The 144,179-nt window shown below is 43.7% G+C and overlaps 1 protein-coding gene across 1 annotated transcript; it reads right to left on the bottom strand.

Moving 5' to 3' along the window:
* Positions 1 to 66,784: 66,784 nt before the first annotated feature.
* On the bottom strand, positions 66,785 to 136,099 carry CNPY1 (canopy FGF signaling regulator 1). Its single transcript, XM_065400018.1, has 5 exons — positions 136,003 to 136,099; positions 119,065 to 119,180; positions 73,637 to 73,840; positions 71,799 to 71,895; positions 66,785 to 66,822 (listed from the first exon to the last, which is right to left on the bottom strand). The coding sequence occupies exons 1-5, from the start codon at positions 136,097 to 136,099 to the stop codon at positions 66,785 to 66,787; spliced, it is 552 nt and encodes a 183-aa protein (XP_065256090.1).
* Positions 136,100 to 144,179: the final 8,080 nt, after the last annotated feature.

Here is a 144,179-nt window from a genome sequence, read left to right as displayed (position 1 = left end):
AATTGGGTGGGCCTGCGTTCCTCTACCCCGGCCAACCCGCCTCGGGTAGCAAAATCCCGATAGCGCTATAGACTCTTGCCGGCACTCCCCTGCCTGAGGGACGCGCTATAGACCTTTGTTGGTGCTCCCCTGCCTGAGGGACGCGCTATAGACCTTTGTCGGCGCTCCCCTGCCTGAGGGACGCGCTATAGACTTTTGCCAGCGCTCCCCTGCCTGAGGGACGCGCTATAGACCTTTGTCGGTGCTCCCCTGCCTGAGGGACGCACTATAGACCTTTGTCGGTGCTCCCCGGCCTGAGGGACGCGCTATAGACTCTTGCCAGCGCTCCCCTGCCTGAGGGGCGCACTATAGACTCTTGCCGGCACTCCCCTGCCTGAGGGATGCGCTATAGACCTTTGTCGGTGCTCCCCTGCCTGAGGGACGCGCTATAGACCTTTGTCGGCGCTCCCCTGCCTGAGGGACGCGCTATAGACCTTTGTCGGTGCTCCCCTGCCTGAGGGACGCGCTATAGACCTTTGTCGGTGCTCCCCGGCCTGAGGGACGCGCTATAGACTCTTGCCAGCGCTCCCCTGCCTGAGGGGCGCACTATAGACTCTTGCCGGCACTCCCCTGCCTGAGGGACGCGCTATAGACCTTTGTCGGTGCTCCCCTGCCTGAGGGACGCGCTATAGACCTTTGTCGGTGCTCCCCTGCCTGAGGGACGCGCTATAGACCTTTGCTGGCATCCCTCCCTCCACTAATTCCCTAGTGACAGACGGCCTGACGCAGGCTGGGCAGTGGGACAGTAGCTACCCACCGCCCCCTAACGGCTCGGTGGGCCAACCAACACGGGTCACAGGGATACTTATATCCTAGAAAAAGGAGATGATAGAAGTTGATAAAGTACAGGTAGGAGCTGAGGAAAAACAGTCAAATGAAAAAAATCCTACTCAATATCATATGAAGGCAGTGTACAAAATATTGACAAATTTTATAAATGCTTGTATACAAATGCTAGAACTCTAAATACTAAGATGGGTGAACTGAAATGCCAGGAATTAATTGAGAATATTAATATAATAAGCATCACAGAAACTTGGTAGAATGATTATAATCAATGGGACATAGTAATACCGGGGTACAAAATATATAGGAATGACAGAGTAGGTTGTGCTGGTGGGGGGAGTAGCACTATATGTAAAGAAATCAAAGTGTCAAATATAGTAAATATCTTAAGTGAATCAAACTGGCTAAATCAATCATGGATAGTGTGATGCTGGCAGACAAGATCCCTATGTCTCAACTGAACGCTAACAAATACATAGCTGGAATCAATCTGGCTCACCTGTGTGTTAGTTTTGTTAAAATGGATATTAGAATGATAAGAATGTGTTTAGACTTTATTGAATGCTTGTAAGTTTCTGCATGCCTTAACCTCACTTATAACATCTGTATCCCATATTGTAAGATAATATTTGAGCCGTTGTATTGTGAACCTCTGTGACTGCATAAATCACCAGACAGGAGAGAGACATTAATTAGTGTGAAGGGGCGATCTTCAACAGAAAGTGTTACACTCTTCGCAAAAGGAAAGGTCCATTGATACCAGATGTTGCAACTGGACTTTCCCTATGTACAAGAGGACAAAACACATTTGTTGTTCTCTTCTCCTTCTGAAAATGAGTCATGCAAGTCGACTTCTCCCATCAGCTGAGTTTAAAGCTCAGAGCACAATGCAGGAGGGAGATAAAATCTCCAAACAAAAGGGACTAGGTATCTCTAAGCTGCTTGGACCCTAGGGGGCAAAGCGTTTCTAGGCTTAAGCAAGAGATCCTTTTTGCTTAGCCTGAGTTAGCCCAAAAGGACATATAGAGCTTGCTAATTCTAAAAGCCTCTATTACCCTTTGAAACTTAAGATTGTAACTCATTCATGTTTACGTGCTTTAACCTTGTAAAAATCTCTCGTTTCCTTTTCCTATTTAATACATCTTTAAATAGTTTGTTTTAAGATTGGCTACAAGTGTTGTCTTTGGAGTGAGATTTAAGGGGCAATTGACTTAGGGTAAGTGACTGGTCCTTTGGGACTGGGAGTAACCTGAATATTACTGTGATTCTTGGTGTGAGGGCCAGCTATCACAAAGGTATGTTCACCTGGATGGCAAGAAAGATCAGAGTACTCAAAGGGACTGTCCGTGACTCCACGTTAAGGTTGTGATAGTGCATGAGGAGTTTATACTTGATAACTGATTGGTGACATCTAAAGTACAGAACTCACAACCAAGTTAGGATTTGTGCCCGGGTTCCTAGCAGACTGTTTTGAGGTTAGTACTCATGCTTTTGAGTCACTGCAGGCAGTGTTACAGATAGAAATTCCATGCTTGAATAATAAGAGTATAGCAGTAGGAATATACTACTGAGCACCTAATCAGGATGGTGATTGTGAAATGCTCAGAGAGATGAGAGAGCCTACAAAACCAGAAAACCCAATAATAATGGAGAATTTCAATTATCCCCATATTGACTGGGTACATGTCACCTCAGGATGGGATGCAGAGATTAACGACATCCAGAAATTTAATGACTGCTTTTTGGAGCAGCTAGTCCTGGAATCCACAAGGGGAGAGTGCATTCTTGATTTAGTCCTAAATGTAGCACACAATCTGATCTATATAGCTGATCTGCTTGGTTACAGCAACCATAATGTAATTAAATTTAACATCCTCCTAGGAGGGAAAATACCAAAGAAACCCACCATAGTAGCATTTAACTTCAAAAAGAGGAACTAAACAAAAATGAGGGGGCTAGTTAAATGGAAATTAAAAGGAACACTCATGAGTGAAATGCCTGCAAATTGCATGGAAACTTTAAAAAAAGCACCAGCTCAGTGGCTCAGGCTAAATGTATACCCCCAAACAAATAAATAAATAAACAAGCAGTACGAGGACCAAAAAAATGTCACTATGGTTAAACAGCAGAGTAAAAGATGCAGTCAACAGCAAAAAGGCATCCTTTAAAAATTGGATATCAAATTCCACAGAGGAAAATAGAAAGGAGCATAAAATCTGGCAAGTCAAATTTAAAAGTATAATCTGGCAGGCCAACAAAAATTTGAAGAGCAACTAGTAAAAGTCACAAAACCAGCAATTTTTAAAAGTACATCAGAAGCAGGAAGCCTGCCAAACAGTCAGTGGGGCCACTCAATGATCAAGGTGCAAAAGGATAGATCCATCAATGTCTATTAGCCAAGATGGTCAGGGATGCAATCCAATGCTCTGAGAGTCCCTAAACCTCTGATTAGCAAAAGCTGGGATGTAACACTTGATAGCTGCCCTGTTCTGTTCATTCCCTCTGAAGAATCTGGCATAGTCCACTGTTGGAAGACAAGATACTGGGCTAGATGGACTATTAGTCTGACCCAATATGGCCAGTTAGAAGAAGGAGTTCGCCCTCCCTAAATTTGTGAATGCTTATCTGAATCCAAAATTACCAAATTACATCTGAGGCTGAATTTGTTATTCAGCTGTGCAGTGTTGATCATAATATCTATTCTCCCTTAGAAGCACACATATCTCTACTGCTGTCTGTAGCTCCAGTTACCCTCTTCCATATAAAAACCAGTGGGAGAGGGCTGGCCAAAGGATAAGCTGACATCCTCCCCCTTCTGCCCAGGGAGCAAGAGCTGCACAAGGAGGCTTCCCTCCACATGTGGATCTTGAGGGTATGATCACGTCCTTTAGTTATAGTGACTATTCTTATGGGGTCTGATCTTGCAACATTGAAGTCAGTGGGAGCCATGCTTTTGACATCAGCAGGTGCAGGATCAGGCTGGAGGGAGGGAGAGTATCTCCATATTAAGTAATTACACCAGCAAAATAGACAATTGTCTGTCCTGTCAATAACCAGTGTAATCAAGTGTCCTTATTTTCTTATTTATACTTTCAGAAATATGAGAATCTGTTGATCAAAAATATCTATTTTGTGTCACCTTTGGCAGTTTTCTATGACAACAGTACATTTAAACTAGTTACAGGGTCTGTTAGGTAAACATGAGCTTAAAAATTTGTCTTAGCTCTTGCACACTTCCAAGAGATTTTCACCATTTTAAATTCTGAAAAACAAAGGTCATTTATATACAAAAGTACCACCTAGGAATAATATTAAAGGTTTGCCTTAAACTGCTACTAGCCGGGAAACTCACAGTTAAAATGCAATTCTACTCCGAAAAGTGACTATATAAAAATGGCACAGATCAGCTCTGTGTGTATTCACAGTCATATCCAATTCTGTTAGTGAAAAATAAAGTAATTACTACTTTTTACTGCAAGGCCAACACAGCTATGGAAGTGTGGGATGGATTCTATTCTCTTTCATTCATCAACAGAATGGTTAAGTAAGGGCTTGACTACACTATGGAGGTTACAGCGGCATAACTAGGGTGCCACAGGAGAACCCCGTTGTGTAGACACATTCTACAGCAATGGAAGATGTTCTTCATCACTGTAGTAACTCCACCTCCCTCAGCGATGGTAGCTAGGGCAATAGAAGAATGCTTCCATCAACCTAGCTGTGTCTACACTAGGGGTTTAGGTTGGCATAGGTGCGGTTCTCAAAGGTGTGGATTTTTTACATCTCTGAGCACCATAACTATGTCAACCTAAGTTTTAAGTGTAGACCAGGCCTAAGTTCCAAATGCACTCCATTAGGAACATAGGAATTGCCATACTGGTGATCCAGTAGTCCATCTAGTACATTAGCCTGTCTCCAATAGTGTACAACATCAGACACTTCAGAGGAAGGTGCAAGAAATTACACAGAAGCCAGGTATGGGATAATCTACCCCCCAACATGAAGGTTTCATCCTGATCCCTAATAGTTAGAGATTTTCTTAAACCAATTTGGGTAACTGATTATGACAAATGGATTTACGCAGTTGTAGAAGAGAAGAATGTGAAGGTACTGTGATTGCAGAGGTGTAAGTAAGGACAGAATCTGGCCTGCACAATATTTATTACTGGTGATGCACAGGCATCTGCACATGTGTACTTTGATATATTTATATGGTACTCAGATGCCTTGATATTGATGAAGTATAAGAACCTAGATACATAGACAGTGGATAGAAGCAGGAAAGAACTTAGCTTGACTCTCAGATTTTGGGGAAGTTTGCAGGCTGGCAGGCAGAAAGACGATCTAGTTACTTGTAAACTGAACACATTTGAGCTGGAATTTATTGAGACACAGTGGGGCTGATTCTCTTCTCACTTACAACCATGTAAATCAAGTATGACTCTAGTGAATCAATGGAGTCACACTTGGGTAAAGCTAGGGTGAAAGACTGGAGAATCAGGCCTAATAAATTTAGACCCTCTCTGTTTCATTTTTATGGAACAGAACCACTCTTTAAGGTTGAAACTCTGCCCTTAGCTCATCCTGGTTTACTGACATGTGGCAGCAGATACAATCTGGCTTTACTGCCTGTGGACCTGCATTTGACATCCATGGCAAAACGCTATGCAAGACTGGGGTCTGTAGCTCCTTATAACTATGTGTGATCTTAAATGCTACAAGAGTTACAAAGCCTAGGTAGAAAGAAGTAAATAATTTACTTTCCTAGGCCTGAAGCTCAGCTAGCATAGATCACTGATTTATACCAGCTGAGGGTCTGACTGACTGCCCGCCTTTTGCCCATGTAGGCATTTTGGGCCAGATGCTGATCTCCACTGAATGGAATTCCACTGGATTTATATAGCTGTGTGACCAGAATCTGGCCCAAATGTACCCAGTGTGAAGTCAGTGCCATTATTCGGGATTGAGATCAATGTAAAATAAGATTCTAGCAGTCTATTTGTAATTTACTTTACATACTAAGCACTGGTTTCACAAGATTTGTGCTCTCATTATATGGCTTTGCAACACTTTTTGGAGAAGAGGAGAACATTGCCAAAATGAGTACATTCCATGGTTTTCCCATTCACAAGGCAAACTCTATAAATCACTAATTGGTTATTGTGCCTCAAAGAAAGTACACCTCTACCCCGATATAATGTGACCCGATATAACATGAATTCTGATATAATACGGTAAAGCAGTGCTCCGGGGGGGCAGGGGCTGCGCACTCTGACAGATCAAAGCAAGTTTGATATAACACGGTTTCACCTATAATACGGTAAGATTTTGTGGCTCCCGAGGACAGCGTTATAGTGAGGTAGAGGTGTATAATCTACATACAGGGTGGTGGGGAAGTGTGAAATGACAAACATGGCACTTATGCTCAAATAAGCAACCTATTCCCAGATCTAACAACAGACTGAAAATGCTTTCATAATAATGGTACATAAATTAGATTTACCAGTGGGAAAGCTCTCACTTGCATTCTAACAATCATATTTCTAATATACACAAGAGCTGATACACTAAGATTATGATACCCATGCATCCTCACAAATAATTATAAAATGCTTTTACAAACATATCAAAGTGTCTAGAAAACTACAGCAGTCACACAATTTTAATTATATATTTTAAATTTTTTTAGCAAATTACATGCTGGTTTATTGGCTTTGTAAATATTTTAAATTCTCACTAAAAGATTGGGGAGAAGACCTATATTTGGAGAACAATAAAAAAGCTGCTGTGGAAAGGACAGAATTTTTAAGATGATGCTTTTTTTCTGTAGGGAAATATTTCAATAATAGTCTGGTTCATATAGTCAAATTCATATAGTCAAATAATTCATATAAGTTCATATAGCCAAACTGTGGCATTCTGACTCATGTTGGTTGCCACTAAGGATATTTTTACATTTGTTATTATTTTAGAAAATGGTGAATGGTGTATTTCTTATTATCGATTTTTTCATCATGGTGTGTTAAGATCAAGTTTGGATGGAAATTAAAATTCAATTAAAAATGTACAGAAGCAACATTTCTTTATTAAAAAAACTACCTTAAATGTGTTGGACACAAGGGGAAAAAGTTTATCAAAACATGTTTTGCATTTAAAACTAAATGTTTAATTAAACAAAGGAAGTATTTGGTATTGGTGAGAGGTGAAGACCTCATAGAAGAACTGGTTGTAGAGGACAACCTTGGTTCGAGTGATCATGACAGGGTCAGCCCACAACATTTTGGCACCTGAGGCGGGAAGCTCAAATGACGCCCCCATCCCCACTCGCTTGGGCCAAAACTTTGAAAGGTCTCAATTCTGCCTTCTTCCTGTTCTACTCCTCTCATGGTACTGCTTTGCTACCTACCCCAATAAAGGATAACTAACAACTTAAAATGCCTTGTTCAAAAATGTTAAGTAACACTTAACGTTCAAACGCCTGAACAGCAAATGTAACTTTTCTTGTCTGCATAGTAAACACTGGCATTTTTATCTGTTTGAAAATCAAAGGGTAGGTCTACACTTACTTCCTGGTCCGGCAGTAAGCAATCGATCTTCTGGGATCGATTTATCGCGTCTTGTCTAGTCGCGATAAATCGATCCCGGATCGATTCCGGAAGTGCTCGCCGTCGACGCCGGTACTCCAGCTCGGCGAGAGGAGTACGCGGCATCGACGGGGGAGCCTGCCTGCCGCATCTGGACCCGTGGTAAGTTCGAACTAAGGTACTTCGATTTCAGCTACGTTATTAACGTAGCTGAAGTTGCGTACCTTAGTTCAAAGTGGGGGGTTAGTGTGGACCAGGCCAAAGTGGTGCTTTCCGTGTCTTCTTGGTTGCAAAGATTTGAACTGCTTCCTGAAGGTCCACAGTATGGGCCAGCTCATGCTCTATTGAGATGGTTGCAAGGCTGACCAGCCTCTCCTGTGTCATTGTGGAGCGTAGATGTGTTTTTATTAACTTCAGCTTGGAGAAGCTGCGTTCTCCACTGCCAACTGTTACAGGAAGTGTTAGAAGTATGCGCAGAGCAACAAAAGCATTTGGAAAGAGGGTGGTCATCTTATTTGTGCACATATATTCCAGAACAGCCTTTGGAGTTGATCCTGCTGAAATGTATCTTGAAAGGGCTTTCAGTTCATCACCTAAATCACTTGCATCAATAGTGCACATGTCATCATGTGTCAACACTGTCTCTCGTGCCCTGCATTGCTGGTGTTGGTCTTCTTCTGGTATAGTGAGGAGTTTTGGAATATCATACAACATCCCAAATATACTGCTGTGTTCCTTGAGCTGCATGAAACGTTCTTCAACTGACTGTATTGAACAATCTAGCACCTGGTTAAAGAATTCAACTTTGAATTTTTGTTTGGGGTCTCTTACGGGATTATCCCGTGCCTCGTAATCAAAATGTCTTCTTCTTCTTCGGTGACTCTTGTATTCTTGAATGGGTGGGAAAATAGCTTCAGTGTGAAGTTTCTCTGCCAACCTCTGTGCACTCTTCAGAACATTTTGAAATCCCTCATCTGACCAGTGAGACTGTAGGTATGACTTTGCTTTGTCCAGTTGTTCCATTGCTCCAGATATATCAAGGTCAACACCTTGGAGTCTCTTGCTTGCAACATTTATTTCAAACAGTATGTCATGCCACAACACTAAGCCACACAGAAATGTGAAGTTATGTATATTTCTGGTGATTTCATTTCCCTCTGCCACTGTTCTCTCACGAACAGTTCCTGTCATAACATTATCCTCCATAATGGCAACTATGGCATCATCTATCTTCCCAATTTGGTGTTTGATAGGCTTTATCACCTCCACTCGACTTTCCCATCATGTGGCACTCAGTGGTTTGAGTGTCAGAAAGGATGTTCCCAGATATTGCTTCAAAATTTGCCATCGATGAGTTGATGCAGAGAAAAATACATAGATGCTTTGAATTAAAAAATTCAGCAGCCTCACTAGAAGCTGATGCTGCATCACTGATCACCAAGTTCAATGAATGAGAACTGCATGGGACAAAAAAAGCTCGAGGGTTTAACTCTCGGATCCATGTCTGGAACTCCTCTGTTCTTTCCTCTCAAGTTGGCACCATTATCGTAGCCCTGACCTCTCATGTCAGCTATCGCAATTCCCGTATCTTCCAGCATTTTAAGAAGCACATTTGTCATACCTGCTCCTGTAGTGTCATCAATGTCAATAAATTCTAGAAAATGCTCTCTGACAGTCACCACTGCAGGGACATTTTCACTAGGTTCTGTTGTTGTTACAAAACACACCATTAAAGTCATTTTTTCTGTATGGCTGATGTCAGGTATGCAGTCCAGAATAACAGAGTAATATCTTGCTGACTTTAGATCTGCCACAATCTTCTGTTTGACTTTTGTGGCCAGTAACTGTATGATCTCATTTTGAATTGCTTTTCCAAGGTAGTGGTGTGTGTACATTTCTTGGGTGGTGACTCTTCTTAGGTGCTCCTGGAGTACAGCATCAAACGCAGCCATCAGCTCCACAATTTTAAGGAAGTTTCCATTGTTTGGCACATACAGCTGATCTCAAGTGCCACGCAGTGCTAGGTTTTGGGTAGCAAGCATTCTCACAATGGCAATGAGCCTTTTCAGAACATTTTGCCAGTAAAGATTTCTTGATGCTGATCATCTATGGTGGCCTTTAACCTTAGTCTCATCTCAAGCTCTTTCCACCTATGGAATGCTCTCTGGTGATTTGCTGCCTTCTCATGGCATGCCAGATTTCTAGACAGATTTTTCCAGTAGAACCCAATGTGGCTGGAACATTAGACTGGAAGAGTTTGCAACAAAAACAGTATGCAGCATTCTGGGTTTTTGAGTACATAAGCCATGGCTTCTCCACTTTGTTACCATTGGGGATTTCACGCCAGTAATGTGTTGGATGGAAACTTCTATATTCATTGTCTTTGGGGAACATGAAGTTTTTCACTTGCTGTGGCCCAAGCAGTACAAGGAAGTCCCTCAGGCTACTGCTCAATTGGGTCCACAGTCCTGGATCATCTAGACTTAAGGAACTAAACTCAGCAGCAGCTGTTTCTTGCGCCTCCACCACACTCTTCTCTGATCTACACTTTTCTTCAGGAATGTGCATGGTTACATCCATTTGAGATGGAGATATGGATGCTGCAGTAGCTGCCAGGTCATCTGCACTCTGACTAACTGGAAAATCAGGCATCTCCTCACCACTCACATCCTCACTGGCAGGGCCGGCTACAGGCACCAGCTGAGCAAGCTGGTGCTTGGGGTGGCAGATTGTTGGAGGTGGCATTCCGCCCAATCCTAGGGCGGCACGGCTGCTTTTTTAAAAAAAAAAATTAATATATTTTTTCCGCTCCGGCCGCCCTGTAGGGGGCGGCAGCGCGGAGAACCAGAGCGCCCTGCAGGGCAGTCCTCTTCCTTCCCTCCCCGCCGACCGGAGCGGAGCCCTTGCGGCAGGCGGCAGGAGGCGGCGCAGCAGGAGGGGCCGCGTGGCAGCGCCCCTGCTGTAGCCCTGGCTGCCCCCTTCTCTCTCTCTCCCGCCCGCTCCCTCCCCCTTCCCCCCCCAGCCGGTCCCCTGCACCCGCGCTCCGGCCGCGCCGCAGGTTTTTTTTTTTTTTTTTGCTTTGCTGTTCTGGCCGCCCCGTTTTTGTTTTGTTTTTTGCTTGGGGCAGCCAAAAAGCCAGAGCCGGCCCTGCTCACTGGGGCCGGAAGGCTCACCGTGAACATTTGTGTCCATGTATCTCAGGACAGCTCCTTTCTGCTTAGATAGAAAAGCTTCCTTTGCTTGCTTTCTTTTTCACTCATGACTGCTGTTCTGTGCCAGCTATAGTGGCTCTCAACACTCAATTGAAGGGGACAAATAAGCAGGCTGGTAGCAGGGCCTGAGTGAGGGAATATATCAGCGTCTTAAGGGCCTAACTGGCTCCTACTACTTCAGTTGACTGCCTTTTCTCCTCAAGTGGGTTCAGGGAAGCAGCAGGAATCAGGAAGCTCCCCGAGAAGCTGGTGTTAATCAGTCCAGGCTCCTGGGGGTGCTAGAGAGGTCATAAAAGGCTCCTCCTCCTCTCTCTCCCTGCAGCTCCTGCTGCTTTATGTTATTCCCTCTCACCTTTTCTCCTGCCTGCCTGTTATGCCTCTTGTGCCCTCCTTCCTCCAGCACAGCACTCCACCATCTCTGTGCATCTAGAGCAGAGAGAATACATATGCACCAGCAGCGGACACAATTTTCTACACTCTGGGTCCTAGTGGCGCCCCCCCACAGTCGGCACCTGAGGCAGCCGCCTCAGTTCGCCTCATGGTAAGGCCAGCCCTGGATCATGAGCTAATTCAGTTTAAACTAAATGGAAGGATACACAGCAATATATCTGCAACTAGGATCCTTGATTTCAAAAGGACTAACTTTAAAAAATTAAGGGAATCAGTTAGAGAAGTGGACTGGACTGAAGAACTCAAGGACGTGAATATGGAGGAGGCTTGGAATTACTTTAAGTCAAAGTTGCAGAAACTATCTGAAGCCTGCATCCCAAGCAAGGGGAAAAAAATTGTAGGGAAGGGTTGATGACCAACCTGGATCAGCAAGCATCGCAAACAGGTGATTAAGAGAAAGCCTATAAGGAATGGAAGATTTGATGGATCAGCAAGGACAGCTACCTCTTGGGGGTCAGAAAGTGCAGGGATAAAGTGAGAATTACCAAAATCCAAGCAGAGTTGGACCTTGCAAAGGGAATTAAAACCAATAGTAAAAGGTTCTATAGCCATATAAATAAAAAGAAAACAAGGAAAGAAGTGGGACTGCTAACCACTGAGGATGGGTGGAGATTAAAGATAACACTGCTCTACAGCCAAAATGCTTCTGAAATAAATGTAGTCAAACTTTATTAATTCTGGGTCACTGAGAACGAAAATGATGCTTAAAATTGTTGATTGGCTCTAGTTTTCAAGATATGCTATTGGGTCAGTATATACGACCCTTGACTTGGGAATGGCGGAGGATAAGTGAGTTATAAAGGGAAGGGATCTCAATTTAAACCAGAAATGACTAAAATACCTCTTTGACTGGATCTATGAATAAATCTATGACTGGGTTTGGACAGTACTTGCTTTTTAGGCAAAACAATCAATGATGCAATCTGAAGCTGGTATTGCGTCATACATGATATGAATTGCATCATGTTATTCCTAGAAGTCATGGATGATGCAATCATAACCAAGCTTACATCACTATGCTGAACAAATTGCCCTATATCAGCTCTAGAAATCATACAGTGTCGTGCTCTCTTATTTGTCAGTGTTTGATTTTGCAAAGGGACACATTTCTGTTTAGCCAAAGTGAGCAGCGATGCCTCGTACTTGTGTGAACAGTGCAGATAACTTCTGCTATGTTTGTGGTGAAGTGACTTTTGCATCACAAAAGCACAGTATAACCACTATGGTTAAGAAAGCCTATCACCTTTATTTTGGCTGCAAAATTGGAGCTCAGGACAAGAGGTGGGCCCCACACATATGCTGCAACACTTGTGCAACAGATCTTCGCCAGTGGTTGAACAGGAAAAGGAAATCTATGCCTTTTGCAGTGCCAATGATTTGGAGAGAGCCAACAGATCATACCAGCAATTGTTACTTCTGCATGGTGCCTCCAGTTGGGAAAGGTGTGTCAAAGAAGAAAAAGTGGACTGTGCATTATCCAAACATTCCATCAGCTATACGCCCAGTACCCAGCGGAGAAGGACTGCTGGTTCCTGCTGCACCAGAATCATTCTCACTTGAGTCAGACGAGGAAGAGGAAGAGGATGAAACTTCTGGTCCTGAATCATCAATGTCACAGGACCCACATTTTCTCCCATCCTCCTCCTCTGAACCACACCTCATAACACAAGGTGAACTGAATGACCTTGTCAGGGATTTGGAACTACCCAAGAGTAAGGCAGAGCTGTTGGGCTCCAGACTACAGCAGTGGAATCTCCTGGCAGGTGATGTTAGGGTTTCCATGTTCCGTGACCATCAAAAGGATCTTGTCCCATTCTTCTTCATGGAAGGTGATCTTGTAGCCTGCAACAACATCGATGGTGTGATGGCAGCCCTCAACATCGTTCACGATCCAGATGAGTGGAGACTGTTCATTGATTCATCGAAGATGAGTCTTAAAGCTGTTTTACTGCATAATGGCAATGTTTTGCCATCAATTCCAGTTGGTCATGCAGTCCATATGAAGGAAACCTGTGACAACATGAAACAACTTTTGAGGTGCATAAACTATGACCAACATCAGTGGCAGCTTTGTGGCGATTTGAAGGTTGTTGCTCTCTTGCTTGGTCTGCAGACTGGATACACAAAGTACTGCTGTTTTCTCTGTGAATGGGATAGTCGTGCAAGAGATTCCCACTACATCAAGAAAGATTGGCCACTCTGACAGTCATTGGAGCCTGGGAGGAAAAGTGTTCAGCATCCACCACTTGTTGAATCAAGGAAGATTTTGTTACCACCCTTACACATCAAGCTGGGTCTGATGAAGAACTTTGTCAAGGCCATTGACAAAACACAAGCAGCTTTCAAGTACCTCCGTGGAAAATTTCCAAGGTTAAGTGAAGCTAAGATAAAGGAAGGTGTCTTTGTTGGTCCTCAGATTCGTGAACTTCTTCGAGATGATGCATTTGACCATGCACTGCGTGGCAAGGAAAAGACGGCATGGAAAGCCTTCCAGTTAGTGGCAATAAATTTTCTCGGAAACAACAAGGCAGACAACTACAGGTTGTTGGTGGAAAACCTCCTCAAGGCATACAGAAGCCTTGGTTGCAACATGTCACTAAAGATACATTTTTTGCACTCTCATCTAGATTTTTTTCCACCGAACTGCGGAGCAGTGAGCAACGAGCACGGCGAGCGATTTCACCAGGACATTGCAACAATGGAGAAACGCTATCAGGGCAAATGGAGCCCATCAATGCTTGCAGACTATTGCTGGACAGTGACAAGAGATGCTCCATTTAATGAATACAAGAGACAAGCCAAGAAGCGCCGAGTAGACACTGAATAGGACTAAACTATGTACAGAATAGTTTTTTGCCTTTTGTTTCATAATAAATTTTATTTATATAACCCTTTTGCTGATTTTTAAAGTGTTACATAAACAGGACAGGTGAAATATTATCATGTAAAGCAACCATAAACACATGAAAAGACCTAGGTTTACAATTTATGATTAAAACTCTACTATATCTACACAATATACATAGACATAAAATGTAAAAACTTAAATATCTTAGAAACAGTAACCAATCAGTTGTTTTAATTGTCATATTTGAATTCAGCACATCAAAATACATATTAAATAGCACATTTTATCTCTGAAGCAGACGACTTCTCAAAAATTGTAGACCAGTGATAATCTAGGTATGGCCCAACACCTAAACAAATACTTTGCCTCAGTTTTTAATAAAGCTAATGAAGAGTTTAGAGGTAGTGGCAGGGTGGCTTATGGGAACAAGAATATGGAGGTAGAAATTACCACATCCGAGGTGGAAATCAAACTCAAACAGCTTAATGGGACTAAATCGGGGGCCCTGGATAATCTTCATCCAAGAATATTAAAGGAACTGGCACATGAAATTGCAAGCTGAATAGCAAGGATTTTAATGAATCTGTAAACTCGGGGGTCATATTCTATGACTGGAGATTGCTAATATAGTTCTGATATTTAAGAAAGGGGAAAATGTGATTTGGGAAACTAAAGGCCTGTTAGTTTGTCCTCAATGGTATGCAAGCTCTTGGAACAAATTTTGAAAGAGAAAGTAGTTAAGGACCTAGATGTTAATGGTAATTGGGATTAAATACAACATGGTTTTATAAAAGGTAGATTGTGCCAGACCAACCTGATCTCCTTCTTTGAGAAGATAACAGATTTTTTAGACAAAAGAAATGCAGTAGATCTAATCTACCTGGATTTTAGTAAGGCATTTGATACAGTTCCACATGTGAAATTATTAGTTAAATTGGAGAAGATAGGGATTAATATGAAAATTGCAAGGTGGATAAAGAACTGGTTAAATGGGAGACAACAATGGGTCATACTGAAAGGTGAACTGTCAGGTTGGAGGGAGGTTACTAGTGAAGTTCCTCAGGGATTGGTCTTGGGACCAATCTTTTTTAACATTTTTATTATTGACCTTGGAACAAAAAGTGGGAATGTGCTAATAAAATTTGTGAAGGACACAAAGTTGGCAGGTATTGACAATACAGAGGAGGACTGGAATATCATACAAGATGAGCTGGATGACTTTGTAAACTGTAGTAATAGAAATGGTATCAAATTCAATAGTGCAAAGTGCAAGATCATGCCTTTACGGACTAACAACAAGAATTTTTGCTATAAGCTGGGGTCATATTAGTTAGAAATGACAGAGGAGGAGAAAGACCTGGGTGTATTGGTTGATCACAGAATGACTATGAGCTGCCAATGTGATGTGGCTGTGAAAAGGGCTAATGCAGTCCTAGGCTGCATCAGGCAAGGTATTTCCAGTAGACACAGGGAAGTGTTAGTACCATTATACAAGCACTGGTGAGGCCTGGTCTACACTACAAGTTTAGGTCGACTTTAGCCGCGATAAATCGAATTAAGCCTGGACACGTTCACAAGACGAAGCCCTTTCTTTCGACTTAAAGGGCCCTTTAAACCGGTTTCTTTACTCCACCTCCGACGAGGGGATTAGCGATAAAATCGGCCTTAGGGGGTCGGAATTGGGGTAGTGTGGACGGAATTCGATGTTATTGGCCTCCAGGAGCTATCCCACAGTGCTTCATTGTGACCGCTCTGGACAGCACTCTCAACTCAGATGCACTGGCCAGGTAGACAGGAAAAGCCCCGCGAACGTTTGAATTTCATTTCCTGTTTGCTCAGCGTGGAGAGCACAGGTGACCACGCAGAGCTCATCAGCACAGGTAACCGTGATGGAGTCCCAGGATCACAAAAGAGCTCCAGCATGGACAGAACGGGAGGTACGGGATCTGCTCGCCATATGGGGAGATGAATCAGTGCTGGCTGAACTCCGAAGCAGTAAACGAAATGGCAAAATATTAGAAAAGGTCTCCAAGGCCATGAAGGACAGAGGCCATAACAGGGACGCACAGCAGTGCCGCGTGAAAATTAAGGAGCTAAGGCAAGCCTACTACAAAGCCAGAGAAGCAAACGGAAGGTCCGGGGCTGAGCCGCAAACATGCCGCTTCTACGTGGAGCTGCATGCCATTCTAGGGGGTGCAGCCACCACTACCCCAACCATGTGCTATGACTCCCTCACTGGAGAAACACACAGGGAAGAGGGTTCGGAAGAGGAGGATGGAGAAAATGTAGACAGCTCACAGCCGCAAGGAAGCGGAGAAACCGGTTTCCCCAACAGCCAGGATATGTTTGTCACCCTGGACCTGGAACCAGTAACCCCCGAACTCACCGAAGACCCTGAGGGCACACAGGGGACCTCTGGTGAGTGTACCTTTGTGAATATTACACATGGTTTAAAAGCAAGCGTGTTTAATGATTAATGATTAATTTGCCCTGGCAATCGCGGCCAGTACAGCTACTGGAAAAGTCTGTTAACGTGTATGGGGATGGAGCGGAAATCCTCCAGGGACATCTCCAGAAAGCTCTCCTTCATGTACTCCCAAAGCCTTTGCAAAAGATTTCTGGGGAGGGCTGCCTTATCCCGTCCGCCATGGTAGGACACTTTACCACGCCAGGCCAGTAGCACGTAGTCTGGAATCATTGCATAACAAAGCATGGCAGCGTATGGTCCCGGTGTTTGCTGGCATGCAGACAACATCCATTCCTTATCGCTCTTTGTTATCCTCAGGAGAGTGATATCATTCACGGTCACCTGGTTGAAATGGGGCAATTTTATTAAGGGGAAGGGACATTCAGAGGTGCCCGTTCCTGCTCTGCTGAACAGAAATATTCCCCGCTGTTAGCCACGCGGTGGGGGGGAGGGGTGAAGTGATCATCCCAGAGAATTGGGTGTGTGGGGGAGGGGAGTTAGTTGTGTTTGTGCTGCATGTTAACACTGAAACCGCAGCCCCTCCTTTTACATTGCAAACCCATTTTAAATGGCCAACCCAACGGGTGCTTGGTATGGGAAATGAGAGCACTACTGTTTGAAACCATTCCCACATGTTAAGAAGGTTAAAAAAGCCAAAAGACTGTGTCTTACCATGGCTGCCTGCAAGCTGAAATCTGTGGCCTGGCACTGCGTGAGTGATCTCTCACACCAAACCGGCAGGCCCTCAATATAAGAGGAAAAATGCGACCTTGTAAAGAAAGCACATGTGCTGTGTAATGTGAACAGCAAAATTTAACGTGAAAGAGTGTACCCATTGTTCTCTAAAATGTGTCTTTTTTAACCACCTCTCCCTTCTCCTCCACCAGCTGCAAATGTTTCTCCTTCACAGAGGCTAGTGAAGATTAGAAAGAGAAAGCGTAGGATGCGTGATGACATGTTTACAGAACTACAGATGTCCTCCCACGCTGACAGAGCACAGCAGAATGCGTGGAGGCAGTCAATGACTGATTTCAGAAAAGCACAATATGAACGAGAGGAGAGGTGGCGTGCTGAATCGCGGGATGAACAGAGCAAGTTGCGGGCTGAAGATGATAGGTGGCGTCAGCTTGCACACAGAAGGCAAGAGTCGATGCTCCGGCTGCTGGAGCATCAAACTGATATGCTCCAGCGTATGGTTGAGCTGCAGGAAAGGCAGCAGGAGCAGAGACCGCCGCTACAGCCCCTGTGTAACCAACAGCCCTCCTCCCCAAGTTCCATAGCCTCCTCACCCAGACGCCCAAGTACACGGTGGGGGGGACTCCGGCCACCCAGTCACTCCACCCCAGATGATTGCCCTAGCATCAGAAGGCTGGCCTTCAATAAGAGTTAAAGTTTTAAACTGAAGTGTGTCCTTTTCCTTCCCTCCTCCCCCACCCATCCCGGGCTACCTTTGCAATTATCCCCCTAGTTGTGTGATGAATTAATAAAGAATGCATGAATGTGAAGTAACAATGACTTTATTGCCTCTGCAAGTGGTGCTCGAAGGGGGGAGGGTAGGGGAGGGTGGGGTGGTTGGTTTACAGGGAAGTAGAGTTAACCGGGTGGGGGGGGCGGAGGGTTCATCAAGGAGAAACAAACAGAAGTTTCACACCGTAGCCTAGCCAGTCACAAAACTCGTTTTCAAAGCTTCTCTGATGCGCACCGCGCCCTGCTGTGCTCCTCTAACCGCCCTGGTGTCTGGCTGCATGTAATCAGCGGCCAGGCGATTTGCCTCAACCTCCCACCCCGCCATAAATGTCTCCCCCTTACTCTCACAGATATTGTGGAGCGCACAGCAAGCAGCAATAACAATGGGGATATTCTTTTCGCTAAGGTCTGAGCGATTCAGTAAGCTGTGCCAGCGCGCTTTTAAACGTCTAAATGCACATTCCACCACCATTCGGCACTTGCTCAGCCTGTAGTTGAACAGGTCCTGACTCCTGTCCAGGCTGTCTGTGTACGGCTTCATGAGCCATGGCATTAAGGGGTAGGCTGGGTCCCCAAGGATCACGATAGGCATTTCAACATCCCCAACGGTTATTTTCTGGCCCGGGAAGAAAGTCCCTTCCTCCAGCTTTCGAAACAGAGCAGAGTGCCTGAAGACGCGAGCATCATGTACCTTTCCCGGCCATCCCACGTTGATGTTGGTGAAACGTCCCTTGTGATCCACCAGGGCTTGCAGCAGCATTGAAAAGTACCCCTTGCGGTTTATGTACTCGGTGGCTTGGTGCTCCGGTGACAAGATAGGGATATGGGTTCCGTCTATCGCCCCACCACAGTTTGGGAATCCCATTGCAGCAAAGCCATCCACTATGGCCTGCACGTTTCCCAGAGTCACTACCCTTGATATCACCAGGTCTTTCACTGCCCTGGCAACTTGGATCAAGCAGCCCCCACAGTAGATTTGCCCACTCCAAATTGATTCCCGACTGACCGGTAGCTGTCTGGCGTTGCAAGCTTCCACAGGGCTATCGCCACTCGCTTCTCAACTGTGAAGGCTGCTCTCATCCTGGTATTCTGGCGCTTCAGGGCAGGGGAAAGCAAGTCACAAAGTTCCATGAAAGTGCCCTTACGCATGCGAAAGTTTCGCAGCCACTGGGAATCGTCCCACACCTGCAGCATGATGCGGTCCCACCAGTCTGTGCTTGTTTCCCGGGCCCAGAATCGGCGTTCCATGGCATGAACCTGCCCCAGGAACACCATGATTTCCACATTGCTGGGGCCTGTGCCTTGTGAGAGGTCTATGTCCATGTCAATTTCCTCATCACTCTCGTGGCCGCGCTGCAATCGCCTCCTCGGCTGGTCCTGGTTTTGCTTTGGCATGTCCTGGCTCTGCATATACTCCAGGACAATGCGCGTGCTGTTCATAGTGCTCATAATTGCCGTGGTGATCTGAGCGGGCTCCATGATCCCAGTGCTAGCTATGGCGTCTGGTCTGAAAAAAGGCGCGAAACTAGTATCTGACGGACCAGGGGAAGGAGGGAGGGAGGGAGGGGCGAGTGACGACATGGCGTACAGGTACAGGGAATTAAAATCAACAAAGGTGGCTGTGCATCAGGGAGAAACACAAACAACTGTCACACAGAATGCCCCCCCCCCCAAAGATTGAACTCAAAAGCCTGGGTTTAGCAGGCCGTTGATTTGACGGAGGGAGGGGGAAGCAAATGAATACAGAACAAATCTATTTTTTACATCTTAAGATGACGGTGCAGCATGACTGATAGCCCTCGGCATCTTCTGGGTGCTTGGCAGCAAATACTGGGTGCTTGGCAGTTATAGCCACCTTTTTCCTGTATGATGACGATGGCCTTCAGGCCTATTGCATGATCTGCTGCTCAGGGAAGACTCTGCTAACGTGCAATGATCCAACAGGGCGCTTGGCAGAAAATGGCATACTACGACTGATAGCCATCATCGTCATTGTGAAGGCAGCAGAATATGACTGGGGGGATGGGGGACTGGGGGACATACGGAGTTCCAGCCACTGCTGTACGACGATGATGGTTACCAGTCTTAATAAACCATCTACTGCCAAAAGGCAAAAGGCAAGGGCTGGTGCAATGCAGCCCTACGGCTGCCAGCACCCAGATCGCCGATGAAGGCTACCAGTCATGCTGCACCGTCTACCACCAAAAGGCAGTTAGCTGCTGCTGCTGTGTAGCAATGCAGTCCCACGTCTGCCGGCACCCAGATGACATATGGTGACGGTGAGCTGAGCTGAGCGGGCTCCATGCTTGCCGTGGTATGTTGTCTGCACAGGTAACCCAGGTAAAAAGGCGCGAATCTATTGTCTGCCGTTGCTCTGACGGAGGGGGAGGGGCCTGACGACATGTACCCAGAACCCCCCGCGACACTGTTTTGCATCATTCGGGCATTGGGATCTCAACCCAGAATTCCAATGGGCGGCGGAGACTGCGGGAACTCTGGGATAGCTACCCATAGTGCAATGCTCCGGAAGTCGACGCTAGCCTCGGTACTGTGGACGCAGTCCGCCGACTAGAGCACTTAGAGCATTTTATGTGGGGACACACACAATCAGCTGTATACAACCGATTTCTATAAAACCGGCTTCTATTAATTCGACCTAATTTCGTAGTGTAGACATACCCTGAGACTTCATCTGGAATAGTGTGTGCAATTCTGGTCTCCCATGTTTAAGAAAGATGAATTCAAACTGGAACAGGTGCAGAGAAGGATTACTAGGATGATCCAAGGAATGGAAAACCTACCTTATGAAAGGAGACTCAAGGAGGTGGGCTTGTTTAGCCTAACCAAAAGAAAGCTGAGGGAGATAGATTGCTCTCTATAAACACATCAGAGGGATAAATACCAGGGAAGGAGAGGAGTTATTAAGTAAAGCACCAATGTGGACACAAGAACAAATGGCTATAAACTGGCCATCAACAAGTTTAGGCTCGAAATTAGGCGAAAATTTCTAACCATCAGAGGAGTGAAGTTCTGGAACAGCCTTCCAAGGGGAGTAGTGGGGGCAAAAAAACCTAACTGGCTTCGAGACTGAGCTTGATATGTTTATGGAGAGGATCATATGATGAGACTGCCCACAATGGCATGTAGCTGATCTGTGACTGCTAGCAGCAAATATCTCCAATGGCTGGTGATGGGACACTAGATGGGGAGGGCTATGAGTTATTACAGAGAATTCTTTCCCAGGTGTCTGGCTGGTGGGTCTTGCCCACATACTCAGGGTCTAACTGATCACCATCTTTAGGGTCGGGAAGGAATTTTCCAGTGGGTCAGATTGGCAGAGACCCTGGGTTTTTTTTGCCTTCCTCTGCAGCATGGGGCACAGGACACTTGCAGGTTTAAACCAGTGTAAATGCTTGATTCCCTGTAACTTGAAATCTTTAAATCATGATTTGAGGACGTCAGTAACTCAGCCAGAGGTTAGGGGTCTGTTACAGGAGTGGGTGGGTGAGATTCTGTGGACTGCAATGTGCAGGAGGTCAGACTAGATAATCTTGATGGTCCCTTCTGACCTTAAAGTCTATGAGTCTGTAGTTAGTGAATTGAATTGATTATATCTGGTCACTACGCATGTCCTTCAAGATTTTAGAATTAGTAGATCTCATCCTCTCACACCTAATTTTTATTCATTGGTTGGATGAGAAAAACAAGCTCTCCTGATTTTTCAACTCCCAATTGCTTTCTTAACATTGAATGAACTGAACTAGTTGAATAAATTGAAATGAAGAAAATATTCTCTCTGCACCTGAAAAAGAGGCTACTGCAGTCAAAAGCTGGCTTAGCATCAAACTCTGGTTCCAGGTGCATATCCAGTAATTTCTTCCAGTTCAGTGGTTTGACTTTTAAAATTGGGCAGCAAATGTGTACTAATTATTTTTTGTATTTAATTTCATAGAATCATAGAATATCAGGGTTGGAAGGGACCTCAGGAGGTCATCTAGTCCAACCCCCTGCTCAAAGCAGGACCAATTCCCAACTAAATCATCCCAGCCAGGGCTTTGTCAAGCCTGACCTTAAAAACCTCTAAGGAAGGAGATTCCACCACCTCCCTAGGTAACCCATTCTAGTGCTTCACCACCCTCCTACTGAAAAAGTTTTTCCTAATATCCAACCTAAACCTCCCCCACTGCAACTTGAGACCATTACTCCTTGTTCTGTCATCAAGTACCACTGAGAACAGTTTAGATCCATCCTCTTTGGAACCCCCTTTCAGGTAGTTGAAAGCAGCTATCAAATCCCCCCTCATTCTCCTCTTCTGCAGACTAAACAATCCCAGTTCCCTCAGCCTCTCATCATAAGTCATGTGCTCCAGCCCCCTAATCATTTTTGTTGCCCTCCGCTGGACTCTTTCCAATTTTTCCACATCCTTCTTGTAGTGTGGGGCCCAAAACTGGACACAGTACTCCAGATGAGGCCTCACCAATGTCGAATAGAGGGGAATGATCACGTCCCTCGATCTGCTGGCAATGCCCCTACTTATACAGCCCAAAATGCCATTAGCCTTCTTGGCAACAAGGGCACACTGTTGACTCATATCCAGCTTCTCGTCCACTGTAACCCCTAGGTCCTTTTCTGCAGAACTGCTTCCTAGCCATTCGGTCCTTAGTCTGTAACAGTGAATGGGATTCTTCCGTCCTAAGTGCAGGACTCTGCACTTGTCCTTGTTGAACCTCATCAGGTTTCTTTTGGCCCAATCCTCTAATTTGTCTAGGTCCCTCTGTATCCTATCCCTACCCTCCAGCGTATCTACCACTCCTCCCAGTTTAGTGTCATCTGCAAACTTGCTGAGAGTGCAGTCCACGCCATCCTCCAGATCATTAATGATTTTAATAGATTATAATAAGTTTAGGCCTTAATATAGGTTGTCACTTTCAAATTTAATTTTAAACAGGTTTATTTTTTTAAAATAAACCCATAGCTAGTTTATATTAAAGAAACTGTGATTTAAATTTAAAAAATAGATTTTTAATTAAAAAATATTCAATTTTTTATCCACCCTGCTGCACAATCTGGCTGATAATAAGTATTTTCAAGTAAGAGATATTGTGTATTTATATATAAATTGACTATATAAATATACAAAAATATACACTGATATTGTACAGTATACTCCTCTCAAAAAGAAAACTAAACATTAACAGTAATGGACCAGGTTTTGATATACTTCCTCATGGTGAATAATACTTTACTCAGAAACAGGCAATGTGTCAACCCATGGAGTTTGACACTACTAAGTTTGGGTAAGGGTATCAAAAACTGGTCCAATAACACTGGTCTACAATTTTTGAGAAGTCGTCTGCTTCAGAGATAAAATGTGCTATTTATTATGTATTTTGATGTGCTGATTCAAATATGACAATTAAAACAACTGATTGGCTACTGTTTCTAAGATATTTAAGTTTTTACATTTTATGTCTATGTATATTGTGTAGATAGTAGAGTTTTAATCATAAATTGTAAACCTAGGTCTTTTCATGTGTTTATGGTTGCTTTACATGATAATATTTCACCTGTCCTGTTTATGTAACACTTTAAAAATCAGCAAAAGGGTTATATAAATAAAATTTATTATGAAACAAAAGGCAAAAAACTATTCTGTACATAGTTTAGTCCTATTCAGTGTCTACTAGGCGCTTCTTGGCTTGTCTCTTGTATTCATTAAATGGAGCATCTCTTGTCACTGTCCAGCAATAGTCTGCAAGCATTGATGGGCTCCATTTGCCCTGATAGCGTTTCTCCATTGTTACAATGTCCTGGTGAAATCGCTCGCCGTGCTCGTCGCTCACTGCTCCGCAGTTCGGTGGAAAAAAATCTAGATGAGAGTGCAAAAAATGTATCTTTAGTGACATGTTGCAACCAAGGCTTTTGTATGCCTTGAGGAGGTTTTCCACCAACAACCTGTAGTTGTCTGCCTTGTTGTTTCCGAGAAAATGTATTGCCACTAACTGGAAGGCTTTCCGTGCCGTCTATTCCTTGCCACGCAGTGCATGGTCAAATGCATCATCTCGAAGAAGTTCACGAATCTGAGGACCAACAAAGACACCTTCCTTTATCTTAGCTTCACTTAACCTTGGAAATTTTCCACGGAGGTACTTGAAAGCTGCTTGTGTTTTGTCAATGGCCTTGACAAAGTTCTTCATCAGACCCAGCTTGATGTGTAAGGGTGGTAACAAAATCTTCCTTGATTCAACAAGTGGTGGATGCTGAACACTTTTCCTCCCAGGCTCCAATGACTGTCGGAGTGGCCAATCTTTCTTGATGTAGTGGGAATCTCTTGCATGACTATCCCATTCGCAGAGAAAACAGCAGTACTTTGTGTATCCAGTCTGCAGACCAAGCAAGAGAGCAACAACCTTCAAATCGCCACAAAGCTGCCACTGATGTTGGTCATAGTTTATGCACCTCAAAAGTTGTTTCATGTTGTCATAGGTTTCCTTCATATGGACTGCATGACCAACTGGAATTGATGGCAAAACATTGCCATTATGCAGTAAAACAGCTTTAAGACTCGTCTTCGATGAATCAATGAACAGTCTCCACTCATCTGGATCGTGAACGATGTTGAGGGCTGCCATCACACCATCGATGTTGTTGCAGGCTACAAGATCACCTTCCATGAAGAAGAATGGGACAAGATCCTTTTGATGGTCACGGAACATGGAAACCCTAACATCACCTGCCAGGAGATTCCACTGCTGTAGTCTGGAGCCCAACAGCTCTGCCTTACTCTTGGGTAGTTCCAAATCCCTGACAAGGTCATTCAGTTCACCTTGTGTTATGAGGTGTGGTTCAGAGGAGGAGGATGGGAGAAAATGTGGGTCCTGTGACATTGATGGTTCAGGACCAGAAGTTTCATCCTCTTCCTCTTCCTCGTCTGACTCAAGTGAGAATGATTCTGGTGCATCAGGAACCGGCAGTCCTTCTCCGTGGGGTACTGGGCGTATAGCTGATGGAATGTTTGGATAATGCACAGTCCCCTTTTTTTCTTTGACACACCTTTCCCAACTGGAGGCACCATGCAGAAGTAACAATTGCTGGTATGATCTGTTGGCTCTCTCCAAATCATTGGCACTGCAAAAGGCATAGATTTCCTTTTCCTGTTCAACCACTGGCGAAGATCTGTTGCAGAAGTGTTGCAGCATATGTGTGGGGCCCACCTCTTGTCCTGAGCTCCAATTTTGCAGCCAAAATAAAGGTGATAGGCTTTCTTAACCATAGTGGTTATACTGTGCTTTTGTGATGCAAAAGTCACTTCACCACAAACATAGCAGAAGTTATCTGCACTGTTCACACAAGTACGAGGCATCTCTGCTCACTTTGGCTAAACAGAAATGTGTCCCTTTGCAAAATCAAACACTGACAAATAAGAGAGCACGACACTGTATGATTTCTAGAGCTGATATAGGGCAATTTGTTCAGCAGAGTGATGTAAGCTTCGTTATGATTGCATCATCCATGACTTCTAGGAATAACATGATGCAATTCATATCATGTATGATGCAATACCAGCTTCAGATTGCATCATTCATTGTTTTGCCTAAAAAGCAAGTACTGTCCAAACCCAGTCATAGATTTATTCATAGATCCAGTCAAAGATGTATTTTAGTCATTTCTGGTTTAAATTGAGATCCCTTCCCTTTATAACTCACTTATCCTCCGCCATTCCCAAGTCAAGAGTCGTATATACTGACCCAATAGCATATCTTGAAAACTAGAGCCAATCAACAATTTTAAGCATCATTTTCGTTCTCAGTGACCCAGAATTAGTAAAGTTTGACTACATTTATTTCAGAAGCATTTTGGCTGTAGAGCAGTGTAATTATACAGTTTAAATAATCAGAGAATAGAATGTGAAATGGGATTGGGGGGCAAAGTTAGATTTTAAAAAAAGAAATCAGATGTAACATAGGGTGGCACTAGAAAAATCTGTCTAGAGCAGGACTGCTCACTTGGGGCTGTATCCACCATTCACTGAAACCAATAAAAGTATTTCCATTGGGTTCAATGCACATTTTGATTAGGTCTTCGGGGCTTACTTCTGCTCCCACTGAAGTCATTTAGAGTTTTATTGTTTTGAAGTCAATGAGTGAAAAATTAAGCTTAGACTCATCAGCTATAATTTACAGAATGATTCTTTATTATGGGATAGACACCAGCGGTGTAGCTAGAAATAGAAATTAGGGTGGGCCCCAAATTATGGTGGATGGGCAATGACCAAAAGTCTGATGTTACAGCAAATCATGATTTAAGACAATTAAATTCCAAATTAATTAAATATTGCCCCAATACATCCATTTAACACAGTTTAAGCAGACAAAAAATAGATTTTACATAAATTTGCAGCAAATGTACTTTAAAAAGCTAAGCAAGCAGCATCACCAAACCATCAAGAACATAGTAATTTTACCCATGCCTGCCAGTGGCTATACCCCTGATAGACACTCTTGTGTTGGATTCTACAGAAGAGAAATGTTAGTCTCTCTCTGTCTCTTTTTCTCCTTGTGATATTGATGATAATTTCTCATCCAATTATGAGCTTTAAGAGGCATGAAGAAGTGGATGGTTATCTGAAAAACACCCATGCCATTTTTATTTCCCAAAAGTGAAATTACCAGGAAGCTGAGCCAAACATTTACATTTTTATTTAAATTCCCAGACAAAAAACTCCACCTTAATGTAGCAGTTTTTCTTAGGGGGCAGGGAGAGAGTGATCTGGATTTTTTTTTTATTTTAAAATTTCCTACATGAACACTAAACAAGCAACCAAGTGAGAGTGCTACCATGGATATTTCCAATGATTTGAAGATATGTAATTGTAATCTTAATATATTTTAAATTTTAAGGACAGATTAATCAGTTCAGCAGCATCACAAAGCAGCTGAAATGTACTGGTGAATCTGGTCATTAATAACAATTGATAGATTCATTCAGAAGTTACCTATACTTTATCATTTTAACTATATGGAAAGTTTGAAGAGTCTATATTATATTCAATTATTAAAATAATTCAAGTCAAAGTAAAGATTGATAAAAATGTGAAATATTTTAAAGGACACATTTCAATTAATTTAACTCATAAGTTAACTGACTTGTACATTCTCAGAAAATTCATTATATACTCAAAGATTAAGTGTAGTAAATTTGAGGAGGAGATGTTCTGTTTTTCATGCATAAAAAGAAGTTGCTTTAAGTGCAAAATGCAACTCAACCTGAGTTAATGGGGTCACAACTGGTGCCTCTGCAACAAAGAGTCTTGTATGACTGGTAATACTTTCATCAAATGTTCTACATTTACACAGAACAAAAATAGTTTTTTACTTAAACATCCTCCTGCAATGTTCGAAAGCCAAATACTGCAATGTTGTGCTTATGCAGGAGAAGCAGAAAGTGAACTTGACTATAAACAAAAACTGTCCAAGCTAAGTCCAGTGCAAAAAGTAAACAATCAGTATAAATGCTGTAAAGTCTTTTCAGTTTTTAAAAATTCCCCCAGTTTTAAGAAGCTAAAATGTTATTCATGTAGGAAAGGAAGTTTTGTTTAAAAAGCAACCTGACAGTGTCCTTGTGTTCAATGGGGTAGAAAATCTGATTCATGAGGTAAGATCTTGTATATCAAGTTTCATCCTGGAGCAGATTTACACAGCAGAGATCCAAACACCTGACATAGGATCTTACAATAAAAGTTTTGGCATAACTTTAACCATTAGGGGATGATTTCTAAAGAATCTTCAGTCCCAAATAACGTTTATTATTCTGTAATATACTTTTCCAAGATGATATTCCTTATCCATGATGCTGGGACCGTTATGTCAGGTAGGCCTTTTAAAAACTGTTTTACTGGACTGCAAAGTTAAGAGGTCAGGTAATTTCACTATTGTTGCTTCCCTCATAATTTTCACCCCCTTTTACATTCTGTCACCAATTCCAGTTAGAAATGCATTTAGTTTCCTTTAGAATTCCATTTACTCTCACTTTGCTAAACTGCAAACACAATAGTTCGATTTAACAGTAGGATGGTGTAGTGAGGTTATACTTCGCTAGCCATCATTATGTCTTTAAAAATATATTTCTTCCTATTTACTAGTATAGAGTGAAATACACTTCTTTCAGCTTTTTCGGCACATTTTTTCTGACTCTCTCTTTCCAGCGTCAGTCCCACTCTCATGCCAATATAATAAAATAAGTTTATAAAAATAAGAAAATCAATCGATTACATTTGTTAAACAGAACTAACATGATACATACAGTGGAAAAGCAAGTAAGCTTGATCCTGCAACATTTACTTTTGTATTAATTCCAGGGGGAACTGCAGTATCTTATCTTAAAGTGGCCTGGGTACAGCATATCTAAAAGACCACCTAAAGCGCCAGGGTGAGGATTGGTTTCAGAGTAGCAGCCGAGTTAGTCTGTATCCGCAAAAAGAACAGGAGTACTTGTGGCACCTTAGAGACTAACAACTCTGTTCCTTGCACACAATGGAACTTTCTAACATAAGGGTAAAGCTTATCTGTGTGAGAGACAGAGCTTTCTTGGTGGCTAGTCTGACACTGTGGAAAGAACTCCTACTGGAACTAAGGGCCATGGCAAATCTCACCACCTTCTTGGTTGTACCTTCCAAGGGCAACATGCACTGACTTTGCCTTCTCTAACACAAACACATAGCAGCGTGTACATTTTAAACAAACAAACAAACAAACAAAAAAACACTACTAAAACAAAACACTACATCTCCCTCCCCTTCCTCCAGGGAGAGGATGAGAGAAAGAACACACCACACATGGCAAACATTAGTCACGTTGTTTAATGCACTTTTGGAAGGCACTAAGGCCCAGATCCACAAAGCTACTTTGGCACCCAAATTGCAGTTTTAGGCTCCACTGCAATCCACAAAACTCCAGCTCAGCTGCCATCTAACCCTGTAGGCATCTACATTCACTTGGTGCCGAAGTTTTCAGGGTAAAAGTTCCTCGGCACCTAAATTTCTGCCTCTAGGCATGTACACGGTTACCTCATTCTAGGCATCTGGATGCCTATCTCCAAGCTAAGCCTCAGTGTGATCCACAAACTGGGGGAAGATAGGCAGAGGAGCACCTATCTTGCCTTTAGAGCCCAAGTCAGTAGGTGGGCTCAGAGGTGGCATACAGAACAGGTCTCATTCAAAATGTGGCTAGAGGAGTAGGTGCCAACCTTGTAATTTTTAGTTCAGTGGTTAAAGCACTCACCTGGAATGTGGGAAACTTGGATTCAATTCCCTCCTCTGGGAACAGGGGTCTCCCAAATCCCAGGTGAGTGTTCTAACCACTGGGCTAAAAGTTACAAGGTGGGCATCATCACCGCCTTCTCCAGCCATTTTGTGTGGAGAGAGGCAGGCACCTAACTCATTCTCACAAGAAATGACTTAGGTGTCTAAGCTGCCTGACTCCAGGAGAGGGCTTCCTTTTTGTGGATCCCAAGCAGTGCTAGGTGCCTCCCAGCAGCCCAAACTTAGGTGCCTAACTCTTTGAGAAGAAAGGAGCTCAAAACACAGCCCTCTCATCAGCATCTCCCATTGTCTAGCTTAGGCAGCTCCCTGCCTAGTGTTCTAGCTTTTGTGGATTGCATTCTAAGGTGCCCCTCTCGCCCCATGCGTTGTATAGAAGCCTAGGCACCTAATTCAGGCTTTGTGGATTGCATTGTTGTTCCAGGCACCCGAAGTTTTGGCATTGGAATGCTTAGCGTCGCAACAGCTAAGTCCCTTTACATAAGAACATAAGAATGGCCATACTGGGTCAGACCAACGGTCCATCGAGCCCAGTATCCTGTCCTCTGACAGTGGCCAATGCCAGGTTCCCTAGAGGGAATGTACAGAACAGGTACTCATCAAGTGATCCATTCCCATTCCCAGCTTCTGGCAAACAGAGGCTAGGGACACCATCCCTGCCCATGCTGGCTAATAGCCATTGATGGACCTATCGTCCATGAATTTATCTTGCTCTTTTTTGAACCCTGCTATAGTCTTGGCCTTCACGACATCCTCTGGCAAAGAGTTCCACAGATTGACTGTGCGTTGTGTGAAGAATACTTCCTTTTGTTTGTTTTAAACCTGCTGCCTACTAATTTCATTTGGTGACCCCTAGTTCTTGTGTTATGAGGAGTAAATAATACTTCCTTATATACTTTCTCCATACCAGTCATGATTTTATAGACCTGTATCATATTCCCCCTTAGTCATCTCTTTTCCAAGATGAAAAGTCCAAATCTTATTAATCTCTCCTCATACGGAATCCGTACCATACCCCTGAACCTTTTCCAATTCCAATATATCTTTTTTGAGATGGGGAGACCACACTGGCATGCAGTATTCAAGATGTGGGTGTACCATAGATTTATATAGAGGCAATATGATATTTTCTGTCTTAACCCTTTCTTAATGATTCCCAACATTCTGTTTGCTTTTTGGACTGCCGCTGCACATTGAGTGGATGTTTTCAGAGAACCATCCACAATGACTCCAAGATCTCTTTCTTGAGTGGTAACACGGTATAATAAAAGAGCTAATTTAGACTCGATTGAGAGTCTTGTTACACGCTGCAGAGCTGAAATCACTGATACCTAGGTCTACATATTAGACCTACTTTGGGACAGTGTCTCTATTGCAAGAGACTGCAAAGTGAGCACCAGCAGTGAGGCTCCCACACTAACAGCTGAAATCATGGAGAGCTGTGTTAAGTGGTGGAGACATCTTGGTGTGTGGCCAGCCGGGCGACTGGTGGAGAGACGCAGCCAGCAGGGTGTCTGGCGGAGAGCGAGTGCCTAAGAGCCGGAGCGTGTAAGGGTGGGAGGTGGGAAGTGAACTCTGTGGATGAACCTCTGAACTCTGGGACTGCAGTGGCCAAGGACAGCAACTGTGAGTGGGGTGCAGAGAAGGAACAGGCACGTTAAAGAGACTTTTGGGTTGCTGGACTCTAGAACCTGAGGGGGAAAGGACACTGCCCAATTTACTTGGGGTGGGTCTTTTGCTCATGGTTCATGTTTATGAACCCTAGTTGAGGTGTTTTCCCAAATTAATGCTAAGTTACTTCCCTCCTTAAAAGTTTCCCCTTATTAAAAGTTTTTGCTACACTCAGACTCTGTGCTTGCGAGAGGGGAAGTATTGCCTCTTAGATGCGCCCAGGGGATGCTGTGTAATTGTCCCAGGTCACTGGGTGGGGGCTTGAGCCGGTTTGTGTTGTATTGGTGAAAAAGAACCCCTAGATACTGAACCCGGCCCTTATTGCTGCCGACTCTACCTGGCAGAAGGGTTACATTGAAAACTGACCATTTATTCATACCCTTTGTTTCCTATCTTTTAACCAGTTACCAATCCACAAGAGGACCTTCCCTCTGTGGATCTGGGCCTAGGGTGAAAGTAAAATTGAAAACTTACCAGTACAGGGGCCGGGTCTGCCCTCCCTCCCCCCGAAGGGGCAGGGCCTTGGGTGGAAGGGGTGGGGCTGGGGGTCAGCATCCCCCAGCCATCTCATCTCCGCTACCTGGCCTGCACCGCCTGGGGCTCCAGCGGCGATTTAAAGGGCCGGGATCCTTTGCCGCGGCAGCACTTTAAGAACCCTGCTTTAAGGACCCTGCTTTAAGTGCTGCCACAGCAGCGCTTTAACATCGCTGCCCCTTTTGCACTCCCCCGTTGGCAGCCCTGCCTCTAGGGACCCGGCAGGGCTGCCGCCGGTGGGGCACAAAAGCAGCAGTGACGTTAAAGCGCTGCCGTGGCAGCGCTTTAAAATAAGGTGGTAGGGGCTGGTACCGGAGGCCACATTTTACCGGTATGCCGTATCGGTCCATACCGCCTTACTTTCACCCCTGATCTGGGCCTAAGATACTATGGTAATAAGGGTGGTATAAGAACTTGAATAGAAGAGAACTCTTGTGTGGGTAAGCACTGAAGGATAAGGCCCACAGATTGTGCTCAGGGGCAGGGACTGTGGGTGAAATTCTGGCTCTGTTGAAGTCAATGGCAAAACTCCCATTGATTTCAACAGGGCTAGGATGTCACTGTCTCTTTAATTTATCTTTAAAGCACCATGCACGCTGTGATGGGGTAGTGCAGGGGTCGGCAACGTTCGGCACGCGGCTCGCCAGGGTAAGCACCCTGGCGGGCCGGGCCAGTTTTATTTACCTGCTGCCCGCGCCGCTTCTCGCCGCCCCCATTGGCCCGGGACGGCGAACCGCGGCCAGTGGGGGCCGCGATCGGCCGAACCTGCTGCGTCAGCAGGTAAATAAAACTGGCCCGGCCCGCCAGGGTGCTTACCCTGGCGAGCCGCGTGCCGAACGTTGCCGACCCCTGGGGTAGTGTGTCCCTTAAGGGTAATGGTGACAATTGGTCAGCCAGTCACATGGCATGGCCTTTTAAGATTCTGGGAGTTATTTTGAGGTATACAAAGACTTAGGAAATAAGAGGTATTAGAAGAAAGGAAGAGGTTCCAGAAGAATGTAGTGTTTGTGAGAAAGTCATTCACTGTTTCTTTAAGGCCCTGGGATCAGGAGCCTTGCAGCGTGGGTGTGGCAAGACTCCCCTCTTACCCAACCAATTGGGAATGAGCTGAAAGAAGGGGACTAGCATATTTTCCTGCTTTCTCCCTTATAGCAGGGCGGACATCAGCAGAAAAGGCTGTTTGCTGAACCTGCCAAGGTGAAGGATTAATGGGGAAAGTGTGCTCCGCTGACGGTGAAGCTGGCTAAAGCCTTGTAGTTGGCCTAAATCACTACTCCCACCCCAGAAAGAGGGCTGAGGGGGAACTTCTGTTTGCAGGAGGGAAATGGTGACTCTCCAAGACAAGAGGCAGAGATTCAACCTCAGTCCCAGAAGGAGGGCTGAGAGAGAGGCTCCTGTTTGGAGGAGGGCGATGCTGACTGTCTTAAGGTGAGAGATGGAGGGGCTGCTTGCAGGGAAGTACAGCCCAGCTGCTGCAGAGAGGGGCTCGGAGCGGCTTTGAGCTGCCTAAGATGAATCTGTGTGGAACCACAAATCCAAGGTGGGCATAATAGCCAGCAGGTCTGGTGAAGATGCTGGCAAGTAGGGTGAAGGTAGGAGCAGCCCAGGGAAGTAGTGGAGGGATTGAAGGAACAGTCCTTAACAGCCTAAAACAGGGTCCCTGGACTGGAACTGAGAGGAGAGGGTGGGCTCCCCTACCTTTTCCCCCAAGACTAAGAGGGGAAGTACAAGTGTCAAGAGTAAAAGAAGCCAAGAACTATGAGTTCCAGACAGAGGCTGAAAGATTGGCTTAGAGGTCATTAGACTCTGTGCTTTCTTCTTTTTGGACTCTTCTATGAACCCTGAGAGGTGACCTGCTGGAGGGCCAGGCCACTGAAACAGCAAACCATTGTGGAACCAGGATGGATAAAGGAGGTGCTAGATTGAAAGAACCTCTGCAATCAGGTGCTCTGAAGATGAAGCTTGACTACCCTACTGTATTTATTTTAATTATCATATTCCATTATTATTTACTAATCAAAATAAGGGAATAAAGTACCCTTGAGATGCAGTATTCTGGATCTCTTCCCCCATATTTGTTCACTTGGGGCACAATTCAACTCATTGACATCAATCGACGTTTTTTCCATTTGATATTTGATGTGTGCACTAACTTACTAACCTGAAACCAGACTTTCAGTCAAAGAAGCACATTCCATATTCCTTACTACACTTGTCGAGGTTTTTTAAAAATTCAAAATTTCTATAAAATACTTTCAAGAAAAACTGAATTTTGAGGGGGATACGTTTGCAGCTCTTCTCAATGTGCTCTACTCTTTACTCAGAGAACATACCCAATGAAATCTACTATTAAAGAATCAGTCACTGACTGCTGTAAGAAATGAATACAAGTTTAAAAATGCTCTAAGCACAGGAAAATTTTGAGAAAGTGGTGTGAATCAATATCCTGAATCCTGCCTCAAGCACTGATGCAAAACAATCTCTGAATATGAGGGGAAAAGACGTTTGATGCACGTGAGCACAAAACTCCTCACCCCTTGCTTCGTTCATTAAACTATGCTCCCTACCTACATAGCAAAAACAGAACAGGGTTTCTTGGTTATCCATGTTATATTGAAACAAACACACAATCTTTTGAATAAAAGGAACAAGTGGTATGTGAATAAAAATCTGCATCACATCACAGATTCAGGTCAATTCAGGATGGTGTCCCTAGCCTCTGTTTGCCAGAAGCTGGGAATGGGTGATGGGATGGATCACTTGATGATTACCTATTCTGTTCATTCCCTCTGAAGCACCTGGCATTGACCACCGTTGGAAGACAGAATACTGGGCTAGATGGACATTTGGTCTCACCCAGTATGGCCGTCCTTATGTTCTAATGATGCCTTACAGTATGCTGTCCATTCCCCTGCCAATGCAGAATTGCTCGTTATGGTGTATTCCCTTCCCCCCCCCCCCGGTCCCCCCGTGCTTAATTCAGTACTTGTATTTTTCATATGTGTTCAGTGATGTGGTTTTCACCACTTCCTTTTGCAAACTATTCAACAGTCTAAGAGAGCTCTGTTTAGGAAGCTTTCCAGATACTAGATCTAAATTTTTCACTGAAATTCCATTGTTCAGAATTGCACATCTTGCATTGTCCTTTCCTCACTGATGTTTAGACCCTCCAAATACCTGCAGACCCATCAATCTAGCTGAGCTTTTTCTAAAGCACCCATCACTGTAGTGGTATCTGAACTCTTATCATGGCCCCACTGAACTCTTAACATGGTCACTGTTTCTCCATGTTGAACCCTTTTAATCTATCCTTATGAGCAGTGATGAACTAAGGTGCTGCAGGGTCTGGATTCACTAATATTTTGTGTTTCCCCCTAAAACTGAAGCACCCCCACAATAGACACTTCCTCTTAGCTGGACTCCCCACCCTCAACTCTTCCTCTTCAGTCCCTTTTCCTCCATGCACACTCACCTTGCTGAAAAGGAAGCAATAGCAATTAAAATAACTTACCTTTCCAGCCTTCATGCCGATTTCCTTCCAAATCCAGGCCTAACATTAAAATGTCCCGTGAGGCTAAGTTGGGGGCAGGCTGTTGGGATCCTTTCTGGCTGGGACTCTTTTGTTCTTCCACCCTACTCTCCCACTCTCTCTTCTCCTTCCCCATTCCTTCAATTACTTGCCCATTCCCAAATCTTTCCCTCCCTCTGTCTGACTCGCTCTCTTCCGCTCACTCTTCACACATGGCATTTACAGTCCTCACCCCATTCACTTCCCCCAATCCTTGCTTCTCTCTCTCCATATACTCTCCCCTGAACCGCTAAAGTAGAGCCATTGTGACAGCAAAGTTGGGGGAGAGAGACAGACCCTCACAAAACAATGAGTTCCCCCCCATACCCTGCAGCCCGCAGCAATATGTCTCCTTCCTCCCCCCCCACCTCACACATAAGGCTCTGAATCCCTTTTTCTACCCAAACCTCCTCCTCCCAAAGTGTCCAGTCCCCCCTCCCTTCTTCCAAACACCTTTCAGTCCCATGACACCTCTCATCAAAGCTCTCCCAGAGCTTGCTTCCTCAGAAGCTCTCGTGTGTCTCTTTCATCTTGTAAGGCCTCCTTGGGCCTATGTCCATTCACCTAGGCTCCAGTCCCCCCCAGCCCTGCGTCGGTCATACCCTAAGCTCTGGTGCCCCCCCAGCCCTGTGCCAGTCCCCCCCTGAGCTCTGGTCCCCTCAGCCCTGCACCAGTTCTAACATTTTTGACCTGAATGCCTAGTTGAAAAGGAACCCTGGCGGCTTCGGTCAGCGGTGCAGTGGGGGCCAGGGCTAAGGCAGGCTCCCTGCCTGCTGTAGCTGCACATGGCTCCCGGAAGCAGCTGCCAGGTGCTTGTGGTCCCCAGGTGCATGGGCGGCCAGGGAGGCTCTGCACGCTGCCCTCGTGCCCGCAGGCATCGTCCCAGCAGCTCCCATTGGTTGTGGTTCCCGGCCAATGGGAGCTGCGGGGGAGGCGCCTGCAGACACAAGTGGCTGCTTCCTGGGAACCGTGGTAAGCGCTGCCAGGACCCCACACCCTGAACTCCCTCCTGAACCCCAATGCCCTGCCCCAGCCCAGAGCCCTCACCTGCACCCCAAACCCCTCATCCCCAGCCCCACCCCAGAGCCTGCACCCTCAGCCAGAGCCCTCACCCCCTCCCACACCTCACCCCCTTCCACACCTCACCCCCCTGCCCCAGCCAGGTGAAAGTGAGAGAGGGTAGGGGAGAGCGAGCAAGGGGAGTGGGGGGATGGAGCAAGCGGAGGCGGCGCCTTGGAGAAGGGATGAGGCAGGGCCTCGGGGAAGGGGCGGGGTAGGGGTGTTCAGTTTTGTGCCATTAGAAAATTGGCAACCCTGCACCGGTCCCACTCTGAGCTCTGGTCCCCTCAGCTCTGCGCTGGTCCCACCCTGAGCGCTGGTTCCCCCCAGTTCCGTGCTGGTCTTGCCCTGAGCTCTGGTCCCCTCAGCCCTGCGCCGGTCCCACCCTGAGCTCTGGTCCCCTCAGCTCTGCGCTGGTCCCACCCTGAGCGCTGGTTCCCCCCAGTTCCGTGCTGGTCCCGCCCTGAGCTCTGGTCCCCTCAGCCCTGCGCCGGTCCCACCCTGAGCTCTGGTTCCCCCCAGTTCCGTGCTGGTCCCGCCCTGAGCTCTGGTCCCCTCAGCCCTGCGCCGGTCCCACCCTGAGCTCTGGTTCCCCCCAGTTCCGTGCTGGTCCCGCCCTGAGCTCTGGTCCCCTCAGCCCTGTGCCGGTCCCACCCTGAGCTCTGGTTCCCCCCAGTTCCGTGTTGGTCCCGCCCTGAGCTCTGGTCCCCTCAGCCCTGTGCCGGTCCCACCCTGAGCTCTGCCCCCCCCCCCAGCTCTGCGCCGGTCTCGCCCTGAGCTCTGGTTCCTCCCAGCCCTGCGCCGGTCCTGCCCTGAGCTCTGGTCCCCTCAGCTCTGCGCTGCTCCTGCCCTGAGCTATGATCCCCTCAGCTCCCTCCCCATGGTTTCCTACTGCCAGCATGGTGCCAGCTCCCTCAGCTATAATCCCTTTCAGTCCAGACCCATGCCCCACCCTCCTGGTGCCTGTCCCCATCACTCTCTTCCCCCATGTTTGATCCTGTTTCATGGTAGGGGATGGGGCTGGAGCTGCTGGGCAGAAGGCTGGCAGTTTGTCTCCCCATGGGCCAGCCCTAGCCAGTTTGGTGCGGGAGGGGAGAGCTGAGCCACCTGCCCAGCTGTGGGAGGTAGAGTAGGCTGCATTGCACCTTCCACCTTCCTGCCCAGTTGTCAATCTACCAGCTGTTCAGTGGGAGAGTGGCAGAGCCCTGAGCACAGCTGGACAGAGCAGCAGCCTTAGACTCCTGCTCTAGTTCTGCTGCCTCCCTTCTTCCTCTGCAGGTGGGGGCTGAAAATTGGGGTGAGGTGGGGGGAAAATTACACCCATGATCCCCCATCTCCATTCACATTTGCTCCACCTCTCTGTCTGTCTTCTCTTCTCCCCTTCACTCACACATACACTCAATGACCCCTCCGGGTATGTCTTCACTATGGAGTTAACTGTTACTCCAGTGTGGACCCAATCCCCTTCCCCTTTCTACCCCTCCTCCTCCAAACTTCTGACCTGAGTTTGGTGGTGCTTTCAACCCTGGCCAGCTGGCTTTCCCGGATCCGTAGGGTAAAACCCAATGGAGGCGTTCACTCAACCACTTTGCAGCGAAGACATCAGCTCAAGCACTTGAGTGCTGATTAGTCCTCCACTGCCTTCCCACAATTCCCCTCCCCTTCCTGTGCCCAGAAGGATAGGCAAATTCTCCCACAATTCCATGGGAAAGACTCATAGAGCAGCTCAGTTTACTGCAGCACAAAGAACCATGGGATATGCTGCCAGAAATCATAGTGACACAGGCAGGTGAGCACAGCACCAGTGAGGTTACAGTAACTCCGGTTGGGTTTTGTAGTGTGACTGCTCAGATCCGGACTTGGCTAGGTTCTCAGACCCGTGTGCCAATTGCCCAAGTTAACTCTTCAGTGAAGACACACCCTAAGTCTGTTCCTTCTCAAAACCCAAACCAGGCTTCATTTTACCCCCCACCCCATCTCCACAAACACCAGACAGGGTGCCTCAGACTTCTCCCCTGCTTCGCCCTCCCACTCAGTTGTCTCTTGTTTTTTTCTGGTCAGGGTACTAGTGCTAACTGCTTGTAATTCTGTCTGACCCTACTACCTTGGTGCTCGAGTTGTTGCATATATCTCCTGCCTATCCTTTCCTGTTCTCCTGTTGCAGGTGAACATGCTACCATGCTATGCATTATGGACCATTTCAGATGGGGCCTCATGGTGCATGGCATAGTGTGCTCTGTGCAAACAAGAGGGAGCAACAAAGGACAGACAGGTCCAGGGATCAAGTACGCTGCCATCCTGTCTCATCCAATTCTTACTTCCCTGGCCGCACATGTATCTATTTGTGGGGGCCCTTCATGGAGCCACAGATCCAGGCTTGGTAGGTCCATGGGCACCTTCCCAACCAGGGGTCTGGATACATCTTAATCTACCTCTGTTCACTAATCAGTCCTGCCAGACTCTGAATTATTTTTATTGTTTTTCGCTTAATAATTTTCAGACTGACACTGTCTTTTTATGTGGTGCCATAATTAAATATCAAAGGTGCCATTGCAGCAGAGCCATACACCGAGGGTCTATTACCTCCATGGTCTGTGATGTGATATCTTCAGTCCAAGATCAAATTGACCTTTTTCTCAAGGCAAACTCATGTCTAATTTACTCTTTACTGTCATCCCTAAATCTCTTGCAGCATTACTGTTCTTTGGGTTTTTACAACTGATTGACTATCTGGCTTTTGGATTGCTTTTCCACAAATGTAGTTGCTTCTCTCATCCAAGGTGAATCTTATTTTTATTTTCCATTCATATTTCCAGTCTCGTTGCATCCCTTTTCATTATTTCTCTGTCCTCAATGGTGTTTGGAAGTCCTCCTAATTTAGTTTTATTTGCAAATTTCATCAACATGGTATTTACTTCCTCTTTTAGGTCATTAATGCAGATGGTAAATAGGTCCTGATTCAGCAAAGTGTTTGAGCATATGCTTAAGTCTTAAGTGATTTGCTGAATAAGGATGACTAAAGTAAAGCATGTGTTCAAGTGCTGCATTGAACTAGGGCTTCAGGCCTCAATTCTGCAATTTACCATATGAAGGAGGTACCATGTGCTTTTACAGAGCCTCTCTGCAGTCAATGGAGTTCTGTGTAAGTACAGGGGTTCACCTGCACATTGTAAATTGTAAGACTGGTCCTAAATCACGACCTAACATCAATCCTTTAATATGCCACTCAACATTTCTCCAAATTCAGTACAGTGTAGGGTTGCCAGTCCTCCAGGATTGTCCTGGAGTCTACTGGAATTAAAGATTAATTTTAATTAAAGATTATGTCATGTGATGAAACCTCCAGGAATGTGGCCAACCAAAGTTGGCAACCCTGGTACATTGCCATTCATCACTTCTCATTGTTTACAATAATTTTCCCATCCATTGTTTATTGCCTAGTTAATCTGAATTAATTTTAAGAGTAATATTTTTGAGAGGCTGCAGTAAATGTTCTACTAAAATCCAATTGTGCAGTCCTTAGTTGTGCTGGTAAACATTCATACAAGTAGGTCCATTTACTTTGATGGTGATACTTTAATTCACTAATTTTTAATTCTACAAAAAGGAAATCAAGTTTGCCTGTCAAGATTTGTTCTTCATAAATCCATCGTGTTTATTTGTAATATTGTCTAGTAAGTGCCTGATGCTGCACCCATTGAAGCAGGTGAAAAGACTCCCATTGACTCTCATTGACATTGGATCAGGCTCTAAGGGCTTGATAACACAGTAAAATTGACCAGAACAGCTATTGTGGAATAAACTAATCCACAATAGTTATTCTGGAATAGCTGTCTGTGTGGGGACTGTATTCCAGAATAAAAATCATTTTATTCCAGAATAATTATTACACTCACAGAGCATACTAAACATTCCAGAATAAAATTACTTTTATTCTGGAATAGTGTGTTTACAAGTGTAGCTATTCTGGAATAGCAATTGAAGAATAGTTTACTCCACAATATCTATTCTGGTCAATTTCCTTTTATAAACATGCCCTTAGTGGTGTTTTTCTTTTAATATTTGTTCCATTATATGATTATTTTAACAGATACAGTATAGAAATTAAGCTTACAGGATGACAATTATGAAGACTGTTCTTTTCTTTTTGCCAATGTTGGTAACACATTGCTTTTATCTAATCTTCCAGGAGATCCTCAGTTCTCCCAATAATTGTTAACATTTTGGAGATTTGTTAGCTAATTCCATTATCACCATAGGAGAGGAATGCAATCCAGATTGTTAACTTCTATATGTTCACATTTTCCAAAACTGCACTTTTGTTTGTGAATATCTATTCAAATTTTTAAATTAATCCACTTCAACTGTGTTCACTTTCTGCACATATTCCAGTGAATAAGTTTGCTTGTAGGAATATTTATGAAACAGCAAATTTTAGGCATATATGAGTGAGTATTGTAGGAAAGCAAAAGTGAGTGTAAATGTAAGAATACACATTGGCAGCCTGATTCTAAGAGTTATGCTCTTCAGTCAGGTAATAGGTAAAATTTTATATTTCTAGGTGTTCACTGAAAACTAATTAGCACAACTTGCAATAAAGTGATCATGAACAGTATACAACACACAAAGAACTCAGAGTTTTCTTGGCAAATTTTTAATAATGAATATATTTCATATAAATGCAAACATCTCTGATAATCTTAAAAAAACCCAACCAAACAAAAAGGAAAAATTAGTTTAATAAATAACTAGATTAAAAAGTTTCCAAGTGTTCTTCTTTTCTTTGATATTAATTATTGTAAGTCTTCATTCCACCCTACTTCAATTATCCAAACTTCTTTCCTTTTTCTTATTAAAGACAGATTTTAAAACGAAGTTCAGTAGCTCTGCCATTTTTGAGTCACCACTAACTTGATTCCTCTCCTTATGAATTAATGGTCTAATGTCTCTCCAGAATTTCTTTTTCCTTTGATATAGGTTTAAAAGCTATTTTTAACCTCTTTGGCTAGCTTTTAACTTCTTTCCCCCACCCTTATTATTTTCCTATAATCCTTAACCAAACTAGAATATGCTAGTTTGATTTCTTTCCACACCCCCTCTTGCCTTACCATTTCAAGTACAGCCTTTTTTTAATTAAAAAAAAATTAAAAGCCTCAGATCTTTGAACAGTCCCTTATGAAGCCACGTTGGCTGTTTCTTGTCCTCTCTGTTCTTCATTTTCAGAAGAACTGTAGCTTTTGCAGCTTAATTATGGCTTCTTATAAGATTCCCCCTGCTTCTTCTCGCTCCGGTGGCTTGTACAGTATTCTTCATCTCCAGTCTGCTGCTTTTAAAAAAAAATGCAATGTGTACCATATATGGGTTTTGTTTTTTAAGACTTGCTTGTTCTTACTTTGGACAATACCTTTTGGTAATATAAATTTACTCTGCTGGCATATACTTGTCGACAGATTTTTTGCTGTCCGTTGGACAGACATTTTGCTTCTGCTACCAAAGCTGCTTTTATCATCTTCATTATATTGCTGGATTAAAGACTGTTGTTCAGAAAGAATAAGGAGATAGTAATACTTTTATTATTTTCAACACTGATTCATTCTTTATATTCCCACAAGTGTGCTAAAAAGACTGCTCTCGATACAAAGGGCTGTGGCCATAGTTCTTACACATCTTACATTAATGAATCATATTACTCCACTTTTGAAATCAAAGGCCAGATCCACAGCTGGGGTAAATCAGTGAGGTTTATTGATTTCAATGTTGCTAGGCTAATTTACACAAGCCAAGGATCTGTCTTGAAGTTACTAATGAAGTGTGATACTCATCTCAAAGCTGATAATATTGGCACTTCTAGAGGCGAATTTCCTGATGGCTTGATTTTTATTGTGTACACACACACACACACATACACACACACATTTAGAAATGTTGAGGTCTTGAGTTTTTAGAACTTATGGCTTGTATTTATGGAATCAAGTCTCAATTTCTATTCTATTCGGATTAATCTGTTTCAGTTGAAATAAGATGAATTTGTTCAAATAAAAGTGGCAGAAACAACAATCTGAACTGTGTTTGGATTGTAGAGCACCCCATTCATTTTTGTGACTGCTGCTCTACAACTATTTTCAATCATAATTTCTGTTCTTAGGTTTTCTCCTTTATTCACATATATCTACTGTTACCTTTTTAGCTCTTTTGTTCTGGAGTCTGTAAAACCCTCCACGCCTGATGGTGGGACTAAAATACTATAATGTACGGAACTCCCTTCTAAGGTAGGCATTTTAGAAAGGCAGATTCAGAATATTTCTCTGATCACTGTTCTTGTCCTTTGCCTGCTTGCATTCCTGTTATGGTTTTTTTCACATTCGTTTGAAATTTATTTCGGATTGTTATAATTTGTTTTACTGGATTTGGTCAATTTAAAATTGATGATCTAGTTCCTCAATTGGTGTAAATTGGATTAGCTCCATTGGAGTCAATGAAGTTATGCCAATTTATACCAGTTGATGATCTGGCCTAATGAGTTTAATACCAGTTTTCTACATTTTCACTTTTTTAATCTTACTGGCCTAGCTGTTTTAATACCAGCTCTCCCTCCTTTATCCTTGGGAGTTTCGCCCTGCAGTTTCCTATGAGCTGACTGTTATGCCAGTAGACTTTGGACATTTATTTGTTCATTCTTGATAGCCAATCTTTAGCAGTGCTGAGATTCATTTCCTCTTGTCGTGACAATTGTTTGGACTGTTTGCCACTTAACGCTTGGATGATTTTTTTCTCTCTCTCTCTGCTGCCTGTAATTCCTCAGTTGCCTTTCAGCATTTTGGCTGCTAGTCATTGGCTGAGACACGTACCAACAACTCGCTGTTTTGAGTTATTCTTTGGTGAGATTTTCCTCTGCATTTTCAGCATTTTTTCTGCCATTTGTTCTTCTTGCATTTCTCCACTGGTGTCTGGAGTTCTGTCACAGAGAGTCAGTGTCATGTGGGCTACCTCATTATTGACTTTCAGTCCTTCACGACTTTTATTTTATTTCACTCAGTGTTGGCATTAGATGGCAACTGAATATAAAGCCCTATTCAGATTCTGGCTGTAGTCTGTGGCACTGAAGGGCTCCATTCCCTGGTCTGGAGAAAAGTCTTACATTTAAAAGAAATACCAGTAGAGAGGTTGAAGTAACACCACAGCTAATGCTTCTAATGTTTCCATTTTACCTTTTATTTCTGGTACAAGACAGGTAGGAATGAAATGACAGTATGTTTGCCAAGGATTCACACAGGAGGTACTGATGGTTATATGACATTTAGCAGATGCAGTTTTTAATTTGAACTAATAATAAAATCACAGCAAAAATATGGAAAAATCAGCCTTTCTATAATCAAAACACCAATATGTTGGCGTTTGGTTTTGTTTGTTTAGTTTTAGTTTTTGTAAAAAGTTGAAATCCCTCACTCAATTGAAAAATGTGACGGGTGAGTAAATGACACAACTGTCTAAGGGTTGGCTTCTCCTAAGTACCTAAGTGACTTAGGAACACAAGTTGCATACTCACATACGTAACTTCCCTCGCATGAATATTCTCTTTGTATTCAGGATAAAGTTACTTATGTGCATATGTGGTTCAGGACCGGGCCCTAAGGCTATTTCTTCTTACTGAAAATATACTGAGGTGAGTGATTTTTCTGACAATTAATTTCAAATCATGCAGCTGCAATGTCTGTTTTCACCTATATGAACAGAAACCTTCTACCTATCTATCTAGGTCCTTATGTGGCTCATATCACTGTAGTATTTGAGTACCTTGAAAACATCAAAGGATTTATCCACACAACAGCCTTATAGGTAGGGAAGTACTATTAGCTCCATTTCATGGAGGGGGAAATTAAGGAACAGAAAAGTAAGTGACTTGCCTGAGGTCACCCAGGAGGTCTGTGGCAGAGCTGGGAAATGACTAGACATCTCCTGAGTCCCAGACCAATGCTAGTTTTTGATGATTATTTTTCTGTTTCTCTAGTGCCTGCTTCCATCTGCAGAAGAACAAGCCTTACTGTGTCCTAGCATGATTGGTTTTCAATGCCACCAACTGAGCAGACTACCAAAAAAGCACACATCTACCTAGGCAGAAGGGCTGGCATGTGAGTTACAAAGGGTCTGAGGGTGAGGATAAATTTCTAGAGGTTGCTCTGAGAGAATCAAAGTTATCACCGGAGAAGCTAGAGGTAGACAAGAATACTAGGCCTATTAGATCATCCATCTCACTGCAAGTGCAGAATTGTCGCTTACAGTAAATGACACTGTTTATGAAAGAACAAAAATAGCAGAAGCAGCACTTACAGGGTTTCTGTCAGAACAGAGCGCAGATCAGAAAAGCAGTTGTGAGGGTGGAGCAGATGGTTTAGAGCCCCTAAAGTGGCCAACGTCACCGCTGAGGGAGCAAGTTCAGCATCACTTCACTTGAGTGAGTGGGGGTGGTTAGGGTGGTAACCATGGAGACTGGTGTGGGAAGGCTGCTGGGCCTGCCAAGGATTCCCAAGGTGCAATAACCAACAGCCACAATCCAGCAAGAAGAAGACGCTGAAGGAAGAAGTAACAGACTGTCTACTAAAGAAGTCACAGCTCCAGCTCCAATGACTGAGAAAAGAAGAATGACAAAGTCTATGCTGTGGGCTGTCGTTCAGAAGATCACAAAGGTGGCTTGTCTTCAAATGTTGGACATATCTGAGGACAAATGGCATGGGGAGCTAGCTCAATATTGCCAATACTTGTGACAAAAGGGGAACGGTAGCATCAAGGGATTCAACTCAAGGGGGAAATGGACAGCAAGAGTCTAGGTGCTGTACAAAGAGGTCCCTGCCCCGAAGAGCTTACAATTTAAGTGTAAAATAAGAGGCATGTGCATACAACAGACAGAGGGAGTGCAAGATAACAATGGGACAAAACTGGTCAGCATGATAAGCTGTGGTCACAGCACACCAGCTGTATGTCAGTGGGGTTTTTGTAGGCATCATGGAAGAGGAGAGTTCTAAGCTGGAATTTGAAGAACAATGAGGTGGCCTTGCTGATATTTATGGGATGCTGCTCCAAGCATGAGCTCCAGAATAACCATACTGTGATACACCCACTGCTAAACCCAAGGACAATGTTTGCTTTAGGTGAGACTCCCTATGCATAAGTAGAGAAAATTCCACATTAGCCTGCCCCTTGGGTTTTTAGGGGTGGTTACACATGAAATGCAAAGTAGGTGTCAGTGCATCCTGCCCCACAGCTGGGAGTGTCCACAACGGGAGTCTTAATTCAAGTATCTGGGACTGGAGGTGGCCAGATCATATAAGCTATTAGAGCTGCTGTGCTGAGGGAGGCGGCAGCATGTAGTCTGAATGGTACCGATAATCCAGCAACTAACAGTATGGGCATGTCTCACCATTGGAGAAAACTGAAGCAGATCTGCAGTGGTCAGTAGTCTGGAAAGTGAGGCAGTGAAGAAGTGGGTGTTCAATATATATAGGTATGATGACCCCACTGTAGTTCCACTTGCTGGAATTGACCAGAAAGGAGGGAAATGTGGACTTCTATGATGATTTTCTTGATGCACCACAGAATGATAATGAAGAGCACAAGACTGATAAAGATGGGATGCTTTGCTCAGAAAAGTGGTGGTGGAGCAACTGGATAGCTGGATGTCTGCAAATCTTATTTGTGCAACTGGGCTATGTGAAGAATATTCCATTAGGTGCAAAGCAAAATTCCAGCAAAACGATCTCAATGGCAGATGGGGTGAGATGGTTGCTGGCTAAGGTATGATAAGGAGTATCAGCTGTGCACAGTAGCTGGCTCCAGCATGTCCTGTTAGTATTTTTGGCTAGCCCAGAGAGTCTGGCCTTTTGTCTTGGAAATGGATTGCTCCAAGATCCACAGATATCTGTGCTTTTGGTACCTCCATACTGGACTTCCAACAGGAAGCTTCAGCTGGTGCAGAATATGTCTGCCTGTCTTTTATAGGATGGGCTAACATGAGCACAACACCTGTGCTGTGTTCTGCTCCTCAATTCACTTCTAGTTTCAGTTCGCAATGCCAGTTATTTATTGATAAAGCCCTGGATTCTCTGAGATTTGGCAATCTCAGAAACTGACTCTCTCCTCCTACCCCATTGCAGTAATCACAGCCAGCTGGAATGCTCTTGCTGTTGTCTCTAGTGGTGAGCTTCCTGAGGTTGATGGCATGGTACTCTCACTGGAGAAACCCAGCACTGGCAATCATTCTTTGATGCCATGTAGAATCCAATTTGGGTAACTTTTAGGATAGCGCAAAAGCGGAATTAATTCACTGTAGGCCAAATTCCCAGGTGATGTAACTGATTTACTCTGTTGCTTTCAATGACGCTACACCAATTTACACAAGCAGAGCATCCGGCACTCAGTTTTACTTAATATGTTCCAACTGATAGGGCTATTTATCTTGTCCATGAGTGTAGGAGTTGGAGATAGCTGGGTTTGAGTGGTGACAATAGACGGCAATGGTTGCTTGTAGTAAGTTTTGTAGCATGCACCTAAATATCAGAGAGAGGTGCAATATAAATGAATAATTAAAAGCATTTCCTGTGGCAAGAAAGTGAATACTCAGAGCTGTGGTGACAGTGGATGGCTCTACTTGACCTGCAATGCACACACCCAACAGACAGCAGATACTGTGCAGATTGTTGGTTCCCTTGTAGCCGTCAACCCAAAAGACACAGGACAGTTGCTGTGCTGGGTGTTCACTGAGAGGTGATGTTTTTATCCTCTCTTTAGCCTACAGTTAAATGTGAATGTTCACACCATAGCAAGTGACTGTATGCACATGTGTCACAGGAGACCTGTTGTCCAAAGGGACAGTCTATAACCACGTTAGAGAATGGGGTGGGGCATAATTCAAGAGCTGGAATGCTGGAAGGAAATGTTCTGTCCCAGTAGTGGTTCTATCATTAAATTTTAGGTAGTGCTGTATGGATTATACAGCAACCTACGAGGTACATTTTATCATTATAGACTTTCCTGAGGCAACATGTAGTTGTGCTATTCCTGGAGCAAGTAGGGAACAAATTGTGATGGAGAGTCTCAAGTCCTTTCCTGCTCCTCCTGTGCGCTGGGCAGGAAGCAGGTTGCTTCAACCCTTTTCGTGGCATAGTTTCTCACTGCGCTCTGGACAGCATCTCGGGCCAATTAGCCGCAAAGCCAGGTCTTCTCTAACCCTAATGCTTGCAGTGGGAAGCAGCCACTGCCGTTCTCCTTACCCTTCTTGGCTGGGGTCTTAATGTGATCAGGGCTAAATAAAGGAGGAGTTACTCCCCTGTATTTATGAGTAAGGGGTGTGATGATCTAGCCCTAAGGGAGTTAGGGATGACATTTCAAAAAAGGTAACACAGAAAATGTCCTATTGAGGAGTATTTTAGAGTACAGTCCTGGAGTCTGACACAAAGTTAACTAAGGTGTGAGCTCCACGAAAGTAGCTCACAAATAATAGGTATTAAAGGAGGGTTTAATTATTGGAAGCACTGCTTGTATGTCAGCTATGAAGCTCTCAGTGACTTTAGTGGGAGTCAAACTGCTAAAAGCTCTACTTCCAGCTTCAAAAACCTACTCCCAAATTCTAAACCATAATGCACCAGACCCTTGCCTATGACAGAGGAACACACGGGAGGCTAGGAGGGGAGGGAATGCACATGCCCACATACAAAGGAGGCGTAATCCCTCATCCTTGGGCTGCTGTATACAGGGATGGTCTCCAGGGCCGGCTCTAGGCACCAGCAAAACAAGCTGGTGCTTGGGGTGGCACATTTTTAGGGGCGGCATGGCCGGCGCCAGAATGCCGCCCCTAAAAATGTGCCCCAGCCGCCCTAGCTCACGTCCACTGCTGCTGCCGCTCGCGCGCCGCTTCTCCCCCTCCCTCCCAGCAGGGCCGGCTCTAGGATTTTTGCCGCCCAAAGCAAAAACAATTTTGCCCCCCCCCCGTTTTTTAATTACCCCACCCCCGGCCCCGCCTCAACTCCGCCCCTTCCCCAAATCCCCAGCCCTGCCTCCTCCCCCCAGGCTCTCAAGCCTAGGAGGGAGGGAGGGGGAGAAGCGGTGCCTGCGCCGCGGCCACTTGGAGTCTCCCCCTCCCTCCCAGGCTCTCAAGCCTGGGAGGGATGGAGGGAGGGGGAGCAGCGGCGTGCGAAACGGCTGTTTCGTGTGCCGCGGCCGCTCGGGATCTCCCCCTCCCTCCCAGGTTTGAGAGCCTGGGAGGGAGGGGGAGACCCTGAGCGGCCGCGGCGCGCGAGCGGCAGCAGCAGCGGAGGTGAGCTAGGGCGGCCGGGGCACATTTTTAGGGGCGGCATTCTGGCGCCGGCCATGCCGCCCCTAAAAATGTGCCGCCCCAAGCACCAGCTTGTTTTGCTGGTGCCTAGAGCCGGCCCTGCCTCCCAGGCTCTCAAGCCTGGGAGGGAGGGGGAGCAGCAGCGTGCGAATCGGCTGTTTTGCGCGCCGCGGCCGCTCGGGGTCTCCCCCTCCCTCCCAGGCTCTCAAACCTGGGAGGGAGGGGGAGATCCCGAGCGGCCGCGGCGCGCGAAACAGCTGTTTCGCGCGCCGCTGCTCCCCCTCCCTCCCTCCCTCCTAGGCTTGAGAGCCTGGGGGGAGGAGGCAGTGCTGGGGATTTGGGGAAGGGGCGGAGTTGAGGCGGGGCCGGGGGTGGGGTAATTAAAAAATGGGGGGGGGGGGCGGCCAAAATTGTTTTTGCTTTGGGAGGCAAAAATCCTAGAGCCGGCCCTGATGGTCTCCCAGTGGAAATTGTACTACTGAGAGCTATTCTAATTTATGTTGGCTGCTAAGTGCTGGAGGGTCCCAAAACCCACAACCAGAGATCAGTGCAGTATATAAGTCTCAGCCTTGTCCAATTTCCTCCAGCCATATTTTCCTGTGGCAGCATCAGACTAGAAGGTGGCAAGAACCACAGCATCACCGACAGTATCAGAAAATTGGGGAGTAACTAGAGAGACAAGGTGGGTGAGGTAATATCTTTTACTGGACCAGCTTCTGTTGGTGAGAGAGACAAACTTTCAAGTTTCTTTAGCTCTGTGGAAGCTCAAAAACTTGTCTCTCAGACTCTCACCAACAGACGTTGGTCCAATAAAAGATATTACCTCACCCACCTTGTCTCTCTAATATCCTGGGACTGACACAGCTATAACGACATTGCATGCATTACCAGTAAATTGGTTTGAGTAGATCCCTCACCTCTGGAAAAGGAATGCGCCATCTGTGCTGAGACGCGACATTCTGGAGAGCAGTGACCTTTGGGGCCACACAATCTCCTTCATACAATGGAATATTTGATGCTAGGTTTTAAAAGGCTCCAACCCCACCTCACTTACTTATCAGAATTCAGTAGAGTCTCCAAAGCAGAGAGGAAGCATGGGTCCGTACTGACAATCTACTTAATTATTGTCCATATAAATCCCCATCTCCACGAGATTAATTAGCAGTAACAACCTCAAAAGGACTGAGCATTGTCAATGAAACACAGATTGCAAAACTGCTCTCCTAGAGTGGGCCCCAGGTTCCATAAACTCCAGCCTTACACATGTCTGCGAGAGAGACATGCCTCAGACATGCTTTGGACTTAGTAAAAGTGATCTAAGGTACTGTGATACCTGCAAGATAATGAACAGGATTATATGCAAAGTCTGATTTACATATAAAATCTCTCAGAAGTCTCTGTCCATCTCTCTCTCCCACCTTGGACTTCCCTCTGGGCTTATGTCCAAATGTCACAAGCTCTGGGAGACTTGAATTAATTGTATCTTGGTGCTATTTAAGTCGATCTAAGCTATGCAATTTGAGTTATGTGAATAGTGTAACTCAATTTGACATAGCTTAGATCTACTTACCATGGGGTCCATACTATGCAACATCAACGGGAGATGCTGTCCCTTCGACTCCCCTTACTCTTCTCGATCAGGTGGAGTACAGGAGTCAACGGGAGAGTGATCGGCGGTTGATTTAGTGGGTCTTTACTAGACCCGCTAAATCAACCACCGATGCATCAATTGCTGCAGCGTCAATCCTCCGGTACGTGTAGACAAGCCCGGAGAAAAGGGACATAAGAATTCTTGCTTCCAATCCAGAAGGATGATGTCCATCAAGAAACTAGGATCTCTGATGCTCTAGAGCAGAACTGAAAGTACGTTATGTACTCCTTCATGGAAAAGAGATCTAGTTAAGTTATTCTCCATCTCTGAAAGAAAGACATGGTTAGTGTCCAAGAGAGATGACTCATGCTGTGCACTGTAGTTCTAGCTCAGTTTATCAGCCAAGTTGTTGTCCTTGTCAGGAAATGCTAGAGATATGATTTGATGCTGGATGCATCTTTCCGTAAGCTGGACAGCTTCCTGGCACAGAGACAAGCTTGCTCTTGAAGACTATTGGAAGATATTGCACATAACCTGGGAGTGGTCTGTAAAGAACTGTACTGACTTGTTACCAATTTGAGGTAGGGAAACCCTGAAAGCCCGATGAACTGCCTTCACCCGGTGAACTCGTTTTTCAATAAATTTGAATTGTGAGATGGTTTAAGAGGGCTCCCAGTGTCTGTCTGAAGCATGTCACATTCACATCCAATGGCAGAGAAGGCCTGAGTCCTTCCAAACAGATAGACTCAAATCACCTAGGGTATGGTTTTAAGAAACTGCCTGTTGTCTTGCTGAGGCTGATGTGCTTCCCTGAAGCAGGTCTGCAAAGTTCTCATTCAGAATCTGGCAAATGATGATATGCAGGTGGAGGAAGCAATGAGATTCAGAAGTCTCAGGAAGACTTGTTTAGCATTTGGATGCTCAATTATCACAGAGTATACAGAAAATTGGTCTCTTGTTAGTAATCAGTTGCAGATCTGATTTATTTATTATTATCTTGGGCCCAATTCTTCTCTCACAGTGGTATAAATCAAGAGTAAATCCACTGAAGTCAATAGCGTTACACTGGTATGAAACTGGTGTCAGGGAGAGGAGAATCAGGTTTCTAATATCTAGAAGAGACATTATGAGTAAGGCTGCGAGTTTGTCATGGAGATCACGGAAGTCAGGGATTCCAGACTTCTGCAGTGGCCGAGCGGCTGGCCCGGGGGCCACCTGAGCAGCTCGGGCAGCCCCTGGGCCAGCTGCACCGGCCACTGCTCGGGCAGTCTCGGGCCACTTCACCCCTCTCCCTCAGAGCAGCAGGAGTTTGGGGGTGTGTGAGAGGTGGCTCAGGCTCAGGCTGGGGTTGGGGCATGGGAGGGGGTGAGGGCTACATGCAGTACTTATCTTGGGGGGCTCCCTGGAAGCGGTGACATGTCCCTCCCTCAGCTCCTAGCGCCGCGTGCTGCCTCTGCCCGCAGGCACTGCCCCCGCAGCTCCCATTGGCTGCAGTTCCCGGCCAATGGGAGCTGGGAAGCCTCAGGGGCAGTGCGTGGAGCTAAGAGCTGAGGGAGGGACATGTTGCTGCTTCCGGGGAGCCAAAAGGAGCCAGGTAGGGACAGAGCCAGCTCCAGCGTTTCTGCCGCCCCAAGCGACGAAGAAAAAAAAAAAAGAAAAAGAAAAGCCCGATTGAGTATCGCCGAAGAGGAAGGGAGGGAGTGAAGGACCCACTGCCGAATTGCCACCGAAGACTGAAGCAGAGGGATTGAGCTGCCGCTGAAGTGCCGCCGAAGAGGAAGCGAAGGACTGAAAGACTCGCCGCTGAATTGCCGCCGGAGACTCGAACGTGCCGCCCCAATAACGGACGGAGTGCCGCCCCTTTCTATTGGCTGCCCCAGGCACCTGTTCCCCCCTCCCGATCCTGGGTGACTAATATCCCAAAGTGTTCAGAGGGGTAATTTTTGGAGCTCTACTGACTTGCAGAGAGCGGGAGCAGGAGCAGGAGGAGGAGGTCAGCTCACACAAACACATACTGTAGAGTGGGGTCATGCAGATTGCATCCTTGGAACCCAGCCACTTGGTGTGAAACCAGAGTCACTAGCTTTGGAGGAATCAAGGCACTTGAAGCTGAGACATGACCCATGTGTTGGTCTCTACAGGTCTGAGAAAAGTCTCAGCACTGAGGACTCTTTAGAGTTGTTTCTCTTTCAATCTGAATGAGAACTCTGATCTATGGCACTTCTCTTCATGCACCATAGCCTCTGACTCCTGAGAGTGCACAGGGTCAGCAGCTAACTGGGATCCATCTCACTTCTCTCTCAGGCCTTGTCTACACTACTCAGTTTTGTTGACAAAACTCAGGTTTCATCAACAAAGCAGTGGAGATGTACACACTGTAATGCTCCTTCTGCTGACAAAACTCTCCTGCTTTGCTGACAAAATAAAACCACCTGCACAAGAGGCATAGAGCTTTTTGCAGCAAAGTTATACTGACAAAGTGTTAGTGTCGACATCGTGCTTGGTTAGGTCGCTGTAAATGGCCTCCAGAAGGTGTCCCACAATGCCCATCCTGACCGCGCTTGTCAGCAGTTCGAACTCCGTTGCCCTGGACCCAGGTACAAAGGCATCCGCTCTTCCCCCATTAAAGGCCCGGGAGTTTTTGAAATTCCACTTCCTGTTTGCTTGGTGTGGAGAGCTCCCATCGCATCCCTGGCGGCACCACGCAGCAAATGCTCTCCCATTTGGAGCACAGCTGAGTTGTTGGATCTGCTGGCACTGTGGGGAGAGGAGGCCGTGCAGTTCCAGCTCCACTCCAGCTGTAGGAACTTGGATACCTACGGTCAGATTTCTTGTGGCTTGTTGGATGAGGGTTATGAACGAGACACACATCGGTGCCATGTGAAGATAAAGGAGTTGAGGCAGGCATACCAGAAGGCAAGGGAGGCAAACTGTCGCTTTGGTGCTGTGCCAAAGACCTGCTGCTTCTATAAGGAGCTGGATGCCATCCTTGGTGGCGACCCCACCTCCATCACCAAGAGCCTGTAGATACTTCAGCAGGGCTGGAGGCAGTAGACAGTGGACTCAATCCCGAGGACGAAGTTGGAGGACAATGTGAAGCACATGTCAGGGTCATCCGGTGGCATGGCAAGTCAGGATCTCTTTTCCACTCCAGAGGGGTCTAGCCAGTCCCAGCAGTCCATCTCTGGTGTGGATGATGCAGGAGAGGAAAGCCCTGGTAAGTGCTTTTTTTGAGTTGATGCTCCTCAGTTATATGAGGTATAGGTGTCCTTTGCTCTGTATATTCTAGAAGTGGGTGAAGGGATAGAAATGTACAAGACTAGCTGTGTTTGCGTGTGCTCCACGTTCCCTTGTGCATCTAAGCAGTGTGGCGGAACAGTGTGTTAAGAGATCTCTAGGAAACTTTCCTGGAGGTACTCGCCAATCCTCTGCCGAAGGTTTCTTGGCAGATCTGATTTGTTCCTTCTCCCATTTTAGAAAACTTTCCCACACCAATCAGCAATCACTTGTGCAGGGATCAAAGCAGCAGACAGGCGAGCAGCATAGGGGCTGGCTCTGAAGCCACATGCATGCAGAAGACGCACCCTGGCATCCTTGCTTACCCTCAGGAATGAGATATCAACGTCAATGACCCCCCCACCTGTGGAAAATGGTGGCAAATTTTACAATATTGTCCCTTGTCGCCTGCAGTGATCCTCTTAAAAAACCACCTAGACCCTTTGCCCCATCTTGAGTGCCCACCCGCATCCCCACCCCAAACTCACCATTTTTAGGGTGTTCGTCAAGATGTGTGTTTGTCAAGGGACAGTGAAAAAGTGATTCATATGTAAAAAGAGGTTTATTTTACTATAATGATTCAGTGCTGTGCCTGCACTTACAAGCATGCTTCTGTGTATTTTTTATTGACTTTCTGCAGATGTGGCCTTCAGGGGAACCCCCTACACATCGGCAGAGTGCTTCCACCAGATAAGGAAGTGACCAGGTCAGAGTCATGTTCCGAGACATGCGCCAATCCTCAGAGGCCGAAAAAAGAGAACACAGGGAGTGGAGAGAGACCCTGAAGGAAAAATTTAAAATAGAAAGGCAGGACAGAAATGAGAGTGAGGAATGCATGGTAAATGGTCAGGAGTGGATGGTAAAAGCAATGGAGGAGCAAACAGAGATGTTGAAGTCCCTAATCACACTCCAGGCAGAAAACATGCATGCTTGCCTCCCACCCCTGCAGCTGATACAGAACTGCTTTCCATGCCCTTGCCAAACTCCTCCCACACATTCCTTGCAACTTCTCGGAATGTCTCAATACCCCATTCACTTCCCCCCTTCAGACAGCTTCCAAAATGATAGCTGGACTTACACACAGCTATGAGAGCCTACATTGCCCTGCCCTCTTATCTCCCTTCCCACCAAGCCTTTTGCATGTGTTGTTAATTGGTATTTAATAAAAATAAACTCTCTGAAAGATAACCAATCTTTATTTGTCTCCTACACATGGTGGTTGCTGCTGGTAGTAATACATAGTGGCAATTTGATCATTTGCTGACTAGAAATCCCATTCTGAAATCATCACAATTTTCATGCAAGGCGGCAAGTTAACAAAGCATGGCCGAGTGCTGTATAGAAAGACACATTACTGGTGCTCATTGTCAAAATGTTGCCTTAAAGTCTCCCTGATTTGAATAGCCCCCCATTGTGCCCCTCTAATAGACCTGGTATATGTCTGCTCAAATTCAGCAGCCAGATGATCCACCGCCACACTCTACCCCAGGGGCAACTTTTCACCCTTAGCCTCACAAATACTATGGAGTGCGCAGCAGGCTGCTATGACCACAGGAATATTTTCCTTATTTAGGTCTAAACTGCCATAAAGGCAGTACCAGTGTGCTTTTAATCTGCCAAAGGTACATTCAGCGGTCATTCTGCACCTGCTCAGCCTATTGTTGAAGCGCTTCTTGCTGCTGTCCAGGTTTCCCATGTAAGCCTTCATGAGCCATGGAAGTAAGGGGTACACTGGGTCTCCCAGGATCCCTATGGGCATTTCAACATCCCCCACTGGAATCTTCTGGTCTTGAAAGAAAATCCCTGCTTGGAGCTTTCTGTACAGGCCAGTGTTCCTGAAGAGGTGTGCATCATGCACCTTCTCGGACCACCCAGTGTTAATGTCAGTGAAACACCCACGATGACCCTACTATAAGGTGGGTGCATAACTGGCTGGATAACCATACTCAGAGAGTAGTTATGAATGGTTCCCAATCCTGCTGGAAAGGTATAACAAGTGGGGTTCTGCAGGGGTCTGTTTTGGGACTGGCTCTGTTCAATATCTTCATCAACGACTTAGATATTGACATAGAAAGTACGCTTATAAAGTTTGCAGATGATACCAAACTGGGAGGGATTGCAACTGCTTTGGAGGATAGGGTCATAATTCAAAAGGATCTGGACAAATTGGAGAAATGGTCTGAGGTAAACAGGATGAAGTTTAACAAAGAGAAATGCAAAGTGCTCCACTTAGGAAGGAACAATCAGTTTCACACATACAGAATGGGAAGAGACTGTCTAGGAAGGAGTATGGCAGAAAGGGATCTATGGGTTATAGTGGACCACAAGCTAAATATGAGTCAACAGTGTGATGCTGTTGCAAAAAAAGCAAACATGATTCTGGGATGCATTAACAGGTGTGTTGTGAGCAAGACACCAGAAGTCATTCTTCCGCTCTACTCTGCGCTGGTTAGACCTCAACTAGAGTATTGTGTCCAGTTCTGGGCACCACATTTCAAGAAAGATGTGGAGAAATTGGAGAGGGTCCAGAGAAGAGCAACAAGAATGATTAAAGGTCTTGAGAACATGACCTATGAAGGAAGGCTGAAAGAATTAGGTTTGTTTAGTTTGGAAAAGAGAAGACTGAGAGGGGACATGATAGCAGTTTTCAGGTATCTAAAAGAGTGTCATAAGGAGGAGGGAGAAAACTTGTTCACCTTAGCCTCTAAGGATAGAACAAGAAGCAATGGGCTTAAACTGCAGCAAGGGTGGTTTAGGTTGGACATTAGGAAAAAGTTCCTAACTGTCAGGGTGGTTAAATACTGGAATGGATTGCCCAGGGAGGTTGTGGAATCTCCATCTCTGGAGATATTTAAGAGTAGGTTAGATAAATGTCTATCAGGGATGGTCTAGACAGTATTTGGTCCTGCCATGAGGGCAGGGGACTGGACTCGATGACCTCTCGAGGTCCCTTCCAGTCCTAGAATCTATGAATCTATGAATAAGTACCTGCAGTACCATAGAGGAGTAACCCTTGCTATTGAGGTACTCCGTCACAAGATGGACTGGGGCCAAAATTGGAATATGCATGCCATCTATCACCCCTCTGCAGATAGGGAATCCCATTGCCACAAAGTCATCCATTATTTCACACACATTGCCAAGAGTCAGTCCTTCATAGCAGGATGCAATTAATGGCCCTGCATGCTTGCGTCACTGTAGCCCCAACAGTCATCTTCCCGACTCCAAGCTGATTCGCGACTGATCAGTAGCAGTATGGCGTCACCAGCTTCCACACAGCAATGGCCACACGCTTCTCCACTGAGAGGGCAGCTCTCATTTTGGTCTCCTTGCACCACAGTGCTGGGGTGAGCTCTGCACACAGTTCCAGGAAGGTGGCTTTCCACATCTGAAAGTTCTGCAGCCGGTGGTCATCATCCCAGACCTACATAATGATGCAATCCCACCACTCAGTGCTTGTTTTCCGAGTCCAAAAGTGACGGTCCATCATGTTCAGCTGCTCCGTGAATGCCAAAAGTAATCTGGTGTTGTTTCTTTCCATGGCACACAGCAGGGCAGGCACCTCTGATTCCTGTTCAGATTGGGAGCTCATGATATACTGCAGGACCGAACGCGATGTGTTCATAACAGTGACCACAACAGTAGAGAGCAGTACAGGAGCCATCCTTTTGGACAGAGATGGTGGGTGCACAGTAAACAGGGGTCATTGAAAAATGATGCAAAACGCAGTTGGAAGCCCATGGAATGCTGGGACGGAGAAAACTGCATCACGGGACATTGAGCCCACACCCATGATGCGCTGTGATCCACTCTGCCTTTCTACCACTCCTAGCTGCAGAAGGTGGCAAGTAGCAAAGCGGGATAGGTACCCAGAGTGCACTGCTCTCACTGTCAATGCTAGAGCACCAACTGTGGACTCGCTCTGCCAACAGAAGGAGCGTTGTGTGAACATGAAACATAATTATACCAGTTTTTGATTGTCGGGTAACTTTCGTGTAGTGTAGACAAGGCCTCACTCTCACTTGGATCTGTGCTGGATCTAAGTCACGTCTTCAACTCCTCTGAGTCTATTTAACAGCCTCTTCATTGAGGTAGCTATTGGTGCAGAAGCTCTTGAGAAAACTGCCTTAAAGTGGGAGCAGACTCAGCAACTGTGCCTGAAGAACCTCCTCCATCAGGAAAAGCTGCAGCTTTCTCATACCTTGCAGGCTTGAGGTGCAAAGTATACACAGGCCTTCAGTGTATGTCCCTCTTCTAAAAACAAAAGGCAGCAGACGTGCTGATCTGTGTCAGGCATTGCAGCATAGACACAGTTTGCAGCCTGAGCACTTAAGAGCCCGCCACAGGGCAACAGAAGCAAAACTATGGGAAAGACAATGGGAACCAAACAGTTTGGATAAAATATTAGGAGTGGAATCAGACAAACCATGTAGTTGTACAATGCCACTAACTGTCACACAGAGTCACAGAGTTAGTGATGGATGGAGTGGCCTCCAGGTAACTTGGGCCAGTCCTATCAAGGACTCTGAAAGAGGAGGACTGAAGACTTGAATTTGGTGTAGCATTGTGCAGGGAACCAGTAAAGGAAGAGTTTCACAGGGCTAATGTACTTCTGGCTGCCTGTACTGCTGAGCAGATGGGGTGCTGTGTTCTGGTCAAACCCAGGTACAGAACATTGTAATAATCAAACCTGGAGGCCATGAATGTGTGCATCATCCCGGCTAAGTCATTTTAAGCAATGTGGTGCAGTAGATAGGGCACTAGACTAGGAGTCAGGAGACATGGGTTATATTCTCATTTCTTCCACTGAATCATGGTGTGACTCTGCCTTTGCGTGCCTCGGTTTCTCCATCTTTGTAAAGTGCTTTGATAGCCTCAGATGAAAAAGCATAAGATAAATGCTATGGATTATATAAAGATGATCTGGGGCCACAAGCCTCCAAAACTCTTGAATTTCTCCAATGGCCTAGGGTGGGCTTACAAACCCAGGCCTTAAAAAAAGGGCCAATTCCCATCTCCAGAACTGTATGGACACTTTATTGTTCTCCCACCTCTTACATTTTTATCTTGGTTCCACTGTTGAGCTGCCGAGGGGGGAGTTACCACAGTTCATACTTAGTAAGCAGCCAGATGCCAGCCCCACTGATTCGGGATGTCTGTAAACCAAGATTGCAAGGGAGAAGTGTCAGGCTGCTGTTTTCTGGGGTTTGTAGAGGAATGGGGCAGGGCACTGCGGGGAGCAGGGATTTGATGGACTAGAATTAAAGCCATGGGATTGGACAGAGGAAGATGTTTGGACCAACAAGGTCTACCAACCTGAGACAGCTCAGTTTTATATTCTGAAAATTTGGCGAAAGGGGGGAATTAGGAGGGGGACTCATACTTGAGTGTATTCATTTTCAAAGCCTAATATGAAGCATGACCTTATCTCCCTCTACCTTCAGCAATCTAAGTACAAAGCACCTGGGGGCTCACACAGGGCTTTCTGGTGCTCTCTTTGCATGCATCAGTTTAAACATAAAATCTGCTCGTACTCTGTTTCCTTTGTTAGCCGATGCTTTGTCTGAGCCTAACAGGATAACTGTGGTGTTGTTCCTCAGGGATCCATATTGACTGAGCCAAATGGAGGACAGCGCTGCTCAAGGGCACTACAACATTGAGAGAAAAACCACATCCTACATGCCAAGGACAAACCTGCACACAGAAAACAATTCTAAGTGGGCATCGAAAGCAGCCCTCCTTTGGCTTGCCAAGAGTGGGGCTTTTATCTGTACCTCTCCTATCCGTTCTCGTAGCTATCTGAATGCGTCAGACAAAACCTTCAAACACACTAGCAACAGTCATACATTTCATGGATTGTGAATGATACTGGCTCTTGTTTAGCTTCCAGAGGAGCCTAGAACCCTGTCTTGATGGGGGTGTGTTCCCCACTGATAACCATGTTAGCTTAAGCACAATTGAAATACCCCATTAAAATGCAAGTAAACACGTTTGGAGTCCTGTCTTTTCATATAGTGAGAGCCTAGACTATAACACAGCCAGCTAACACAGTTTCAAATGTGTTCCTATAACACACTTGAAAAGCCCCGCTAAGATGTAGGATACTGTTTGACCATTGAGACATACCCCAGAGTGGTAAAGCAAGTTAAAACACCAGCCCTTGACTTCTTGGGTAGTGGTGAACATGCAGTTGGTAGCTGCTCTTGATCTTAAGTGTATGTTTGTCTAAAAGACAAAGCCATATAATTCATGTCCTCTGTTTAGGACAGGAAGGATGGTTGTGTGTAGGGTTGCCAACTTTCAAATTGCACAAAACCGAACACCATTGCCCCCCCCCCCCGCCCTGCCCCTTCCCCGAGGCCCTGCCTCTGCCCTGCCCCTTCTCTGAGGCCCCACTCACTCCAGCCCTTGTCCCTCAGTCGCTCGCTCTCCCACACCCTCACTCACTTTCACTGGGCTGGGGCAGAGGGTTGGAGTGCGGGAGGGGATGAGGGCTCTGGGCTGGGGCTGAGGGGTTTGGGTGCAGGAGGGGGCTCCGGTCTGGGGCCAAGGGGTTTGGAGTGCAGGAGTGGGCTCAGGGCTGGGGCAGGGGGCTGGGGTACAGGAGGGGGTGTTGGGTGCAGGCTCCAGGAGGGAGTTTGGATGCAGGAGGGGGCTCAGGGCTGGGGTAGGGGGTTGGAGTGTGGGAGGGGGTTTGGGGTGCTGGATCCAGGAGGGATTTTGGGTGTAGGAGGGGGTTCCAACCTGGGGCAGAGAGTTGGGGTACAGATGGGCAGTGCGGCACCTGGGAGGGAGTTACAGTATGGGAGGGGGTTCTGACCTGGGGCAAGGAGTTGGGTTGCGGGAGGGGGGTCAGGGTGCAGGCTCCAGCCGGGTAGTGCTTACCTCAGATGGCTCCCGGTCAGTGGCACAGCAGGGCTAAGGCAGGCTCCCTGCCTGCCCTGGCTCTGCGCTGCTCCCAGAAGTGGCTGGCATGTCCGGCCACTACGCAGAGGTATGGGCAGGTGACTCTACGTGATGCGTGCTGCCTGCGCCCACTGGCGCTGCCCCCACAGCTCCCATTGGCTGCTGTTCCCGGCCAATGGGAGCTGCGGAGCTGGCACTGGGGGCAGGGGCAGCACATGGAGCTTCCCTGATTGCCCCAGTGCATAGGGGCCACAGGGACATGCCGGGAGCTGCGAGGAGCCAGGGCAGGGAGAGAACCTGCCTTAGCCCTGCTGCGCTGCCGACTGGACTTTTAATGGCCCAGTCAGCGGTGCTGACCGGAGCTGCAGGGTCCCTTTTCGACCGGGCATTCTGGTTGAAAACCAAACACCTGGCAACCCTAGTTGTGTGGTTAAGGCTCAAGACTAAGGCCTGGTTTACACCTAAACCTAGCTACATCGCTTAGGGGTGTGAAAAGATGTAGTTAAGCCCCAGCATAGACACCACTAGGTCGACGGACATATTTTCCTGTCAACATAGCTACCACCTCCGGAGGGAGCGGATTAAATACAGCAATGGGGAAAAAAACCTCCTTTGCTGTAGCAAGTGTCTACACTAGAGCGCTATAGGGCACAGCCACAGCACCATAGCTGTGCTGCTGTAATATCTGTAGTGCAGACAAGTCCCACAAGTCCTGGGTTCAATTCCCAGCTTTGCTTGTGACTTAGGGAAGTCACTTAATCTCTCTGAGTTCTCTAGCTCTGAAAATACTAGTATTCCCACCTTTTCATTGTCTATTGAGATTGTAAACTTTTTGGGACTGGGATCATCTCTTACCCAAGCACAAGGAGGTCCTGATTCTGGTTAGAACCTATAGTCGCTACTGTAATACAGTTAATAATGATGACAAGAGCATATATTATGCACATTAGACATGAGATATTTTGGTTATTACGTGAGAAACTTTACACAGTGCTTCGCCTTTATTTTACATGGCTCTAGCAAGCTATTATCCCCTCATTTTTGTGTGTCCCAAATTCACACTGAAAACTATTTGCCTATATTTGGCTCTATTAAATAGTAAGTTGCTGTAATTGGGTGTTTACTACTAAACAGTTGACAGTGTTTTAGGTTTATTTGGCCCACACCACAGATCTGAGCAGTGGCATCTCTGTGCTGCTTCAGTGCTTATGTGACATCAAAACTGGCTGGAGTTCAATTCCAATAGACCAGAGGTTCTCATTAGCAGAAAATGCAATTGATCAGCTCCCTCTCACACACAAAAAAAGAAGAAAAAAGCCAAATATAGACACTAGTATTCAGTCCCTGCTAGGTACTAAGTCATTCTGAACTCTCACCTTTCCTTCATATCGCATTTAATATGAGAGTGAAGAATTTTTACCACTTGAGAAACAGCCATCTTGAAATTTTTGCTTTCTTTCTTCATTAATGCCCATGTCATCTCAAGGGTTGTTATAATTCTTTATTGGCTGCTCTTCCAGAATGTGGGCTAAGAAAACTTCAGCTGGTTTAGAATGCTGCTGCAAGGTTAGCTAGCAATATAAAATGTCATGAACATGCTGGATATACATCCCATCTGCTCCTCTGCCACTAAGCCAGCTTCTCATAAAGTTTGAAACTGATATTAATATTTAACTTTTAACTCACAGGATCCTTCATGGTCTCAGCTCTGCTTAATTAGCTGACATTTAGCTCCCTGTATTCCACAGCACACACCTAAGATTCCTTAGGTACCCGTTTATTAACATTCCCCAAAGTAGATTGGAGCAGGCAGTTACCAGACTCTTTATCAATTGCTCCTGAAGGCTATGGAATTCATTGCTGAGTGCCATTAGACCAGACAATTCTGTAAATATGTTTAAAGGCATGAAGACGTCCTTGTTTTCAAAAGCTTTTCAATCAGTTTAAATGAGCTTTGTGAATTGTTATTTTAAACACAAAGCCTTCTTGAGATGCTCCTCAAGAAAGTCATTGTATTAACCTAGGTTGTATTATGCACAATTCTGCTGTTAATCAACATTTTTACAGCAATATGTGATCCTACAACACTGCTCAGGCATTTAGGTCCACGAAAGCCATTAAGTGTAGCAACTCCATCTTGTATTTATTGTCTAACCCACTTGCTCTCTCCTTACTGAAAGCCACCCTGCATCTTTTGTATGATCCCACAATGTCCTGGATTAGACACTTCGGGGTATATATTATTTTTTAAATTTACACTTTGCTCACAATAGAAGAACATACCAAGATAATTTGATAATTTTTCCTCTCATGCCCTTTTCTAACCTCTTGGGAAAAGATTGTCTGCTATTCCCTCCCCTCCTCCCCCAGGTGAAAGCTACAATTCTGAACAGTGCGCACCTTACCTGGCTCAGTGGTGTAATTCAAGTAATCTTACTTGATGTATATCTGGATTTACCTTCAACAGCAGCATATAAATGTAGGAGCAGTTATTAGAGACTAACATAGCTTAAGCTATCTAGCAACTGAATAATCTTAATACTAATTATCTACTTAGCTACCATAACAAAATATGCTGCATAGGAATGTGTATAATATAATTGCAGAGCATTTCATACAGCTCACTATGAAAGAGCCATTAATAGCATTTAATTAAATTTAGATTTGGATGCCCTAATTTGTGATAAACTTAATGTGCGTTAGGAATACCATACAAGTTAATATTTTGCTCAGAATATTTTGACATAATTACACCTTATGTCAATAAAATACCAAAATACTGCAGACTAATAAGCATTTTCTAAAAGTGTATTTTGATGAAGCTATCATATGTGTAAACAAATGTCAGACCACAGAGAAAAATATGAATAGAAAATATGACTAGTTATTGAACAGCCTTGTTTTTAGGGCTTATCTTAGTAAATAACGTATTGATCTTTCCCATTTGGCACCTTGGTTCAATTCCACTTTCCATTCCTAAGTGAAATGAATGTAGTGGTTTCAGCTCATTCCTAGCAAACAGTAATCCACATTAAAACTAAAATCTGTCAGTGCAAATTGGTTCTTTGCCTGGTAGACTTGACATGGAGAATGAAATAAACCATTCAAAAGTAAATGTATAATTTTAATGGTGTCACCATCACTTTAACAAAAACTTGGGGCCCAGAACCCCAGTTGGGTCAAATGGACATAGATCCATTTGAAGTCAGTAGAACTACCCTCAATTACACTAGCTGAGAAACTGGCCCTGGATTCTTCCAAACAATCTCTATGTTTTTGTTGAACTAATAAGGGGCCAGATTCTTCATGCAGTTATACTGGTAGAACCCACTGACTTCATGACTGTAGGATGGTATAAATAAGGATGGAATAGGGTTTAAAAAAGAAATGTATCCTGATTCCATTTCCCCTGAGTTTTGAGTGAATATTCATGTATTGGAAAAGTAAGAACCTATCAGAGCTGTATACCAAAATTTCTATTTATAACAGTGGATTACTTTTTATTAGCTAACTATTAACTAAGCAGCAATATTTCACTTGGCACTCAGATATCATGGTGAGCAGTGTGATATAAATACCTAGATAGTTGGAATCCCAAGTACACCCAGGATGTCTTTTACATAATCTGTTAATTTATAAAAGGTAAAATGCATGCAGTATTTTATTAGGCACAACACTTCTCACTGAACAATAATTAAGATGCTTTAGAGAGAGCCTCAAAGATTAAGTACATTTCTCAGTACATAGTAATTGCAGTAACAAAACAGTACTAACATGAGATGAAAATTCACACAAAAGTCTTTTCCAAGCTGGTCACAGAAGATATTGGGTGTGATCCACTACTATGTTACTCCATTTTTACAGTAGAGCAATTGGACTGATTTCAATGGAGTTATGCTGGCGTAAAACTGGAGTGATGTGGTGGTGACTCTGGCCTACATTTTATAACCAACATACTAAAGTATCGATAGGAAAGGCTCCCAATATTGTTTTCACTGTGAAATATAAAAACAGGTGCAAATGTGCAGAAAGATTCTTTATTGAAGGGCCATATACTGGTACTACCTTCTAGATGCAGCAGAAATCACACTGACCTCAGTGGTTGTATGCAAGGATTGAAGACGGCATATGGCCGTCGATGAATAGTAAAACACCCCAGACGGATAGTCAGAATTTCATTCATATCCTGTAAGTACACGGCACTATCACAAAAGATTCTCAGCGCTTAGGCAAGAAAGTATAACACAACATCAATGTTTTAAAGGGGCATGGAAAAAAAGTCTGAAAATATTTATTACAAGCAACACCTATGATTAATGTAACTGAGAAAGATTTGAGGAAAATATTTCCTCTATTCCTCTACTCCATGCCCCAATTTGTTTACTTTATTAAAAAAAAAGTGCTGTCAAATACCTAATCAGTTGGTTTGTTTCTCCTGTATAATCAGTTTCCTTTGTTTTTTGTATGGGTCTTTCACGCAGTAATGGAGAGAAAAATAAATTCTTATTTATTTATTTAAGAGAGAGGAAACTGTGATTGTCAAATCCCCCAAACTGGCAGGGCAGCTAAGAGGTACTATTTGAAACCACTTCTGACTATTTTTTTTAAATAGATGAGATTCCACATGGACTGCGTCTCTTTATTATAACATATGAATACATTTCTTTTTAATAATACACTCGGAACCAAATTCTGCCCTTACCATCCCCTGAAAAAAATCAGTAGGATTGCATGGAGTGTAAACATGGGAGGAATTTGACCCTTTCAATTTAATTTTATACTCAAATATGGCTAGACGGCCTTTTCCTACTGTATGAGTCTAAATGAAACTAACTGGAAACTTAACTGTTTATGGTTCATATTCAGAGTGTTTGCTAAGCAAATCAGTTTATCATGTCCTCCACTTGGTAAAAGTTGACCAATTTTGCACTTTTGTTAAATAATGTAATAGAAATGTAGTTTAAAGTTTAATGTAACTTTTTTGCTCTCGATGGAATGTTTATATATACATGCAAGCTTATAGTTCAACTATATTATTGAAAAATGAGAAATGTTCTTTAACTATGGAAAATGTTTCCCTTTTACATAGTATTATTGCTTTGCTGTATTCAAACTGTAACTCGTGCTAATCTGTTCTATAACACTGAACTGTCAATAGGAGATGGCAGAAAATATTTCACATTTAAAAAAAAAAGTAGAACACTTTTAAAGAACATTAAATCATACAACATACTAATACTTTCTTTTAGTCAGTATGCATGATTTGTTTGCATAATACTGTATGTCAGTTTATATACCTTAGATGGTAGTCAAATTGCAACTATAGTGACATAAATTTTTAAGAACTCTTTTTAAGTTAAACCAATCTCTTTTTCCTCTGAACATTCTACTGAACCTTCATAATGTTTTGGATGAGCTATCCCGGTAATCTCAAAAACACAACTAAGTTGTTCAGTCTTTCAATATAATATTTTCACAGGATATTTGAGACCTAACCAAATATTCTCATACAGAGTCCTATTGGGAATATTCCACACACTAAACTCCAATTTACAACCATTGGTGTTCTGTGTGTGGAACGACTGCACAATGCGCTCATGTATTTTTAATAATCAAAGACAAATAACTTTAAGCAGAATTTCTCAGAAAGTGAACAAAGATTTTGATAGCTAGATTATTAATATATCCCATAGCTACTGGACTAGACAATTTTATTATAAAATATTGAGAAATATAAATAAATACTTTGTGTTAGTTAGTAAATACCTTGCACTAAAAACAAATGACTAGATGCATTTTACCTGTGTGGAGTATATTAAGGGTACTTTCATCTTTCTCCATTTGAAAAGCTGGTTTAAAATCTGAATGCCATTACAGTAATTATTAATGTTAAATAAGATCACTTTTTAATATCTTTTGATTGCAGACTTTCTGAACACTTACAGCATGCATCAGTAGTGCTTTGCCACCAGATTAAATATTTCAATGTTTGTTCAACTTTTCATTGTACATAAAGTTCTGAAACTTAGGGTTGGAAATTTTAAGTGAATGGCTTGTTTTAAAGAAATCATGTGTGTTTCATTAGCTTATATAATTTATAAGGGAAAGAATAAATATTTGGAAAGATTCTCACTTTCATCCATAGAGAGAATATGAAGCTAAAAAGTACTCAAAACTATTTTGTAGTAAAATTTGTTCATGTATATTTGGAAGTACATTGGAATCAACCATTTGTTATATCAAAGGACAAATGCACAAGAACAGTAACAGGTTTACTTAAATTGTATTAGGTATTTGTTTCAGTTAAACAAGAGCCATAATTTTCACACTCAAATAGTACATTTTTTTTTTACAATCAGACATTGGTTTTGTCAAAATTAACAAACCTGGCATGAATATCTTGAGATGTCAATTGTTTTACCTATAGAAATGGTCAATAATTAATTACATGTTAAACCTAAGATCCTTGCCAAAACCATGCAAACTTCAGTTTAAATATTTTAATATGAAAACATAAAAAAATTAAACAAACAGGAACTTATGCACATCTAAAAATATAAATGTAAAAAACAAAAGATATTACAGGGGCAAAAAAGGCAGAGAATCACTATTTGATTATACAGGAAGATTTTTTTTTGTGGTTGTCATCTTACTTCACTCTGTAAAATTCATAGTTTATTGATGCTATAGCTCAGTGTGAGTAGCAGATTCTTCACAAAGACCTGAGGGGAAAAAGAGTTACATATCGTTACTAATGTTTTAAACAGTTACATTTTGTTAAAAGCACATAACTTTTGAATAAATAACAATAAACCAGTGACAAGTGGGTGTCTGAAGTATAATACTGAGGCTTTGATACCAAGCCTGTATTTTTCCTGGATACCGATGATCCATCCCTCTTTAACACAGAGCAACCAGGCCTTTTAAAAAGTACTGTAAAACTACCAGTCTTTGCCCCCTGGTTTCCAGATATGTTAAGTTTAAGTATTTTAGGGGCCAACACGTCTGTTACATGGTATGAATAAGATCCATGCAAACGCATGTGGGGTGGCATCTTTGCAAAATGTTTTAAATGCTATGAAATAATCTGTGTGTTCATTTTAAATCAACCATTATCCCGTTATGAGCTATGTAATACAGATTCCTTAATTATCACATCACAAAAACATAGATGCATATTTTACTGAAATACATATTTAAACACTTCAAACTCAGGAAACGCCCAAGGTTTCCACAGTGACCTTAATGTAAGCACATTGCATACACGGGTTTCAATCCGTTCTTCAGCTATTTCCATGTACTCGCTGAAGTTGACTGAAGTTATGTGTGGATCTCTGAGGGTAGAACTGGGCATATTATGTCCTAAAGTTACATTTAGCAACATTAGTCGTGGTAGAAAATTTCACTATTATGCAATGTGAAGAGTTCGGGTTAATATGAAATTTAATTTGTGTATTGCCTGACTTCTGAGTGTGTTTAATTGTAACCTTAAGGTTACATTAAAATATGGTTTGAATTCATTTTTTTTTAAATAAAAGGAGATTATGGCCCCAATTCTCTAATGAGATCTGCCAGCATGTACCCTTCTATCTCTGTAAAGTCTTACTGAAGTCTGTGCTAACAGATTCCATTGCAGGAAAGGAGCCTAAAACACAAGTCTCTGTATTGACTGTGAATTTCCATTGCTGCATGGTCAAAAACAAACAAAAAAACCAGTGAAACTATGGAATTCCACAGTGAAATATCAACACAATACCACATCTATATAACCAATGTATGTGCTTTATTTCATAACCCAGTAAACAGTATCATAACACTTAACCTAGTGGAAATTTAACGTGCCACACATACACAAAACAGGTATTTTCATTGCTTATCACTGTAATATTTTTTAGCTTTGGCAAACTGTCCTGGAGTTTAGTTCTCAGTGAGAACTAGCAACCTAGAAAGTATCAACTTGCAAAACACAACTGTTTGGGTAATACAATTGCAGAAAAAGTCTTTTTAAAGGAGAAAAGGGTTTCCCCACCACCACCCTTGCATAACTCAAAATAGAATCTGTGAATAGAATCTGCTCAAAATTTCATAATTAGTAAATGAATTATTAAAAATCACCTTTGGAATGAGACCAAGAATGGAAAATTTCAGCCAAAAAGAATAATTTTGCAGCATTAATAGAAGTCTCACTGTTACTTTAATTATAGCTTTCACTGCTAGTGCTTGTATTGTTTTCCGCTGATAAAACAATTGACACTAGACTATACATTAATATAATCCACTGTTGGCTGGTTTCCTATTTCTCATTGGTTTAAATGCACTTTATCATAATTCAGTACAAAATCTGAATTAGAAACCATTGATATGTCAGTGTTCCACAATTATCATTGTTGGGGGCGGGGAGGGAATGAAAAATTTTGGACAACACTTGTTAATTCAGGATACATCAGTCTGACTTTATTTATCAAACACGTTATCATTTGATTGGTCAAATTAGAAATTTGACCTTCCTGTTTGTAGCTTGGAAAAAAAAAAAAGGTAACGTGTTTGAGAACTAACTCCTAGACTCTTAAGCATGTGAAAAATTGTAGAATATCTAAAGGCATGTCTAAGCACTTTTGATTGCTTGTCTATGGAAAGGGTAGCATAGAGATTTTTTTGTGTGATCAAAGAATATGTGTGACAGAAAACTGATCTATGGTTACAAATATCAAACAGTTTGATCTTTCTAAAACACTTCACTGAAGTTTTTCCATTCTTTAATCAAACAAGAAACACCAGTGTATTATGAACATGTATAAAACATCTAGAATAGAGATGTGACTAAAAAAAGAAGTACTAAACATGTCTTGTGAGTAGTTTCTTCTCAGTGTGCACATGACTCCTATTAGCATCATGTTTATGCATTGAGAGGATATTGTGCCCTTTAATATTTTACCTTAGCATGGATTAGAAGGGATATATTTGATTATACTGATAATAGGACGTTTGTTATAGGTTACCAGCATAAGTCACATTCACATCCTTTGCTTTTAACAAATTAACATTATGGAGGTTAAACCAACTATTTTGATTTTCCTTTAAGATGAAATGCATAGCAGTAAAATCAATTATTTGCCCATAGCAAAACTTTATATAAAGTTTGTCCATGTTGGTCACTCTGGTATGATAATTTTTGCACCCACAATGTTTAAAATGGTATCTTGAATTCACACATACAACTATGGATGCAAAGCGCCAAAAGTTGACAGTAAGAACATAAGTCTATAATATTGCTTTAATTTAACATATGAATGAAGTATACCATTGTAATATAGATAAAATATTACAAAAGTCACTTTTAATTCTTATCAGCTGTACTCCTTTGTAAGTTGAATATAAGTGTTTTATACTTGGCACACATCTTTACACAATGATTTTCAGAGAATTGCAATTTCCATTTTCTCAGGAGTTTGATGCCAAATTCCACGGAAAATTCAGACAGACATTTTCCTACCACTCAGGTATCACACTTTTCCTCAACCAGCTGCTAGCTGCAAGATTATTTGTGGCATTTTGCTTTCACTGAATTTCACTGGTGTTTAATAAATGTCTTTTTATCCCTTTTCATGGCTTATTATATTAATTAATTTAAAAAACTGTGCATAGTGGCTTTTTTAAAAAAAAGTCTTCTTATGAGTTTTCGATTTTCTTTTTCCTTTAACATAATGACTTTTTTTCCTTGTAAAATCAGATCGTACAAAGAATGGCAGATTAATTTATTTCCCTCTGCATTTCTTCACAGTGTTAGAGAGGTTTTCTTTTTAGCGTGACTATGGTTTTTGCAGCTTCTTGAATTTGCAATGGCAACTATTTGCATTGTTTTGCTTATTAAATGGCATCTTATTTGTCTGTGCTAATTGCTGGTAAGAGGAAAGAGTACTAAACTTTTTCCCCTTCTGCAAAGAATTTTTGATATTTCCTCAGTCATGCAAGTTCCAAGCCCTGCTCTCCCTACTCATGTAAACAGTCACCTACTTCAATGGGGAGGCTCATGTGAGTAAGACTAACGTGTAACAATGAGAATCTTTTCCACTGCAAATTAGGGAATTGTTTTATCAAAGTTATAATGTTGAATGAATATATGCAGAAAATATGGTCATACAGTTGAATTTAACAGCCCAACAAAATGATTGTAAAAAAAAATTAGGGCATCTTGTTAATGAAGAAAGATATTTCACAATAGGTTGGTTTTAAGCATAAATATTTTCTGTGCAACTTGGCCTATTATCTAAGGTGTACAAAACAGTTATTTTACACCAGGTTTACAGGCAATTGTGACAACAGCCAGCAAGGTGAAGAAAGCTACCCAACTTATTTGTTTACGAAAAGCATATTCATTATTGTTTTTCTACACTGTCCTTTCGAGGTCTTTATTTTTACCTCTAAATTGCCTTTTTCTTTAACAAGCACAACAGCAAAAACAATACTGTGCATTTTGAAGGAGCTGAGGTGTTTTGAGAATTATTTGTACTAATCTCTTCATCTACTGATTATTAAGACCAAATATAGCTCTATAACTACAGCGTAAATTATTTTTTTTAATTGAAACATTATTGGAAAGTTCTATTTTTTAAATGATTTGTCTGCATAGCTGATAAAAAGAACTTTAAACTTTATAATAATGGATTTTTCCAGCCCTCTAGATCGAACTTTTTCAGCATATGTTAAAATACACACTAACATGAACAAATTCTATATACTTATTTCTATTAACTTCTATCAAATCAACTTTAGTACTTTTATTGTATGTGCTACATATTAAAGCCTTTGAACCTTAAAACACATACTAATATTACAAACATTGATTCTAAGATCAATATTTCAATGCATATTCTATCACTTTTCACTATAAAAAGCACATCCAAAAAGGATGGTCCCGCCACATTTATAATTTTACGATACTAAGTGCATTCAATGATGTGCTTCTTGGTTTTAAAAATGATTACATAAAATAAAATCACATTGAAAACATGACCAACAAATAGCATAATGTATGAATTTTCGTAATAAATAAACTAAATGTCATTTATCAAGGCATTTTTTCCTAGTTTCAAAGTTCTAAGAGGCATTACATTTTTGAGAGGAATATATTTGGCATAGGAATGCCAATGTATTTAAATGCATTTTTTCTAACAAACATCTATAGCATGCCAGCAGTTTTAAAGTTTTAAGCAGAACTCCCCACTGATGTCTATGAAGAGTTCTGTTCACAAATTGATGGATACATGTTAATTCTAGCTTGTAACATGAACTATGAGCAATAAACAACTAAACTTAAAAAAAAGGTCATTCCCCCCCACACACACCCCTCTGTTTTATTGCAAGAGGTTATTTTCATTCCTTGCTTTGGGATGGCAAAACAAATACACAGAGTAAAAATGTGCTGACCGTGTAACACTAGGAGAAAAACACACTTCATTAGATGTGGAATGCTGAAATTATGCTACGTTCAAATGTGCAAAAGAATTAAAAACAGATGTTAAAATCTTTCTTTTAAAAGAACCATTTTAAAAATAGTTATGTAGTGCTGTTGCTTATTCAGCTAACACTTCTCCTCCAAAGTGGTTTGTTGCACCCAAAGCAGTACACTAGGTTTCGGGGTGGGGGGAGGGAGAAAAAAATGCTGTAGAGAGAGCACATGTTACATCAGACACAGTACCTGATTTTTCACTGCACAGCTTGTCAGCTAGATAGTCTGCCTCTTGGGCGATAAGTGAGAAAATTTCATCTTCATACTCTTCTATAATACTTTCACACTGTAAGAATAAAACAGGAACATATATATTATATATACATACACATACACACAGAGACAGTGCCACTCCAGCAAAGAAATAAACAAGATTGCTAAACCAGAACTGTAAAGTAATACAGTGGAAAGGGGAACCTTATTTTGGTTTGCATTTCCTGTTTTGTACAAACAAATGATTGCCTGTTAATTTTCAAAATATTCCTTAAGATTTAACTATATGCTCTGTCTGGTTGTCTTTTTAAAAATACACTAAGTAGGATAAGAAATCATTTACAGGTCACATTTTACTTGCTTTTGAAAGAACACCTTTCAATGTCAGTCACTATATTCATGGAATAGTCACTCAAAAGTTAAATTAAATACTAATCCTTTTCATGTTATTACACGAATATTCACAATGTGCAGATAAATAAAGCTCTCTGATCAAACTAATGCATCTTTGGTTTCACTACAGATAACAAAATTGACAGTAATCTACCAAATGGTCTCTTTTCAATGTTTTAAACATTTTAAAGACTATCAGTAATTTGACTTCAAAACATCAGAAATCCATTTTCTATAAGTGAACAGGGTTCAACACTACTGCTGAGGCAGAGTCTTGGTGGAGTGTGTCTAAAGAGACATTTTGTTCTGAAGAGCTGTATTATCTACAGTTATCTTTTGGCAATCCTGAGCACATATTACGAAGGACAGAAAGTACTTTCCCAAAAGCCCAGACTATGGTTTAATCATTAAACAAGGGTAGAAGCCCCATGAAATGGATTGCAATTAAAAAAAAATACACTAAGGAAAACTCTGATTTAAATAAAGAAGTCATAACTCTACTACAAAAAAAATCTCTTGTATTTCTCGAAAAATTAGCTCTAGAATGTGCCATTGCAAGAATAAGATTTTTTACCTGTTTTAAGTCAACATTTCACAGCACTCAACATCTTTGAAACTCAGCCATTACCTTTACTTCTCAGTGAAAATGCAAGTCACTAAATGTGCACGCTGGCTTAATTTCATGGATTTAATAGTCTCACAACATTGCGTTTGTGGTGAACTGAATACATGTGGAATCATATGCAGCAAATCACTGCCCTAGACACTCTTTTCTATATTGTGTGTTTCCTGACACTAGAAAGATACTTAATGCATAAACAAAACAAAATTATATGATGAAACTGGCACCTAAACATTTGTTTAACTCAGCCTAAGCCAGCATTCTTGAATTAGCTCACAGAAATTTGTCTCCATTCAACAAGGCCTAAAGAAAAGATGACACCCCTCCTCCTTCTTTAATCCAACTATAAATATTAAAATTACAGTAGTATTAATTTGGATTTTTACCCAACACCATAACTCCCTATTTCCTGCACAGAAATTAACAAATATACTTCCTTAGTAACACTGATTTGTATTTAATCACTTACAAAAATTCCCCAAGTAAAACATAATTTGAATTGTTCCAGTTTGGGAAATTTGTAACATGTAAACTGAGAACACACAGTATAATCCATGGGTAATTCTTGCAACTAAAATGCCATCTGTTTCTAAATAACATTATAAACCACATTATTATTTTAAAACACTTAACGCAATACTGTGACAAGCAAATACAGAGCATATTAGAATATGTTATTATTAAAACAATTTACTATATGCACGAATTTAGTACTTGAAGCTATATTTATCATACAGTAAAGAGTATACACTAGTAATACTTTAACATACAATGTTACCAATTTGTTATGTTAGCTTACCGCAAATTTCAAAGGTTTGTAAGCATCAGAATAAAAATAGAATTTTTTAAAATCTGCATAGATTTTCTCATCTTTCCTAGGAGCAAATCTCTTGAATGTCCTTTTTTGGGTTTGAGGATCCACTTGCAGTTGGTAATCATTCATTCTATCACATATATTTTCCAATACTTCTGTTAAGTAGGTCTCTGACTTTGCTAAAGGAACCTAGTGGGGGAGGAAAATGGAATTTTCTTTTCTTATTATACATATTACCAAAAATAACTTTAAGAGATTGTACCTCTATAGACCGATGTGTCATAGACAGAGAAAAAGAATCAGTGCATATCTCTTAATCTGCATAATTGTTGACCCATATTATATTACATACATAATTAAAAATGTCAGCTAAATCTAAAGTGACACTGAAAAATAAAACATTTACTCTTGCATAAAACATCCCCTTTATACTGAACCAATTCTAGAATGCAGTTATCAGATTTTAATTTGTAAACATATTGTCATTCAAAAAGACATATACCATTCAGCAAATAAATAGAGACCATAGACTACAGTTGATATTTTATCGACATAACCATGAAAGGTTTCTTAAGTCACTTTGTTTCTTTAGTTGAAGTAGAGTTCTAGAAAGTCTTTTGCTTTCACTTGGTCTGTCTTAGTTGCTGTTCGTCAACTCAGATGCAGCTGTTTAATACCTCCCAGGGGTTTTGTGAAGAAAATAATAGCTTACAAAATTTAACTTCTCCCAGGTTCTACTATTTCAGCTTTATTTTCGAACAGCTGGTCCATGTCTTTGTCCATTCCCTTTCCTTCAGAATTAAGCAAGAATTCAGCAGAAACATTTAGACACTACCTACATACTTAGTGAGAGTCTCAACAGCTAGTGCTCCAAGGGTCAAAGAGCACCCCTCGCCCTTGGTAACGGGGACAAAAAACTTCTCTCCCGTCTAGACAGGTCAAGGTGCAAGATGCTCCTATCTCTGTTGCTTCTTCCGGAAGGGGGCGTGAACTGAAGCCAAGTGCACAGTAAACAACAGTGCTGCATCCTTGGACCTTTAGAAGATTTTTCTCTCCACCCTCTGCTGATCAAAGTAGGAAGTTTTCATGACAACCATAGTCAAAGGGGCTGAATCACAAATGAACTCGATTTCTGCAATGTTGATATATCCAGTCTCTATTGTCTCTTTTCAGACACAGTATGAACCCTTCCGGTCTCAATGATTACATTACAGAAGCACTTTCACATGTGTGCTTCATTTACACAAAGGGTTTCCCTGCTTCACCACCATCTGGCCACAGATCAGATAAATAGAGGCAGGAGAATTAAAATTAAAGCCTAAAGGTTTTTCTTCTTCTTAAACTAGGTCCTATTATGAAATCCTCCTCCCCCAACCTCATTCTGGATGTGGAATCTACTTTTTTATGAAACCTGGAAAAAGCAAAAAGGGCATGAGGCAAACACTATTTTTTTTTAAAAAGTCAGTTTTTAGTTTAAAATAATCTACATTTAGAGAGATGTGTATCCTATTTTACAGTAAGGTTGGGTTTAGTTGCATTTTGCTATGAAAACTATTTTATTAATTTCAATATTAACATTTAAAAAGCAAATGTGTATCATAAAGCAAGGAAAGCTAATGGCAGCACAACATGGTTCCTGAAAGACTATTTGAATTATGGATTCCAATCTCAAGTGGTTTTTTCCCACCCATTAGAAGTTGAGGATAACAAGACAACATGGCACATGGATATGTCTGACTGCCTCTTCCAAATACTTAATATGCAAAAAAGAAAAACTGAATTTGCAAATAAAATAGAACTTTTACAAATCCTCTTGCAAAAGACAAAAGATTTGACATAATAGACCAAATGCTCTTCCGGTGTAACTTCCACTAAGGTCAATGAGGTTATACCAAAGATGTATCTGACCCAATGTGCTTTCAGTAGCAATAAGCTATTACTATACTAGACACACACACACCTCTCTAAACCTACTTGCAGGACAATAAATCAAACCAGCTCACTAGCAGGGGGGATTTTTAATGGATATACTAACTATATTTATTTGCAGATAAAAAGAGATCTACCGTGTTGTCCTAATACAAGCAAGACTGTATTTTAAGTTCTGAAAAAGAGATCTATTTATAGTCCAACTGTTGTTCAAGAATTCACTCACATACTTACACTCTTCCCCATCCCCTTCCTGTCAGTAACTCCCGATCCAATCACAAAAGCTAACAGTGGCTTAGCAAGAGTATACATCATGAGTGGCAAGTACTGTATAAGAACATAGAGAATGAGACTACTACTATATGCTGAAAACAAACCACCTATGCATTAAAAAATGCTTCTGAAACATACTGAACGAAAATCAAACTTCACAATGCATGCAACAGCAGCTACAGATCAAATTCCCTAGATACTTTGTGTACAGGGGTTAACACTTATTAAAGGAATTTTGCAACCTGTTTATTCTTATATTTATATGCCATTTTTTGCTCTCATTTCCACCACCTATTATATTTCCCATAATGTTCTCAGAAGCCAACATATGAACTGCATTTTCGTAACTTCTCTTTGTATTTCAGTATGTTGTCTTATTATATTTAGGAAAATCATTTTAGGAGTAGCATATTCGTGAAGTAGATGAATAAAATCATAATTACAAGAACTTTGCTTTAAAATGGTTACATTCGATTTTTCTTGTCAAGTTAATAAAAAATTATACTTAACATGTGACCTCTGAATAACTTTATTTTTTCACATAACTATTAGTTTGTCTGGAATCAGACTCTCAGTCCCTGTAAACTATATTGAATGGGGTATGCATATATATGGTAAACCCTTACGCATGATAGATGTATGTATCTGTTCATTTCTGGTGTCTACTTATTAGCTGTTGGATAATGAGCTTTTATTAAAACCAAGTACAACTTGAATTTAAAAGAATATAAAAGATTTTGTTGAAATATACTCAGAGTTATACCTGACCCCCAAAAGTTGAGTGTTCTTTTAAAAAGTGTTTTAATAATAAGAGCAATAAGTATTTGGACAAGTGGCAGAAAACTAAAGCCTTTCTTTCTATACTGTGAAGATTTTGAATAGTACTTGTCAATAAAGCAACTCCTATTGTAATTGTACCGGAGACATGGGCCTCCTCCCCGAAAAAGCTGTCTCAGAGATACTAACCTCATTAAAATATGAATGAAAAGACAGCCATCATTGTAATGGGACAAAGCCATTTTACCCTGCACCAAACTTTATCTGCTATTTTTTGTAAAAATATAAATATGATACCCAGCAAATTAGTCATTACATTTGATGTGCATATTGATGATAGAATGCATGAATTATTTTAATTTTTCAGATAAATCACAGCCTCTGATCATTCTAAATGTTTGATTTTTTTTGTTAATCATTTAATATCTGTTGATTCTTCATATTATTTGAAGTGTTTGAAAAGAAAAAAAGATACCCTTTAATTTTTTAAAAAAGTTCACTGAAATTTTTGCTGTTTATTTTTGTTTCCCAGAATATTTCAGCCAATTTCAAAAGACAGCTAGAGAATTAATTACAGACTACTATGGCAATACCTTAATAACAGTCAGTTACAGGATGTTCATATGCCAGTTCATTACTATGTCTGTTAAGCTCATCGTAAATTTCTTTGCTTGATAGATACCACAATCAACCACAACAAGAATACAATTGCGTTATGTTGTGTGATAAGAGATATAAAAATGTAGCTGCAGTATATATGCATTTTCAAAAACAATCAAGTGTTTTTTCAATAAAACGGTACATATTTGGTTATATTTTTAAAAAATAGAGAGAGAGCCAGAACTGATCATATGCAAAGCTTTATATTTTATTGGAAATTGTTTCAAATAATTTTTAAACACGTATTTTAAAATGTTTCACGTAGTTTAATCACTATCTTTTCATCCACAAAGTGTTCAAATCATTTTTGATATTAGTTAAAAGTCAATATTTAGAAGTGAAAATTCAAACCTCCTTTGCTCTAGGCTAAAACAGGAGAAACATGAATGCTGAGCTACTCTAAAGGCTGATGGGATATATAATTAGCTATTATGTTAATTGAATCCACTGTGAGTTTGTTGTATGAGATTTCTTCATATAATATGCAAATAGCTTCTAAGGTTTAGTTTTATTAGACAATACAATTAGAAATCATCTAAAGGAGTGAATTCTAATGAGGCATAATAAAGGTTTGTAAAAATATCTGTTTGCTACATGAGCAGACCATCTGGGCTTAATCAATAAAAGAAACTGTATTGTGTAACAGAACATTTAAAAGAAACTTTTAAGAATTTACCTTTCCAGTATCCATTCATAACAAATTCAACTTTAAAAGCAGGAGAGTTCATGTTATTAAGGAAAGAGGTGAAATTCTTGTAATATGGGAGGAAGTCACTCTGTTAATCAGACAATTGGAATATTGTTTACTTAAAAATAAAAAGCAGCTCTCAGCTGTGATGTTAATTGTGTTTGTATAGATACACTTTAAGTGAAGTGTTCCATGAGCAAAGTTAGCCATTATTATTACTATTAAAGACGTGATCCAAGCAGATGTACATACATTAGCTTTTGTAGTGTAACTAATCAGCGTAACTTCACTTTCAGTAAAATTCTCCAGCATTTTAATAACTGGAATTAAGAACTTTCTGACAAAGGAAGAAATTCACACTATGGTATTCCACAGCAAGTCACAAACTCAACAGTTGCATTTCTTTTCATTTAAGGCCAGCTCCAAATATTAAACTGGTTTAGTTAATGCCAGAATTCAAAATATGTGTAATCTCTGGTCTAATGCAGGCGATTCAAACTTTAACTAGTGCCAGAAAAAATTATTGCTCAACTCCTAACCATAACTGAACATCATAATAATAGTAATATACTTCACTCTCCTATGGTATCCAAAGAGTAGTATGGGTTTGGGTTCTTTTTAAACATTTAAAAATGGTCACTAGCAACCCACTAAGAAAACACAGAAGCATACTGGCAGCTGAAGCTACACCCATACAAAAAGAAATATTATCCCAATGAGTTCACTGCCACTTTAATTCACGGATAGAAGTGAAAGAGGACTTCAAAATATGATTAAACTACTCATTCACCATCTGGACTCTGTTTCTTCTGGAATAGGCTTAGTTTTAGTGGTCTGTGTCGGAAAGCCTATGTTCCTAAAGGGAAAAAGGTCTGAAATACCAAAAAAAGGGTAACTTTTTTTTTAAAAAGCAACATTGTGCAGATGGCATGATAAACCCATCATACCCACTTATATAGCTGATATAAATATAAGCCTATAATTGCTGTTAATTAACGCTTCTTTAATCTAGTCACTTAAAAACCTGCAGGGCAAGTGTTTGTTATTCTGAATAATATGAAGCCCTCATCACTATAGAAAAAGGATCACCTCATACACACCTCTTCTCCAGCTGAAATACAGTTTGCTCGAATACCCATTTTCCTAAGTTTTGCTCTAAACCATTAACCGGTTGCTTACCATCTCTAATGGGCATCCAAACACTGCCCAATGCGCCTGAAGTAACAACCAGGCAATCCAAACAAAGCATCCTATCAAAACACAAACTTTATTTACACTCCCACTTTCATTTTCTCCTTAAAATTGAACACCTTCTTTAAAAGAATGTTGAGCTGCCTTCAGAAATCAGGTACATGCTCCTGAGCATTAGTGTTCCTTAAGTGTCAGAGGGGGATGTTACCTATTCAATATTTCTACTAGTCGCTGACAAGCCCCTTACAGAACAAGCCCAGGATGCGTCTGCTTAGTATAAATGAAATCATTCTGTTAGCTGAATGCAAGGTGTTCAGCAAGTACCAGCAAAGGGTATCCCTTCCACTGCACGGCACAGAGGGAATCTAACCCATCCAAATACGCCTAGGAAGCAGGTGAAGAGGAGCCCATGTGGCCATTCATTCTCCTCTCTCACCTCTCCTGAGACAATAAAAGCCCCTCTGATGAACACCACATGGTTGAGACTGCAAATGATTTGGGGTGTATCTGTCTGAAGGCAGAGATTGAGTACTGTTCATTTCCTTGGCAAACTGGGGAAGATATAACTGCACTAATTTGGGTTCTGTATATGGCTTCTAGCCATGCAGATGATGTAACTATACAGTCCCAATCAGGTCACTAATTATTCTGATTGAGCTGTGCTGCTAGTAATAGGAGGGAGCCAAAGAACACAGAGGGCCAGCCTTTTACAGGGATACCCTGAGATCCATGGAATTAGTACCAGGATTTCCTGTGTATCCCCCTCAAACTCTCCTTAGTCCAAATGTGCTCCCCTCTCTGAGTAGCCACTAAGATTTTTCTCTCCCAGGAGTTAGTACTTTGTAAATTGTGTAACGGATTTTCCAAATAACTTTTCCACTTCCATGCACATTTGGGTGCAGACGGATGATGGTGCCCAACCTTCTGAATAAAAGAGCAAGACGTCAAAAGTGGGGAAGCGTCTGTTTTTGATGTTCTATTAATGGAATGATTTTAAAGCAACAGCATCTGTACAGACAATGGATTCATGACTCCAGCACAGGAAACTATGTAAATAAAGGGAAATCCCTAAGGAAATTTCAACTAGGTTTATACATGACAGTGAATAAAGTTTTCTAATCAGCTGAAAGTTTATATGCGTCCTAGATTTCCTTTCTAGAAGCTCAAGAAACAGCATCTATTGCTCCCCCATATTCTCTCTCCAGAAATACAGGCCCTTGATTCTCCTCCCATATAACTCAGGAGTAATTCCATTGAAGTCAATGGAGTTACACTGGCATAACATTGAAAATTAGGCATTGTCTATATTCAAAGTTGCCCCCTTTAAATTGGTTTTTAAACTGGTTTAGTTAAAACTGATGTAAAACACAGTGAGGACACTCAATTAAATTTTAACCAGATGTATATCAATTCAGTTTATCAATTCCTTACCAAATTAAGATAAATCGATACCGTAGGTTTGAAACCAGATTAAGAGTGTCCACATTGTGTTTTGCACTGATTTAACCAAAATGGTTTAAAAATCACACCCTTACTAAAAGTGATGTAACTCTGAATACAGACAAGGCCTAGGTGAATCAGATCCCCAGCACCATGCAAATGTTCATCCTTTCCTGGATTCTTTCAAGATATCGCCACCTTTCAATTTCCTTGTCACAGAATCATTTCAGAAGGTCACTGGAATGGACTAAAATAATGTTGTGATTTTTAGGAATATGACCAGGGACTGAACATTAACCACCTAAAATCTCTCCCTAGAACCAGACATTTTTAAGTTAAAGACACTGGTTGTTGGAATTACCATGGACATTTGCCAGGTTTGTGTTCAGGAAGTAAGTGAGCATTACGAGTATACTCATCTCTGCAACACCCCTTCCATAAGAGCAGCCTTCTCCCACATGGGAGATGCTGGGAGTGTGGAATCTACACAAGTGCCACTTGCGACTCCTTGTGAAAAACGTGGAAATGAATGGTCAACTATACCACATCAGGAATTGTCTCCACAGATGTGGAGCCAAATACACCAGGTCCTCCCACAGCACACTCATTATGCAAAGGAGCCAGCTGGCCACATATCTGACAAACAAGCCAGAACACTTTGTATGGCTTGTGGGTAAGAACACAGACAGCTGAAAGGAGCGGGGATGAAAGGTTTGCTGACATTCTACTCAACCTTAACCATTCTTTATTCACAGGAAATAATGGTTAACTGCAGGAGACTTGGCTCATGACCCCATTCATCTATCCAGCTAGGCTCGCTCAGCTCAGGAGAGGTGGAAGGCGGCACACCGTGGGGCACTCTGCCATTGAATGTACTTTTGGATGGTTGAAAACTTGCTTCAGGTGACTGGACAGAACAGGCTGGGGAGGAAGCAGGGAGAACGGACACACTCCCCATGTCACCTGGCAAGGGGCTCTCTTCTCTATTCCAAGCTGCACAGGGTTGCAATCTAATGGATTCTATTTCCCCAGCAATACACTTTCCTTACTGAAGAAAGACACCCTACCTAAACAACACGAGAGCCAGAGCTTGCCACAGTAAGTCTACTATGAATCTCTGGAGCAAAGAGCACCCTCAGCAGCACTACTTTTACAACTAGAACGATTGCACACAAAGTCCAGACCAAGATTTCTGTATGCACCCTTCATGGGTAAAGGAAAGGCAGCAGGATTTCAAAATGACTGTAGCCATATAAAAACACATAAGCTCTACAGCCAGAAGAGGAGGAGACATTAAACAGCTCTAATTCTCTTGTTATGCCTCTCCTGACTGATGACAATTTAGACTCTGATTCAGCAAAACAGCACAGCATGTGCTCAAACTGAAGTATGTGAGTGGACCCATTGACTTCAGTGGGATTTAAGCAGGTACTGAAGTGTTTTGCTGAGTTGGGGCCTTGCTGTCTATCTTCTTCAGTCTAGCACAGTGTTACTTTAGCTTCTCAGCTTGGAACTGCTGGGAGAATGCCTCAAGTAAAGGGCAACTAAGGACCCTTGCTAAAGAAAGTCTTGGGCCTTTGTGAATGATGGATCAACAGCCGACATGGCCCAGCTGAATTTTACTGCTAGGAAAAGCAAGAGGTAATCACACCAGTAATTAGGCCTATTTTTTGAAGGATTTTCTATAGTAATACACAGTCTTGAATTGTATTCTTCAGCAATGTGGATCCCAGAAGATGCTTTAAGACCAAGCACTGAGATGAGATGGGCACCCTTCAAACCCAGCCAAGTGTGCTGCTGAGAATCAGCTCTCTCAATACATGCAAGCTCAGCTGAGTACGAAGGTGTCATTTTTACACAGTCACCTTTCTGAGTAGAACTGTGAGTAATGCACACTTATCTGTTAGCTGCTATGAGCCCTCCTCCATGTGCACATGGCAACATTCTGACCAGACCTCAAATCATCTGCATGAGCCACATTTCATATGTGGGCACTGACAGATATAAGTACATGTCCCCCATAACAGAATTCTATGGAAATCAAAGAATTATAGGGCCAGTTCCTGGTTCATACTAAGGCTCCTTTGAACCACTCAGGCAGCACTATAGGGCCTGAAAACTGCCCTAAATGTGTGGCTGAGGCTTCCCCTAGTGATCTCTGGCCAATGCAACAGTTTCTAGGGGACTGTGTGTCCAAAAAACATGGTTGCAAGAAATTAACATACTACGCTTCCTTACTTCACTCAGTTGAACACAAGCACTTGTTGAAGCTGACAGTCCTTCCATCTTTCCTTTTTGCAAAAGATATTTTAGAAATTCTTATGTTTCAGTATGGATTTTGCCCTTTTCTAAAAAAAAAAAAAAAAAAAAAAAAAAAAAAAAAAGCAGCACTACTATCAAGTTTTAGGCCTGTTTCCTAGCCTACAATATAGCTACCTACATATATAAGGCAAATCAAATTAGAGCAACTACAAACTTTCATTTACATATAAACATTCTGAGTTAAACTTGCCTTCCCCATGAGTTTCCGCCAACTAATTTAGCCATGTGGAGAAATGGGATCTGTTGATAAATAAACATTACAAACTAATTCTATACAGACTTATCAGCTATCACTTAACAGAGACAAAGAGGATTATCACCACAGCTGTCAGGAAAGACTGCCTCTTTACTACACTGACAGGTACCAAAGGTCATGTTCTTATGACAGTCTTTTGGGACTACCCACATTTCTCCAAAAGAATTAACCCACATTCTGAAGAAAGCAGAAACTCAGAGTTGATTTTAGCTAACCACTGAAATGTACTTTATGAATAACAAATAGATGGAGACCAACAACATCAGGTAAAAGAATCAACAGTAGTAACTGATCGATAGTTTGACATTGTTAGTTTAACTGAAGAGGAAAGGTACGACTAAGATATTTCTTAAATTTGGTTAATATGACAAAAGCCACAAAAATCAACTGCTTTTTGTGAAGTGCATGAAGCTAATAAATATAATTGCAAAAATGGTTGATGGGCTGTGTCTTATAGGGTGTTTCTAAAGACAGTTATTCCAAACATTGAAAGCACATGCATATTTTCTGAGTGATCTACCTTAAGAGCTTGCCAACCACCTTTGATAATGCCTTAGATATAGCTAAATAACTTTACTACACTATTTGGGGTATTCTTGGGTATTTTCTATAATAAGTATAGGTAATTCTACAAATACTAAAAATAATTTTATTTATTCAAGGCAAAATGGCAAGTTTAAACAGGACATATAAAATAACAGCATACAGGTAAGTCCACATTTTCAAAGTGAAGCACACATAATTGCATGTACATCAAGTACTTGTGCATGCGCGAGTTAAGAATGTGGAAATCTACGTCGGAAACTGTGCATGTCTAACTTTGAAAATCTGGCCAACTATAGATGCACAAACATACAGTAACAGAATACATCCAACGCTCAACGAGATGGTTGTAACAGTGACACTCAACCCATAACAGCTAAAGAGACTTTGATATTGAACAATCACAAATTAAACCTTTCAAATACACAATGAATATGACAAGCTTATTATGAAGTAGCATGTACAGAATATTTCCACTAGAGTAACTTTCTGAAAGCTTCAACATCAAAGCAGATATACCTGTGCAAATATGGGTTTAGTCCCTCTGCCTGAGTGTCTCTCTGATGGTTTTTTTTTTTTTCCAAATTGCCATTTCTCCTCCCCAAAGTAACTGCCACATTAACGTCAGAAACATTGCCCAACAATTGACACAGGCGTCAGAAGAGACCCCCATTCAGAGCTATAAAGACCTGTGAGCTGAATACCACTGGTTTGTAACATAAGTAGACCCTCAGAGTTACAAACACCAGAGTGATGAACTGACTGGTCAACCACACACCTCATTTGAAACCCAAAGGACTCAATCAGGCATCAGCCGAGACACACACACACAAAAAGCAAACATAGTACAGTGCTGTGTTAAACATAAACTACTAAAAATAAGGGAAAGTTTAAAAAAAGATTTGACAAGGTGAGGAAACTGTTTCTGTGCTTGTTCCATTTAAATTAAGATGGTTAAAAGCAGCATTTTTCTTCTGCATAGTAAAGTTTCAAAGCTGTATTAGGTCAATGTTCAGTTGTAAACTTTTGAAAAAAGTTTTGTTCAGAGTTACGAACATTTCAGAGTTACACCCAACCTCCATTCCCGAGGTGTTCGTAACTCTGAGCTTTTACTGTAGATTAAAAATGTTACACATTTCATTTCCAATTGACAAAAAAATTTACACTTCATGGGCATGATATCAAAATCGCAAGCCTGAGAAAATCATAGATTAATCAGAAGATATTCTGATAATTATTGTAGATTTAAATAGAAGGCATTACAGAACTTTTTGAAGTAAACAAAGTAATTTTACTTGTAACTTGTACGTTATCTTTTGCATCCCAACGCCACTAGTCTGGAATTGATGGATATTTCCTTTCCAAACAGGATTGACAGGCAGCAGTGACCAATGAGGAATCTTGAAATGTTTTGGCACCAGCTGGCTGAGAGTCATTTCAATCTTTACTTCCTTCAGTGTTATATTTTCAGAAAACTTCCCAAGCCTCCTTAGCTGGCAACACTCAAGGGAAATTTTAGTAACACATACAAACACTATGTTACCTAATTTGCAGTATGGCCAAGATTTTTTTTTTTTTTTAATGGTGCCTAAAGTTAGCCGCCTAAATCAATAGCATGACTTTCAAATGCCCCAACTTCAATGGGAGCTGCTGAGTGCTCAGCACATTTGAAAACCATCACTTATTTAAGTGCCTAAATATAAATTTAGGAACCTAATTTGGAGTTGGTCTGGGGTCTTATATGCCTTTTAATTTACTATGTTTGAATTTCTTTTAAGTCTGACCTTAACTCTGAAGTTCCTGGATTTGCAATGCTTGGCTTTGAGATAATTACAATATCCCTGTAATGTTTTCTTAAGTTACTGATACATATTCTCAATTTTAAATCCATTTTAATATATTTTTTTCTCTGGGAATTTCCTTAGTTTTAAAAAATTATGTTAAAAGTCATAAACAAATGATAAACAAGAGAGCCAAAGAGAATGCTATCATGAGATATTTTGAATTCTTCCTCTTCCCCTTATCCCATCACCTGGGGTTATGTCATCGTGCAAGCATCCACCATCTTCTTTTGTCCAAGGCCTGCTTACCATCTTCTTTGATGCAATCCATCCATTGCTTCCTCAGCATCTCCTTCCTACAATGCTATTTTCACCAGGTCCTCTTCGTTCATCCTCTGCATGTGTCCAAACCCGCTTCCCAGATTTAGTCAGCCACATCAGCCTCTTTGACTTCCATCCTAATACTTTCATTTCAAAATTTGTTTCTTTGTGTAACTCCTATTGTGGTGCAAAAACATCTTGTTTCCAACACCTGTAGGCATTGAATATGCTGTCTCTTTATTGTCCGTGGTTCTGCACCATACAGCGCTATGGGCACAACACTGTTCTATACTATTGGCCTGTTGGTTCTCTAGCTACTTCTCTATCCCTTGCCAAATTACAAACATGGCATCTGTGGTTCCTCATCTTTTCCTAAAGCTGAACTGTTTTTGTTTGAGGAGGGGTTCCACCATTCTCCTAGTCCTAGTATCCAGGATACATTCCAGTATCTTCATTCCATGCAACAGTAGCTTTATCATTCAATAATTTCCATATTCACTTTAACCATTCTGCTCCTCCATTTTATGCCTCTCTTGCCCAAGACTTTCCCCAGGTTTGCGGTCACTTCATCAGGTCCCACTACCCAACTGTTCTTAATTTCCTGGACTGCTTTTTCAGGAATCACATTAGGATCACAGGTTGGCAATTCTGTCCTAAAACGGTTCACCTCATTTAATATACTCTCAAAGTTTTGTTTCCAAATTTATTTCACTTGTTTGGGTGTTACTAGAAGTCTCTCCAAACACCATTTACAAATGGCACTACAATACCATCCTCCTTCCATTGCAGCTCATTTTTGTAATGCTATAGCTTTTTGCCAGCCTGCTGAGGATGATTTTCAAGCTCAGGATACAAATTGTCTAGACCAGTGGTTCTCAAACTAGGGCCACCGCTTGTTCAGGGAAAGCCCCTGGCGGGCCGGACCGGTTTGTTTACCTGCCGCATCCGCAGGTTCGGCCGATCGCGGCTCCCACTGGCCGCGGTTCGCCACTCTAGGCCAATGGGGGCTGCAGGAAGGGCGGCCAGCACGTCCCTTGGCCCACGCCGCTTCCCACAGCCCCCATTGGCCTGGAGTGGCGAACCGCGGCCAGTGGGAGCCGCGATCGGCCGAACCTGCGGACGCGGCAGGTAAACAAACCGGCCCAGCCCGCCAAGGGCTTTCCCTGAACAAGCGGCGGCCCTAGTTTGAGAACCACTGGTCTAGAGCATTGTTTTTGGCCTTCTTTGCTGCCTGCTTGGAAGCTCACTTTGCTTCTTTGTATTTGTTTTCATTTACACTCAATGGCTTCATTGCTTTTTCTCTATGGACGATTTTCTTATTTCAGATTGTTACTTGCACTTCTTCAGTCTACCACCACTCCTCTTTCTCCATCTGCATCATCCACAAGCCTCTTCCACTGCCGCAATCCATGTTCTTTTGAGGTGGTTCCATCCCTCTTCAGCCAATGCCAAATCTGTTTCTGGACACTTATCCTGTACTGCTTGCACAAACTTCTCTGCCATGCTTCCTCTTAATTTTCTGTACTTTAATCTTCTTTCTTTTGAGCTTAACTCCCTCCTTGTCCAACACTCTACCACAGTCTTTGCCACAAGAGGTTTGCATTACAGCGCTACCATCTCACTAGGTATCACTTTGCAGTCCATAAATCCACTGAGATTTCCTAAGAACATAAGAACAGCCATACTGGGTCAGACTAAAGGTCCATCTAGCCCAGTATCCTGTCTTCCGACAGTGGCCATTTCTAGTTGCTTCAGAGGGAATGTACCGAACATCAAGTGATCCATCCCCTGTCGCCAATTCTCAGTTTCTGGCAAACAGAGGCTAGGGACACCATCCCTGCCCATCCTGGCTAATAACCATTGATGGATCTATCCTCCATGAACTTATCTAGTTCTTTTTTGGATCCTGTTATAGTCTTGGCCTTCACAACATCCTCTGACAAGGAGTTCCACAGGTTGACTGTGCATTGTGTGAAAAAAATACTTCCTTTTGTTTGTTTTAAACCTGCTGCCTATTAATTTCATTTGGTGACCCACAAGTTCTTGTGTTATGAGAAGGAGTAAATAACACTTCCTTATTTACTTTCTCCACACCCATCATAATTTTATAGACCTCTATCATATCCCCCCTTAGTCATCGCTTTTCCAAGCTGAAAAATCCCAGTCTTTTTAATTTCTCCTCATATGGAAGCTGTTCCATACCTCTAAATCATTTGTTGCCCTTGTGTGTACCTTTTCCAATTCAAAAATATCTTTTTTGAGATGAGGCGACCAGACCTGCACGTAGAATTCAAGATGTGCACCTACCATGGATATATATATAGATGCAATATGGTATTTTTCTTATTATCTATCCCTTTTCTAATGATTCTGAACAGTCCAAGGGAGGCAGAGCTTGCCCAAAAGTGGTGGGGCCAGAGCCTCTGACCCCCGCCCCTCTTCTTCCACCCAAGGCCCTACCCCCAGACAAGCCAGAAGCTGGAGCGGGACAGGAGCCACGGACCCTCCACCTGCCTGGGATGGAGAGGTCAAGAGCAGCCCCTGGCCTATATCCCCACCCCACGGGCCAGGCAGAAGGGTCCGCAACTCCCTACAGCTGCTTGCGGCTCTTACCTGGACCTGGCTGTGGGACCGCAGCCCAGCCATGGTAGGAACCACGTGGGCAACTGCTTGGAGCCATGCCATAGACCCTCCACCTGCCCAGATTGGGGGGTCGAGAGCAGCCCCCAGCCCATGTCCCTGCCGGCCCCCCACCCAGGCCAGGTGGAGGGTCCACTGCACAGCTCCCAACAGCTGCCCATGCAGCTCTTACCATGGCTGGGCTGTGGCCCCCCAGCCAGAGCCGGGTCCAGGTAAGAGCCACGCATGGTGTGCAGGCAACTGTGGGGAGCCACAGACCTTCCTGCCATGGGCGAGGGGAGGGGGCTCGCAGGATGGGGACATGGGCTGGGGGCTGCTCTCAACCACCCCACCCTGGGCAGGTGGAGAGTCCACAGCGTAGGGCTCCACAACTATCTGGACTCTCCAGCTGGGCTCCAGACGCCGGCCTGGCTGAGGGGGCGGGGCCTCATGAGGAAGAGGAGGGGTGGGGCGGGACCCCTGCCAAAAAGTAGGAGAGCAATGGCCCCCAGGCCCCTCCTATTTCGGTGCCCCTGCAACATTCTGTTCGCTTTTTTGACTGCTGCTGCACATTGAGTGGATGTTTTCAGAGAACTATCCACAATGACTCCAAGATCTCTTTCAGCTAATTTAGACCCCATCATTTTATATGTATAGTTGGATTATGTTTTCCAATGTGCATTACTTTGCATTTATTAACAATTGAATTTCATCTTCCATTTTGTTGCCCAGTCACTCAATTTTGTGAGGTCCCTTTGTAACTCTTCGTAGTCTGCTTTGGATTTAACTATCTTGAGATGTTTTGTATCATCTGCAAATTTTGCCATGTCACTGTTTACTCCTTTTTTCAGATCATTTATGAATATGTTAAATAGGACTGGTCTCAATACGGAACTCTGAGGAATACCACTATTTACCTCTCTCCATTCTGAAAACTGACCATTTATTCCTACCCTTCCCCCCCTATCTTTTAACCAGTTATTAATCCAGGAAAGGACCTTTCCTCTTATTTCATGACAATTTACTTTGCTTAAGAGCCTTTGCTGAGGGATCTTGTCAAAAGTTTTCTGAAAATATAAGTACACTATATCCACTGGACCATCCTTGTCCACATGCTTGTTGACTCCCTCAAAGAATTCTAGTAGATTTGTGAGGCATTATTTCCCTTCACAGAAAAACATGTTGACTCTTCCCCAACAAATCGAGTTCATCTGTGTGTCTGATAATTCTGTTCTTTACTATAGTTTCAATCAATTTGCCCAATACTGAAGCTAGGCTTACTGGCCTGTAATTTCCAGGATCGCCTCTGGAGCGTTTTTTAAAAATTGGTGTCACATTGGCTATCTGCCAGTCATCGGTCTCAGAGGCTGATTTAAATGATATGATGTTGGTGATATATAACCTACCAATCCAGCTTTTGTTTCCACTACTGAGGTCCATAACCAAATAACTTCCTCTTTTTTGGAACCATGTATTGACGGTCATTCATTAGCTGGCAATACACATGTCTAGCAATGCTTTCCCTTCCTCATGACAGACTGGAGGCAGGTGAACCTCTGGAATAAGACTAAAACACCATCCCACCATCAGCAGTAGTCCTTGGGCAGAAAAACATATGGCTAGTGTCACCATTCCTCATAACCAGTATCTACTACTGTCCTTTGGTAACTTGCCACAAAGAAGAAAACTGCTTGCACTGACATAGTTACCTTGCACCCATAAGAATTAGAATGTCTCAGCTGGCGTCCCTGACATGCACCACAGTGAGAGTGTCTGTTTTTCCCCAGTTAGACTAAGTACATACCCATTCTTTTCCCACCTTGTTGCTGTAGTGCTGGTGGACCGCCAACAGGAGGTACTGGTGTCGCCACTGTCCAACACCAGGCTTCATTTAACCCATAAATCGGTGGGTGGAAAGCAGAGTTTTCCTTTTCTTAGTTGAGCTGCCCTTATGTAAGCTGTTGACCCAAGCCTGTCTGCAGTCTATATAATTAAGTTATTTACAATTGTTGTGTCTATCTTAATTAGGCATAGAGTTTATGGCCAGAAGGGACCACTAGATCATTTTAATTTCTTGATGTATTGCCTATATGCAAAATTTTAGCTTATTTTAACTATATAGAAAGTTTGAGGAATCTGTGTTATTCCATTGTTAAGATTGTTCAGGACAAAGAAAAGACAGACAGTGGTAAAAAAGTGTTGAAGGACTCAGTTTTTAATTCATTTTAATTTATAAACCAGTTAGATTTACTTGTAAATTCTTGGAAAATTCATTCTGTAACCAAAAAGAGTAAGTGCTACAGGTTTGGGGAGGATACACTGTATTTTTCATACCAAAAACCAACCAACCAACCAAGGAGGTTGAATACCTGCTTTAAATGCAAAATGGAACCCAACCTTAACTATGGCGTCACAACCAGCACTTTCATAATGTAATGAAAGTATCTTTGTGAACTGGTATAGGAGTAATATTTAGTCTATGTTCTTACAGTCAGGGCCGGCGCAACCCATTAGGCGACCTAGGCGGTCGCCTAGGGCGCTACAATTTGGGGGGCGGTGACCGCGGCGGTATTTCAGCGGCAGGACCTTCTGCCGCCTCTTTGGGGGGTGGCTTTTCGGGGCGGGACCTTCCGCCGCCTAGGGCGGCAGAAAAGCTGGTGGCACTCCTGCTTACAGTAGCTTTGTCTCTAATTTTAGTCTAATTAGAGAACTTGGAATTATGTTGCTCAGTAGAAAAAGATTGTTTATTCATAGATTCATAGATTCTAGAACTGGAAGGGACCTCGAGAGGTCATCGAGTCCAGTCCCCTGCCCGCATGGCAGGACCAAATACTGTCTAGACCATCCCTGATAGACATTTATCTAACCTACTCTTAAATATCTCCAGAGATGGAGATTCCACAACCTCCCTAGGCAATCCATTCCAGTGTTTAACCACCCTGACAGTTAGGAACTTTTTCCTAATGTCCAACCTAGACCTCCCTTGCTGCAGTTTAAGCCCATTGCTTCTTGTTCTATCCTTAGAGGCTAAGGTGAACAAGTTTTCTCCCTCCTCCTTATGACACCTTTTAGATACCTGAAAACTGCTATCATGTCCCCTCTCAGTCTTCTCTTTTCCAAACTAAACAAACCCAATTCTTTCAGTCTTCCTTCATAGGTCATGTTCTCAAGACCTTTAATCATTCTTGTTGATCTTCTCTGGACCCTTTCCAATTTCTCCACATCTTTCTTGAAATGCGGTGCCCAAAACTGGACACAATACTCCAGCTGAGGCCTAACCAGAGCAGAGTAGAGCGGAAGAATGACTTCTCGTGTCTTGCTCACAACACACCTGTTAATACATCCCAGAATCATGTTTGCTTTTTTTGCAACAGCATCACACTGTTGACTCATATTTAGCTTGTGGTCCACTATAACCCCTAGATCCCTTTCTGCCGTACTCCTTCCTAGACAGTCTCTTCCCATTCTGTATGTGTGAAACTGATTTTTTCTTCCTAAGTGGAGCACTTTGCATTTGTCTTTGTTAAACTTCATCCTGTTTAACTCAGACCATTTCTCCAATTTGTCCAGATCATTTTGAATTATGACCCTGTCCTCCAAAGCAGTTGCAATCCCTCCCAGTTTGGTATCATCCGCAAACTTGATAAGCGTACTTTCTATGCCAATATCTAAGTCGTAAATGAAGATATTGAACAGAGCCAGTCCCAAAACAGACCCCTGCGGAACCCCACTCGTTATGCCTTTCCAGCAGGATTGGGAACCATTAATAACAACTCTCTGAGTATGGTTATCCAGCCAGTTATGCACCCACCTTATAGTAGCCCCATCTAAATTGTATTTGCCTAGTTTATTGATAAGAATATCATGCGAGACCGTATCAAATGCCTTACTAAAGTCTAGGTATACCACATCCACAGCTTCTCCCTTATCCACAAGACTCGTTATCCTATCGAAGAAAGCTATCAGATTGGTTTGACATGATTTGTTTTTTACAAATCCATGCTGGCTGTTCCCTATCACCTTACCACCTTCCAAGTGTTGGCAGATGATTTCCTTAATTACTTGCTCCATTATCTTCCCTGGCACAGAAGTTAAACTAACTGGTCTGTAGTTTCCTGGGTTGTTTTTATTTCCCTTTTTATAGATGGGAACTATATTTGCCCTTTTCCAGTCTCCCGGAATCTCTCCCGTCTCCCATGATTTTCCAAAGATAATAGCTAGAGGCTCAGATACCTCCTCTATTAGCTCCTTGAGTATTCTAGGATGCATTTCATCAGGCCCTGGTGACTTGCAGGCATCTAAATTTTCTAAGTGATTTTTAACTTGTTCTTTTTTTATTTTATCTGCTAAACCTACCCCCTTCTCATTAGCATTCACTATGTTAGGCATTCCTTCAGACTTCTCGGTGAAGACCGAAACAAAGAAGTCATTAAGCATCTCTGCCATTTCCAAGTTTCCTGTTACTGTTTCTCCCTCTTCACTAAGCAGTGGGCCTACCCTGTCTTTGGTCTTCCTCTTGCTTCTAATGTATTGATAAAAAGTCTTCTTGTTTCCCTTTATTCCCGTAGCTAGTTTGAGCTTGTTTTGTGCCTTTGCCTTTCTAATCTTGCCCCTGCATTCCTGTGTTGTTTGCCTATATTCATCCTTTGTAATCTGTCCTAGTTTCCATTTTTTATATGACTCCTTTTTATTTTTTAGATCATGCAAGATCTCGTGGTTAAGCCAAGGTGGTCTTTTGCCACATTTTCTATCTTTCCTAACCAGCGGAATAGCTTGCTTTTGGGCCCTTAATAGTGTCCCTTTGAAAAACTGCCAACTCTCCTCAGTTGTTTTTCCCCTCAGTCTTGATTCCCATGGGACCTTACCTATCAGCTCTCTGAGCTTACCAAAATCCGCCTTCCTGAAATCCATTGTCTCTATTTTGCTGTTCTCCCTTCTACCCTTCCTTAGAATTGCAAACTCTATGATTTCATGATCACTTTCACCCAAGCTGCCTTCTGCTTTCAAATTCTCAACGAGTTCCTCCCTATTTGTTAAAATCAAGTCTAGAACAGCTTCCCCCCTAGTAGCTTTTTCAAACTTCTGAAATAAAAAGTTGTCTGCAATGCAGTCCAAGAATTTGTTGGATAGTCTGTGCCCTGCTGTGTTATTTTGCCAACATATATCCGGATAGTTGAAGTCCCCCATCACCACCAAATCTTGGGCTTTGGATGATTTTGTTAGTTGTTTAAAAAAAGCCTCATCCACCTCTTCCACCTGGTTAGGTGGCCTGTAGTAGACTCCTAGCATGACATCACCCTTGTTTTTTACCCCTTTTAGCCTAACCCAGAGACTCTCAACACTTCCATCTCCTATGTCCATCTCTACCTCAGTCCAAGTGTGTACATTTTTAATATATAAGGCAACACCTCCTCCCTTTTTCCCCTGTCTATCCTTCCTGAGCAAGCTGTATCCATCCACACCAACATTCCAATCATGTGTATTATCCCACCAAGTTTCAGTGATGCCAACAATGTCATAGTTGTATTTATTTATTAGCACTTCCAGTTCTTCCTGCTTATTACCCATACTTCTCGCATTTGTATATAGGCATCTAAGATACTGGTTTGATCTTTCCTCCCAGTTTTGTCCTGACCCTCCTTTCTCTCTGCCAATATAGCCCACACTCCCTCTCATTTCCGACCCATCTCCCAGGTCTCCATATTCCCCACTTACCTGCGGGCTTTGCTCACCTGTCCCCGTCGAACCTAGTTTAAAGCCCTCCTCACTAGGTTAGCCAGTCTGTGTCCAAATAGGGTCTTTCCCCTCCTCGAAAGGTGAACGCCATCTCTCCCTAGCAGTCCTTCCTCAAATAGCATCCCGTGGTCTAGGAAGCCAAAGCCCTCCTGGCGACACCATCTTCGCAGCCAGGCATTCACCTCCAGGATGCATCTGTCTCTGCCCGGGCCCCTACCTTTGACAGGAAGAATCGAAGAGAATACCACCTGCGCTCCAAACTCCTTCACCCGTACTCCCAGAGCCCTGTAGTCACTCTTGATCCGCTCAGTGTCACACCGCGCAGTATCATTTGTGCCCACATGGATGAGTAGCATGGGGTAGTAGTCAGAGGGCAGGATAATCCTCGACAATGCCTCCGTAACGTCTCGGATACGGGCTCCCGGCAGGCAGCATACCTCCCGAGATGAAATGTCAGGGCGACAGATGGGCGCCTCCGTCCCCCTCAGCAGAGAGTCTCCGACCACCACTACCCTACGTTTCCTATTCGCAGTGGTGGCAGCAGACCTCCCAGCCTTAGGGGTACGAGGCTTCTCCTCCTTTACTGTAGGGGGTGATGCCTTCTTTCCTGTATCAAGAAGAGCATAACGGTTACCTATTACCACAGCGGGAGGGTTCGGAGCAGGGGTGGAGCACTACCTGCTGCCAGAAGAAACCAGCTGCCAGTGTCCACCCTGAGCCATCTCCTCCTCCACCAGTGGTGTGACAGCTACCGCAGCTGTCTCCACATGGACACTGTCCAGGAATTGCTCGTGGATTCGGATGCTTCTCAACCTAGCCACCTCCTCCTGTAGCTCTCCCACCTGCTGCCTGAGAGTTTCCACCAGCAGGCACCTTTCACATTGGATGGTCCCCCCAGCCTGGATATCAGTAAGTGGAAATTGCAAGTTACAGTCTCTGCAAAACCGCACCAGGACCTGGGTAGAAGCATCCATGCTTAGGCACTCTGTCTGGCTACAGGCACAGGTGGAGGAGACAGAAGCAGTGCTGGCACAGGTGTTGCGGGTCTTCCTAACCATCGTAAGCCTCCCTCTGTCAAACTCCCGTCTGCAGCCCTCTGTCCGCTGAAAGGGTTGTTTAAGCAAGAAGTTTAAAGTTTTAAGGGGAATAAAGGGAAAACAGATAGAACCGGCAAGGGACCCTCGCCCCTTCCCACTCCCCTTCCAAACTCCCTTGCGAAACTCCCTGTTAGCAGCCCCTGGTCGCAAAAGCTCCCTGGTCGCTTGTGCGCTGCTTTATAAAGCCCTGGCCTGTATGAATGCCCCGCCCACTGATTAAGGCTCAGCCAATTACCAGAGGCTTCTAGGTTTCAAACCTTCCTTTGAAGCTCACAGCTTCCAACTGCCAGCCACAGCACACGGTCCTTCAAACAACCAAACAAACAAACAGACTGACAAACACAAGCTGTTTGTTATTTGGATGTGCTTATATACTATTGCAATGGCTGCTAGAGAGAAACAGATGATATTCAGATAGCTTGGAATTGTTAAAATGTCCATGATTTTGCAGATTGTATATGGGTTTATGAAAGACCAATATTTTTACTACACTGGTATAAATAAAAGTAAGGTATTAAGTTTTTTATATACCATTCCCAGAGAAACTATGTGAAGAACAAATAAGGTTCATTTAGACATTGTAGTTATTGCCAGTGTTATTACAGATGCAAAGATAAGGTTGGATGGGTGTTACTCATTGAGAATGTTTCTCAATTATCTCCTTTGTGAGTTGGGAGCTCAGTATCTTTTATTAATTTTAGCTTGTTATTTGCATAGTTTTTAATGGTTGTGGGGTTTATGTATTTTTAAAGAGACATGTTTAATAGTGCATCTTACTCTTTAATTGCACCTAACAACTTTAACTGTCACATAATTAAGCGGGCTTTTTTTGAATTTTCTTAGAGTTTTTCTAACTCTCTATTTTAATCCGATGTCAGGGTCATGCTATGGTCTTTGAAAAGCTGGGCATGTTCTACAGTGAATGCTTGAGTGTCAATTCAAGCTTTCTCTGCCAGATGTGCAATGTTATTCCTGGATCAGCTATGATAGTTTTACCAGCTCCCTGCCCCTTCCCCACCCATTTCCCCAACCCCACACTTGGTCCCCCCCGTCATTCCTCATTGCCCAGATGCAGCCTTACTCTAGGGTCCAATATGAACCAGCCCCTCCCGTTGGATCTCTTTAGGTCTTTCTCCAGTTCATTGTACAGAAGGGAAATCCTACTCCACAGGTGTGCCAACTGCTAAAGATCCCTTCATCTCAGAGCACAGGGTCTCCCCCTCATTCTGACCCCTACAGCCCCACATCAATTCAATGCTCCACCAAGAGCCACCCAACTCTGCCACCCTCAAATTTTGGTGGTCTTTGCATGCAGGGAAGCACTTAGCACTTAAAACTTTAGGCTGAGATTTTCAAAGGGATTCAATGGGATTAGGTGCCTAAATCCCACAGGCCCCTTTGAAAATTCCAGATTTATGTGCTAATTGGTTAGCAATAAAAATGTGAATCACCCATCTGATAAACTACTTGAATCACCATGGTGTTGCTGGAAATTCAGCCTTCAAAGATTAATTTATAATTTTATAAAATTCCTTTGTGAAAACTGCCCTATTCTCCAGTGGGTAGAAACTAAAATACCTATGGGAAATTTGGAGTCCTCAAAGATTTCCTGTGATGAAGAAAAAACGACCAAAGAATCATGAGACACTGCTGTGAAATTTAGATCATGTCTAATGTCAGATGGAGTATCATATGAATGTGTTTTTTCTTTTAATCTTCTAGTTTCTAAATTCCCAGGATAAACTCCCGTCTAAACTATTTTACACATACACACATCCAGACAAATCATTTGGATGCACTCCTTAAATATGCCTGAGATTGTAGGCACCCTCGGTCAGGCACTGTCTTTTTGTTATGTTTGTACAGCACCAAGCACAGGTGCCCCCTGGTCTATGATTGGGACCCTCGGCCCTGCCACAATGCAAACAGCAAATACTATCCTGATTGGACATCTTTAGTAGCCACTTCAGGAGGGATGTTACAAACACTGCAGAAAAACAGAATTCTCAAGAAGAAATTGCAGTGATTTGCAGCTAATCAAAAGGTCCAGGTCTCCCTGACAGTTGGTATATGGCTTCCTTTCTAAGTGTCCATGCCTTAAGCAGAAGAGTCTGTGAAATGCCTGGAGTTCTGGAAGTTTCCTGAGGGAGGGACACAAGTACTCACACAGAAAGAGGACTAGGACAGCTAGGCTCTGTCACTGACCTGCTGGGTGAATTTGGGCAAGTAGCTTAATCTCTTGCCTCTGTTTTCCCATAAAAATATCCATGAATGGCTATTTGAGTATTAGACTCTCAATATTTCCACAATCAAGGTAGTATCTATGCCCCTGTGTAGAAGGTCATGTCAGAGCTGTTTTCTTCTACTTTTAAATTGATTTCCTGGTGATTGGGAGATGTAGGAAAACAGTCAGTCAGATTTTGTATTATGTGCTTCTAAAAATAAAGCATGTCCTTACTATTTAGTGTCTAGGAGAAGGAGGAGGTAGTTGGGAATAGCAACACCTATAATAACACACATACATATTCCTGTATGTTAAACTGTATCATGATCTCAGACTACATCTTTAGACCCACCCTACTTCTTGCTGGAAAGTATCAGTAAAATAGTACCTCCCAGTGAGGGAAACTAGAGCTATTCACACTTTGGGGAATACGGAAAGTGACAAGAATTTCTATGAAGAGGTTTAAAAATACATTGTGTGTGTGTGTATATATGTCATAATATATAAAGGCCTCAACAAGGGATCACTCAACTGTGCTAAACACCACACACACACACACACACACACACACACACACTCCTTGCCCAAACAACAAGTTACAAGAGACGGGTATAACAGACAGAGGGGAACACTTGGTAAATTAGCTGTATCTTAAATAGCAACCACAGTAGTTTTCCCAGCCCTATTATTTTCTTCATTTTTTTGCTTTTCAACATATCCAGTTATCTCCCGGTGGGGGAAAATGAGCTGCTTCCTTCTATCCAAAGTCAACATTATTTCTTCCCCGTAGTCAATTTTAACCTCTCAGCTGTACAGAGCAGTGCTTTCTGCAGTGTGCTAGGAGAGATCTCAGTGGTGAGTTTCAGAGAGACAGCCATGCCTTTGAGGCTACCCTTGGGCTTGCTGTAAATTGTGTCTCTAAAGAGAAACAGAGCCTCCACTTTCATTACTCTATGCAAAGCATTAAAGATACAGCTGCACACTGGATGCTGATATATAAATTAATTTTAAAAGTGCTATTTAAAATCACAACAGAGGGTCCTGTGGCACCTTTAAGACTAACAGAAGTATTGGGAGCATAAGCTTTCGTGGGTAAGAACCTCACTTCTTCAGATGCAAGACACTTGCATCTGAAGAAGTGAGGTTCTTACCCACGAAAGCTTATGCTCCAATACTTCTGTTAGTCTTAAAGGTGCCACAGGACCCTCTGTTGCTTTTTACAGATTCAGACTAACACGGCTACCCCTCTGATATTTAAAATCACGTATGGGTTATGACCTTAGGGCACCAAAGCAAGAAAACAACTGCAGGCTCTCCATCTGCAACTCACATTGTCGTGTCTACATGGTACAAACCCCCCTCCGTTGGGCAACCCAGCTTTCCAGATGAACATGGGTGACTATGGCTGCCTTCAGGTCTTGTCGTTGCTTTTTCTCAGCTTGATAAGGGCGGCTCTAGACTAGCCTGCAAAAATCCACCGAGGTCACTGTCCACACAGTGATCCTCACCATTACCAGCAGGGGAGCAAGCACATATGAATCTCTTGTGCAACAGCATGTTGCACTATTAGAATGCTGGCCAAGTCTTCCATTTTATTATTTCCAGGCAATATTTTGTAAATAACTTCCCTCCATACCATATTTCTATCAAGCAGGTAAAACACAATGGAAAAGAATATTTCAAAAGAAAGAACTCCATTTCTCCTGATACTGAGAAGGAGGCACCTGTAGCACAGAAGACAGGTCAGTGGACCCAATAACTATTGGCTATTATTTGTAGCATATATTCATGGCACTGTGAGGACAACTGTCCACTAGTGCCTAGACTAAGAGTAATGAATGCATTAGAATTGTGGCCTACAGGATGTCACATAGATCCAGGACTCGAAGTGAAAAGGTCTACCTAACCCTCTTCTCTTGATGCTTTTAGCATAACCATAAGACCGAGAAATAGCAACACCCGAGATACTTTTTAGTATGGTCATGAGCGCTCCTGTATGACCATGTATACCTATGATGAAAACAGTGGAAATGGGTGTGTCCTGGTGGATCTGAGATCTTGCTGTTCAACTGTTCTGATTTGCAGGACAATCCTATGCAGGCAAGCTGAGAAATCAAACATCCATTTCAGTCTAGCTTGTGCGAGGGTGGGACAGTGAATGTTCAGACCTGAAAGGTTCAGACCATTTTGATGGTGTTTGTGAGAGCAGCTTCAGATTTAAAGGTTCCTCTTTTGGGAGGAGGTTTAAAAGTGCAGGATAAGTGGCATAGAAGGCCCAAAGAGCCTATTTTATCTAATTTAAGGAAATATATTGGAGAACTGCTCCTTTTTTTTTTTTAAACAGAAGTTAAATTTTTAAATGCCTCAGTTCCACACTTCCACTTGCAGTTAACCCAGTCCAAATTGAAGGTTTTTTGGGGCGGCAAAAATTGTCTTCTTCAGAAGGGGAATTGTTTTAAGGGAACGGGTCCTTAAAGTCTAAAATACGCTTCCGTAGATGGCTTATGCAAATGCATTGTATTAGTGCAGTTCAGAGCCTTATATCCACAAGGCTAGATTGTGACTTCAGGTACAACCAAATGGTGGTGTATACACTGCACCACTGCAGAGGGATTCTGATTGGGAGACACCACTTTGAGGTCACAATTCTCTCCTGCTTCCTCCTTGCTGGCCTAAAGCAGCAGGAAACTACCACGTGCTCCATGCATCCTCTTCTTTCACATCAGCTCTGCTGCACTGGGCAGGAGGGCTAGAGGGGTGGGTGGTTTGGAGCTAACGATCCTCCCATTCTCTGCCCACCTGCTCCATGGTGGGTATGCCTGCTTACTCCAATGTACCTGGATTCCATGTCTGGGTAGCCCATGCAGGGGGGTAAGGGATTCTGGCATTCTCACTCCCTTGAACAGACATGTCTCCCAAGTCGCAATTTAACCCAAAGTCACTGGACTTCATCAAGGAGCAAAGATTTAATTGAAAAAAGAACTTGGACCTTCTGCAGCAATCGGTGCAGCATTACCGTAATAGCCGTTAAATACATCTCTCTTCAGTTCATGCAGAACTATGTTTCAAAGGTTTAACCTTGAAAACCTAATGTGGCGTTAGCCACAATAATTGTATGCGTGTGACTCTCACACAAGCTGATCACACAGCCACAGGCCACTTCGGAAAGTTCGTCTCTTCCCAGCTATGTGGGAAGATGAAAGGTTGGGCAACAAGGAAGCCACAGAGTCTGCTGCAGAGCAATCTCCAAAATGATTAACATATAAGCTGTCACTTATCTTGCCCCCGCAACCCCCCAACACTTTGGGACTCCCACACACATTCACCAAAAGCTGCCTTGAAATTCTGGCAGAAATGTGACTTACATGGAAGTAAATAGGATGTTTTCATTCTCCTGCGGCCTCTTCATATTCCAATCTATTTTCCATAGAAAGGAATAACAGGGACGTGATCAAAGTATATAAAATAATGACTGGAATAGAGAAGGTAACTTGGAAGCTTCTGTCCTCTCTGTCTCTCAACGCAAGAACAAGGGGACTTTCACTGGGCAGCTGCCCTCTGAGATCTTTTATGAAACACACCAACAAACACATTCCCGACAACAGAACAGAAATATCAAAATACACAGCATAGGAAGGTCAAAACAGATCGAACTGATGCCAGAGAGTACAACCCACCCCGCCCTTTCCTCCACTCCCTTGAAAGGAGAGCACCAGCACTGATGACTTGCCACATCCTCCAGTACAGTCCTTTTGACGTCAAAAGTCCAATTAAACCAGAAGTCATCCACAACTAGTAGGCCTTGTTCATCCCCATAACAAGTGCTCCATCCCTTCAGAGAGAGTTCATTGCATGGTGCTCAAGATTCCACTTCCTGGGTCCTCCCAGTAGCCGGTCACAAGTCTGGCTTCTCGATACACAGAAATAGGTCCCTCCATGGCAAACAAAAGGCAATCATAGCCAACAGCAATAGCAGTATCCTCATAGTCACTCCACAATACTGATACCCTGGGCTCCTAATACCGGTCTCTGTGACAGCTAGAGTAACTACAATGAACCATATTCTTGGTCCAGCATAATTTCCCGCACCCAACACAACAATCTCTTTCCAATTTCTACCAGGTCATGAGCTAAAACACTCTCCAACATCCTCTTACTCCTTCATTCATTTTCCCCAAACAAATTCCCACAGGTTTCTGAGCCCCTAGACCAGGCTTCTCCCCCACCTTAAAAGGAAAGAGGCTGGATGCAAACCCAACCATACTAAACTTGGATGTCCCTCCACCACTTTCTCTTCTTTTCCAGAAAGTGCTTCCTCTCTGCATGCCTCAATTCCCACCCCCCCGCCCCCGCTCCAGCTCCTTCTGGGTGGTCTGCATCAACTCTTCCAAGGAAGCCTATGTCAGGGGGCTCTTCTGAGACACCATCTCCCACCTTAACAAAAACAATGAGGAGTCTGGTGGCACCTTAAATACTCACTAACCCTGCCTGCACATTCCGAGCCTATGGGCATTCCACCAACAGATGCTCCATAGTCTCCATGACCCCACCTGCCCCCCCAGACATTGCTCTTGCCTGGGGCACACCCATCTTGTTTTTGCAAGATTTCCAGGAGTTCCCTCTCAGCCACTTTACCATAGCAAAGCCTCGAGGCCATTTCTTTATATTTAAATGGGCCCCTCTGGGACTGTTGAAGCCTCAAAGCCCCCCAAAATGTCCAAATCACCCGGGCAACCAGCCAGCTACAGAAGCTCATAACTACTGATACATCCCCAGCCTAGTCTGTCCTTCCCTCACTTGCTCCCAACATATCTCCTATTTCTGTAAGTGCTGGAATACTGCAATCAGGTATTCAGGGAACTGGTTCTGTCTATCCCGTACCTGTTGATGCTGCTGCTTCAGCCTCCTCCCCCTACTGTCGTACTTCTCCATCCTTGCCATGGCTTCATATACTTCCCTTCCCACCATTCCTCCAATGGTGCCCACCAACTGATGGCACAGTGTTGATGGCACTGAACCCAAACTGGAACCATATTCTGCATGCGACCTGGTTGATTGCTCAAGACCTGGTGCATCCTTTGCAGATAAAAATGCAAACTCAGGGTCCTAAAATGTTCCTCTGGGTGTCTAACCCCCAAACCGCCATGTTCCATCACTTGACAGACACAGACCTCTTAATAAAGGGAAATGTCCTCCAACCCCAGAGGAAGAGAAGAAACAGCCCCCATCACTCTGCCCTTCAGTTGCACCAAGGTCAGCGTGTACATTTTGGCTAAGTGAAGGAAGAGCAGAAGCAGGTACTGATGAATCATTCATACTCTGTAGAAGATGGAAAGTGTATTTCAGCTCCTCCATTGCTCTACCCTCCACTCCCCTACTCCAGGGCCCTCTCCCTGGACACACCTTCCAAGCAGAACTCTACCCCCAAGTTCTTCAGTACACCTTTCTGCTGTCTACTCTGCAGCCAAGGCAGGAATCCTGGACTGTCACCACCCTTGTCTCCCATGTCACCCAACCATAATGCCTCACTCTTCATCAAATTTAACCTATCCCACCATGCTTGCTCATACCACCAGAGGCAAGTCCACAGCTTGTCACTCTCCTCATGGGTTGATACCACAACTGATAGGTCATCTATGAAAGCTACAACCCCAGTGGAAATAACACAACTCTGTCCCCCCCCCACACACACATTCCATCACCCGCTGCCAAGAGCCTAACAGGAGAATCCATGAGAACACAGAGAAAAGGGCTCAAAGGACAGTGCTGCCTCCCTCCCCACCTCAGAGGAACATCCCTCTGTCCTAGCCAGCCATTAGCCAAAGGGTAACTGACAGCCCCCTTGTACAAGGACCACAGCCAGGCAATGAAGGGGCACAGAATCCCATAATGCAGTAGCACATCCCACAGATACTCGTGCTGCACTGAATCAAAGGCCTTGTTTTGATCCAAGGAATGTACAGACCCACTCCAGGCTCCTGCTGCCCTTGCCTCAAACACCCCTCAAAGATCACACAGCAAGTCCGCTAGCAGCCTACTGGCCTGGACTGGATGGCTCGGCTCTGGAGCCACCCCACCAAGTCACTTCAGGACCAACCTTTGCCAAGATCATACCGCCCTACCAAGCTTCACCCCCTCCCTCCTATTCACCTATCAGCTCAGCAAAGAGGGAGATACCTCAGTTTTTGACTCTGAATCCTTAAACTTGGCGAGGAAGTGAAAAATCCAGGCCTCTTTCCCCTGCTCCACCTGTCACTACCACTCATTACTTCCACCAACCTTGAGTTCAGATTCCAAATCCTTTTCCCAAACCAAACGGCCATACTCCAACGCAGTAACCTGCACCAACAAATGATCCGATACCTCCAGTGCGACAGTCCAGAACCCTACATACTTCAGTCCCCTTCTGTATGTACAGCCGATCAACTCTAGTTTTCCTTGCCCCTCTAAAAAAAGTGTATATCCACCCCCCTTCATACCTCCCTGCTTCTGAGGCGTGGTCTCTAAATCCTCTTCCAAAAAAACATCTTTCAGTTCAGCTTTTGGCACTAATGTACATAGCAGAAGAACATCTGCTTCCCTGGTCTGTTGATGTCCCTTTCCATACACCTCACTTTTACCACTACCTGTGCCTGAACAGGAGAGTTAGTCACCTCCAAAAATAATCTGAGAAGTAAAAAGAAAAGGAGTCACAGCCTCCAACAATAGTGCGCTCTTTCTCCCTGAGTGAAAGTGCCTGTAAACATTAATGACCTCTTGAAGATGTAGAATAATATACTTAGACCATCAGTTACACTTTCACCCACAGACCACATGACCACTCTCTCCTCCAACTGGATAGGGCCTTTTCACAATCCATTTCAGAGTGTAATCGAGTATCCTGAATCAATAACACATCCAAGTGCTGCAGGTCTTGTAACACTGTCATCTTCCACACCTGTGTCCTTGGTGCTCCAATACTATTAACATGCAAAGTCCTCACCATCAGAGGGCCCGGCTCCCCAGTCTGCCTATGTGGGTTGTGGGATCCTCCCATACAGTCACCATCAGGAACGCTCAAAAGAAATTTAATAGGCCTCCCTCTAAAATCATGCACTTTTCCATCCCCCCATTCTCAGTATCTCAAATCTCCTTCCTTCCCCCTTTAGATCTCTCTAATCCCTCCCCACTTCTTGCTCTGAGCTTTCTTATTGGGGTTTCCATCTCCAAGGCTTTTGAACAACAAAGGCACAGGGAAGACAATGTGCCAGTGGCACAAAACTCTCCTGTGGCTGGTGAATGAGAGTCAGTGGGTATGATTCCACTACTAAGCACAACCGATTTCCAAGGACCAAGACAGATGTCACCGCCAACTCCCCGAGGCTCTTCTTCCAACCATCCCCAGACTTCTTATCCTCCTTTTTGTCCCTCTTCTGCTGACCTAACAACACTGCCACCTTTCCAGCCCTTTCCCCAATATCCACCACCAACTCCAGAGCCTCTCTTGTCACGATAAGGGTGCTATATGCACCTGCACCCCCAGCCAACTCCTGAGCCTCTATCTCTTCTGCCCAATTGTCCAGAGAAGGGAATTTATTGCCCAACTCTGTTGTTAAGGTAACAGGTCTTGGAAGAAGAGATGTAAAACAATCCAGGGCCCCTAGCCTCAGAGAATCCACTTCACCCCCTGATATCCCACCATCCAATCAAGATCCTTTGTATGATAGGGGCCTCTGGGTGATGCCCCTCATTAAGAGCAGATGGTGGAATTGCCCGCCCCTGGGATGGAGGGAAAAACATCATCAGGGGAATAACCAACAGAGAACGTCCTGAAGAGAGCAGTCCAGAGGTCAAGAGAGGAGAGGTAGCCCCTTCCTCCCCACCAGCCCAACCTGGCATCCGGAGCCATTACTGGGGTTCTACCCAGAGACCTCTCTCCCTGGGGATCACCACCTCCACCCATCTTACTGCTGTTCAGCAGTGAATCCTTCTTCGCCAGCTCCTCATCTCTCCCTCTAGGAACCTCCATTTCTCCTTTCTCCCCCTCTGCCTCTGAGTTTTGCTTTTCTACCTCATAGAATCATAGAAGATTATGGTTGGAAGAGACCTCAGGAGGTCATCTAGTCCAACCCCCTGCTCGAAGCAGGACCAACCCCAACTAAATCATCCCAGCCAGGGCTTTGTCAAGCCAGGCCTTAAAAACCTGTAAGGATGGAGATTCCACCACCTAGGTAACCCATTCCAGTGCTTCACCACCCTCCTAGTAAAATAGTTTTTCCTAGACCTCCCTTCTCAACTGCCTCCTCCCTGGTCCTACAGGACACTCTTTATCCCTGCTCAATCCTTGATGCCCTCTGCTGACCTCCACACTCCCCCAATATGCACAAAAAAAAAATTTCTCCTCTCCACAGCCTTCCCCTTGTCCTTTGCCTATGCAGCCCTCCCAGTCCTTCTCCCAATAGACTGGTGGTCTCCACTTCAGAGCCCTCCCCAGCCACCACTGAAAGATCCAATACCAAAGATGGGGCCCCAGATAACCCTGGCTCTGAATCAGGGCCCCAGCTTGGATGGCCTCCCCAAGTACACCCTTTTACTCTGTGCCCCCCCCCACCACCACCACCACATTGTGAGCATTTGTTCCTTCTGGAGCACAGAGCCACCCTATGGCCATATTCCCAACATCTGAAGACTGCACCTCAGAACAACCTAAAAAATGTTCTTCAGACCCACACCTAGAGGAGATGTGGGGCTGCCCCACATAGCTAACATAGCTCCTGTCCACTGCCAGCTCCACTGAACTGGGCAAGTGTACTAATCTATTATCTTCCATACTCCTCCTCAGAAACACATATTCCCCTGTCCAAATCCCAACCAGCCGTAACTCTTTTCTCCCTCTGCCAATTGCCCACATTAACCAGTCTTCAGTCAATTCATGAGGAACTGAATTGTTTCTAAAGAGAACTGTGATGTTCTTTATGTCTGGGGCAGTTAACGAAACAGCCACCACGTATTGCCAATCCCCTTTATCCCGAACCTTCCCACACGGCTTCCAAAAACTCGCCGTCAGAGAGTTATTCCAAAAGCAGAGTGAACGTTCCTCAACCCCAGCAGCTGAATTGCCACTGAATTCCAGAGGCACAAACTCCAGGCCTTTCAAAATAAGATTCACTAGTCAGAGATCTCTTTCTGGCATTGTTAGAGAAATGTTCGCAAATGGACCACATACCTCCTTGCCCATCTCCAATTAGTTGTCCCTGTACCTCTGCTTCCCTTTCCCCCATTCCTGTTTCTATGCCATCCCCACTCCCAAAATCAGCCTCCTGCCCTGCATGTTGGCTGCCATCCCTTCCTCCCAGTTGCTTCAAGACCTCTGCATAAGTTGCCACCGACCCCACAGCACCTCACCTAGTCGTGGCAAATGCAGTATCTCATTCCAACCCCTTCATTGCCAGTGTCCTTTTCTGTGCTAGGGGCCTCAGCTCCTAAAATGACCCAGGCAGCTCCCTGCTCTGCTGCTGCCACTGAGTCCATGCCACGTCAACCTCTGCAGCTGTCCTGGAGAGTCTGAGCAGTAGAATTCTCCATCTCATTCCTGCCTTCCTGGGTCCTCAGTTTATCAGTAATCCTCCCCTTCGGCTTGGGAGACTCTTGTTCCCTAATCAAAGAGATTATCCTGCTTGTTCTTTCTCCATCACAACTCCTCCCTCCTCCTCTGCTTTTATGTCCACTCTGGTTCATCCTAACCCACTCACTTTCCTCTGCTCCATGTCCACATCTGCCTTTCTGCTCAGCGCAGCCCTCAAACCAAGAGCCGTAGGAGTCACTACTGCCTTTGCCACCGGCCCCATATCAGCTCCCCCTGGTCACTGGGACTCACCAGGCACCTGGGCTGCTTCTTCCCGCACCCCAGGCTTCCATCATTCCCCTGCCGTCACCACACCCACTGCTTCCTCCATTGTCTGTATCAACGAATACTGCCAGATCTTGTGATTCAATTTCTGCCACCAGGGAAGAGAGAAAGGGTGACCGGACTCACACCCCTGTCCTCCTTCCACACCCCTGGCCATGCCTTGCTCGGTTGTTGTTGCTCTTCCTACTCCACTATGGAATTCACTGCAGCCACCATGTTCAATGATGCCTGTCCTCCAACCCAAGTCCTGTGGTTGTTACTGCTGTACAGCCCATGAGCTTCTCCAAAGTCTCCTTTCGAAACCTCTCTAAACTACTAGCCTTCCTGAACCCCAACATCCTCACCTGGCTCCTGACCTGCTCATTGCTCTCAGGAGCCCCCTGGTTGCAAGAACTCCCCTTGGTGGGACAGGTTCCCCAGAGAAGCCTTTCTCCACACCCTCAGACCTGGGAAACAGGCACCTTCTCCCCTGCCCCAAACTGCTTTCCAATACTACTTCTGTGTGTCCTTCCACTACTGCAACCCCTCCCATTGCCTCCTTCTGTCCTCCTCCCTTCTTCTTCCAACTCCTTCTTCTCTTCTTCCCTTGAAAGAGAGCCTTGTAGGAGGGAATTAGACCTTCCCTGCAGATCCCCTAGGTCTCCTCTGCCCTGGAGCTGCAGAGCAGCCAGAGGCCTAAACTCAGTAGTCATCTTGCTCCTCTCACTCAAGTCCACAGCTGGCCCTCTGAGGGGGTCAAACACACAGCCTACTTGTGACAAGCTTCATTAAGAAGAATGAGTCCAGATCCAGTTGTGAACAGTTAATGGCCTAGGTGATTGGACACCAGTTGATTAGCTAAGGAACACTTGGGCCTAATAAAGGGTCACAAGGGCTCAGCCAGGAGGCTGGTAGAAGACAGAAAGTTCCTGAGGAGAGGGACTTCTGAGGAGAGCTGCTTAGGGAGTTCACCAGGAAAGGGAACACAGGAGAGATACTTCTAGAGGGAAGAGGTTCTGCAAGGGAAAAGCTAGGAGTACCTGAACCCCTGGGGAGCCTTAGCCCCAGCAAAAGGACCTTATCAGACAGAGGCTGGCTGTCTGATTGCAAAGAAATAACACACAACTCCAGAAAAGAGCTGCAGTGGTTTGATCTCTGAGAGTGGGGCTGGAATGCAAAGATCACTGGTGATGGCAAGAGACCCAACCCCAGAGGGGTGCCAGCATTGAGAAGGCCTTGCTGGATGGAGGAGATGGATGAACTCAGGTGGGGCAGATAGACTAAGATTAACTCAGCCCTCCAGCTGGGGTGAAGGCTTGCTTGGGTGTCTGTTCAGCCTTTGGTTAAATAAATTAGACCCCTGAGAGACACTGTTCACTATATAAAAAAAAACAAAAAACCAAAAACCCTCACTGAGCTCACTGAAAGCCCATTAGAGGAACCTGAGGCAGGGATACGCCTACCGTTCCATGCCATGACATTGACCCCAGCCTTGACACAAGGGGGTGCTCCGAGGTGAGTGCCCACCAAAACATGGGTCTTCAAGGAAATTTAAAGATGGCAAATTCTAAGTGATAGTACGAAGTAGTTTTTCCACAGACTATGGAAATCGTTGCTACAGGATATTGCTGAGACCAAGAACTCGGCAAGATTAAAAGTGAGATAGAAATAACAACATCCAGAGTTATACTAGTTAATGCTAATAAAAACATTTGAAATGGCAAGACCTTCTGGGGGGCAGATTATCCCATATCCGATTACTGTCGGGTGGGTTTGCCCCCACCTTCTTCTTGCAGCATCTGATGTTGGCCTTTTTGGAGACAGGATAATGGATTAGATGGCGCACAGGTCTGACCCAGTAAGGCAATTCCTAGAGGAAAGTCCTTTTCAAAAACTAGAATACACCATATAGCCTGGAATACAGCCCTGAAGCTGACATCATATTAAGATGAAAGGGATTTGGGAGAGGTCAGTGGTGAGCAATAGAAGCATATTTTAACTTGTATTTCTACAGACCTACTGTATACTATCACTTAATTTATCTGCATTAATATGGATTTGGTAGATGGTAAATCATGTAAACCCAACTCTTTTTTATCTGACTGTAAACTGGCTGTTATCCTAGCAGAGATTTTTATGACCACTATTAGTAATCTTTTGATAGGTTGTAGAAGAGAGGAGCTGTCAGTTTCCTTCCTATTCCAAGCCTGTCTGCTTACGACTTCAATCTCCTACACAGAATATTTTCAAATATACTATTTTCTTTTTTAAAAAGTGCCGTTCGTACTGTCCATTGTGCAACTCCATCGTCTTGGATAATATCTGAAAATAAAAGCACATTCCTTTTTAATCTATGCTGATAATTAATTTGAGGAATTTTCCCTCCCACTGAATGAACTTGTGAGATCTACTGAAGTGTCTCCAAATCACATTCCCACTTATTTCACTATCCATGAAAAACAGACAAGATTCTTGCCATTTTTAAGACCCTCTAAGCCTGCAGTCCAGGGTAATTCCAGGATTAACATGCCAGCAAAGGGACTCAAAGATTTTCATCGAGTCTACCACAACATGCTTCTATTTTGCCCACTGTTATATATCGTCCCCCATCACATTCTCAACGTACAACATAGGCCTTTCCTGGTGCCATTAATAAGGCTCTTTGACTATGACACAAGTAGTCCTTCTAGCCTTTTGCAGTAAAGTAATTCCTTACTGTTTATTTGATGTCTAGGAGCTAGATCTGCCCCACTGGATATTTTGCCACCTAAAGACTAAAACAATCAAATCAGGCAGATGCAGCAAGTGGGTAATAACTTCATGCCAAAGAGATGACGCTACAAACTGCATGCCATGGTTTACAATAATAAACACAGGAAATGAAACGCCCCAGAGACTCTCATAAGAAATGGGAAGCGGTTTAATACTCTGAAATGTCTGGATCTAAACATCCAGGTGAGAAGTTAACACTTATCTTCATTAATCTATGTTGCTCAACAATAGGGTGACCAGATGTCCCGATTTTATAGGGACAGTCCTGATATTTGGGGCTTTTTCTTATATAGGCACCTATTACCCCCCACACTCTGTCCTGATTTTTCATACTTGCTATCTGGTCACCCTACTCAACAATGCCCCCAGGAAAAGATATGAGAGGAGGTAAGGCACATCTCTGAGAATCCCAAAGTCACAGGCTGCAATAACAATTGGGAGAAATTCACACAGCCGCAGAAGGGCTGCAGAAGGCCACCAACAAAGCAGAACATGGAGGGTCAACGACATGAGGGGCAGACGGCACATGTGCACATAGGGAGTCTCACAAGAAAAATTTTGGTGGCCTCAGAGGGTGGCCACCAACTCTTGCTGGTGGCCACTCTGACAATTTTTCCTAAAATACTTAATTAACTTTAGGAAAAACAAATAAATATGCACATATACACATCCAAATCATTGTAATTTATTGATATAGGTTTTTATTGCAGACTCAAAAATAATGTACAGTTGTCTCTATTCTTTACTGGACCTAAACAGAATGGAAACAAATAATGTGCCTTGCATGTTCTGGTCTTTGTTGTTGTTGTTTCTTTTGCCTTTTTTTTTTTGTTAGACTCGCTAGCTAGTAAGTCTGTTTCTGTGAAAAGTGATATTTTTATCTTTGTTAACACTGCTTTGCCCCTCCCACCCCAAACCCCAGTCACTGCCCCGGAGGCTGTGGCTGCACAAAAAGCCCCTGGTGGCCACATGAGGCCACCGAGGCAGCATTTGAGAAATGCGGTAGGTCTCATTATACCATTACTGTCAAGTTTTGTTCTGCTCTTCACTTTATGCAAAATGTTTAAGGAGTTCTATTCAAATGAGTTGCAAATTAACCATACACTTAAGTTCAAACACACCCTGCCCCAAGCTGTGGTTGGAGAGTAGGTTATAGAACATAGCTTCGCCTATAGTAGGTAGGTGGATGGGTGCTTGATGATGACAGGCGGGGTGGCTGGGGTAGTCGGAGTGGGAAGCTGTTGGGGCTGTTAATATTGCTCCTGAGGAGAGAGGTGGGTGCTGGGGCTGCTAATGGTGGTGGCACTATGTGCTGGGAGCATCAGACGAGCGCAGGGGGTGGAGCCCAGGATATCAGAGCCTTTTGTGTGCGGCTACCCCCACAGCCACCACCTCCCAGATCAGCTGCTCGTTCCACACCCAAGTCCAGCAGGAGGAGCAGCGAGAGAGGAGGCGAAAGGAAGCCAGCTCTGTAGATGCCACAGCAGCATCTAGGGGCCAACAGGCAGAACTGTAGGCAACCGTTTGCTTTCTTCCCACAGCCCAGCTGGATGCATGACAATCCAGTTGAGATGTGGGACTGCATGACAGAGCTGGCAACTGTACGACACTCTAGTGCTGACTCTTCAGTATCACTTCCGGGTTATTACTAACCACGTACCTACCACGCTTGCCTCACTGTTGTACCCCATAGGCTTGCCTTTATTATGTATTCAGTGCCTTGCCTTTATTTAGCTGCTTTCGTTATATTACGCTGTAACGCAAGAAACCTACAGTATCCTGTAAGACATTAGCTGAAGCATGAGTTTGCATAAGGGTGGTTAAGTCAGCTCTAACCCTTGGCATAGATCAACGGTTACCTTTAGATTTTAGAAACTAAGAAAAGCTTGCTCAATGATAGGAGGCTGTAAGTGCTACTGCAAGGAACATGGAAATAATAACCACAAATCCATTTAAGCAAGGAGTATCAGATACGATCATGAGCTGAAATGGTAGTTCACGTATCAATAGTCTAACCTATAGAAGGACACTTCAACATTAGCAAGGGGAGGAAATACAAATAAAGAAGAGTGGAGAAACCTCTGCTGAATGTGCATTAGACATGGTAGCACCAGCATAACATATTATAAAAGCAACATCCCAAGCTGTGGGCAGTAGGCGAGAGAGAATTGGAGCCCTTGGGAGGTGCCAGAAAGATGGCCACTGGTGAAGATGAGGAAGGTGACAGTGATGAGGAAGATTTCAGGCTGTTCTGCAAGGGATGGTGTAAGTATGGATGTTCAGATGTACATTCTGTAATATCTCTATCTACCTTGCTGAGTTAGACTGTTTGTGACTGTGCTAAATGTATTCATACATTATTTGTAAATATAGAGGAGTTCCTATAGTGTGAGTGTTGCAACTGTGCACATCAGGGTTCCCAACTATATAGTAATTTTAATAATATGGGGCCTGATCTTGGGACAAGAACCTCTCTACCCTCACAGTGATAACTGGGGATTCTTAAACATAATCTACAGATCAGGCTACACTGTGCAGACAGCTCCACCAGCTGATATGGTGTCAGCAATAGCCTCCTACAGCCGGAGATAAGGGAAAGCAAGAATAAGCAAGGGAGGCTCCTCTGCAGTGAGGGGAGGGGTTGTTTGCCTTGCCCCCACCTCAGGCTGCAGGAGGAGAGAAAACAGATCAGGCTCATACAGGAGCCGTAGGGACAGGGAAAAGCCACAGCTGCAAGAAGAGGCTAAGATTGAAATAAGCAATGCAGAGAAAAATAAACACCACTAAGAGGAGGATCTGCAGAACAGCAAGACTGCAGGCCTAAAAACAGAACTGCAAATCCCCCAGACACAGAACACAAGAGAGCCATTTCCACAGGCACCATGAGAGAGAAACAAGCCGTCTTAGAGTTTCAGGAGCAGGAGGAGGAAGAATAATTAAAACAAAGGCCCGGATTGTCCCCTGAGATTTTCATAAAGAGGGAAACTACCTCTTCCAAATTCTGCTCCCATCCCATCCCAACGGGAGAGAGGAGGAGATGGGGTCAGGTGGCACCTCTCCTCCCAAACATTAAGGCCTGGATGAAACCTCTCTATGGGTTCAAGATCTGCATGTAGTGAATGAGAAGAGGCAGCAAGAATGGGTAGACTGGAGAAATCACACAAGCCACCTCCCACCCCTAACGAGAAGCCCTGCAAAAGGTAACCTACCCCTAGGCTGAACAATCTTTTCCACAGAGCCCCACACCCTTCAGGAGTCCCAGAGTCAACCACAGCCATGGGGATTCTGTTGTAGAATGGCTCCTAGGGGCTGCCTAGAGCCAGAGCTGGGGTGGAGGCACAGGGCCTCCATGCATATGGCCCTGGCACCCCATAGACACCTGGAAGATCTGCTTGGTTTTGGGAATGGGACCTGTACCCTTCTCTGTGAGGGGCATGGGATGATACTGTGGGGGAGCTCCATGCAAGAATCTTTATAGAGATCCTCCACATACTCCCTCACTCCAGATTTTATCACAGGAGAGGATACTCTGAGCCAAAGTCTACAAAGGGACAGAAGGTTTTTTTCCCAAGGCCATGAAGCTAATATTTCCTGAAATTCCTCCAAAAAGTTTTAACTGTGATGAAGAATCAACATGACTAAAATTGATTCATCACTTTTAGCAGCTTCATGTTGCATCAGGACTTGTCAATAAGTGTTCTGAATAGCAAGTAAATCTTCTCTCATACACTCCGAGGGAAATTACATATTTACATTATTATTGCATCCAGGGCTCCCAATCAGGACTGGCATCCCATTGTAGCAGATATGTGCCAAAAACAGAGAAAGGCACAGTCTGTCTTGAAGAGCTTGCCATCTAAGAAGGAGATGAGGCATGTGAGGGATGTCAGACATAACTCCAGACCAGAAGAATGCACAGAAAACAGAAAAGCAACTATTTGACATGCATTTGCTTGGGAAACCCTTCCAACCCTCACAGAATATCAAAGGGGTGCCAATTTCAATGCCCTGAGGTTAGACAAAGAAGCTCAAAGAAACATAAGGCAAAAAATCTGAGTGACTGTGACAGAAGACTTTGGGGACAGGTAACAAAGAACAGTCATCTATTTATGGACTAGGTAGTAAGACTCCCCAGCATTCCTAGAAATCGTGCCCAAGCCCGAGAAGCAGAATGTCCTAGATCTCACAAAAAAGGGCACTGGTGCAGCATTATGTAGATTGTGAAAACATCTGGAAGTGACACTTAAAGAAAAAAGAATGGGAGGGCGAGGGGAAGAAAGAGAGAGCTGTCTCCCAGGATATCAGGCATGATGACCTTCTGTGAATGTCAACTTTAATATACTACAGAGTAGACTAATTCTTCAACATGTGGAGATGTAGTATTGAGACTGCTTTCTGTCTCATGAATGAATAAGTATGTTCTGTAGAAAGGGAATCTTTATGATGCATGCATCAGTCTGATTTATCAGTCTAATCTCTTTGGCACCATCTGTATCTGCATTCACCATGTGCAATTTGGTGCTACAATTTCTATCATGTATTTAATATTTTAAACTAGCAATATTGCTACTGAAATGTAAATACCTACAAGAGATAGCACTGCTCATTTTCAATGTATAAGCTGTGATTTCCTTCTGGCACTGAGAAGGAATTCTCCACCAACTTACCTGACACATATACAGGACAATGCATATTTGGCAGAATGCATTACTTTTCTTTTCATCTCAAGCATCAGATATATAAACCACTGCCAAAGGTAGGATTACCAGAGTAAATGGTCTGCTCTTATACTGCCACTCCTAATTTCCCAGCCTTTCTTCACAATTTAGATCTGAAGTCAATCCAAATTAAGTTATAAATCAATGTAAATCAAACAAATATGAATGACTATGTAAAGACTGGAATTTCTTATGTCTAAATTACTAGAAGTAACTACACACTTGATATCAACAGCAAAATCCCCTTTAATGTGGGATAACATACAACATAGAACAAACCAAGGACAAAGACAGTTAATTGCATGTTAACCAGAACAAACAAAACCAAACCACAATTCTATCTTTGTGAGGTTTGGTGAAGTGACACTGCTCCAGAATTCAGAACTAAGCAAAAGGAGGGGAAGGAGGAAGAATTTCCAAAGACTGACTGAGATTTGGCAGGTTCTTTTATTCACCCAAGTAAGGGATCATTTATATAAAGAAATTACACCATTTTAATTAAATCAGTTTCAAAATCAGCAACTGAATTAAGCTAAATTGATTTCAGCCATTCTTAAACCAATTTAAGTGAAATGTGATTCAACTCCCTAGGCTAGACACTCTTAAACCAATTTAAGAGGGTCCACACGAGGGAGTTGTATCATTTTAAAGCTAAATTAATTTAGAAACCGATCTGGTTAAATTGGTGTGTTTTCTGTGTGCACACACACCAGGCCTAAGACTACTCTGTCATGCGTGAAGAAAGACCTATCAGCCCCAGTCTGTATTTTATTTTTAAAATCCAGTTCTGCATCAAGCTGGTTCAAACTTTTCTAAATTCAAAATGTCAATGTTTTTGTCAAACTATTAAATTTTTTAGATAAAAATGTTTGTGAAAAGGTCCTTTTTTGATCAGCTGTGGTCAGACATGACAATCACTTAGGCTCCTTAACCCTACCGACTTTCACTGAAACCTACAGTTTGTCTACATTGCGAGTTAGTGTGAGACAAGCCAGGGAGTGAACCTACAGTGCACTAGCTTGCCACACATTAAGGGCTTGTCTACACTTGAAACACTACAGCAACACAGCTGTAGCACTAGCACTTCACTGTAGACACTACTTATGCTGATGGGACAGCTTCTCCCATTGGTGTAGGTAATCCACCTCCCCAAGAGGCAGTGGCTAGATTGGCGGAAGAATTCTTCCATCGACCTAGAATGTCTACACAGGGGGTCAGGTACGCTTAACTATGTCGCTCAGGGATGTAGCTGGGTCAACCTAACTTTTTAGTGTAGGCCATGCATAACTGGTGACCCAGACCTGCTACTGTGCACCGTAAATGCCATAGTGTGCTCTGACATAGTGCTGTTTTAAATGGGAGTACATCAAAACATACAACAGAACTTACAGTGCATGGAGGAAGGGTCCACATGGTGAGCTAATGCATTGTAGATTCACACCCTGGCTGGCCACGCACTAACCTGCTGTTTAGACAAAGCCCTTTGGGTCCTCAGTCCCTCTTTTGAAAATCAGAGGGGTAGCCGTGTTAGTCTGAATCTGTAAAAAGCAACAGAGGGTCCTGTGGCACCTTTAAGACTAACAGAAGTATTGGAGCATAAGCTTTCATGGGTGAATGCCCACTTCATCAGATGCAAGCAAGTCTTACTGACCCCCTGTGTAGACATTCTAGGTCGATGGAAGTCTTACTTGCATCTGATGAAGTGGGCATTCACCCACGAAAGCTTATGCTCCAATACTTCTGTTAGTCTTAAAGGTGCCACAGGACCCTCTGTTTCTTTTGAAAATGTTACCTAGGGTCAATTCATACTCAAGTATAAATATTATGGATCCATTTGCCATTGACTAATTGTCATACGCATTATACTAATTACACTAAAATGGATATACTTCTGTAAAGCTTATGGCTGGGGTCCTCAAAAGGGGCTAAAAGGGCTGGCACCCAACTCTCATGAAAAGTCAATTGAATTTGAGCTCCTCACTCCCTTATGCCCTCTTTGAAGATCCCAGCCTGTATCAAAAACTAATTCTGCTACCAAACCATGTAATATCTGTCCTTGGAAAGCATTTCCACTCATCTGTTTTCCTCTAGAAGGTTTGTATTGAAACAATGGCAAGCTGTCTACAGGCTGGGGTTAGGGGAAACATTGTTTATGAAGAGCAGACTACAGCAATTTAAATATTCAGTTTTGAGATCAGTTGACAGGCACAGCAAGCGAATGTTTGTTTACTTCTGAAGAAATCAATGTCATAAAATAATGTTTAAACAAATGATGAAAGATTGGTTAATGAACCTGTTAAATTAGAGAGTAGGGATTGAGAACATGGATTTTATTAAAGATATGTGGACTTTTAATATTAAGGGGGGGGGGGGGAAATCACTCACCCACTTTAAGATTGCTACTAATGAGTAAACACAGCAATGTAAGCTGCAGTCAGATCTGCTTAGCTCATCCATAGATCTGTGTTCCTAGAACAGTCATCTATTTTATGTTGTATAAAAAAGACATGCAACTACGGACATCTCTTATTCTTTGAAGTGTCATAAGCAGATCCTTCTCGCTCAAAGTGAGAAGACACAAGAAGTTACTCTAAAGATGCAGCAGGGCTAGTATTAGTGGGCGATTCTGATACTGGGTACACCAGCGTAAATCTGAATTGAAATGTAAGAGGCAGCACGGTCCAGTGGATAGGGTGGTGGACTGGGACCCAGGAAGTCCAGGTTCTAGTCTTAATTCTGCTTGTGACCTTGGACAAAACTCTTCACCTCTGTTTCCATTCCTGTTGTGACTATGTCTTGTCTGTTTAGCTTGTAAGCTCTTTGGGGCAGGGAATCTCTCTCACTAGGTGTTTGTACTGTACCTTCCACAGTCGGGCTCTGAGTTAAAATTGAGGCTTCTAAGCACTACTGTAATATAAATAAAGTTATTGGTGTTTCATTGTGATCAGAATCAGCTCTCATCTTCAGCAATGTATATGATCTCTGGGGCCCTGTCTAGAAAGCTTCATACCCATTCAATCCCAAGCCGACTTGACAAGTCCTAGGCCAGCTCAGTCTTCTCCTCCAGCAGCAGAACTGGAGGGGAACACAATTAATTCCCTGATCCCTCACACTGGCAGCTTGGGGGCCTACGTATAATAAGGCCAACGCTGAGAAGCATCATCGGGAGTGGACACTGACATAAATGAGCAGCAAGCCTTCATCTTTACAATAGGGCCATTCTGTGAGAAAACTCATCCTAGGATAAAGCAGCAAAGAGTCCTGTGGCACCTTATAGGCTAACAGATGTATTGCAGCATAAGCTTTCGTGGGTGAATACCCACTTCGTCAGACACATATCCTAGGATATTCACTCAATGATTCGGCTGGCTGAACATTCCCAAGGGCTTTTCGATTATGCTATTTTCTATTACTTATCCAGTGCCACCCAGTACGCTCCCCACTGCAGGAAGACATGGTCCTAGCCCTAAAACCTTACAGTCTAAGGTCTTGTCTACACTTAAAATGCCACAGTGGCACAGCTACACCACTGCAGTTATACTGCTGTAGCGCTTCAGCGTAGACAGTACCTATGCAGATGGAAGTGTACTCCCATCTGTGCAGTTAATCCACCTCCCTGAGGTTGATTAGGGATAGCTAGGTTGACAGAAGAATTCTTCCATCGCCCTAGCACTGTCTACAGAGAGACAGTGGCTTAACAATGCTGCTTAGGGGGTGTGGATTTTAAGGGCCTGGTCTGGCAAAGCATTCAGAATCCTCAACTTCCACTGCAGTCAACGGGAGTTGAAGTCACTCAGTACCTTCAAACAGGCTCGAAGGAAGGTAATAGATACACTTCAGATACAGAGTACAAAAGCTGATTAGACAGATGTCAGTCTCTAGACAGGATATATATATATTCTCTCTCTCTCTCTCTCTTTTAATAGCATGTAGCACTGATTTATTTCTGTCAAGATTAACAGTGGAATAATACTGCTCGAAACATTAAAAAGCCAAAAATGTAGGTATTGAAAAGAAGAAAATACCTCAATTTGAAGCCTAAAGATTACTTTGGGTCCCAAAGGAAACAGAAGCAATTTAGTGTCTGATACCCTTAGCAAGAAAAAGGTTTGAAGATTAAGACCAACTGCTGTTTGGATAAGTGGTTGGTAATTGCACATATCAGCAATTATGTACTGTCAGATCATTTTCCTGTTACCTTACTCCTCTCTTGTGTCCCGTCAGGGCTTATTCGGAATGACCCCACGTCAATGGTCCTCTTCGGATTCACCTTCCTAATGTCATACAGTAGCTCATCGACCAGTGCCTTGCAAGCTAAATAGGAAGAAAGAAAACTCATTGTCACAAGAGAAACCCTATCAGCCTCTCTGATGGGGGTTTTCATTTGCAAGGGGCAGTTAGATGCTGACAATATATTAATGAGGTGCAAGTGCACACACACACACCCTTACCTAGCCTGAAATAAGCCTTGTGTCCCAGGGATGGCGGTTGCATGCGTTTGGAGAGAGGTGGTGCTATGGGGATCCATTCATTTGTTTATCATTTAAACAAAATGCTTTCTCACAGCCATAGCCAAGGAGGGAAGGCAGCACCATCTGGCAAACAAACTCATATTAAACTGCACTTTGCTAGAAATGCTTCTGCTTTGTTTCCAAGAAGTACCCCTCAAGCTACTACAGCACCGTGGTCAGCTTGTGTCAGTTGAAATGGGGGGTGAGGGTACAGAAAGGTGATCTTTTTATGAGACACAGGGCTGTCATCTCTGGCAGGGGTGAGTTAGCAGTGATGGGAGAAGGGAATCAATCCCCAAAAGGAGGAAGTCTCCCCAACAATCCCTTCAGTTTAGCGACAGAGCTAACAGTTCAGCAAACCACAGAAATGGGGCAACTACTCCCTCAGACTTGGGTCAACTCCTCACCCACACCTCATCTTATGCTAAGTGCACCAAATACATCTTTTCCCATTCTGTTTATTCACCAGTAATAATGAATTAAAGAAGAAAAATGATGAAATATTAGCAGAACTGTTTATAAACTGTATTCAAAAGTATAAACACACACTGTAACGTTTTGGCACCATGAAATATTTTGTTTGCTTGCCTGGGTACAACCTGCAGGCAGGAGATAGTCCCTTACAAGGATTCTTAGAAAGAAACAAAGGCAGAACAGACTTTATTGGTGGTATGTGCATCTTTCAGCATGAACTGCACCACAGCTGGCAGTAAGCATTTTATTCAAGCACTAACTGCTATATAATCAAATAGCCAAAATTTATAACACTATTTATAATAGCACCATCTGTTGATTTCCCATGACATTGCGCACATAACTTGATCTTAGGAGAAACACTACATAGGTTTGTTCAAAATTTGGACTTCGTAAAAACAAACTTTATAAAAAGCCATTTTAAAAATATCCCAATGGAAACAGCTGTTTTTAAGCAATTAGTGTTCACCTACAGTGTTTGCAACCCAAACATTGCAGTACTGAGGACATGAGAGTGAAAACGACTTCATTGATTTTCACTGTCCAAGCTGACAGAAATGCAGAAAGTAAACAAAAAGCACCAAAACTGAGAAATTTTTTTTTTTCATCTGTCAGTTTCAATAAGTAACTGATGGTAAGTAACACAAGTGAAGAAAGGTGTACACTTATCAAATGTGATCTTAAAGCATCCTTGTTCCTTTAATATATTTTTACATGAAAGAGGTAGCCAATGCTTTATTAGCATTATTATTATTTGTATTACTGCAGCACCTAGGAGCCCCAGTCATGGACCAGGGTCCCATTGTGCTAGGCGCTGTACAAACACGGAACAAAAAGACATCTCTTCCCCAAAGACTTTACAGTCTAAGTAGACTGTAGGTAGAGAACTTGCTCTGTAAACCTGGGAGTGAATCAAGCTGATATGGCCATCCATATCACTGAGAGGCAAAGATCACAGGCCTGTCTTGCTGAAATGGAATTCAGTGTCAAATCTCTTACTGATTTCAATGGGGAAAAGACTGGGCCTAACCTTATAATTGGGGTCCCATGACTGGAGAACACTGACATGAATCAGTATGTCTGTGTGCAGCAGGTGACACAGCACCCAGGTGCTTGCTGCCATTAGACAGACTGCTGCTGGCATAGGACTCAGGGAGGAATGAATGATGAGACCCACTCAGTGTTTCAGGTTACAACACAATGTAACCCCAGAGAAGGGGAGGATGTAGCAGCTGAGGGTTGCATGGTTGTCAGGCACTGCACAGAGTGCTGGCTGGCTGGGGAGATGCAAGTGTTCTGTATGTGGCTAGGAGGCCAAGAAATTATGGGGAAAACTTTTGGTGGGTCTGAGCCAACTTGCCCTATACCAAGTGGCCAGGTTTTATTACCATCACTAGGAGTATGACTTCTGCCCATTTTGGGGGCGGGGGAGAATGAGAAACGCCGATGAGAGAGAAACACTGATGAGCCATTAAATAAACCAAACCAGATGACAGTATTAGGAGTCCATTTGACCAGATATCGTTCTACTGTTTACTCTTCAAATCTTTCCCAATTACAGTTACGGAGAGATTGGCACAAGCCTCAAAGTTTGCTCGGATCTGGATTCGGAACAGGGGCGCTGGGTTTGGATTCAGTCTGATCTTCTCTGGCAGCAACTTCCACAGCCAGGGTCCCGCCACTGAGAACGCTCTGCCTCACTGCCTGACAGCGTAGCCCTGGCTCTCCCCGGCTGTAACGTTCTAGTGATGCAGAGTTGGCCTACAGGGTAGTGGACGAGAAGGTAGTCTCTGAGACAGTCCGTCCCAATCCATTAGGGTCTTTGCAGGTTAAGGTCAGGCCTTTGAATTCTTTTCTGAAACCAACTGGGAGCCAGCACAGCTCACAAAGCACAGGTGATACAGTCACGTTGGCCTCTCATGCTTGTGCGGAGGGCTGCCCCAGATTTCCCCCCCCACCACCACATCTCACCCCACCCCCTTAATTTGTTGTTGTGGTTGTTGCATTCAGTCCCAAATAGACTGAACTGAATCATCCCACTGGCTGGTAACAACAGAATGGCTTCCAGGAGCCCTGTCCTTGTCCGAGTTTCCTAGCTAGTCAGACTCTGCATCTTTCAGCAGGTGAATACCAGCTGTTCCAATACAAGCACCTTTTCTCCCTCACAGACATAACTGATTTCCCAATCAAGTGTCAAAAGAGAACAAAATCTGTTCCAACTTAGCTCATATGTTCACTGCCTGAGGGAAGCCTCTGGCTTATATGGCACTGGATGTACTCATGGAACAGTAACTATTTTGCTAGCTAATCAAGTTGGGCAGGAGTTACATCTCCTGTGGGCTGAATGGTGCTCCTTACACTGTAAATCTAGTGGGTCAGATCTTGCTCTCAGACGTACTGGTGTAAAACCACAGTGACGCCAGTGAAGTCAATAAAGTTACTCTGGATTTAGACTGGTGTGAATTAGAGCAGAATATGGCCCAGTTTCTCAAAAAATGCTACATTCTTACCCAGCCCACCATGGACTTTTATCTATTGAATGGAGCCAATGATTGTATTACCTATTAAAAGAAACACAAAGGAATATAGAACTACAAAAGCCTTAAGACCCCATACTCCCATCCATGGGAACCCCTCCCGGGGGGGGCTCTGCAAACCTAGAGATGGCTCTCCACATTCTCTCCTTCCCAAAGTTGCAAGGGGAGTAGCTCTATTAACCTGCCTTCCCTCATTGTCAAACCTCCCCTTTTAGTGGGGCTCAGGAAGCAGCTACTGTGGGGGCAACTGGAAACAAGGCCCCTACAGGAAAGTCAGAAGGAACTAGGAAGGGGGCCTAGTAGCAGGACAGAGGCAAAGAACATCACAGGGAATCCAAGGGAGCAGAATCCATTACTTCTGCGTAAGAGAGGATAGGGCCCCGTTCTGCAGGGTACTCGGTGCCTCCTCCGGTGGAATTGAAGGCACTCGTCACCTCTCAAGGGGAGCTTTGAACATTGCAAGACTGGACTTCAAGCTATTTTCAAGAGTCAAACTGAGGCTGAGCATAGAGATCAGCCCTGTATTTAAGGATTCACCACCCTGCCAAGATAACTAGGTTCCACAAAAAGCTGTGTGCGGATTAATACACTTCAAAAATTAGTTAACCCAGCATAGACCCACCAGGACTGATGAAGATTTGAGACCCTACGTTTAGACTGCCTCACAGTCCCCCCCCCCCCCCAAGAAATTGCATGGACGCAGGAAATGAATTGGAAAGGTTGAAAGGCCAGCAAGTCAATAATTGAGTACTCCAGGCCAGATAGGAAACCAAAGCAGAGACAAGAATCTCCAAATACTGGCGAGTTAGCACTGGTTGCAGTCTGGAAAGGATCTTAAAATAACAGGGATTCCTGGAGACATAATAAACATGTCTCTAAGTTGTCATCTTGAATGGAAAGTAATTGCCTAGATGTCTGACTGACTTACTGCTAAAACTAAATATGTAGTTCTGTAACTTGTTGTCAGCTATATCTCCACAGGTTTATGATTTTCCAGGAAAGCACACCGGAAATAAAAGCAAATGTCCAGAAGAAATTATGCATCTTGATCTTCAACTTCAGTTGTTGGTAATGGGTTGAAAACACATTTTTAAAAAGTTATGTAACAGTTCCAGATCAAGACATTTTATCTTGGAATTCATCAGTCTCTTGTGCATACATAATGCAAACTCCCCTGGCTGATGCATATATAGTTACAACTCCATTGTGAGTTTCAGGGAAGACTCAACTCTTGATTTCCTGAACTCAAGCCAGAATACGACACAGTCCATGCAGTTCCAATTTCCCAGCTACTTAAGAATTTCCTCAGTTCCTTGTATAAGCACAGGGCCTGATTCTTCCCCTCGCTTCTATCAGTTTTACAGAAGTGTAACACAATTACTGAGCTACAGTTACTCCTGATTTATCCAGTGCCAGTGAGAAGAGAAACAGGCTCACAGTCTAGTTTTAGAATCTTCCTGTTCCCAATTCCTGCAGCCTCCCTTAGCCCCAAATGTTTACACCCTCTGACTGCAAATAAAAGGCTCGCCAGCTGGTGGTTTTTATTGCCTGCTGAACACTCCTCTTTCAAAGCTGAGTTCTCCAAACTGTAACAAAAATACTCTCTGGGTCAGATATTTGTAATATGGTGTGCATTCAGTGATTAAAAGCTGGCTAATTCAGAGGTTTCAAAATGTAATTGTAAACAGGGAATCATCAGCAAATGGGTGTGTTTCTAGTCAGGTCCCGCAGGGTTCTTGGCCCCATGATATTTAATATTTTTATGAATGACTTGGAAGAAAACATAAAATTAATCACTGATAAAGTCTGCAGGTGACACAAAAATTGGGGGTGTGGTGACTAATGAAGAGGACAGGTTACTGATACAGAGCAATCTGGATTGCTTGGTAAGCTGGGTGCATGCAAACAATATGCATTTCAGTGTAGTCAAATGTAAATGTATAGACCTCGGAACAAAGAATGTAAGCCATACTTACAAGATAGGGGACTCGATCCTCAAAAGCAGTGACATTGAAAAAGATTTGGGGGTCATGGTGAATAATCATCTGACTATGAGCTCCCAGTGGGACGTTATGGTCAAAAGGGCAAATGAGATCCTTGGATGCATAAACAGGAGAAGCTTGAGCAGGAGTAGAGAGGTTGTTTTACCTCTGTAATTGGCACTGGGGTGACTGATCCTGGAATACTGTGTCCAGTTCTGGTGCCCACAATTCAAGGAGGATGTTGATAAATTGGAGAGGGTTCAGAGAAGAGCCATGAGAATGATTAGAGGATTAGAAAACATGCCTTATATTCCTGGAGTTCAGAACTTTTCGTCTTAACTAAGGCATAATTAAACCATCCCCAATGAACGGCGGTAGCTATGTTGGCGGGAGAGCATCTCCCGCTGACATAGCGCTGTCCACACCTGTGCTTTTGTCAGTGAAACTTATGTTGGTCAGAGTTTATTTTCACCAACTCACCGCCGCCGAATTGCCGCTGAAGAGCCGGACCTGCCGCCCCTTTCCATTGGCCGCCCCAAGCACCTGCTTGCTGGGCTGGTGCCTGGAGCCGGCCCTGGTTATACAAATTATATATTTAAAAGATCCGAGTAAAATATGACTATACTCTAACTCAGCTCTCTGACTGGTTCACAGCTACTTAAATTAAGATCAGGTGCTTTGGGCAGCCAACAGAAAGGGGCGGCAGGTCCGGCTCTTCAGCGGCGAGTCCCTCAGTCCCTCTCGGAGGGAAGGACCTGCCGAATTGCCGCCGAAGAATAAAAAGCCAATCGTGGCTTTTTCTTTTTTCCCCCCACCACTTGGGGCAGCAAAAACGCTGGAGCCAGCCCTGTGTATAACAGTAGTACCTACATCCCATTGTGCTAAGCACTGTCCAAACACATAGTAATTCATGTCCCCCAAACATCTTCCATTCTAACTAGGCAAGAATGGAGGATGGGAAGGTAGGAATATTATCATCCCTATTTTACAAGTGGGAAACTAAGGCACAAACAGATTAAGCGACTTGCCTAAGGTCCCACTGTGAATGGGTGGCAGAGTCAGGTATTGAACTTCTATCTCCCAAGTCCCAATCCACTGCCTTAATCACAGGACCCTCCTTCCTCTCTCTGTCTCTAAATATAGACATATAGCACTTGAGAATTCCCCTCAAGCTTAGCCAATTTCCAGCTCAGAGTGAATTTGTGAAGCTGAGTTATAAATCTTCCTCCTCCTCCAAACCAGGCACAAAATGTGTTTTTTAATGGAAACCTTCCACTGAACTATCACACTGTGAACAAGGCCTATATATATATATGTGTGTGTGTGTGTGTGTGTGTGTGTGTGTGTGTGTGTGTGTGTGTGTGTGTGTGTGTACGTATGAAGCGACTGTATCTAATATATGCTCAAGATAGAGGTTTGAGATGTCAGAACGTTTTATCTGAAACAAGCAGACATTCATGCACAAGAGGATAACTTCAAACCTATCTACCCATCTATCCAACTCCAAGCTCTAGGTAGATAGAGAAATCAAGCAGAAGCTAAAGTTGCCGAAGGAATGCAAAATGATTTCTGCAGGCAAAAAGAACAGGGTGTCCCTGTAAGTACTACTAAACACAATTTTAGAGAGAAACGGGGAAATTACTTACTCTCGGGTCTCTTGCCCTCACATGCACAACTGTGAGCTAAGTAACATGCTCTGATGAGGCAGTCAAAACATGTGCCTCAAGGGGTTCGTACAGCATACAATACCTTCTTTCAGTCAGCTCCTCTTTCTCCCAACTGACCTCATTTTCTTTAGTTAAAAAGAAAGAAAATTCTAGCACAAGACATAGGAAGAAGAGGAGGAGGTTGCAGCACTACAGAACCAGGGCCTCAACTCATGCAAATCCAAATAGCTCTATTGACTTCCAGGGAGCTGCTAATTTACACAAGCTCAGGACTGGCCCAGAGTTTTACACACCTCTGAGTTTGATCTCGTACCATGGAAAATCAGGAATAACGCTGCTGATTTAAAAGCTGTGTAAGTGAGACCACAGTCAGACTTACTAGACAGTAAATTCCTTTCTCCAAAGTTATATTTGTTATTAGGTATCCTCAGTCTTGGAGATTGCAAAACCAGAAGGACATTTCCATTAATTTATTTATTTACATCCAATAGATGACAAAAGAGAAATCAATTATTTAAGACAGGAATAGCATTTTTTGAAAACTATTATTTTTCTTTACACCCAGGAAGTGCTATATTGTACACGATACTGATTTTTTAATATTGACATAATTAGAATCCCACACCCCTTATGTATTAATATATCAGGTATTAACATTAAGCTATTTAACATTCTTAGAGAATAAAATGAAAAATGTGTCTGAAATAGAGAACTTTGTAACTGCTCCTGCTCCCACTGAACTCAGTGGAAAACTCACATTGACTTCAATGGAAACAGAGTTAAGAATCCAACTATGTATGTACTAGCTGTCTGTTACAGTTATAGTACGGTGTAAAAGGGAGCCCAGGCTGGGTCACAAGAGCTCAGTGGTACCCCAGTTCTAGGTGGAACTCGGGGTGGGAACCCATCGTAGCGTCTACTTTTAGGTACTCTGAGTACCTAATCTGAGCACCCCAGACTCCAAATGAAGTCAACTAAAGCAGCTGGTGCCCAGAAGTTCTGAAAACCAGACTCAGGACTACATGCTCTCAAGGAGCCTGAAAACTCCGATCCTTCAGAAGGAAAGTCAAGAAACCTGCAGCAGAAGGGAATATGCATACACTCACACAACATATCAGGCACAGTGACCAGCACAACATGGCAGTAATGTATGAAGTAAACAAAAATGGAGCCCATACAATTGAATTAGAAAAGGGTAAGCCAGGTGGACCAGACACAGCAGAAGCTTAAGATCATCTCAGAAGAAAAACACCATCACTGAAAGATGGAGGGGAGGCTGGGTTATGAACCTTCCTAACAGCTGCACATGGGAACTTCCTTCTCCGCACGTGTTTATGGGCTGTTCTAGCATTGAGCTAGTTTAGTGGTTTTCAACATGTGGTACATGGACCCCTAGGGATCCTCAGACTATGTCTAAGGGGTCCACGAAAGGTTGTCATTACCATAGACCTGCAGGGGTGCTCGAACAATTTTTATAGTGGCAGTGCTGATGATGGAAACCACGTATTTGGTATTTGTTATTACTACTTCAAGCCAGAGAGTGTGGCAGCACCCCCAAAACCCCTAGTTCTAGCACCACTGTGGACCAACCTGTCGTCCGCGGACCCCTAGCGCTTGACAGACTATGTCTAAGATTTCCAAAGGGGCCCACACCTCCATTCAAAATTTTTTTAGGTGTCCACAAATGGAAAAAGGTTGGAAAACACTGAGCTAGTTAATCCGGAAGTATAAACAGATCTAATCTCAGTCAATGGTAGCCCGCCATTCTAGAAAAGCATGTGCTCTTGGTGAGCACCACAAATGCATGCGAGAGCAGAGAAACTCCCCAAAATGCCCTTGACTGGCTGGCTCACATAAAGGAAAAGAGCCAATTACAGCTAAAAGCTAATAGAGTTTTTCCTTTAGCTGAAGCAAAAGAGGCTTATGCTTTTTGTATTGAAGGTCACAGGTTCAATCCCTGCTGACAACCAGTAGTGGGAGAAATAAAAAATAATAAACAAATAGTCAAAAAGGGATAAGAAAAGTGGCTACTGGTCACATTTTGATGATTAGCAATGGTAATTAATAATAAAAAAAAGGTCCATGAAAATATTTTGGTCAAAACTTCAAAAAATTTCAGCCAGCTTCATTGATAATACAATTTGTAATAACACTTTTTTATTTATTTTTGTTAAGAGATTTAGACTATTCCCAATTCCCCTCAACCTTGCCTTTATTATTAGTCTGCTTATCTTCCAAAAAGATCATCTAAACTACACTTCTATAGGGAATGCGATTCTTAGCAGCGTAGGGCTTTGCAATTATCCAGTTCTGAATGAACTTGTTGTTAAAACATTTTTTTAAGTCTAATGAAAACATTAGAACAATTCCTAGCAGCAATAGTTGTCATTAAATCAATAGCCTGTGTAAGTCCATTATACTGATATTTGACACAAGCTGCTGAAGGTCTGCTAACAATGGGGCCATACTGAAGTATGCCCTCGACTAAGCATATTTCAGGCAAGATAAAAATCTGTTAACTCTACAGTATCTAAAACTTACCAATAAAATAAGCAGCTCTCTGAAATGTTACTGTATCTTCTACTAGGATCACCATAGTTATATGGGCTTTGGAACCAGACCATTCCTTAGGGGTACAGTGGAATTCTCCTCTATCACAGCTATGTTCTAGCATCAGCTAGAAAAGCTTTCTGATTATTTAACCACCTGGCTCACAAAGCACATTATAGCAATTTCATAACAAAATGCAGCTAAGCTTGAAGGGCCTGCTCCTACTCCCATTTAAATAAATGGGAGTTTTGTCATTGATTTCAGTGGGAGCAAGATCTTTCCTTAAGTCCCTGGAAAAGGAAAGTTCTCACCAAAAGAAAAAGAGAATCTCTGTGTGCAAGTGTAGTAGCTGTCAGGATCAAGAAACAAAACTAGACTGATTTCCTCATACAAAAGCAGACTTTATTTTGGTAGGTCCCTTGTAAATACCATCACACTACAAATGTGTAAATTATTTAAAGACCTAGGGCTCTCATGCAATACATATTTTAATGTCTCACTTGTGGGCTGTAAATATGGCTTCTATCCTCTTGTGGACTCCTATGGGATGGTTCAAAAAGGATCTCATTCTCTATTACTACAGAGTTTTGAGTCATTTCAATAGAATCCTATAGGTTTAATCACGGTTAAAAACTATGGAATTTTACAAACTTGGCTCCACAAGGCTAGAATGAATGGCTAGTTAGAGGGAAAGGAGAGTGTCAGAGAACAATGACTCCATGTAACATTTATCCTAATTTCCCAGGTCATTAATTCTGAGCAGTAACAATTTCCCCTCTGTGTTTTTGTTTTTCTAATGCAAGGTGAAGGTGGGGAGTATGTATGCACAGCAGGTGAAGGGGAGGTGAAACCAATGGTAGGATACCAACTTTATGAGCCATGCTGCCAGAGCTGAAGAAGACAGTCCAGGGAGGCTGAAGGAGTGTGAATCTGGGTTCTATGTTGAGATCCAGCCATCTCTGGTGTCTCTGCTTTCCTCTCCTTTCTCAGACCGTGATCTCACTAAGGCTAGATCTACACTACAGCGGGGGGTTGACCTAAGATACGCAACTGCAGCTACGTGAATAGCGTAGCTAAAGTTGCATATTTTAGGTCGACTTACCTGGCTGTGAGGACTGTGGCAAGTCGACCGCTGCCGCACCGCTGTTGACTCCGCTGCCGCCTCTTGCCGCGGTGGATTTCCGGAGTTGACGGCAGAGCGATCAGGGATCAATTTTATCGCGTCTTCACTAGACGCGATAAGTCGATCCCCAATAGACCGATTGCTACCCACCGATCCGGCGGGTAGTGAAGACGTGCCCTAAGACCGCACTGCCACAGGTTACACCTCCCAGCAGGGACCAAGAGTCTGCTGAGGAGTTAGGCACATTCTGAGACAAGTCCTCCCTTTCCCACATACTAAATCAAAGGTGTCTACATTAGGGTTTGTCTACACTAGGAATTTTTAGCAAAAATTTCCCAATAGTGGAAGCATTAGTGTAGAGAAGGCTCCTGCAGTCAGCAGTGTATTTAATACCTTGTCCTTTAGATCTGCTCCAAGCAGGGTTAGACACCAGTGCTAAAAAGCCAAGTAGCCAGTCTATACTAGAGCTCCCTCTATTGTTACCATCAGTGGAACTACACTTGTAGTTGCAAGGGTGGGAACTTTTTGCCAAAACCCTAGTGTAGACACAACTTCTGGGACAAAGGCCAATATCACTTACTGACTATGAAATTACCATAATGTCTAGCAAACAGGGTCATATGTAGCACACTAACTCCTCTAGACATCAAGCTTTAGACTTATTCTGTCTGAAGCATCTTAGATACTTTATTAATTATTCTTTAACAAATGGTGAGTTTAGGGGATTTTTATGTCTGGAAGATTACCTACTTATACTCTACTGAACAAGTTCTATAATGAGAACATACCATAAGTCTTCAGCAGAAAATATTCTTAGTTTCAGAATATGGTGGGACTGTTCCAATTTAACCAAACTGAAAAGCAACTTAGAAAATAGAAACAGAGGGTCCTGTGGCACCTTTAAGACTAACAGAAGTATTGGGAGCATAAGCTTTCGTGGGTAAGAACCTCACTTCTTCAGATGCAAGAAGTGAGGTTCTTACCCACGAAAGCTTATGCTCCCAATACTTCTGTTAGTCTTAAAGGTGCCACAGGACCCTCTGTTGCTTTTTACAGATTCAGACTAACACGGCTACCCCTCTGATACTTAGAAAATAGAAACCACCTCAAATTCAGAAAGGAAGATGAAGGATGAAAAGAGGACAGTATGCAGTCTTCTGGGAATGAAAAACCAGAGAAGGGATGAGGGGGGAGTGAAGGGGGATGATCTTGTTTATTCTAAGGAAAAAATTTGGGTTTTTTTCTCCCTCCATCATTTGGAATCTTTAAATCAAGACTGGATAGCTTTCTAAAATATACATTCTAGTTCAATCACAAATTGTGGCCGGAAGTGTGGAAGTTCAGGAACCAAGGCTGAGAATTTGTAACAGTACAAATAATATAGTACAAGTAGCCAGAAAAAGACATTTATTTTAAGTTTCAGATCTGAGCACCATTTGTTTTATCCCAACAAATAAATTTATCAGCCACAGAACAGAATATTGCAACACAGTCAGACTACTTAGAGACCAGGTACAGGCTGTCCTCAGATACCAGTTTAAAATCTCAAATACTTTTTTATAAGACCTCTGACTCAAGCAATAAGCATGAAAGGATTCCAGTTAATCAGATACGTATTTCTTTATTTAACTGTAACATCAGAAATGAAGCTTGCAGTACATTCTTAAGAGACAGAATCTTTATTTAATTACAAGTTTGTTTTTTAAAAAGGCTATATTGTTGGTTAAGTAACTGTACTGAGTTTTTTGCATATGATTAAAGAGAGTGGTAAGATGTTCTCTCCTTCACTTTCTGTCCTGGACAATTGTGCAGCATGCCAGTGTTAAAGAACTGCCATATTCCACCTCAAAGGTGGCTGCACATCAGCATTGTTTGAAGGTATTTCTTTTAAATCTAGATTGGTTTCTAGGCCACTATTAGATGTTTTGAGAAGAAAATTACTATATAAACTGCTCAGGACAGGGGTACTGGAACAATCTCCATAGTGGGGGAGCTGAGAGCCATTGAACCAAACTGTAAACCCTGTATATGATGGAAACCACTTCAAACCAGGGGGTGTGGCAGCACCACTAGTTCCAGCATCTCTGACTCAGGAATTATATATTTTTATACTGGATGGCTGCTTGAGGTGGGGATCATGTCTTTCTGTACTGGGCTGTAAAACACCCAGCACAGCTTTGTATGTCATAAATAAAAATAAAAGATATTTCCAATATTATCTATAAAAGAAATTACCTCGCTCTCATAAAGAAGTAATCATAGACAAACTACATTTAAAACAAAAACAAACAAACAAAGCCACCTTTGAGGTTGCAAAGTTTAACACTCATAAGTTAGGAAATGCCAGAATGAAGAGACCCATGAAGGAGGCTGTTGTCTGTAGAACCCATAGCGCTTTGTTGCAGAAGTTGGAAGGTGTTTAGTGAATGAGGCAGGTGATTATAGGAAAAGAAAGAACGGTCTCATGGTTAAAGCAGCTGAATGCTGCCCTGGAGAAGTGGATTCTACCCCTGCTTCTGCCAGAGAGTTCCTGCGTGATGCCGGGCAAGTCACTTAAACCTATCTTTTCATGGGTGGCCACTGTGTGCTCCTCATTTTCTGCATGCTCAACGTGAGACCCTGGGGTTTGATTTGCAGAAGTACTGATCTCTCCCAGCTGCAAATGAGGTCAATGGGAGCTGTGCTTGGAACACAAAGCTATATAATAAGTACTCTGAAAAATGAGCTCCTAGACACCTAAATTGGGCACTCAAAATTAGTGGACACTTTTGACCTTAATCTCTCCATGCGTCAGTTCCCCATGTGTAAAATGGGGATAATACCACCCCCTCATCTCACTTCCACTCAAGGGTGTTTGAGCCTTCCCAAAAGTGGTCTAAAAGCAGCCCCCTCCCCACAGGGCCGGCTCCAGGGTTTTTGCCGCCCCAAGCGGCGCAAAAAAAGCCGCGATCGCGATCTGCGGCGGCAATTCGACGGGAGGTCCTTCGCTCCGAGCGGGAGTGAGGGACCGTCTGCCGAATTGCCGCGGAATAGGTGGACGTACCGCCCCTCTCCGAAGTGGCCGCCCCAAGCACCTGCTTGGCAAGCTGGTGCCGGCCCTGCCTGCCCATGTCCCCACTGCCTGGACCCCCCCACCCAGGGCAGATGGAGGGCCCCAATCCCCACAGCTGTCTGTGTGGCTCTGTCCCCAACCTGGCTCTGTGTGGGGCCTCGGAGACACAGTCCGGCCATAAGACAAGACCCGCACAGGGCCAGGCAGCTGTGGGGAGCTGCGGTGGACCCTCCACTGCCCGTGGGGAGGGGAGGGCTGAGGAGAGCAGCCCCTGGCCCATGTCCCCACCTCCCAGGCCCTCCACCCAGGGCAGATGGAGGTCCCTGGCTCCTCACAGCTGCCTGCGTGGCTCTTACCATGGCTGGGCTGTGGCTCCAAACCCCCATCTCCTGCCCTGAGCCAGGTCAGGGACAAAGCTGCACGGGCAGCTGTGGGGAGCTGGCATGGAGTCACAGACCCTCCACTTCCACCTGCCCTGGGTGGGGAGTGGGGACATGGGCAGGGGGCTGCTTTTGGGGTCCACACAGCTCCCACAACTGCCTGGGCTCCCTGGTTGGGCTCCACCAGCTGCTGGCCTGGCTGGGCAGTGAGGCCTCGGGGGGAAGAAGGGGGGGAAGGAGGTGGGGACTGCCCTGGCAAAAAAGTAAGGGCCTTGGCCCCCGGGATCCCCTTGTTCCAGCACCACTGCTTCCATTCCTGGTCTGTCTCTTGTCCCAACTGCATTTCAGACAGCTTTCTCTTCCTCAATATCTGAGTGCCAGCGGTGGGATCACTGAGAGCATAGCTGAGACAATCTCCCTGCTCTCAGTTCCAGTGCCCAGCATTACAGTGATTCATAGCAGTTACGTCAGCAATTGTAGGGAAAGTCCTACTCAGCCCCTGCAGCCCTCAGTTGGAGCATGCTCAGTGCAATTGCTGCAGAATTTAGTTGCCAAACTAACAAGTCTTAACTGAGCGCATGTGAACGGCAATTTTTCAAAGATGTACAATTTGGCCTTTTTATTTTTTTTAAACCAGGAGCAGCAAAAGGCATATCCCTGAAACCAGGGTAAACCTCAGAGGCTCAGAGCCAAGTGTCAAGTTCCCACTGCAAAGCATGGGGGCATTAAAGCTTCTCAATGAAAAGGCTGTAAAAAAATTTACCATTAGGGGGAAAAAAAGGGTTTTGCCTAATCTCATTCTTAGAAACAGAACCATTTTTGCTGAAATTTCCCCCAAAATTTCAGCCTGAGGCAGGCATCTGTCATGGAAAATTTCAGCCCAAACAGTGAAAGTTTGGCAAAGTTATAAGGAACTGAAAACAGGATTAGTGGGAGGTGCCGGGAAACATTACAGGTGACAGTGCCAGCTCTGTCTGTAATAGGCAGCCCAAATATATTCCCACCCAGTTATAATGATACAACTATCAAAGTTAAAAACAAACAGTTCTTGGAACAAAGAGGTTATTGGGCTTAAATAGATCTAATATTGGTGGACAGGTACTAATGCCTCAGCTCCCAATTTCTCTAATCACTGTGCAGCTTTAGGCCGTTTCAGTCACTGCTCAGCCTGCCACCCTGGTTCCTTCTGCTGCTTGCAGAGAATGCAGGGTGGTATCTCTCAAAACTGTTGTGCTTGCATCACCCAAAGCTTTGTCAAGGGATCCTGGGACTGAGATATGGCTGCATCTGAAGCCCCAGCGTTCATGAGGGAGGATTTATTTCAATATGTTGTTGAAACGATCTGATGTCAGGTTATTTGTCTCAGGGGGACACGTGTTTCTTGTAGTTTGTTAAGCCATCTGTTAAGAAATTCAGCCACTTGTCTCTCTGCTAGGAGACCACAGATGGAGAGTTTTTCCCCTTGTGTGCACTACTGTCAATATATGCCAAAGCCTTGTTATTTGGAGCCAGGTGGAATCACCAACGAGACGAGAGCGCTTTGGATGAAAGGTGCGATATGGGTAGCCCTGCATACAGGCAATACTCCTGAACAAAGCCAGGCTCTCTCTGCTTAGTTCAGTGGCGTTTTAAATGCCTCCTTGCTACCTCTCAAGCATGCCAGACCTCCCTTCCTGCTCAGCACCAAACTGCAATTTCAGGAGGAGCTGCTCCTGAGACACTGTTTTCAGAAGTGCCAATTTAGAGCTGTAATAGGATGCAGGGACATAGGCAAGTTTGTAAAGAAAGGTTGTATGATTTAAAGGGCTAGGGAGGGGATTGGATGGCTGAAGGAAGTGACAAGAGGCTGTGGAACCTCTCTTATCTGGGCTACTGGTTTGAATCTCTTCTAGGCTGGTAGTGACTGAAGTATCGATGCCAGATGATACTGTTTGGTGGCTTGCGTGCAAGGACAAGGGGTCTATGCAGGTACAGAAAAATATGAAATTCTAACAATTCAGAGTCTCCCTGTGGAGATTCTGCTGCCTTCAACAGGATCTAAGCTAGCACTTGGTTAAAAATTAAGATTCTAATCCTGACTGCAAAGAAAACCGAATCTGCAGAGAGATGAATACAGCACTAAGAGAGGTACTAAAATCCCCCAGTCACTTTAAAGGGCTATTAGCGCTAAATGTTGATAATGTTACCTTTATATGGCTGATTCTCACACCATAAACACCCAGCTAACATCTCCCCAGTGCAGCTGGGTGCATCCACCACACCCCGGTGTGGTGTTCCTAAGGAAGGATGTTGTATAGAAAAGTGCAGTTTGGTCTGAACGGTCTCCCTTTCTTTCACCATATCTTAGACAGGGAGGTTTAGCCACTATAGAACATTATTTTTTAATGTAAAAGAAAATGGCCATCCTCTTCCTGCCCTGGAGCACCATGGGGACTGTAGCCCTTCATGGAATTTCCCAGGTGGACTGGCCCTTTAAAAGAGTCCTGGTATCCTCCAGGAAGAAGAAAGTCAGCAGCTACCAGCAGGAGGCAGCAAAGTTGCTGGACCTCCCTCCGTACAGCAGAGGCAAGATTTGGAGAGTGATGAGTGCTCAGGAAAGTTGGTCAGAAAAATGCACAAAAACTAGAAACAAACATTTCTAAAAAAAAAGTTAACAAAAATTCCCCCCATCCCAGCTCCATTTCCTGACCATCTCTAGCACTCAGCACCTCTAGAAATCAGGCTGCTTGTATAGAGGACCTATGTTTAGAGGGCCTACGTATGGCACCTACGTTTGAAAACTTTGGCAGAGTTTTTAATCTGTGAAATGTCAAAGTATAAGAATGCAAAAAATCCCAACCCAAACCAACCAACCACTAACCTCCACAAAACACCTCTTGATCTCGCTCTCCCTCCACATTGTTACTGGAGAAGGTTAGTAGCAGCAGCAACGCCAAACGAAGCAGAACCATTCCCATAGTCTCTACCTAAGGAAACAAGCAATAATCATCCTCAGCACTTCTATAGGCAGCTTTTGATTAGGCCCAATTCTGAAGGTGATCAGCCCCTCACAAGATCAGATCCCTAGATCTTTACACATGGTACAAATATTGAGCAAGGTCCCAGGTGTGCAACGAGATGCCTGCAAACAGACACTTCAGTAGGATGGTGGGGGGGAGGTGGGAGTGCAGGGGTCCTTCCACATTGCTGGATTGGAGCCTAACTAAAGGGGGGGGGGGTCACATTTTTCAGTATAATGTTACAGTTTATTAAAAGAAACCCCAAGTTACAGAAATCATCACTATTTCTGCCAAAATTTAAATATACACAGGTATGTAAACAGAAGTAACATTTTAAAAATACAGATATTTAATGATATTTGTACATTGTTATGTCTCTAAAACATATAAAACTCTATAGCTAATGCAGCTTAGGGCATACCAGGGGACACAGGAGTGGGAGGCCTTATATAGAGCAATACTTACTTTTTTAAAACTAAAATTGGACTGAAGCATGGGCAGGGGGTATAATAGGCCTTTGCCTTCCCTGGCAGCCGGCCCTGAGGGACACCTGGACCGCAGTGGCCACGCCCCTTCCCTGAGGCCTCCCCACCCACCGCCTGCTGCTATTGCTGCCTGCCTACCTGCACTCCACCTCCCCCGCCCCCAGGTCCCCACTGCTCAACATGTTGCTTCTCTTTGGGGGCGGGGGAGTGAGGATGGATGCTGCTAGCAAGCAGCGGGTGGGGGAGTCTGATGGGGAAGTGAGGCGGCTCAGCCGGGCACTAGGGCCACCGGCTCGGCGTTCGAGCAGGAGGGAGCAGCTCGGCTCAGCCCAGCGCTCTGGCCCTGGGGGGGGGGGGGTAACTTGACTCAGCCCAGTGCTGGGGGGGGGGGGGGGGAGGACTGTCCTCGGGTGGTGGGGACACCATTGACAACTTTAGTATCCAGACAGTTGTAAAAGCAGCGCCAACGGGATTTTAATCTGCCAAATGCACATCCTGCCACCACCCTACAGCTACTGAGCATGTAGTTGAACCTTCTTTTGCCAAGCCCTCTGAAATCAGGGCATGGTTTCACAGGCCATGCCAAAAAGGGGGTATGTGGGGCCCCCTAAAGTAACAGTGGGGACAGTGATTTCATCCATAATGCCAGTTGGTGGGAATAATATCCCAGCTTGACCATGAAGGTAGAGGCCTGATCTTAGGAAAACTCTGGCATCATGCACCTGGCCAGTAGATCCCATGTTTGTGTCCATAAACCTGCCTCTGTAGTGGACTAGGGCCTGCATAATGATGGAGTAGGACCCTTTTCAGTTTATGTACTCGTGCTCCTTGTGAGGACAACCTATAGGCACGTGAGCGCTAGCCGCAGCGCAGGTGGGAGAGCCCAATCTCTCAAAGCTGGCAGTTATTTCAGGAACGTTCTTTTTGCCTGCCACCTTTGAGTAAATCATAGTCCTCATCACCGCACAAAGTCCACTACCAGAACCCCTGCAGTTGACTTGCCAGCACCAAACTGGTTAACCAAGGACCTGTAGCAGTCTGGGGTAGCCAGCTTCCAAAAGGCTATAGTAATTTGTATCTGGACCAGCATGGCCTCTCTTATGTATGTGCCCTGATGCTGGAGGGCTGGAGAAATTCCTGGAACTGTGTGATCAACTGTCTGCTTCTTCATGCAGAAGTTTTGGACCCACGGTTGGTCATCCAAGGTCCATATGACAATGTGATCCCACCAGTCTGTGCTCGTGGCCCTGCTCCAGAAGCAGCCATCTACACAATGGGGAATCTGCAGTTATGGAAACAGGCATGAGCAGCATCAGCTGGGTCATGGCTGCCATGTCTGTATCCCGTCCAAGAGGTATCTTCAATAGGACAAAAACTGCCACCACAACATGCATCTCAGTTGCATTGCCTGATTCCCAGAACAGGAGGGAAAGCATGAGCAGGGGAAGTTTTTCCACCAGTGCTGAATCCATGTGACTGACTAGTTGCAGGGAGCATGAAAACCCAAAAATGGCTTGGCCAGTTGTATTGGTGGGCTAAGAGCACTTCCAGTCAAGTGCTGTGGGCTGGACAGACAAATGCTCCCACAATACATCGTGAACCAAGACCTAAAGTAGCTACAGTTAACAAGTGCGTTAAGAACCCTGGGATGTGCCCCCAGAACCAGCAAAGTCAAACTCATGTCTGCGTAGTGCATTGTGGATGGGCATGGGTGTGAAGCTCACACAGCAATGTGGTGTGGATGCTCAAGCATGAGCTTGGAAAGAATGGGTTTGCAGGTGCAGGTCCCCTAAACCCAGGTTGACTATGTACTAGAGATATACCCACTAGCTAGACCCAGCCTCTAAGGGCAGTTCAGTACAGGGGTCTACAGATAACCACATTATTGTAATGCCTTTGGACTGTCCTCTGGCCAGCAAACTTCAGACCTACATTCTCCTGCTGCAGCTACTGCTGGCCCCCTGCCAGCACAGGATGTTTCTCTGTCCACCATCCCCAGCCCCTAGGCTGCTGTCTTCGGTCTGTGGCTCCTGCATTAAACCACTAATGCAGTCTCTGGGTATCTCCAGAGCCTAATTACCTCTGACTTCATGTACTTCCCTTTCCTGTACCCTGAAGGTCAGAGTTCTCTGCTGGCTGGATGTTGAGCTGGAGCTAACACAGTGCCTAGTAATAAGTCCACAGGTTTGTTACAGATGTTTTGATTGAGCACATCTGCTAGGCAGCCTACGGCAGGGCTATCTGGCTTGATTTTAAGGCTGCCTTGCCTTAACAGAATCCCTGGGAGAGAGAAGCAGCTGTATTTCTGCTTCACCTTCTCTAGGTTGAATCCTCCCTTGGTCACAGCTGCTTTTATGGGCACAGTAGATGTGCCATTTGTAGCCACTGCAGAGAATCTAGCCCACTGTATAGATAAAAGCTTACATGTGTTAGATGCAGCATTGTCGTAACAGTGTCAGCCCCAGGATATTAGAGAGAGAAGGTGGGTGAGGTAAACTTTTAGTGAGCCAACTTCTGTTGATGAAAGAGACAAACTTTTGAGCTTACATGGAGCTCTTCTTCAGGTCATGTGTGTAACCAGAGAACCAAGGCTGGAGAGGGCCAAATGTTGAAAGCAGCAGAAGGTGATGCCTGCCGGCTCTCAAAGACAGAGAAACGAAGTCAAAGGGCAAGAGAGGGCTGAAAGCTGGAGAAATGGGGCACGGTGAGATGCTGGGGTCATCTTGATGTACTGTTGGGGGTATGGTTGTGTAACCCACATATCTCCTGGGTGTGGTGTCTTGTCCCCTCTAGTGGCACCAAGGCCACTTAGAGATTAATGAGTCTGCCACCAGGACCGGCTCCAAGGTTTTGGCCGCCCCAAGCAGCCAAACAAACAAAAAAAGCCACGATCGCAATTGCGATTGCGATCTGCAGCAGCAATTCGGCAGGAGGTCCTTCACTCCAAGCAGGAGTGCGGGACCGTCCGCCGAATTGCCGCCAAACAGCTGGACGTCCCGCCCCTCTCCGAAGTGGCCGCCCCAAGCACCTGCTTGGTAAGCTGGTGCCTGGAGCCAGCCTTGTCTGCCACAGCCTTAGCTAAGGCACATGTGGCTTTTAGCTCATGCAGTAGATGGTCATGCAGTTAGCTCCAGAAGTCTCAGGTTTGATCCCGCCTGCCTACGCTGGGGGTCTGCTGGCATTAGTTATAGGACTTGGCGTTTGGACTTGTTCTCTTACGGTTTATGTGCATGGGAGTGTTGTAGTAAACTAACCCCTCCCTCCCCCCCAGGACCATAGTACTCAGAAAGACTGTTTGAACTATTTCTGGGGACTCTGAAGGAGGCAAACTGAGGCAGGTCCACTTGCAATGTGGCCTGCCACAGGAGGAGGCGCCAGTCAGGGCCTCCCTTTGACACTAACACCCCTCTCTTTTTCCATCTCCATCACTTTCTTGCCTTTCCCTTTATTTTTCCATTTTGAAAAAGGAGGCAGGGGAAGGAGAAGAGGAGGGGCAAGTAATGACTGGGGGGGGGGGGGAGAAATGTTCAGTCCAAGTAAGGAAAAGTTAAGGAAAGTTTGGGGGGGGGGGGGCGGGAATGAACATTTCCCACACACATTTGGATTAACAAAAAACAAAACAAAAAATTAAAGGGAGAACAAAGTTCTGGCTGCAAATTTGCAACCTGCTCTTTTTTTACCAGGCTAATGAGCAGCAATAAGGCAACTTCTGTACAGCAGCCCTCAGGAAGTAGCACTCTCCCTGAATTCATCACAGGACAGTGGGTGTGAATCAGATCACATGCACAGCTAAACACTGCTGCTAACAGATGCCTTACAGTGTATGACTAAGGTTTAGAAAGCATCGCATGCAACCAAAGTCATAAGCTGGATACTATAATGAAAATGTACAATAGAGATACAATGCTATAAGGCCTCTTGATCACTAAGGCCCTAATCCTGCAAACTGAACTCAGTGGAGTTGCTCATATGCACAAGCATTTGCAGCATCAGCGTTTTTTGTTCCATGCTAAATTCAAAAAGGCTTGGTTAAAATTACATGAAGATACTAGCACCATCAGTTCTTACTTTATCCGAACCAGTTTATCCATCCCTAGTATACAGTATAGAATAACATGCTTAGCGTGGTCAGTGATGCATAAACTTGATGGGGGGTGGCGGTAGGAGATTCCCTTTGCATTCTATTCACAGCCAAGTTTCAAAACAACTCAGGCTGCTGCCTCAGAAACCAAATAGGCAATTTTCCAAACCTAAAAGTCAGCAACAAACTACAGTGTAAATGGAGATTTAAAAACAAACAAAAACAAAAAACTACCTATGGCTAGAACACACCTTAGACTCCAAAAGTCCAGATCTTTCCCTGACATTTCCTTGACCTGAAAAATAAAATTTGTGATATTGCCTTTACAACTGATCAGTGCAGAAATAAGAAGAACCACCTCAGGACAATTCCAGGGTGTAATGGCACAGCACTCACCGTCCCAGCATCGCCTGCTGATTGCTCTGGGAATTAGCTCAGTCCAGCTCCAGAGCCCCCTCTGCGGGTGGTGTCTTGCCCATTGTCTGCTCTACTCTGCTGTTTCGGACCCACGTTGCTCCCCCGCTCAGCAGTGCCCACTACTTCTTTCTCACCCCCCTTCCAGGGGTCACAGCAGTCCTTTGGCTTGCACCCACCGCAGGGGCCAACTACAACCCAAAGTCTAGCCCCTCACTTCAGGAGCAAGTTGCAGTCTGTATTGGCTATGCTCCTCTGCAGCCAGGTGCAGTGCAAGGGGGGGGACCCAGGCCTGCCCGCTACTCTGGGTCCCAACCCAGGGACCCTCTAGTGGCAGCCTTTCTGCCCTCCTTCTCTCCCCTTGTCTGCCTATTGTCCCTGGGCCACTTCCCCTTGCACCTTCTTAGCCCTTTCTGACAGGGGCCTGCAGCCTAGCAAGTAACAGGCCAGAGCTCACCCTCTGCTCCCCTGAGCCTGCCCAGCACTGCTCTATCTCCGGTGCTATCCCTGGAAGCCAGTCCTCCTCCCTCGCTTGTTAGGGAGAGATTCCCCTCTGCTCTGCTGGGCAGCTCATTATATCTGGGCTGCCCCAGCCGCTGCCTCCTAACAAGCCTCACCCTAATTAGCTGCAGGTTTCCACCGTCTCCCTGGCTGCTTCTGCCCCACTCCCTGCTGGAGTGGGCCACCTGCACGACTACACAGGGCCACCAGCAAGTAGTTTAGTTTATTTTAAATCTTTCAGGCAGAACCAATGCAAATTTGTAATGAAATAAAGAGATGTATATGAGGGAACAGATGAAAACCCATGATGTGATATTGCCTGTTTTTTCCATATACATGTAAATCTATGGCAGCATGCAAATGTTTGATAATCATTACACAGTACAGTTTGCAGGTGCGTTATTCAAAGGACATTCTGGGTATGTTAATATATGATATGGTGGGATGTACCTAAGGCTTACATAAACTTGATGCAGAATTAAATACAATTCTTCACCAGTTCAAAGAAGCAGTTCCTCCTCATACCTCAAAGACCATGCAAAACGTATCTCATCAGTATGATGCCTTGTTCAATGACAATGAAAAGCCTTCAAAAGATAAAAACATGGATATGATTGCAGAATTCTCTCATCATGAGCAGGGGGCAGTGATAATATATATTGGTCACACCCCCTTTCCCCTGCTGCACATGCTCTAGGTGGAAGACCCAGATAAAAGGGGGCAGCCCAGCTCAGATGGGGCTGGCTGCAGAGAAGGAAGGATGTGGACTGCAGACTCCTGTAGAGGTGCTGGTGATGCTCCAGGTGGCAGAGCATGTGGACTTGGACTATGCCGCAGATGACTTGCTGATTGCGGAGACTGACAGAGAAACTAAGCTGCTGCTGGCTGAGGAGGTATCCAGGATGCAACTTGTAGCAGGAAGTGACTCAGGGAAGGTGGTAGAAGCTGATGCCTGAACCCCTAATGGGCAGATCCCTGGCTTCATGGGGCTCTGGGTTGGAACCCGGTGGAGAGGATGGGGCTGGGTTCCCCTACCACAGGCCCCCAGGCGTGGCTGCTGTCTGCTCTATGTCCCAGCCCAGAGGCTTATAGGCCATGGACTGCTTGTTTGTTTTGCCCTGCCCATGGGCTACAGACTGGTAGCTGTTCTGCCCTGTCCAGGGAGCTAGAACTCCAGTTGTGGTTGTTGGCCCTAGCCCGGAGGCTGAGGGGTTACGGATTGTTTGTTTACGCAGCCCTGCCAGGGAATTGGAGCCCACCTTGTTGCAACTCCCTGGACTGCCAAGAAATCCTGATGATTGGGTGATGGGGTGTTCCAACCCTGAACTGGGCCAATGGGATGGCCCAGCTTGGCACTTCGAGCCCCCATCACAGGCGGAATAATTTTCTACATTGATCAGCTCAATGATATTTTTGCACCTGTAGCACATCTTCCTCAGAAGATAACAGTACTTTATGAACAATAGCTAACTGAGGGTGGTCTACACTGGGAACTTACATCGGCATAGTTACGTTGCTCAGGAGTGTGAAAAATTCACACCCCTGAGCAATGGAGTTAAGCCAACCTAACACCCGGTATAGACAGTGCTAGCTACCCCCTCTCAGGCAGGTGGATTGCCTATGTTGATGGAAGAACCTCTCCCATTGGCATAGGTAGTGTCTACACTGAAGTGCTAAGTGTAGCATTTCAAGTGTTGACCAGTCCTAAGCCGCATAGCAACCTTGTGAGGTAAGTAAGGGATATATCCGGATCATTCTTCCAGCCAGCGAAGTGCAACCACCTATGGGACGGAACGTTAAAGCTGTTTCAAGACTGCAGCAGTGGTGCAGGATGAAAAAAATGAATGAAGGTATCATATGAAAGTTCTTTAGATCAGGACACCAGAACTAACCATTTTACTTTTACAAAAAACATAGGAACGATGGAATTTCTAGATTGGATCAGACTCATGGTCCATCTAGTACAAAACCCCTGCTCTGATAGTGGCCAGTACCAGATGGTTCAGAGAAAAGTGCAAATTATTTTCACTTTTGATAAACATTTTCACGTTAAATGATAATAATCAAAACTAAAATATTTCAAATTCTATCAGCAAAAAGGGGAGGAGTAAAAAATGTGAATAAGGTGGGTTTTTACCCATCAAAACTATTCTCTTTAATTAAAAAAAAACAACAAAGAATTTTGTGCACCTTTTTGAACAAAATGAAATTGTTTTCATTTATTTCTAATTCTTTTGAGACATATGCTTTTCTCTTTTGACAGCCTTTATTTCTGTCCCATTCACTGGCTCTATTTCTGACCCACTTTACAGCCATGCGTCTTGGCTGCTTTTCCAACCACCGCTGTGTAATGATCTGGGGTTCATTAAACAACAAACCAGCGAATGAGAAAGGAAAAAACTTTTATTTAAAAACAAAACAAAAAACCCCTAGAGAATGTCCATGGTAAAGTGCTGTACACAACTACACTTTGTTTTCAGCCTCCTGCTTCCAGGGCATGTCTCAAAATTCCTATACTCAAATACTGTCCCTTATGAGAGAAGCTCTCTAAATTATC

This window comes from Emys orbicularis, chromosome 2 (assembly GCF_028017835.1).
Source record: "Emys orbicularis isolate rEmyOrb1 chromosome 2, rEmyOrb1.hap1, whole genome shotgun sequence".
Classification (NCBI taxonomy): Eukaryota; Metazoa; Chordata; order Testudines; family Emydidae; genus Emys; species Emys orbicularis.
Note: the sequence above shows the minus strand (reverse complement) of the source record. Positions and strands in the feature narration are given on the sequence as shown.

What these genes read in the sequence shown, in the direction of transcription:
- CNPY1 (XM_065400018.1), bottom strand. Translation starts at nt 136,099, where the DNA reads ATGGGAATGGTTCTGCTTCGTTTGGCGTTGCTGCTGCTACTAACCTTC. An exon ending in GGACACAAGAGAGGAGTAAG is followed by an intron (nt 73,841 to 119,064) that starts GTAACAGGAAAA and finishes CTCCCCCACTAG; the next exon opens with GTTCCTTTAGCAAAGTCAGA. An exon ending in ACAAACCTTTGAAATTTGCG is followed by an intron (nt 71,896 to 73,636) that starts GTAAGCTAACAT and finishes TTATTCTTACAG; the next exon opens with TGTGAAAGTATTATAGAAGA.